The 113,633-nt window shown below is 40.5% G+C and overlaps 1 protein-coding gene and 1 pseudogene across 4 annotated transcripts; both read right to left on the bottom strand.

The window, feature by feature from the left end:
* Nucleotides 1-4,324: 4,324 nt before the first annotated feature.
* LOC116596715 lies at nt 4,325-4,429 on the bottom strand (annotated as a pseudogene).
* A 976-nt stretch (nt 4,430-5,405) lies between these two features.
* On the bottom strand, nt 5,406-113,005 carry LDAH (lipid droplet associated hydrolase). 4 transcript variants are annotated; one of them, XM_032353204.1, is made up of 7 exons: nt 112,915-113,004; nt 98,287-98,442; nt 83,115-83,258; nt 68,187-68,356; nt 35,978-36,212; nt 20,732-20,814; nt 5,406-5,711 (listed from the first exon to the last, which is right to left on the bottom strand). In XM_032353204.1, the coding sequence occupies exons 2-7, from the start codon at nt 98,438-98,440 to the stop codon at nt 5,520-5,522; spliced, it is 978 nt and encodes a 325-aa protein (XP_032209095.1). In that variant the 5' UTR covers nt 98,441-98,442; nt 112,915-113,004; the 3' UTR covers nt 5,406-5,519. The 4 variants fall into 4 exon arrangements, 3 of the variants coding, with proteins under 3 accessions (XP_032209095.1, XP_032209096.1, XP_032209097.1); XM_032353205.1 differs by lacking the exon at nt 112,915-113,004 and adding an exon at nt 112,631-112,908; XM_032353206.1 differs by lacking the exon at nt 112,915-113,004 and adding an exon at nt 101,242-101,264.
* Nucleotides 113,006-113,633: the final 628 nt, after the last annotated feature.

Raw genomic sequence — 113,633 nt, 5'->3', positions numbered from 1 at the left:
GCTTAAGGGATAAAAGAGCTAGTCCACCTCCCATTTCCATTTACGCACTCAGTCGAGAGGGACACAGGGACACAGGGACACAGAATCCCTGAGATGTGATTCCCTTAGAGTCTGAGCAACTGAGAGAATTGTTTCTTGAGAGGTTGACTCTCAGGTATGGTAGAAACTTGTATTGATTTAGGTACAACTTCCTGAATATTCTGTGTGCCAGGCCCTATTCTATAAGCCCTGAGAGCAGAGATGACAAGACACAAGTTCCATGTCCTAGGACTCTCCTTTTAAGGGCAGGAAGGAGTTTGGTGGTGGGGGTGGGAGGAGCAGAATGGAAAAATATAATTCCAGCAGCAACTGGTAAGTACTCCAATAGAGACATGGCCAGGGGCCCCCAGGGCCAAGAGGGAGGGAGGGCGGGGCCGGAGAGGGGCTATACTAGGAGGCAGGAGCGGTTGGCCTTTAGGGCCAAGTCTGGGGGCAGGGGAGGGGAGGGGTGTGGGCACTTTGCGAGCTGGAGCAGGTGCTCCAGAGGTTTCAGAGCACAGGTGCGGTCAGAGAAGTCAGCGCCTGCAGGGCCCAGGCGGCTGCCGCAGAGAGCAGAGGGGCAGAATGTGGGACTGCAGCCTCGTTTTGACTCAGCAGGCAGGGCTTCCTCCTTGCAGTCCGCTGCCTGGTGCACCGCCCTCCCCGCCCCCGTCCCTGGCCAGCTGCTCTGTTCTCTCTTTCCTTCTTCTAAAACTATTCCTGAGTTACAAACTACCTGCTCTTCCCTGGGCCTGCTAAACTGGCGGTCGTTGGCCCTTGCATTGACTCGACTTGCTCGTCCAGCCTTCCACTCTGGCTGGGCTGCCCACTCTTGCCTCCAGGAGGCAGCACGGTGCCGTGGAAAGGGGAGGAAGCCTTGGCTCAGAGTAGAGGCTGCCTTTGAATTCCGGAGGCCTCTCAGTAGCTGTGAGATCTTGAGCCAGTCACTTACCTCTCCCCTCTGTGGTGACCTGTGGTGAGTAGGGCCACAGCCCGTGGGACCGAAAGGCTTAACTGAGACCCTTCGAAAGTGCAGGGGGAGCGGCAGCCTCTTTCTGTGGGCTCTCTCCTCTCTCCCAGACTGCCCCAGCTCTCCCTGTCTTTTCTGGCATTTGGAGCAGGTGCCTCCCCTCTCCCTTTAGGGGTTTCCGCTTCACGGAACTACAGCAATCCAGAACCTTCAGTCTGGCAGAAGAGGCCAGACATGTGTCCCACAGTGGCTCCCCCCCTGGACCAGAGCCATCACTCGCCTATCTACAGAGCAGAGGCAGGAATCCCTGCACTTTGGAAAAGGACTCCTGCAAGACAGCTTCTGTCTTAAGGCCTCAGAGAGAGATCTGTTCACAGGGCACACTTAGTTCCAGCCACTGACCCCTCTTTAAACCCCATCTCCCATGGGACGGAGCAGCCCAAGTTTGTCTTCTTCTCTCCTGCAAGAGGAGGCCAGAAACAAAGATGGTGTCTCCGGTTACTTAAGAAATGCTTGGCTTCCCGCATCTTTTCTAAATCCACCATCAGGTCCTCAACAAGGTGATGTTCCAGCATCCTGAGCTGCCCGTGGGAGGACTTCACGGCCCGAAAGCTGAGCCGGGTGAGCAACTGCCCCCTGCCCCCAGTAGGAACCAGAAATGCCAAGTCCACAAGAATCAAGTTGCATGGGTGAGACCATGTCGAGGCTGAGACATCACCGGGTCCTCTGCCGCACCGAAGGCGAGAGACTGCGGAAGTTTGCTAACCTCTTCCTTCAGGTAACATTTTACAGAGTATCCTCCATAAGCCGGACGGGATGCCAGCTGCTGTTATGCATGACCTCAATTAGCCCCATTAATGGAAAACAAAAACCCTCCCCAAATCTAACATTCTCACATCTCCCAATGAAAGCAAGTATTTTCATGGATGACAAGATGGGGGGTGGGGAGCCTCAGGGAGGCTAAGCCAAGGTAGCCTTGAAAACCCAGTAAATGACAGATCTGGGATTTGAACTCAGATCTCCACTTACTGCTTAGAAGAAGAAATTTACTTTCCGGGAAAGAAGAAAAGACAGATGCAGAAGACGGCACAGGGATTTCAAACTCATCTCAAACGTATAAAAAACTTGCAGGTACAAAGAACATTTTCTTTCCTCTCTGAACCATTAGTAAGATGATTTGATGCCTGATCACCACCAGAAACTTCAATGTGTCTTCAATACAAATAAGGACATTCTCTTCACAGTCCAACCACTGAAGTCGGACAATAAACGTTGATCTCTTACTCGCAGGTCATCTGTAGACCCCGATCGAGTCATGCAAACTGTCCCAACAATGTTTTCTTTTGTAAGAATCAAATGTTACATTAAGTTGTCATGTCTTTTTAGTCTCCTTTAATGGAATTAATTTTGGGCGCCTGGGTGGCTCAGTTGGTTAAGCATCTGACTCCTGGTTTTAGCTTAGGTGATGATCCCAGGGCTGTGGGACTGAGGCCTGTTTTGGATTTTGCCCTCTGTGGGGAGTCTGAAGATTCTCTTCCTCTGCCCCCTCCCTGACTTGCATGAGCTCTCTCTCTCAAATAAATAAATCTTTTAAAAGATAGTATGGAATTAACTTTAATATAATGTAGGGTAAAGAGAAATCAAGCCTTTGGTGGTCCTTGGCTCTCCAAGGGTTGGGTGGTGAAGTGGATGGTGAGAGGTCCCTAGCCACCTCGGACATGAGCCCAGAGGACCATGGGAGCTGCCTCTGGACATTCTCTCTGTCCTCTGGCCCAGTGCAGCCTGAGGACCTCCTGGGGGCACCGGTTCTGACTCTAGCTTAGACCCCTCACTCAGCGCTAGATAAACCCATAGAAGACAAACCTTTGACAAGGACCATTCCTGTGGCTGACTGGTACATACAGGAAGAAATGCTTCTGGAAAGTGAATTTCATCCACTGCTTACCAATTTTAATCTTTTCTTTTTTATGATGATGATGCTTAATAATGAAAATACCTATTAGAGCCAATCTGTATTGAGAAGATACTCTCAGCCAAGAATTGCACTAAATGTTTTAATTTCATCATCCCACTTAATTCTTCCAACAAAATGAGGCATGCTTTATTATTAATCCTGTCTTATTAAGTGAGGACATCGAGGCATGGAAAATTAGAGAAAGTCGCCTAAAAATCACACCGAGGATGCAGCCTCCAGAATTCTTACACCATATCATCACCTCATACAAATGCATGAGAACATTGAGTCTTTTGTTTAATTCCTAACGAAATAAAATGAACTTTAATCTCCTAAAATCAGATTCTTCTTTCCCTAGAAGAAGTACTGAGAATTTAACAGAAAGACTTTGGCCCGAGTCTAACTCGGGGGGACTGCCGGGCTTACACCCTCCTCCCTCAACACACAGATCAGGCCGGGCAGTCATAAGTGCTGGTAAAAGATTTATTTTGAAAATTCATTTGGTGATCAGATGATAAACAGAAAATGAGCCCATATCGTTTACTTTATCATTTTACTTTTTTACCATTTTTTAGGCTCGGATAAACCCAAATAAGACGCAATGTCATACACGTGGACTTGTGAAATAGGGAGTGATCTCAGTTATGCTGAAAGGAGAGCTGGAGGTCTTCTTCTCTGAGTAGGTGGGATTCCCCCACGGCTTGCTCGAGGCCTTCAAGTCAGTCCGACCGAGCATCTCCTATACACAAGGCACTTTGGAGACAGGAATCCTAAGCTTCTAACATCAGATTTCCAGAAGGCCTTCCCGCACAGAGGCTGATCAGGACTGTATGTGCAGGCCTGTGCCAATGTGTGTCTCCTGGCTTCTCTCCAGGGCCAAGAGCACTCCTTGCCTGGGGCTTGGCTCTTCCCCTCCGAGAAGTCATTTGTTCGGATGCAGAAGTCATGCTAAGGGACAGTAACTCGCTCAACACTCACCACTGGGTTGGCAGCATATCAGAGCTGAATCTTTCATTGGGGCTTTAGGCTTTGAAAGGAAGGACAACAACCTATTGTTCTTAAGGAATGATAACACCATGAGGGGTCTTCTCTAGTGGAAAACTGAATGTTTCTGATCAACTGTCAACTATCACTGCTGTCAGTGGGAATTATTGGCTCTTAGGGTCCCAGGATTGAGTGATTTTAGGGAAGGCAGAAATATTGTGGACCTACTCTAGGCTGGAGAACAAGCGTCTTCTCTACTGGACCTCAAGGCATCTGGAGAAGGTGAATTCACATAATCCATCATGGCCTGTTTCGGTTCAACAGTCAATTTCTTTCCCACTAACAAAGCCAGGGCGGAAATGCAGAACTCATTTATGGTCATTCTTTCTTCACCGATTGAAAGATGCCCTCTCAAAAATTACTTACTGGAAGATTTTTTCAATTAGCAATAATCGCGCCTCGGATAAACCTCATTGGCTACGATACTGCCACTGCGCAAAGCTTGGAAGATTTTTTCAGAAGAAAAGAATCATGACATAGCCAAGAACTCTCTCCTTGATGCCTAGTATTTGGCTCCTAGCTGGTCCTCAGTGTAGTTTCACTGGAAAAATCACAGCAGAAGCAACTCCATGAGGCAGGTACACGCTGGCTTTGGGACACCCCAGGCCTCTGCATCCTGGCCCCGCAGGAGAGGAGCCTGCGGAGAGCTCACAGCCTGGCAGGTTGGAGCTCAGCACAGAGCTCAGGGCTGTCTCGTGGCAGGAGGCGCAGTCAACAACTCTTACTGAGTTCCTTGGCTCAAGGGATGTCTGGTGAACTTTATTCTCTGTCTGATGAAGAGCGATCAGGAAATCTCACTCCTCGGGGAAGCTTCTCAGAGATGCAGACAAGCAGTGCTTCCGATGTTGACTCTGCCTGTGGTTCATGACATGCTACAAGGTAGTATCAGGGTGCGGGGGGCACGTAGGCTGTGCTGGTAGCCAGCTGGATTCTGATGACCTCAAAGTGAGTCCAGACTCATCTTCAGCTTCTGTCTTTAAGGGAGACCCAGGTCCACGTCGTCTGAGATCCACTACTCATCACTTCCTGCTACTGGAATGTGTGTCCTCATGATTTGATACACTTACGTATCTGACTCTACACTTGACATTCACTGCTCTCTTTCACATTTCCTAGTGCGTGTTTCATAATTTCCTCTAGGAGAGCCTACTCCACATGGTAATTGGATTAAAATCAACTAAATTTAGACTTCCTTTGGTCTGCAAGGATCCTGCCTACGAAAATCAACAGCAGGGTGCCACTGGGGTATCTCGTGCAAACATAAGGGGTCTTGTTTAGGTCACTGATCACTGTGTTCCCTGAGTCTTGGAAAATGTGCTCTTAAACCTGTGGTGTATTTCATTGTGTTTCCTTCAGCCGGTGCTATGGGGAGCTAGCTGGGAGCTGATAATAAGCCAAGAGGTTCTTTTTGGTCTTTGCTGTCTAATATCAAACATTAACAATGAACACTTATCTACTAAGGGTGTTACTAAGAGAAGGCACAGCCACTGCTGCTACGGACTAGTTCCCAGTCATGTTTCTGCAGGTCAGGACTTAGATTTTGGACAGATCGTCCTTTAGCCAGCCAGCTACCATGTCAGCCATTTCCTGCGGAAAACGGAGGATAAAGGCATGAGGGATGTTTTTCTCACAGAGCCGGATATCTCCTTCAGGAAACTCTTTCTTTATGTCTTCATAGTATGCCACTGGACACCAAGCATCTATAGTTCCATAGTAAAATGTAAGCTAAAGGACAAGACAAAAAACATTGTATTAGAAAATATTTTCCTCTTCCAACACAAACACGGCACCAGCAACCTGCAATGCTTTGGAAACAGCTCCCGTCTCTGGCCCTGCAGGCTGGTCCCAAGGCCCCCTCCAGAGCATGGCTCTCTTGAGGCAGTGACCTTCATGGTGTACAGGAGTAAATTAAGAGGCATCTGATGGAAAGAAATCCATTCCCGTATAGGGAGGGAGAGTCCTGCGTGAGAGATCACCCGTGATCCACTAAAAGGACGTGTACATTGAGCGTGGGATGGGCACTGGAGAGATGACTGGTGAGGACAAGGACGAGTTACTGGGAGGTAATCATTGAGGGCCTAGTGACCATTCATTGCACACCTCACCGTTTCCATGCAGCCACATGGTAGGCGGATGCGACAGGTTTGTTGAATGCATCCAAAAATGAATCGGATAAGACTCAGGCTTCTCAAGGTAGCGGATGAAAAGTGACCAGAACCCTGAGAGTGTCTGTAACATTACTAAGAACAGGCTCCACGTAGCAGGAGAATGTGCTGACTCGGCGGGCGGGTGACCCAGCGCTACTTCGGGTGACAGCAAGCAGCTGCAGGGAGACACAGCCTCTGTGAGGACATTACTAAGAGCCTTACTGGAAACTGATCTAGACCTGTCCATCACACACACACACACACACACACACACCCTGATTTTCCAAAGTCTGTGTTCTGCTGCTTTGGGTCTCCGAAATACTTATGTTAGTACCTGTTTTTGCCAACTGAAAGAAATCCAAAGAGATTTTTGCTTTTATGAATAAAGGCGAAAAGTGAAAGTAGTGCTCAGTGTTTGTTTGGCAGTGGGCAGGTAGAGAAGCTGTATGCTGCGTGTGTGTGCAGGGCTCCCCTGAGCACCTTCCCCTGGAACCCCATTCCACATCAAGCCACCAGAACTCTGAACTGTGTCTGCAAGCATCTGCGCTTTACCTCGATTAACTCTGTGCACCCACTAGCAAGATGTGTCCTAAGGTATCAGAAAAGCCTACGAGAGCTTATTTTTTGGGGTCTGGGACCACTCAAAAAATTTTTTTTCCATATAGATTAAAGATAACTGCTTCTTTGCTTTATGCCATTTCAGCTTACAAACGGTTTCACAGGAATGCTCGACTTTGGGGTAGTGGGGGAAACCGGAAGTCCCCAGGACTTGACACGATGAAGTGACATGATAAGGTCTGCACGGTAGGATATGTACTCTGGCTACAATGGTGACGAGAACCTGGAGGAGTCAAGGTGTGGTGGAGGACAGGATAGGCACGTGTGTTACTGTCCACTGATTCTGCTCTACAGCCATTAAATCCACTAGCTAAATATGGACAAGAGAGACTGCGTTTACAAAAACACTGGTCTTTATTACAATCACCTTATGACTTAGCCAATATTTATAAGGATAGTTAATACTTTATGTATTTTTAAAGACTGTATTTATTTCTTTGACAGAGAGAGAGAGAGAGATCACAAGTAGGCAGAGAGGCAGGCAGAGAGAGAGGAGGAAGCAGGCCCCCCGCTGAGCAGAGAGCCCAATGTGGGGCTCCATTCCAAGACCCTGAGATCATGACCAGAGCTGAAGGCAGAGGCTTAACCCACTGAGCCACCCAGGAGCCCCTAAAAGGATAGTTAATACTTTAAAGAGGAAAATATGTGATGCAGTAGTCCAGAGAGTCAATTACTAACAGTAAACCTTGAGGTGCAGACTTCCTCTGAATTATGTCATCGAGATTTTTCTGGGCGTCACCTGGGGTTTTAGTTTTGAATGCTGTAAGGGCTTTGTGGCTCACAGGCTGCTCACTTATTTGTTCCATCTTCCTGGTTTTTGCTCGCTACAACAATTTCTGGGCACTCCGAAGGCCCCAAAGCCGAAATTCATTTTGCCATGGCTCTTAGCAGAATGGAAAGTTCTTCCTGTTGCTGGAGACCAGAGGGCCTGGCAGTGGCCTGGTTCCTTGCTTCGGGGGTCAGTCTCTCCACAGCTCAGGCATGCTATAGCCTCATGGGCAGTGGGCCACTATTTAGGCCAGCAACACCCTGCCAGTTTCCCTTGAGGTACTGCTGGGAGAACCGGCTGCCTACGGGCATTCATTACCTACCCATAGGCCTAATAACTTTAGGTTCTCTCTACACCACGCCCTACCCTTACCCACAGGAATCTTTTAAATTACATCTGGGAAACAGCGTAGGGAGCAGTCATCGTGCCCAGTGGCTCTGCACTTCCTCAGAGTACGAAACGGTGCTGAGAAATCTGGAAATGCTGACTTGGACTTGTGTCCATCAGGGGTGTGCCTCTGCTCCAGGGCACTCTCTTGCCGGAAGATTCCTGAACACCGAGAAAGGCTCTCTGGGAGCCCTCGCACCAGCCCAAGCTGATGGTGAAGTCTTGTGAAAAGTCTTACTATGAAAGGGTCACTCACCCAGAAGGAGGGCCAGGCAGAAAGACCTCCCCAGGAATCTCTTTGATGAGGAGGACGATCAGCTTGCTGCCACTTCTGCCTCATTCTCTTTCTGTGGAGAACTGGCATTTCCTTTTCAGTGGGGCAATCACCACTTGAAATGCCTCCACTGAAAAGTCCAGCTTGGCGAGGCTCAGCACTAGGGAAACACCATTCCTTCCCTCATGCATGAAAGTGTCAGAAGCTGAGCAGGAACAGGGATCCTACAACTACCTACACAGAGAGACCAGTCGTATCCAAGCAGTTATGCGCATGCGCTGCCCGAGGCATGTACTAGGAACCTGAACGCTAAGTGTTCTAGATGGTGTCGTAGTAAGGATTCCAGATTTCCCATATGTTCATCAAATTTTATTTCTCAATCCTCCATGGCTAGTCACCATTTAGAGTAGGCTAGATTTTGTTAAATCTCTAAGTGATGGAGGGGTCTTTTTTTTTTTCCCCCTGTAATTCTTCTTTGGACTATATTCACGAAGGGCCCTGTATGAAAATCTTGGCTTACATGTAAAACACATGGCTATTCTAATGCCTTTACATACACTGGCTCAAGATACTTCCCGTCCCTATAGATTACAAGTCACAGGCAATAGATCTAAACAGAAAACTCTGCATCTGTAACCCTAAACAGGAAACTGAAAAAGGATGGGGTGTGTAGAGGTCCTAGTGGGGGGTGGGGGCAGACAGGTGAAGTAGAAAGAAAGAAAGAACTGGACACCAAAGCCTGGTCGTTAAGAGTGTATACTGCTCTATGTCGCTCTGTCAAAGCAAATTTCCATCACGACACATAATAATGAACCGATAAAAACTGAGAATAACGTGCTAAACCCTGGACTCAAGGAGTCCTCACAACAACACTCGGAGGGAGGCATTTCACCCCTATTTGATAGAAAAGGAAACTGAGGCTTAGTGGGAGTACCTTGCTTAAGTTCAAACAATTGGTGCGTTGTAAATCCAGAGAAAACATTCCTGATCAGTTCTTTTTACTACCCTCTACGATTAACAATGAATTGACCCATGTTATGAAAACATATAAACCTGAAGTTTGTGGGGGAGGGTCTTAAACTGGCTTTGAAAACTGAGTGTGGCCAGCAAGGGTAGGAGTACACCCAACATCTGTACTTTTTGGGTGTGCGTGTGTGGGGTAAAGATTTATTTATTTATTTATTTTAGAGAGAACGACAGAGAGAGACAGAGAGCGCAAGCAGGGGGGAGAGGGAGAAACAGGCTCTCCCCCGAGCAGGAAGCCTGACGCAGGGCTTGATCCCAGGACCCTGGGACTGTGACCTGAGCTGAAGGCAGCCGCTTAACTGACTGAGCCACCCAGGCGCCCCCCAACGCCTCTCCTTACAGGCTTCCTCACCATCTCTGCAGTTCCAGGGTATTCATGGATGGGACAACTGCCAGGAAATTACCAGAATTGTTACCTGAGAATCTCAGGCTATCAGCGGCACTTTTAAATCTAACGGGTTGTTAGAAGATAAATTATTTCCTGTAGTTTCTTTCTCCTTGGCGCTCGTTTTGATACGCATGAGAGTTGATAAAAAGTACACATTATTGAATGGAAATTATTCTGTGTTTCCAAATTGCTGTCATGTTAAGTAATTCACTTCTCTATTAAACACAAAATTTAATTTTCCCAGTTGTTGTACATTTTGACTGCTCAGGACTGCTTTTTGCTTTTCGTCACGTGTTTTCTGTGGTAAGGTGGAATTACAGTTATGAAAGTCTCTGCACTCACAGATGTATTTTCCTTTAGCTTTCAGTGCACCCCTAAGGAGATCCGTCCCTGCAGAAATGTCTCTACCAATTGTTGTAGTTTGCCACCATACAAAAACCACATTTGTCTGTTCTCATGTGGGTGTTTTCTTCTCTCACTTTTTGCTGCTGAAACTCACAGACTCAAAGCAGTCCCACCAAAAATGACTCTAACCCTATTTCCCATCTGATATTGAAGTGGTTGAAATTCACAAGTGAGTGAAACAGCTCTGGCCTGGAGAAGCTGCCAGACTAGGGAAAAACACAGGCATGTACAAACTGGCCCTTCAACACAAAAGGCAGAAAGAGAGGAACTGTTACAGGAGCCCAACAAAAGGCAGAAAGAGAGGAACTGTTACAGGAGCCCAACATAGGAAAACCAGAATTCTGCCCTGAAGGGGTCAACAAAGCTTGGTTTTAGTACACATTTTGAGTTGTTGGCTTTCATGCATTATGAACAGAGAATTTATTTTAAGAGCAAAAGAAATGCTAGAAATCATCTTATGATCTCAGTTTGTATTTTTGATTTAGCTAATAACTAACAAAAAATCACTTTCAGTGACATATCTTAAAATATATTTTTTAGAGCCCTTGGGTTTTTTTTTTTTAAAGAAAAATTCATTTATTCATTTATTTGAAAGACAGAGAGTGAGAGAGAACGAGCACAGGATGGGGGAGAGCCAGAGGGAGAAGCAGACTACCTGCTGAGCAGGGAGCCCAACGTGGGGCTCGATCCTGGGACTCCGGGATCATGATCTGAGCGGAAGGGAGCTACTCAACTGACTGAGCCACGCAGGTGCCCCAACATATCTTAAAATATTAAACATGAAAAAACCACAAAAGTCTCTATGTGGTGATGCATGTGTGCCCCAACCCCCTGCCATGGGAATACTATTCAGCTATAAAAAGGAAGGAAATCCTGCTGCTTGTGACAATATGGGTGGACCCTGAAGGCATTATGTTAAGTGAAGTAATCAGAGAAAGACGAATAATGTGTGATTTCACTTAGAGGTGGAATCTATTAAAAAACCCACATCAATAACAACTCTTGGAAACAGAGAACATACTGGTAGTTTCCAGAGATGGGGGAAGAGGGATTTGGTAAAGGTGGTCAAAAGGTACAAACTTCCAGTTATAAGATGAGTAAGTCCTGGGGATCTAATGCGCAGCATGGTGATTATAGTTAACAGTATTCTACTGTATACCTAAAAGCTGCTAAGACAAGTAGGCCTTAAAAGTTTCCATCGTTTAAGACATTTAAAATTATAACTATGTGAGGTGATTATGTTAACTAAACTTATTGTGGTAATCATTTCACAATATATACATATAACAAATTCATTATGTTGTATACCTTAAACTAACACAATGTATGGTGTCAATTACATCTCCATAAAACTGGGGAAAAAAATCTCTATTTATATTACTTCTCTTTACTCAACAATCCAGTAGGACCAAAGGCATTACAGGAAACACAGGTCTGATAAAAGGAAGTTTTTCATAGTCTCAGAATGTTATTTATTTATTTAATTTTATTTATGTATTCATTTACTTCATAAATTTATTTATTCATTTTGTTAACCTTATGGATAAGCTGAATTTGAAAAGCTCCTTAGAACACAGTTGACCGTGTAGCCAAGTTTGGTATAAACTGGTTCTTGGTGGTTAAATGTATCGAACTTCCTCTCTTCCAGTGGTTTCTCGGCAACCTGTTTCATGATACAGTGTAGGCTGAGCCGAGGGATAAATGGTGTTTCAAGGCAACTCAGAGAGACAGGGCTTCTCATAAAGCCTTCATGTTCTGTTATGGTAAAATAATCTGTGAGAGCTCATGATGCAGTTATGGGGGAGAGCAGCGCAGCGGGGGCAGTGTTGAGCGCTCAGGCTCCAAGCCATAGCTGCCTTGACTGGAATCTTGATTCCTCCATTTCTTAGCGTTGTTACCTTGGGCAAGTTTCTTAGCCTCTCTGTGCCTAATTCCTTCCTGTAAAGTGGGGACAGAACAGCTCCCTTGTGGGGTGGTAAGGATTAGAAAACTAGCATATCAGGTACTTGACATATAGTAAGCACTCGAAAGGGGAGCTGCTCTTCTACTGGTGATGACGATGAAGACAAAGGGACCTCCTGGGGGGGAACATCTGTCGAGGGTCTTCCCTATAGTGGGAGTTGTGCTCAGGTCAGAGGAAAAAGCAGTCACTTGACCTTAAATTAATTTTTAAGAAAATACATTTTCTTTTGAAAAGCTGCTTTTGATATGTCAGGCTCAGAAGATAGTTAAGTATTACACACTTTCTTTTTTTAAAAGGACTTATTTTTTGTGAGCGGGGAGGAGGGGCAGAGGGAGAGAGGGGGAATCTCAGACAGACTCCCTGCCCAGCATGGAACCTGACACAGCTCTAGACCCCGTGACCATGAGATCATGACCTGAGCTGAAATCAGGAGTCAGTTGCTTCAACTGACTGAGCTACCCAGGCGCCCCTATATACTTTCTTTAAGCCTAAAAGCATTTTATTATATATATTATCATACAGTGCACACACACTCTCTCTACACACACACACACACACACACACACACACACACACGCTGTATTCCCTTGAGAAGATCACGGGGAATATACTGGAAAGACATCAGTTGGAAGATCCAAGATTAGTCGCCAACCAAATACACCGTGAGGCACAGGCCCTGTCGTCAAGCCACCACTCATGCTTAGCTCGCTGAGGTGACTCTTGCCACTTTTACTTATTAATGAGACCTGCAGCCCACACTGCAGTGCCATCTGTGTATTCCTGGTCGAGTGTCTTCCAAAATAAAGGATGGCACCAGTATATTTGGAGGCTGCCACTTCCCCTCCTGGTCGGGTTCCCAGGGGGAGGCCCTGGGCTCTGGCGGCAGCAGCAGCGGTAAGGCCTCCTGCTTTGCTGGGCCACACAGGGACTCCCCTGCCAGCACTCCACAAAGGGCTGCAGCTCCCTGTGAGCCCAGCGTGTGCACAAGCCCACCTCTTTAGAGAGAGTCCTGAGCGGTCACACTTGCGGCAGGGAACGCCGCGGCATCATCGCGACAGTAACCAGAGCAACGGTGTAGATGCTCAGGGAGGAGACACAGTGTCTCCTTTGTGCTCTGAGAAGTCAGAAAAATTGTCATTCCTGCTTTCTCCACTTTCCCTCTCCTTCTCGGAAATAACTGCCACCTGACAGGTTTGGGTTTGTTTGTGGTTTTTGTTTTGTTTACGATCAAAGAAGCCAAAGATCAGATACAAAGCAGGGCCAAATTAGTACCCCAAGTACCCCATCGATTCCCACTGCTCCTTGAGGTGCCGGCAGAGAAAGAGGGCTCAGTGGTCATAAAGTACTACCAAGGGGTCAAATTTGTACCCGAACACCCAGTTACCTCCAGCTCGATCTCCCTGTCCTGCTTCATTGCCCTGTCTGTGTCCTCTCCTCGCCGCCACTTTCCGAGGCTCAGGGTACTGAGCCTTCTGCGTGCACCCCCCGCCCCCCTGCAGGGAACCCCGGGCAGGCTGCTGCCTTCCCTCTTGGACACGACAGTCGGACCCTCCACCCTCAGAGGCCTATTCTGTAACAGAAGCCTCTTTCCCGTTATTTAAAAATCACATTCCTCTTGGGAACAGAGGGACAGCGGTAAATAAGAGCTTTACAATTTCACTGCAGTCTTTCTGAGCAACCCTTTTTAGGAACTTGAAGAATTGCTAAAGAAAGGGAGACCGTTTAGGAAATTCACTTTCCAATTTACCTTGTTTCCTTTCTTCCTTTTATCCAGAATTGGCTCCATTATCATTCTTGAGAACATGAGAATTAAAATCCCCAAAGATGAAGAGACGTGGCTGGGGACGGAGAAGACAACACAACCCTTTATGACCACTGAGCCCTTCTCCCTCTGCAGGCACCTCGGGGAGCACTGGGAACTGAGGCACCAAAGGAAGAGGGGGAGGAGGCAGGCTGGTGGGTGACCGACTGGACCCCTCTCCGGTGGCACAACAACAGGCTTGCAGAGTGGGGCTCTCTCTTTCCTGGGTGACTCAAGTGTAAAGGGCCAGAACACACTCACTCCTAAAGGTAGTGGGCCAGCTAGTGACCAGCTTTGTCTCCTTCTTACGTGGGACTAGCGTAAGAAGCTGACCCGAGGTGTCGATTTTCTTCTGGCGAGGCTACAGAGTCTGAGGCATAGGGAACAAATTTATCGCCCTGTGTTTCTGTTTCTTCCTGGTCATATGCCTCTGGAAACTAGCAGATGTGCTGAAGGGTCTTGTTTAACTAACTTAGAGAAATGGCCAAGTTCAGCTCATCTGAATTCTCTGCACGAGGGTACTGGACCAAGTCTTGGAAAGATTAAGTACTTCTCTTTATCACTGCTCGTTCCCGTACAACATCTCCCCTAGGCACCTCAAGGGGAGCGGTGTCTGTGATCTAGAACGGGGCTGGGACATTCCAGAGTCTCTTGGCTCTATATTTAATATCACCAAAATCTTTTGCTACAGAATGAAAATATCTGGGAAGGAGTGTGTGGGGGGAGAAGTTAAGCAAATAGTCTTTTGGAAGCACTTAGAGGCATATCTAGGATATAACTAACTTTATAGTAATAATAATAATAAACTTCTTTGAATGCTTAGTATATGCCAAATACTCTTGGAAGGCCTTTATATGAATTACAGCAGTATATTTTTGGAACAAATGTGTGATACTAGATACTATTATCAAACCATTTTATTGATGAAAAAAGGAGGCATGGCGAGGTCACGTAACTTAGTCAAGGTTCCATAAGGAAGCGAGTGGTAGAGCTGGTGGGGTTTGAACCTCAGGCTGAGACCCAGAAGACTGCTCCCCAGTACACACTAGCTTCTTTCAACCACGCTCCCCTGGAGAACTCAGGGTACACTTACACAAGTGCCTAAGATGAAGCTCTCAAGGTCAAAATGATTGAGACAAAGACAAATGTACGTATTTCCAGGATGATTATGACATTCCGAATAGGTTTCAAATGAAACAGGCAGAACTAACACAATCCGTTTCAGACTGCGGAGCGGCGGAAGGCAGTCCGGGTTAGCTGGTCCAGGCAGCACTTCCTACGCTCTGCTAAGCAGGACGTGCGCATGTCTGAAGGATTTGCACGCCCCAATCTGCAAACAACTGCACAGGGTTTCTTCCCAAAGGCAACAGGCACCTCTGGGCTCAGGTGGGCCAAGAAAAGAGCCATGGCGGAGGAGTTCCCGCGCCTGAGGGCATTCTGCCCCTTTCCCAAACCACCCTGTCACCCTGGCCTGACCCTCTGGGGGCAGGGGCAGCACCACTTTGCAGGTGGTCCCTCGACGGCTGCCCGCCTCTGTCACAAAGCTGCACCTCTTGAGTTCTTGCTGGGAACGACCTGAGACCCCTGCTGCCTGATAGTGAGGTTCAGATCCGGGCTGGCAGTAGCACACACCAGCTGTTTCCATATGCCTCGGCCAGAGATGGTCACGGCAGTTTAGAATTTCCCTCCTAAGTGAGTTTTAAATGAAAACTTCAAGTTTCTAAACCAAACACTAATTCACTTTTCTGTGAATGAGACATACATTCCCTTACAGTTTAGAACAATGACAGAACAAGGGAATGCGGACCTATTGGCCTCAGACACACCAGGTGCCTCATAAAGCATTACATACCCTAGGGGTTCCCAAAAGAATTGGGATTGGGATGGGGAAAAGGTAGAGCTGATTCTCTTACTTGGGTTTATTCTAGTCTGGTTCTCATTCCCAACCCTCCCCTCCAACTCCTGTCTTGTTCGTTAGCTCCTCTACTTCTAACCTTTCAAGCTCTTCTCTCTCAAGGATCAATCTTTGGATGTCTTCTCTCCACATACTACTTCCTTTTGTTACAGTTATGCAGGCTCACGGCTTCAAGTCTATCCTCATTATATCCGAATCGAAATTCTGCCCCGACCACCATTCTAAGCTTCACACGTGCCTGCTTGGTGGTCCCACAGCTCCCTCAGACGAAGCACCCACAGGAACTACTTTCTCAACCACCTCCCACGGCTTGCTGGTTCTTGTCCCACAGCCCCTAGCCTGTACGGATCTCAGTACAGAGACAACCTGACACGCTTCCTTCTCTATTCTCTCATGTCCTATTAGTGTAAGTGCTTCTGATTCTACTTCCTAAACCTTCCCTATCCTCCCTCCTCTCCGCCCCCATCCCACTGCCTCAGTCCTTGTAAAAGCTTTTCGAGCGATCTCCCTATCTCAAATCTCCTCTGCTCCAATCTTTTCCATACATCCCCCACCACCCCAATAATCCCTCTCACTTGTTAACCCAGCCACATTCTTAGGGCTGACTCATGTGAACGGGTCGCTCTCAACGGGCTGGTGGTTCGCGGATGGCACGGGCTCGGATGAGTAAGCGGCCGCCAGACAGTGGCAAACATTTTGTGTATGACCCTGATCATTACCCCTTTGCTGAGACCATGCACTAATTCTCCCACAGGTCAAAATAACCTCGTCTTTTTAGCGTAGCATTTCATGGCTTCTTATTCTCAGGCCAGCGCTCAAGCCACACCACCATGCTGCCCCACCCTGTCTGGTGTCTTCAGGGTAGGGCTTCCTCACTGGGGGTCTGTGGGTCCACATGGGTTCATGTGGATGCGGTGACAGAGGGGGAGGGGTAATGTAAACCTGCTTGGGAAAAAAGATGACATCTTTATTTTTGCCAACCTCTAACTGTAACTTAGTATTTCCTTCAGTTAGGAATACAGGCAACAAACAATAGTTGAGTAACGTCTATGTTTTGTTACCTATAAAATTATGGAAATTTCCAAATCACAGAAAAGTTGGTGAAGATAACTAAAAAGTTATTTATGCTCACTGCTACAAATTTACAATACTAATTCTGACTGCTATTATATCTCATTATTTAATGTGTTAATAAAGGTGCACAAACTATATACCACAAATCTGTTTTTAAGTTATTGTGATAACTATACTTCAATATAATTGCTTTTTTTGGTAGTAATTTCATGTATTTATTTTATGCACTTAAAAAGTTACTCTGAGTAGGGGTCCCTGCATGAGAGGGCCAAACAGACCCATGGCACAAAAGCAGCTTAGAATCTCTACCTCGATGGCTTCCCCATCCATCTAACCATGTATCCGGTACACAATTAATTATTAACTCCACAGGTGTCATACAATGTTCTGAGTCTTTAAAGATACCAAGATGAGAAAAAACATAGTTCCTGACCTGTAGATAGACAAGAGGGGCAAACTGACCTCTTAAATACTGTGCAAAAAAGGCAATATTATAAACTACACAGGGAACCGGGAAAGCTGGGGGAGCGACATCTAACCAAAACCAGGGGCTGGGGAAGGCCTCCTGGAGATGACAATGGAGCCAAGTTTCAAAGGACAGGTAGGATTCAGTCAGGTGAAGACAGAACACAGTCTGTGAGGCCACAGGTCTCTTGGAAAGAACGGTGAGTCTGGTATATTTGCTCCAAGAAAGGGCAGCAACTCTGCGTAGTATTGAAGCCCCGCTAATAAATGCAACTGCTACCATGGATGAAGTCTCTAGACCTGGGGGGGGGGGTGCAGGGAGGCAAGCAGGTTGGCAATCAGCCCAGTAGATTTTTCAGAGTTAAAAAGGGCCACTTTCCTTAAGAAGTTAAAAAGTGGACACCTGGACAATGGAAATCCAGTGGTGGAAAATCTGAATGTAGAACCAAAGCTTGCAGATGATGGTATGCTAGTTTTCTAGGGGATCAGAAAAAATCCCAAAGCCATTCACATGATGGAGCAGACTTTTAGACTAACTTGCTTGTGGCTCCCTGACCAGATGGCACAAAGACACATTTTTCAGAACTGCTTTAAAATTTGTTGAATAATTGAGATACCTTCAAGTATTTTGGCAACAAAATATGTGGGGCTCATGGAGTCTTCACAATGGACAGTCCTGGGTAGGTATATAGTTTTTGACCACCTCTGTTTGGGGCTAAAATGGGACAGAGTATCCTTGACGAGAGTATTCAGAAACAGGTATGTCTAGTCTTGGGAATTGGTTTTCAAGTTGAACAACATATCAGGATTGTTTGGAAAGCAATGCCCACCACTTTTCTAAAACTACGTGCCCTTCCGAGTTTCCTTATTTTCTCAAGCAGACTGGGACGTATGTTGATTCAACTTTCACCAATATTAAATTACAGCATGTTTCCTCTTTTTTCATTACAGAAACAAAAAGTTGCAATAAACTTCCTGTCTCTCTGTACCTCGTTTTACTTAGGAACTGGAACTGTATTATTCTAGTGAAGGGATCAAACTGAGTCGGTACAAAAGATAATCAATTAATGGCAAGGTAGTTTTGCATCATTAAACTAAACAATGCCTCGCTTTCCCAAATTCCATAAGTACCTTTCGTGCTGTCTTAGGAAAACAAAACAAAACTATTCTCTGTAGTTGGAAAAGTTTATTCCTGTGACTGTGTTAATAATAACCTTGAAATGGCCTGCTGTCTACCATTATACCCCCATACTTCTCTTATAAAAATTTCAGTAAACTTACAGTCCTGACACAGTTACCATAAGCAGACTTCGATCTGGGAATGATTACACTTGCATATGGATTTAACTTAGGACAGGAATAAGTTAGCACCATCTTTTGACCTCTTTCTGAGCACAACATACAAACAAAATCCAGAAATGATGAGTATTTTATAGCAGCTGGCTTCCACAGGTGGTAAGATGGGTTCTGACACATGATGGGTCTAGTCATTCTGCAAGTGTGAGTTTTGGAAGTGGGCTTCTGCCAGTCTGATTATTAACTGGGAATTGAGTTGTTTTTATGAACTTCTAGCCTTGAGAACTTAAATGCATTTTTTGAAACAAATTCACTTATAATTTAGCTGAAAAATAAAATACTGTTTTTCTTGTATTTTTACATCCTTCAATGACTGGAAACAGCTGAAAGCCCTGGAGAAAGTGTTTTTCTGAGGCCCCAACCTCCCCCATTCAGCCAGTGAGGGTTTCCTTCTGGCTTCAAAATTTCAATCTCTAGCCAAATGCTATTTTAGAAAAAAAAAAAAAAAATGACCACTATGGCCCTAAGTCAAACACAGATTTTCAAAAGTCCTCTTTGGGTACAGCTCCTATAGATCAATATTCTGAAAAAATATTTTTTTAAAGAAAGTATACATTTTTTGCTTTAAGATAATTGTATTGGGAGGTTCTAAAAATATGAATTAACACTGTAGCAAGCTGAAGTCAAACGTTTCAAAGTTTATGAAGACATTCTAAACCCAGGGGTAGGGTATCTGAGATCTGACCTGCAGACTGTGGGTTCCTGGGCCTGGAATAGCTGGCCCCTCAGCAGGGCGCCCTGGGTCGGACCCTACAGATGTCACAGCTCAGTGCTGACCATAAAACTCTAGATTAGCACAGCACCCCCCCCCAATATATAAGCTTATATGTAATTTGAAATTTTCTAGTAACTACATTAAGAAGTATAAAAGAATAGATGAAATTACTTTTATTTATTTATTTATTTAGATTTTATTTACTTATTTGACAGAGAGACACACCGAGAGAGGGAACACAAGCAGGAGGAGTGAAAGAGGGAGAAGTAAGCTTCCTGGCCTGATGCGGGGCTCGATCCCAGGACCCTGGGATTATGACCTGAGCTGAAGGCAGCCATTTAATGACTGAGCCACCCTGGCGCTTGGAAATTACTTTTAATAGTCTATTTTATTTAGCCTAGTAGTCTAAAATATTATCATTTCAACATGCAATCAATATAAAAATATAAGTGAAATATTTTATCTCTTACGGGTACTAAGTTTCTGAAATCCAATGTGTCTGTTATACATACAACACACCTCCTTTCAGACTAGCCACAAAGAACCACACGTGGCTGGTGGCTGTCGTGTTTAGACAGCGTAGCTCCATCCTATGCAGAATGGACAGCAGACAAATGATGCCATGCGAGTACCAGAGCCACCAATTCTAGGGTTCTTAGACATATTCCTAAACAAGGTACCCTCCAGTTTCAGAGACTGGTGCTTCCAAATGTGTTTGTGCAAGACTCAAACATTTGGGGGTGCCTGGGTGGCTTGGTCAGTTGGGCGTCTGCCTTCAGCTCAGGTCATGATGCCATGGTCCTGGGACTGAGTCCCACATAGGGCTCCCTGCTCAGTGAGGAGTCTGCTTCTCCTTCTCCCTTGCCTTTCTTCCTGCTCATGCTCTTTCTTTCTCTGAAATAAACAAAGTAAGTCTAAAAAAAAAAAAAAAAGACGCTAACATTTGGAGCAGTAACTCCCAAATGCTAAATATTTCAATCTTTGCCTTTCTGCACCTGCTTGCAAAGAAATCCGGTCTTGGTGTCAGAGCTGAACATTCCTATTCTAATGCACTGGAGAATAAAGAAAGACAGGCTGAGTCAACAGGTCATAGTGATGTTAGTTTTTGTCCAGTGTTCTATTTACAATTTGATATAACTCATTATTCTATATATTATTGAGACCTCCTCAGTAGAAGGCCCTAGAGAGAAGCACTGATTCTAGAAGCAAACCTAACAAAAACAGGTGGTAAACTTTATTTAAGTATATACTGAAATCTACAGTCAGCTGTACTTACTTCCTATGCAACTTTCAAGAACTGCCTTATTTGAGCTAGAAGTAGAACTCTGTGTGAAATCTACAAACCCTGGAGGTCTTACAGACTCTTAACCAATTCTAGCACTTCACGCTTAGTAAATATTTCTGCCCATCTACTTACTTCCTTGCAGCACCAAAGTGATTACCTTAGGTAAGTATGTCCTTATGGTTTCGTTGTCTCTCTTCACCACCTGCATCATTTCTTGGCCCCCAAGGTAGGCAGCATTAGCTACATATAAAAAAAGAGTCAAACACTTAGAATATACACAATGAACACAAATGTCAAACTAATCGGATTTAATTCCCATTCGCACTTTTCCTTACAGCAAGCACTGTCTGATGTGAGGTGTCACTGAGGCCAAGAAAGCTATGTTGCCCTCACTTGCCTTTCTCAACAGCGACACACAGCAGCGACAGAACAGCCTAATGTCAGCCACCAGAGCAAATGACCTACGGTGCAATTAAAAGCACAGACTTAAAGATAAATCATGTATACTAGGGAAACTGCATGCAGTTACTAAGGTGGAACTTTCCTGACTTTTTTTTTTTTTTTTAAAGATACAACTAAAATAAATGTTCATTTTAAAATAGGTTTAAAGACTCCCTAAGAGTTTTTATTGAGGGTTAGTCCCTATGTACTGACTGTGTAATGAGCAAAGTTGACCCTCTCCCTTCCAAGATGTCACATACCTGAGAAAGTCCTCATCTACAAATTTTCATTAAATGTTGTGTACCTTGGGTTCCATTTTCATTGGCATATTATTGTTACATGGCTTTCTTTTCTGTCATCATCTGCCTCATATATTTGTCCTTTTCTTTATTTTTTAATCATTTCTCATTTTGTTTTAAGTATGTCTCTTGAAATCATAAGTAGACCTCTTTAAAAATGTAATCTAAAAGTGGGACGCCTGGGTGGCTCAGTCGGTTAAGCTGCTGCCTTCTGCTCAGGTCATGATCCCGGGGTGCTGGGATCGAGTCCCGCATTGGGCTCCTTGTCCAGCAGGGAGCCTGCTTTCCCTCTCTGCCTCTGCCTGCGACTCTGCATGCTTGTGCTCTCTCTCTAACAATAAATGAAAAAAATCTTTAAAAAAAATGTAATCTAAAAGTATCTCTTAAATAGAGGGACTTAACGGAGACACATATATTAATATACGAGATCTCTGGTCTGATTCCAACCATCCTGTTTTGTATATGCTTTGCTTTCTTTTAATTTCCAACTTTCTATCCCCTTTAGTGTGAATGATGTTTTCTTCTTCTATTTATTTTAAAGTTCATTTGGTTTTTTTAGTAATCTCTACACCCAACATGGGGCTCGAACTCACAACCCCAAGATTAAGAGTTGCACACTCTTCTGAGTGAGTTAGCCACGTGTCCCTTTACTATCTCTTAAAAATTTCTTTTCACTAAATAGTCTGAAAGCATGAATTCTCTTTTTATTCACTGAGTGGTTAGCTGTACCTAAAATTTTGCGGAAAAAACTTATATTTTTTCTATTGCTGTCTGGAATTAATCAGTGTCTATAATCTCTCCATCCAAACAAGGTGGACCCTGGCATCCCTGCACTTTCCTCATGCCTTCCTCTACCCTGTCTCCTCCTGGGAACTGTAGGTAATAAACTCTTATTCCAAAGGCAGTTCTCTACGCCTGTTACTTTACCACAGCTGATTCAAACAAATTCTGGACACACTGTAAAACTAGGAGGCAGAGCTGGTATTCTGGGGAGGTCAGTGCCCTCGTTTTGTAGGTCAGAGTAGTGAAGGGGAGAAAGCTGCTCAAAGAGGGGCTGGGGAGGAAGCTCCAGAGACTAGCAGAGGGCTCCTCTTCAGCTCTAGCTAAGTACTAACTGGCTCTATCACGTGGGACACCACTAGAAGCTGGGGAAAGAACCGCCCAAGAGGATTTAGAGGGACGAGTGCCCAAACTGGAGTAGTTACTGTTCCTACCAGCCTGGCAGGAAAATCTTTTAATTCATGGTGTATCAACTATAGAATTTGGAAACGTTTTGCTTTGGTAGTGGGGTAACATTAGCTCTAAACTAAATGCGGTCTTGCAACCAACTAACAAAGCTTAAAAGCAAGAACAGAAAGTATCAAACTATTTCCAAATAACATAACCGTCCCATAACAAAGCTCAAGAACTTCTACATAAATACAAAAATATCCAGCATCCAAAAAGGTAAAATTAACCATGTAAAACATCCCATAAACAGTTATCAAACATGCAAGACAGGAAAATACAACCCAAAATAAGGGAAAAAATTAATTAAAACAGGCTCCAAAATGACAAAGATAATAAAATTGGAAAACATTAATGTTGCTGCGAAAACTGGATATACACACATACCGTGTACAAAAATTAATTAACAACAGATCACAGTTCTAAATTTAAAACTCTCCGAAGGAAATATAAGAATAAATCTTTGTGATCTCAGATGAGACAATGGGTTCTAAGACATGACACTAAAAGCAAAAGTGAGAAAAGGAAAAATAAACTGGTTTTCATAAAAATTACCACCATACACACTTTAAAGGACACCATCAAGAAAGTGAAAAGACAGCCCACAGAATGAAAAAAAAATTGTATATTCAATAAGGAGCTAGTATCCACAATATATAAAGAACTCTCACAACTCAATAAAATGACAAAAACTTGATTAAAAATGGGCAAAAAGGAGCACCTAGTGGCACAGTTGGTTAAGTGTCCAACTCTTGATTATGGCTCAGGTTGTGATCTCAGGGTCACTGGCTCGAGCCCTGCACTGGGTTCCACACGCTCAGCTCAGAGTATGCTTGAGTTTCCCTCTCTCTTTCTTCCTCTGCTCCTCACCCCTATGCTTGCATGTGCTCTTTTTCTTTCTCTCTCTAAAATAAGTAAATAATTCTTTTTAAAAAATGGGCAAAGATTTGAATAGGCCTTACTCTAAAGAAGAAGTACAGATGGCCAATAAGTGTGTGGAAAGATGCTGAACATCATTAGTCATCAAAGAAATGCAATCAAAACCACAATGTCATACCACATCACACCTAATGGATGGCTACAAGAAAAAAAGACAAACAAAAGTGCTGACAGGGATGCAGAGAAATTGAAGCCCTCATACATTGTGGGTGGCATTGTAAATTGGTACAGGCACTTTGGAAAATAGTTTGACAGCTACTCAAAATGTTAAATACAGAGTTACCACATATATCCAGCACTTCCATTTGTAGGCACAAATCCAAGATAACTGAAAACAGAGGTCCGCACAAAACTTTATATGAACAGGTACAGCAACATTGTCCATGATAACCAAAAAGTAGAAACAATCTGTACGGTCATCAACTGATGAATGGAAAACCAAAATATGACATAGCCATATAATGAATATTATTGAGCAATAATGAAGTACTGATACATGCCACAACATGAATGAACCCTGGACACATCATGCTAAATGAAAGAAGCAGGTTACAAAGAGCCACATACTATATAATTCCTTTCATGTTAAATGTCCATTATAGGCAAATACATTGAGAGAGAAAGTAGATTAGGGTTTGTTAGGGACTGGGGGAATGTGGAAATGGGGAGTGATAGGCATGGATTTCTTTTTAAGGTGATGAAAATATTGTAAAATCAGATAGTTGTCAAGGTTGTACTACTCTGAGTAATATACTAAAAAACAACCACTGAAGAGTGAGTTTTATGGCATGTTAATTATATCTAAATTAGCCTATTTTTATAAAATTGGTATTTACAGATACTGAAAGTTTTGTAATCTATTCCATATATTTGAGAAGTGAGAAATATTAAACATGTTAAGCAGAATTATGGAAGATATAAGATACAATTCAAACTTCTAGAGATGAAAAATACATCAGATGGGATAACAGCAGAGTAGACATCATAAAAGAAAAATTAGTGAATTGAAGACAGAGCAATAGAATCTATCCAAAAGGAAACATGGAGAATAAGAAACTGGGGCTGGGGGGCAGGGGGAAGAACAGAACCACAGAGAACCACAAGTGAACTTGAAAGTGGTGTCATATGTCATATACCATGTAACTGGAGTCTCTGAAGGAGGGAGGTACAGAAAAAATATCTGAAAAAATATTAAAATATTACAACCATAAACCCACAAATCCAAGAAGCTCAAAGAATCCCAAAGCGTAAGAACTGTGAAGAAAGCTATATCAAAGTACATAATGAATTGCTTCAAACTAGTGATAAAGAGAAAATCTTAAAAGTACACAGAGAAAAATGATATACAGTTGACCCTTTTATAACATGTGTTTGAAGTGTGTGGGTCCACTTATACAGCGATTCTTTTTGATTAATGTAGGACAGTACTGTTAATGTATTTTCTCTTCCTTATGATTTTCTTAATGTTTTCTTCTTTCTAGCTTACTTTACTGTGGAGTACAGTATATAAAAATGCAACATACACAGCATGTATTGACTGTTTATGTTATTGGTAAGGCTTCTGATGAATAGTAGGCTATTAATAGTTAAATTTTGGGAGAGTCAAAAGCTATATGCAGATCTTTTACTGCACAGGGGGTTGGTGCCCCATCCCTCACATTGTTCGAGGGTTAACTGTATAACATACAGACGAACCAAAAGCTAACAGACAGCAGATTTCCTTCTGAAATGATGTAACTAGGAGACAATGGAGGAACACTTCTAAAGTAACAAAAAGGGGAAAAACTTGCCAATCTAGAATTCTATAGTCTGTGAAAATAGCTTTAAAAAATGGAGGCAGAATACATTTCCAGACATACAGAAGCTGAGAGAATTAACTGTCAGTGGAACTACAAGAAATGTCATGAGAAATACTTAAAGCAAGAAGAAGATGGAAATTTTGTCTACACAGATAGATAAAGGACATCAGAAATAGTAATTATGTGGGTAAATTTAAATTACATTTCTGTTATTTATAGCTATTTATAAGACAACTGACTGTTTAACTGAAAATAATAATAACATATCAAAGAAGGAAATATATGACAACACTATCACAATGCAGGAGGGAGAAAGGACTCACTGTTGTTAAGTTTCTTATGGCATACTTCAAGTGGTATAATGTAATTTGAAGGCTGTAAAAGTTAAAGGTGTTCATTGTAAACTGTACTGATCACTGACACAGCAAAACAAAGAATGACTAATAAGCCAATGAAGAAGATGAAATCATAAAAAATACACAACTGATTCATAGGGAAGTAGGAAAAAAGCAAAAATGGAACAAAGACATAGGAAAATAGAAAATATATATCAAGATTACAGATTTAAGCCAGTATAATTCATAACTATATTAAATATAAATTGTCTCAACATTCAAATCAATAAGCAGAGTGGATAAGAAAGCGAGAGTCAACTATTTGCTGCCTACAAGAAATAGACCTAATATACAAAGACATAAATCGGCTAAAAGTTAAAAAACGGAAAAAGATATATCATGCTAACTTTAGCCCAAAGAAAGGTGGAATGACTATACTAATATCAGAAACACTGGATTTCAGAGATAAGAATATTACCAGAGCTAAAGGGTTAATTCATCAGGAAGGTATAAAAGTCCTAAATGCTTATGCACCTAATATGTTTGAACTTCAAAATACGTGAAGTAAAAACTAACAGAAATATAAAAAGAAACAGACAAATCCACAAATCTAGTTGGAGATTTCAACACTCATCTTCCAATAACTGATTGGAACAGTCAGAAAGAAAATCAGTAAGGATAAAGAAAATGACACCATCATGAATACTCAACTTTGGCATCAACATGGATGGGACTGGAGGAGATTATGCTGAGTGAAAGAAGTCAAGGAGAGAGAGTCAGTTATCATCTGGCTTCACTTACTTGTGGAACATAAGGAATAACAGGGAGGACATTAGGAGAAGGAAAGGAAAGGTGAATCAGAGAAGAAAGGAAAAGTGAATGGGGGGAAATCGGAGGGGAAGATGAGCCATGAGAGACTGTACTCTTGAGAAACAATCTGAGGGTTTTAGAGGGCAGGGGAGTAGGGGGATGAGTGAGCCTGGTGGTGGCTATTAAGGAGGGCACGTATTGTATGGAGCCCTGAGTACTGTATATCAACAATGAATCTTGGAACACTGCATCAAAAACTAATGATATATTTTATGGTGACTGAGGTAACACAATAAGAAAAATAAAATAAAATAAAAAATAATTAAAAAAATAAAGGAAAAAAGAAAAAGAAAATAAAAGAAAATGACACCATCAATCAACTTCACCTACGTGACATCTATAGAACAGTCTCCCCATCAAGAACAGAATATACTTCCTTTTCAAGTATCCACAGAGCATTTCCCAAGTTAAGCCACATCCTAGTCTATAAAACATGTATCAATCCATTTAAACAATTAAAATCATACAAAATATGTTCTCTGGCTATAATGGAAGTAAACTAGAAATCGATAACAGAAAGATACCTGGAAAATCACCAAATATATAGAAATGAAATAACCCATTTCAAAATAACCCCTGGGTCAAAGAAGAAATCTAAAGGGAAATAAGAGAGTATTGTGAAGTGAATAAAAACAAAACCACATCATATCCAAATTTGTGGGACATGACCACAGCAATATTTAGAGAGTAATTTATAAAGCACTAAAAACCTGTTTTAGAAATGGAAAAAGATCTCAAATGAATGACCTCAGTTCCACCATAGGAAACTAGAAAATGCCAAAGTAGGCAGAATAAAGTAAATAATAACATTCATAGCATAAATTAGTGAAACAGAAGGCAGAAAAACAATTGAGAAAATAAATGAAACCAAGAACAAGTTCGGTAAAATTGATAAGCCTTTAACCAGACTGATCAGGAAAAAAAATACATGAGAACATGAGACATAAAACATTATCAATATTGGGAAAGAGAAGTGACACCCTATAGATCTTACAGGCACCAAAAGGATAATCAGGTAATCTTGTAAATGACTTTATGCCAAGAGATTCAACAACTGAGATAAAGTGAACAAAGTCAGAAATTTTAAGCTTACTTGAAAACAGATAACCTGAAAAGTCTTGTATCTATTGAAGAAATTAAATTTGTAATTTAGAGCCTTTTCACAAAGAAAACTCCAGGGTAAGAGGACTTCATTGGTCCACTCTACCAAATATTTAAGGAAGAAATAATATTGATTTTATATAAACTCTTCCAGAAATGACTACACATATATGGATATCGGGGTTTTGACAGATAGAGGTAGCATTTAAGAGCAGCAGAAAATAGTGGTCTGTGGTAGGCAGAATTCTAGGCTGACATGAATAATCCTTGCCCTTCTATGGTCTCCTCTCTTTGGAGTGTGGGTGACACCTGTGAATCTGATGACATCTTAACCCCTTAACTAGGTTATGCTATACAGCAGAGATGACTAGGGATGATCATCCTGGTGGTCTTAACCAGTCACACAGCTCATTGAAAATTTGAGTTTTCCTCTGGCTGGCGGAAGAAGAGGGAGTCAGAGATTCAAAGTGCTCAAAGGATTAGAAGAACCACTGCTGGTTTGAAGCTGGAGCTCATGTGGAAGGGAGTGGAGACTGACCTGTGGGAGCTGAGAAGGACCCCTGGCTCACAGTGAGCAAGACAGTAGGGACGTCAGTCATAAAGCCACATAAACTGGACTCTGCCAACAACCCGAATGAGCTCAGAAGTGGATTTCTGGACATGCAGGGCCATAAGGGAGATTTCTGAGATCCGGGTAATGGGGACTCTTGAGCTGAGTAGGAGTTACGTGGGAGTTTACTGTGGGATGATTCGTGGAGGTAAAAACATTCATGTTTTAATCACTCTTCTGTAGTATTAGTCCTGAATCAGAAACAACTGAAAAAATTCAAATAGCGGGGCGCCTGGGTAGCTCAGTGGATTAAGCTGCTGCCTTCAGCTTGGGTCATGATCTCAGGGTCCTGGGATTGAGTCCCACATCGGGCTCTCTGCTCAGCAGGGAGCCTGCTTCCTCCTCTCTCTCTGCCTGCCTCTCTGCCTACTTGTGATCTCTATCTGTCAAATAAATAAATAAAATATTTAAAAAAATTCAAATAGCTTATAAGGAATTTTGTATTTCTAAAAGTAATTTTTTTTTTAAAATCAGGGAATGTACCTCACTCTGTCTTTATTTCTATACTTCTTTTTCCCTGATAATTTCTGATCTAAGTATACTTTCTTTTTTTTTTTTAAAGAAAGTAACATAGCAGTTTCCTTTCCAGTAATTGCTCCAAGGAAGCCATCTTTTTCATTCCTCAGAAATGCTTGTAACACAACACAGTGGTCAGAAATAATAATACCAAATGGACATGTAATTTCCTAAGGGGAAAACACATTTCTCTTGGCAATGACTGTCAACAGCATTCCTGGAAACCCAGCAGAATTCAGAGTTTCAAGCACCACGGTGAAGGAAATATCCAGGAGCAGGAGTCATGGAAACAAAAACATGAACATGAAGGAAAGAGAAGAATTCAGAAAAATGTGAATTGTTTACTTCTTTTTCCATCACAGATCTAAGTCCAGGTATAAGAAAACTCACCGAGGAGTCTAATAATCTGGTCTTTTTGCTACTGTATCCTGAAACCTGCTTACCAAGTATCATTGAGGACTTGCCCTCCCAGGACAGTGGCTAATGGAATGAGGAGTGCGGACTGATGTTGGAAACTGGTAGGACTTTCAGCTCACAGGGGAGATGGCATCACAAGTTCTCCAAGTACATGTAATCTAGGAAGGAAAACTGTCTTCTGCTGAACTCCATCACCTACCTTGATGCTACTTCATCTTTCTGGAACAATCCAAACTCATCTCTAAGTCCAATTCATTTGTCTTTTCTCTTCCTTACCTAGGTAGAACTGATTCCTCCTTTATTGGCATCGCTCATTCTGGGCATCGATTCTCATAACAGCCCTAACTGTGACAGATGACAATTCTTCACACTCGTCTGCCTTACGAAGCTGGAAGTTAGCTGAAAGGCAGGTGCTTTATTTCATTTCTTATTCTTTTCAGGGCTTCTCTGTGTACTTGGGCTAATGACAGGTGTCAGTAAGGGTTGTTAAATGAAATGGGAAGGGATTGCGCTGGTGTCGGTTTTTCTGGGGGGTCTGGGAGGCAATTGCTAGGAGGAAAAACCTGCTGCTTTCCTTGAAGTGGTGCCTGAGCTGATGTTACGGTGGAGGTCAGAACTGGAGGCAGATGCACAGGGACGCTGGTGAGCCGAGCTGGGGGGTACTGGTATGAGACTAGCACAAATCACTTCAGGGAAGAGGGAGCATCTAGGAGCTTCTGTTGGGACTGACAAAAATTAGGCCTCATAAAGCACTGGTCTCAGCAGTGAGGAAAAATGCAGAGGGAAGTAAATCCAGTGAGTGATACAGTAGGAAGTTTGGGGGGGAGATGCACACACAGTTTTCTGAGGTAGAACTTGGGGACTGGAAGCCAAGTTGTCTTGCTGGTTTGGTGAGAGGAAGTCTAGAGCCTTCTGTCAGGTTTCACAGAATGCCCCTGTTTGTTTGGTTTTGCCATTATACTGGTTATTATAACTATCCATTTAGTCTGCAGTAGTCTGCCAACAGATCATCTTAACATCTCTGTGACACACTGAGTTCACCAAAGGGAAAAACACAACTCAAGGGTATATGATTTTTTTTTTTTTTTTGGAAAAAAATAATACAACTTTGTAGAGTAGCAGATAACATATACATATAAATTTCTTTAGAAAAATACAGTTGGGGGAAATCAGAGGGGGAGAAAAACCATGAGACACTGTGGACTCTGAGAAACAAACTGAGGGTTTTGGAGGGGAGGGCAGTAGGGGTATGGTGAGCCTGGTGGTGGGTATTATGGAGGGCACGTATTGCATGGAGCACTGGGTGTGGTGCATAAACAATGCACTGAAAAAAAAAAGATAAAATAAAATTAAAAAAAAGAAAAAAGAAAAATAGAGCAAAACTTTCATTGAGTCACTTAATTCTAAATCAGAGATGATATTCTAGTGTTGTATCCAATCACCTTTTGTCCTAAATCCTAATACTGACCACACACACACACACACACACACACACACACACACCCCTCTTCCATCATGTTGCATTTCAGGCTAAATTTCCATGAATTCTTAAAGCTGCAGTTGTCTTTTAGCAAGAGATTTTTCTAAGCTACACACAGAATGAGAGAATAGGTAACATGGGAGTCTGATTTTGTCTTACTCAAAAAATTATTCTGAGATTGAATTAAAAATATTTGAGAAGAAATATGTGCTTCTTTAGTAAAGCTTATGTTTACTAGTACATGTTTAAACAGTTATTTCCATGTAGACAAGGAAAAGAAAGATAATGAAAGTTTTTTTTTTTTTTAAAGAATGTATGCAACAAAGTAACATGCCCACCAGGAATGTCCTTTCTATCTGCACTATGTTTTTCTAGTTAGTTAACTGAAAGGAATTAAAACATGAATTTGGCCTAATGAATGAAAAGACCGTAGAATATTTTTTCAAGTTAATTATCTTGACCTGTGATACTGCTAAGCTAAAATATATTTGCTTTTAGCTTTGATCAAGAAATCCAATTTAACTGTCTCAATGAAAAGCCTATTTCTCATGAAACAGAAGACCGTCTATTGTAAAGAAATAAGCAGTAGCAAACATTCCAGAATTAAAATTAAACTAAAAAACCCCATATGTTTTCTTTAAAAACAATTAAGACAATCTAATTATACTAATTGATCTGATGAACACTGAGGTGAAGTTTATAAAGTATGCTAATTGAATCTGAGCTACTCTTTGAATGCGGTAGGAAGTGATGTTTCACTCAATCTGCTGAAGAAGGCTAATATGTAGAATCCCAGCCCATAGCAAATACCATCTTTGCCAAAAGGGCAGCAGCATTTGAAGTACTTGAATATTTTGGTTCCTTGAATTTTTCAGACCTTACTGCAACAAAAAAATATGTGTATAAACTAAGGATACAGAAAATCAGTGTCTATCTAGATAGGGCAGGATTTATTATCCACTATTTGGACTAGCAAACTTCCTCCATTTGTTTCTGTAAGATTTCTACTGGAGCACAGACATTACATAATGTGCAAACACTGCAAGGCCTCCTAAAAGTCAGGCTGGCATGCTAAAGGTCACTGTCTGGATGACAGGAAAGCCAGAGGAACAGGTCTGCAGAGGATGTCACAGATGGCACAGACCACTGAGAATGATCTTGGAGCTGGTCTTCCTCTCTTGCTGAGCCTTCTCTTTGTGTAACCTAAAATTCATACTTCTGACTCAAGTGGGCTGGCTTGGTACTGATTACCTTCACCATTCATGGATACAAGTTCAGCAGGAGCCCACTAATCATCTGCAAAAGTCAGGATCTTATGACTGTTGGTCTCCCTCAGCTGGGACCAACTTCCTTTCAGAGTAAGCAAGGCCATCAGAATCACCTAAGGGATAGCCAGGGCAAGCCCAGGCAAAGGCAGTTTCTGTGGTACTTATTGCAAGAGGAGGCAAGGGTGATGTGGGATCCCAAGCGGACAAGTAGGAAGAGGCTGGCTAGGATGACTGAAATGCTTGGTTAAGGATCAGCCTAGGGTCACTACTAGGAGACTTAATTAAGACTCATGTAAACCACTAACCAAGAACCCAAATAAAAAAGAAGTAATTTTTGCCTGCTTTCCCTTTACCCAAGGTTTCACAGTCCAAGTGGGTAATGGGGAAATGAGACCCCTGAAGTACTGCTCACTTGAACATCAGAAAGCCAGATCCAGAACAAAGAGAACAGAAAAGCAGAGAAGGATGGCAGAAATAGCAGAGCTGTGCTCCGCAAGTTGGTTTTCACGTTGGTTGTTTAGAACAGAGATGAAGCAAGGCAGGTGGGAGCTCAGTCTAGTTTAGAGTCTAATTTGCACATAGTATCTAACTTGTACAACAGTGGTTGTGAGGAAAAGGAATCCTGGGACTCTCCAAGCAGCAATGCAGCTGGAAGGCTCTAGTTGCCTTGACCAGGGAGGGTAGTGTGTCAAGTCTGAACAGTCTTGTTTCTTGATGCCTGCACTTGGGGTCTCTGGATGACACAGCAGAGGGCAACTGCTATAGCTGGAAGGAAGATTCCTTTCTCTCACGTGCAGCTTATGCACCCTATTTCTCAAAGAGGGTGCTTAGAACTCTGGTGTAGAAAATTTGGAAGACACCTTTATATAATTCCCTCTTTCAGTTAAAAACATTAAACACTTAATTATATGTCACATGTGTTACACAGTCACTAAACGTATATAGAAAAACGAATAAAACTTTCATATACTCTATGTCCTAGTTCGGGTTTAGAAAATATTTCTGAAGAGGTTTAAGAAAAGCACAGGTAGCTACCTATCTAATGCCCATCAGAAACATATGATTTGGGTGAAGTGTTCTATAAATGTCTATTAAATCCTGTTGGTTGACAATGTGGTTGAACTCTTCTCTATCCTTGCTAATTTTCTGTCTTATTCTAGCAACTGTTGAGAGAGGTGTTCTTAAGTATCCAACCATAATTGGGGATTTGTCCATTACTCCTTTCAGTTCTATCAGTTTTGCTGATAGTTTTTCATTTATTTTGTAGCTCTCTTGTTTGGTGCACATACATTTTGGACTGATATGTCTTCTATCTTCCTGGTAGAACCTTTTATTATTATTATTATTATTATTTTAATTCTTAAATTAACATATAATGTATTATTTGCTTCAGGGTGAACCTTTTATTATTAATGCAATGTCATTCCTGGTTCCTTTTGATTAATGTTTACATGATGTATCTTTTCCCATTCTTTTACTTTCAATCTACCTATATAATTATACTTGAACTGGGATGTCTGAAGACAGCATATTCTTAGATAATGTTTTTTAATCTATTCTGCCAATCTTTGTCTTTTAATTGGTGTATTTTGACCATTTACATGTAATGCAATTATTGGTATGTTAGAGTCTGTATGCCATTGTATTATTTGTTTTGTTTGTTTGTTTGTTTGTTTGTCTATGTTCTTTCTCTTGCCTTCCTACATGTTACCGAATATGCAGGGGTTTTGGTACTCAGTAGAAAAAGCAGAGAAAAGTACATCCATTCCATTTTCCTGGAAGCAGAATTCCAGGAAGGAGGAGAATAGAGTCCCTAACTAGAAAATGCTTTTTATAATCTTCACTATAGGGTAAAAAGAAAAACTCCAAAAGAAAAAAACTGTAAAGGGAAATAAGATGATTTGTTGACATGTATGTGGAGTAATTTTATCTATGCTTGCCACAATTTGAAATGACTTCCATTTGGTCTCAAATAATTTCCAAAGATGTACTGGCCCTTAGAAATCAAGTCTAACTTTTGGTCTGATCAATGACTGGAAACCAGACAGGGGAAGGGTTTCTGACTTGCAGTCAGTGCCTTTCTCACCTAGGCATCTCTGTCTCTTCTAGAATAGGAAGGAAGGATAAGGGGCCATACCAGGTCTTTAAGGGGCCTCTCCAACTTTGGTCTTTGGTATTCTTTATAACTGTCCTTAGCCCTTCTCCCCTTCTGCCTATCTCATCTTCTTCCACTGCGATGCTAAGTCTATAAGAAAGAGTGGGGGTTGGAGAGAGTATGGAACAGACAAAAATTTACAAACACAGAAAATATATTGAACTTGATATTTGCAATCACTGTTTCTTACTACATATTTATAAAAATACCGCATACAACCAATCTGTAGCTGTACAACAGGGCTGTGACTTGTTTCTGGATTCATTATGTACATGGCGGTGTGGCACTCTTAACACAGGTAAGCATGGTGAGTTTTTTCAGGAGTCCTTTATGGTCGACTGGGCAAAAAGATGATAGCAGCAGCTATGGTAAAAGGAAGTTTTAGCATACAGGTAGAAGGTAGATCTCCAAAGTTTGAACACTACCCACTATATGTATGACTGCACGATTCCTGCAATTTCTCTGTATTTCTGTATCTTCATCTATAAAATGGCGAGAGTAAAATACCCAAGCCTGATTAGTTCTGAGGACTACAAGTAAAAGCAGAATTAGCTGCTGCTGCAACTGTCATTATATCCTTTGCTGGAGGATTATTATATATAATCCTTTATTATACATATATATAATATATATATATATTATTATAAACAAAATATTATATAGACACTTTGCATATGTTATCATATTTAATCCTACAATAAACTTTTGAGGTATAGTTAAGAAAGGATTGTTTTATTATGAAAATGATTTATAAATATTCTATAAATTAGTATTAACTAAAAAGGTAGATTACATTTAAAAAACCAAGGTTGAAGCCAAAAAGTAAAGTAGCAAATATCTCCTAGTACATTCAGAAAATATAATCAGCACAACAACCAGAGTTGTATTACTATGACTATCATTTGTTACTTTTATCATTTAAACCTCTCCAAAAACATTTAAAGAGGAAAATAAAAGTATTGCCTATTCACTCCATGGGAATATTGGGCCTGGTTTCCCTTAAGTTCTCACACTGGACTAACAGGGTGCCCCCTTGATTCCTATAAAGATTCCATATGTACTATATACAGAATTTTTCCTACCATCCGGCAGCTAGAGTGGAGGATCAGAAGGGTAAGTTTTAAAATTAAAGCTTCTATTCCTATTTTTATTTTATGTCTAGTTTTAAGATTTTGGGAGAGAAAAAAAAGAAACCAACAATAATTCCTTGCTCAGTATTCACTGACTGTCTGAGGTTATTCTCTTAACACTTTCTGATAAGAGAATAAACATATACATTTTATTTTATTTTTTCTTTTGTTTCTAAATTTTTATTTACTTTTTAGATTTTATTTAAATTCAAATTAGTTAACATATAGTGTATTATTAGTTTCAGGGGTAGAATTTGGAGTTTGGTCAGTTTTATATAACATCCAGTGCTCATTATATCAAATACCCTCCTTAATGCTCATACCCCAACTAGCCCATCCCCCCACCCACTCCCTGCCCAGCAACCCTCAGTTTGTTCTCTATAGTTAAGAGTCTCTTACGGTTTGCCTCCCTCTCCTTATCTTATTTTTCCTTCCCTTCTCCTGTGTTCATCAGTTTTGTTTCTTCAATTCTGCATGAGTGGAATCTATATACAGTATTTGTCTTTCTCTGACTTGTTTTGCTCAGCATAATACATTCTGGATCCATCCATGTCGTTGCAAATGGCAAGGCTTCCATTCTTTTAATCACTGCACAGTAGTCTGTTTGCATTTCTATACACCAATAATGAAGCAGCAGAAAGAGAAATCAAGGAACCCGATCCCATTTACAATTCCACCCAAAACCACAACAGACCTAGGAATAAAGCTGCCAAAGAGATATAGGTTCTGTACTCTGAAAACTATAGAACACTTACGAAAGAAATTGAGAAAGACACAAAGAAATGGAAAAATATACACATTGTAAAAGGTACTTACCAAGGCAAAACGGTTCTAATACATTCAGGACCGAAAATTCATTCTGTAGGTTCATCATTCGAAGGCCAATTCTGATCATAAAGGACTTGATTTTCTCAGGCCACGGTTTAAGCAAAAGGTAAGCAAAAACGTAGAGAGCATATCGAAGCCAGCACAGAAGCGGAGTGGCGATCCTGCCGTTCGGGGACTCCGACATTCGCTCGATTGTTGGAAAGAGCAGAAAGGAGCGAATTATCTATAATAAAAAACATATTTTGATGAGAAGTTTTCTTAAGGGATAACCCACTGTTTTACTGTTTCATCCATACAGTATGAACAAATAGGGTTTCAGAATATGACAAAGATCTGTTGGGAAAGAGAACCACTACCTGCTTGTCTTCTCCCTGCTCAAGCCCTCTGGGGGAGAATGTAAGGATGTCTCCTTGAGTTACTGGGGTTAATTTTCAGGGGGAGGAGCAAATCAGATTCTCTGATACCTTCCTGATTGGGAAGCAATTCACAATCCTTCTGGAAGACTGCTGAAATTAGCAATGCCTGTCCCATTTCAGTAGTTATACCACCTTGACTGACCAGTGATGCCAGAAGAAAGCAGAGCTAAAGAACTCTCGTGCTAGTCAGGATTCCTTTTACGGATTAGATTTGGGATAGTTCACTTTGAAAAAGCTACTCTTTTCCCTACTCTTACCAGTAAAAGGTAATCTTTAAGAGGACCAAATACATTTCTAACATGTGATTTAGTTTTAATAAAAAGTGCAGGCCAGAAACAAGCAAAGCTGGAAATCTTTACCTACATGGGAAAATGTTCAAGGCCAAAAAGATAATTTCGACTGAATTCATCAGGATATCTAGAAATATAGATGCCACAAGACGAAGAGCATCACTAAAACATTTTAGATTTACCATTATCTACCATATTAATATTTAAAAAAAATAATATATAACCGTAACTTCTATGAGGGATCAGAAAAGGCAAATAGTTAAGCACAATCCCTATTAACACCAGAGTAATATAAGTGAAATAGATCACCAGTGTTCACAGATTATAGGACAGGAAATGAGAATGGATACAATGGCTTTACTTTTTAAAAAAAGTTTAAGATACACACAGTAAAGCATATAAAACATCAATGTGCAATTTAACGAATAATGGATAAAATGAACAGCTACGTGAATCCAGCAACAAAACACTGCCAGAATGGCATCTTCCCATCCCACTCCTACCTCTGTTCACATCTTAGGTAACCTCTATCTTGACTTCCTTACTTTGCTTTCTACCAATACTCATCATTCCTTGATCCTGTAATCACTTCCTTATTTTGTTTTACATTAATAGTTATCGTCCTGCAATCAACTGAATTGTGACTCCCCTGAAATCCCAAGTTGAAGTCCTAACTCCCAATGTGATTATATGTGGAGATCCATGAGGTCACAGGGTAGGGCTCTGAGACGTAGGATTAATGTTCTTACAAGGAGATTCATCAGAGAGCTCGCTCTCCCTTCCCAGGCACACACAAAGAGGTCTGGTGAACACGCATGGAGAAGGTAGCCGTCTACAGGCCAGGAAGTCTCACCAGAAACTGAGCATGGTGGCATGCTGATCTTGGACTTCCAGCCTCCAGAACTGTGAGACAATAAATGTCAGTTTAAGCTCCCTAGTCTATGGCACTTTCTTATGGCAGTTTGAGGTGACTAATACATATTCCTTAATACTAGAGCTAAATCTTGTCTGTTAATGAACTTCACATAAATGCGATCAGCAGTATGTTTTTATGTTTTACTTCCTTCACTCAACACATGAAGATTCATTCATGCTGATATATGTAGCAACAGCTTATTATCTTGGTTCTGTAGTTTTCTACTGTATGAACATAGTGCTACTTATTTTACTGATAGATATTTGGGTTGTTTTTAGTCCAGAGATACTACAAACATGTTGCTATGAACATTTTTATGTGTGTCTTTTGGTGCAGGTATGCATGTATTTCTGTTGATGATATCACTCGAAGTAGAAATACTATGTCATATGGTATGTCTAAGTTCAGCTTTAGTAGATAATTTCAAATAGTTTCCCTAAGTACTAACGTATTTCCATACTGAGAGACATGAGAGTTCATATTGTTACAGATTGGCACTACGTTGGCACTGATCACTAGCCTGATGAACAGTGGTACACTTCGTTGTGGCTTTGCGCTTCTCTGATGACCAGCACTGGAGTTGAACAACTTTTATGTTGGACATTTTCTGTATCCCCCAAAGTGCTTATTTAAGTCTCTTGCATGTTTTTCTATTAGGCTGCCTGTCATTTCCTCTCCTTGATTTGTAGTCTCGTTTTTGTTTTTTTATTCTAGATACCAGTCCTTTGTCATGTTGCTGTCCTTGGCCTGCCTGTTGAGCTCTTATTTTTTTTCTTAATGGACATAAGTTCTTAAGTTTGATGCAGCTGAATTTTAATCTTTTCTTCTATACTTATTCTCTGGGCCTAGCTCAAAAAATTCTTGTCTGTCCTCAAATCATGAAGAAATTTTTTTTTTCATTCAAAATGCTTCTTTAGAAATTAGGGAAAGCTACCTCTTAGCAGAGTCCGCGAGTCTGTTCCTTTGATTCCAGCTATCAGTGATCCGCCATTTCCCTCATGTTAGTTACATTCCTCTTGGATGAACTGAACGCACTTCTCCTGGCAAGACCTGACAGTACAGTACGGGTTTTTGTGGACTTTTTCACCCTCTATCACTGACAGTCCTTTTCCATGGTAACCTGTAGGGCGGCATTGCCCAAATGTTCGACTTGATCTTTAATTCTCACTAACTTACAGGTTCTCTGCTACTGTTCTTCAATAAAGAAAGGGATTTGAGGGTCCAACTGCGGAGGACTCTTTTCCTTCTTATCATCTTTCTTGTTTTTCCACGGTCGTATCTGTCAGCTGTGTGCTCAGCCATTTCCTACAGACTTTTCCTTTTCTCTCAACGGTAGCTGAGATATTTTCGTTATTTCTCGTTTGGTCATAATTTGACCTCTACTACGTCTCCTCCTCTGTCACCTCAGCAAGAATGTACTGGTCCTTGAGGTCTTGGTGGTGATTAAAAGACATTATTTGGGAGCGGGGAGCCACAGGCTTTTCTGATGATTTTTTAAATGCTGCATTAGCAACTTTACATGTAAAATGCTCATAGCGGGCTTTTGGAACGAATGCAGGGTTTCAGCCAGAGTATGGGAGTTGCTGCCACCTTAGCATCTTCTTAAGTACAAAGCAGGGGAGATGCTGGATGGACTGTGTCTGCTCAACAAAGGCATTCCTGGGGACTTGTGATGCAGAGGATGGGACTCCTGAGTATCAGGGGAATGGGGAGTCCTCCATTCAGAGCCAGCTGCCTAATCTGCAATGGGTTTATACCAAGATTCTAGATGAAGATTCACATAAAGGTTGTGGCATCTCCGTGAAGTCTGATTAACGAAGAAAAGTCAGTTAGAGGAATCATCCTCCCTCGATGCCACTTTCAGTGTGAATTCCAACCCAGGGTATTCAAACACAGGCAGAGAAGCAAGGAGATCCGCTCTGGAATCCCGGGACTTCTCTGCTATTTGGTCGTCTTCTTCCCCTCTGGTCTAACACTGGGGCGCAGCATCCTGGATTCTGCCGTAGCCCCCGCCGCCGAACCCCCGAGTGAGGACACGGGGGGAGCAGGGTGTGCTACACCGGCATCGTAACTGCAGGACTCTGCCCTGCAGGAGGCACCCGTAGAGAACCCAACGGCCCTTGAACAGGCTGACCCTGCGCCCCTATTCAGTGAACAGCAGTATGCTGCTACTTCACCCCTGCCTTTCTGCCGTACTCAGAGTCAAGTATGACTGTGGTCACTCTTAATAGACGTGGAATAGCCCTTCAGACTGGCAAGAATTACAGAGTGCAACAGTACCAAGTGTTAAAGACGGGGATCAATAAGAACTCTGCACAACATGGCCTTACTATTACACTTTCCTCCTCTGTTTCTGAGACACCACTTTGGTGGGTATCTGGAACTCACCCAGAATGTATATTTTTATCATTTTGTCAAATGTTAGTTTAATTTGGAAATCTGGCGTTTCACCTGGATCCAAAGCAGCATGCTTTAAGAGTCTGAGAGGTAGAAATGATGACTTCTCTCAGCAGCTGGAGTGGTGTCACAATTAACCATTGATTTTACACCTTCAGATTCAGAAGTCTTTCCCTATCTTCTGGGTAGTTCTAACATCACTAGTTCTTTTATTCCTGTAGTGCTATCAATGTCCTATTGGACCTAACAAGACTTGAGAGATTCAAACAGGGGTAGATTTACACAGAGCAATCTTTGGTGCCGGGAGAGGCAGGGGTTCTCGTTGCTCTGCGGAGGCCTCCTAGCAGAAGGGCCAGGAAGGAGCTACCTTTCCCAACCCCAGGAAGACTTCTCCCTTGAGACTTCTCCCTTGAGCCTGGAAGCAGATGTGTTAGCAGCTGCTGTGTTTGCAGCAGGTGGCCACAAAGGAAAAAAATGAAAGGAACTGATTTCCTGGGTTCAGCTGGGCTCTTGTTTGCCAGCCTCACAAGGAGCCCTAGGAATATGCCACACTGAGGAAGCCAGGTGAGGCCACAGTCCACAGGCATGGCAGGCTCCCTAGCAGCCAGGATTCTTTAATAGTATCCCCCAAAGCTCTGTGGTCTAGTCTCTTCCATACTTACGTTCATAATCTACCTGAAACTGATTGTTATGTATGCCGTGAAATATGGGTCTAATTTAATTTCTTAACATATGGAAACTTGATTGTCCCAGCGCTATGAACTGGAAAGGCTGCCCTTTCCCTGCCTTTCCGCACGGACACTCCTGTTGTGAATCCCATATGGATGTGAATGGGTTCTTTTTGGAGCTCTCTGACCTGTTCTGCAGGCCAGCCTCTCTCAGTCTGTGCCAAGAGCCCAGTGTCTTACTTAACAAAAGCTTCGTAATATATTTTGATATTTGGTTCATTAAGTTAAGCCCCAGCTTGTTCTTCAAAAATGCCTTGGGTATTTTTGGCTCTCAACATTTCCATAAACATTTTGGAATTAGCTATTCAAGTTCCACAAACATCTCATTGAGATTCTGATTGTACTAAATTTAAAAATTAACTTGAGAGAAGTAAGTTCTTCACAATACTGAATTTTCTACCTCATGAACATGGGAGAGTTCTCCTTTTGAGTCTCTAAAAATGTTTACACATTTTACATGTAGTTATCTTGCACAACTTTTGTCAGATTATTAGGTACTTTTTTTTTGCTATTGTAAATAGGTTATTTTAAAAATTTCATTTTCTAGGGGGTGCCTGGGTGGCTCAGTTGGTTAAGCAACCAACTCTTGATTTCTCAGGGTCCTGGGATCGAGTCCTGTGTTGGGCTCTGTGCTTTGTGCAGAGTCTGCTTCTCTCTCTCTCAAATAAATAAAATCTTAAAAAAAAGAATTTCATTTTCTAAATGGTTGCTGCTTCTATATGATATAAATAATATTTATATGTTGATTCTATGTCCAGCAAACTTATTAAAGCCCCTTAGTTCTAATAAGTTGTCTGTAGATTCCTTTGGATTTTCTAAGTACATAGTCGTATCACCCACATATAATGACAGTGTTATTTCTTCCTTTCAAATCCTTGTATCTGTTTTTCTTACTTACCTGAGCTAAACAAAATCTTAATACAATGTTAACAGAAATAATTCTTGATCTCAAACTAAGAAATTTTTTTTCCAATATAATCACAAAACATGATGTGCACTGAAAGTTTTCTAGTGATATACTTTGTCAGATTCAAAACACTTCTTCTATTCCTAGTTTGCGAATTGCTTTTTAAAATAATAAATGGATGCTGAATTTTATCAATTACTTTTTTGTACCTATTGGGATGATTATATGATATTTTCCCTTTCATTTATTAATGTGGTAAACTATTGGTTGATTTTCTAATGTGAAATTAACTTTTCATTCTTGGGATAAACCCACTGTAGTCATGTTATATCCTTTTTACATGGTTTCCTAATATTTTGTGTAGGACTTCTGCATGTTGATAAGTGAATTTGGTCTATGACTTTCTTTTTTTCACATTACTTTTTTCCAGGTTTGGATGTAAAGGGTTTGCTAGTTGGAGGAAACTGAGTTGGAGAGTAGGGTCTCCTCTTCTGCTGCCTAGAGGATTTTATAAAATAATAATTATTTATTCTCCAAATATTTGATGGAACTCATCAGTAAAGACTGAAGTATATTTTAGAAAGTTCTGCCTACTGATGGATTCAATTTTTTTAACGGCTTAGGACCGTTTGGGCTTTTAAGAGTTCTTGGGAAAAAAATAGTAAAAGTTCTTCTTCAAAATGTTCAATGTTATCTTTTCCTGGTGGTTCGTCTATGGCACAAAGTTATTGATAACATCCTGTGGTTATACTTCAGTCTCTGGACTACAGTAGTAGTCCAGAATGACTCATTCCTGATACTGACTGTTACTAGCTGACAGAGTAAACCTTTGTGATTATGAAAGAATTCCCTTTAGGGGTGCCTGGGAGGCTCAGTCAGTTAAGCGTCTGCCTTTGGCTCAGGTCCTGGTCCCACAACCCTGGGATGGAGACCCGCATCGGGCTCCCTGCTCAGTGGGGAGCCTGCTTCTCCCTCTACCTGCTGCTCCCTCTGCTCATGTGTGTGTTATTTCTCTGCCAAATGAATAAATAAAATCTTTAAAGTAATAAAAAAAAGAACTGTCTGCATTTCTAGCATGCTTTTCCCTTTGAGCTTATTTTAATATGAACATAGCTACACCAGCGTTCTTTTGGTTAGAATTTGTAAGATACAACTTTTTGTACTCTTTCATTTTCTGCCTTTCTATGGCCTTATATTTAGAGGTTATATGTGGATGTTTTTCTCTATGTAATCTTTTAACTAATGTGATTAATATGCTTATTCCTTATTATTTAAATAATTCCTAATATTTTGGAACAAAGTCTAAAATACAAACCTAAAACCTTACTTTGTTGTTTTTTATTTTTGGTATACCTTCACCTTTTTTCTTCTTTCTTCCTATCTTTTGCAACAATAAAGATATAAATAATAAATATAATTGACAATAAATATTAAATAGTTGAGTACATGATACAAAAAGTGATTAAACCACTTAAGTCCCAAAAATGATTAATCATTCTAAAGTAATTATAGGACAATTTAAGGAATAAATAACCATAAATAATAACAATTAAACAAAAATGCATACGTTAGTAAACTCAAGTCCATGATGATATAGGGAAGAAATACAATAAAGAAAGGAGATTAGGAATTGCTGGAAGGGGTGGTGCATCTTTAAACGGGGTGCTGAGGGAAGGCTACAAAGAAAGCTGACATTTGTGCAAAGGCAGTCATGGAGTGAGCTGGAGGACACTCGGAAAAAAAGTTTTTCTGGGAGAGGGAGGAGCAAGTCAAGTGCAAAGGGTGTAAGACAGAACCTAATTTGGCATATTGAGCAAAAGCACAGAGAACGGTACCACTGGGGTGAGGCGTGTGCAACGACAGCAGCCCATGTTGTGACCACTGGGCAGCAGCGAGGACGGAGGATGTAGGGTCTGACAGGACTGGGTTTCACTGTGAGTAGCTGAGAATCCTTCGAAGGGTTTTAGAAACAAGAGTGCTGTGGTTGGGGCGCCTGGGTGGCTCAGTGGGTTAAAGCCTCTGCCTTCGGCTCAGGTCATGATCCCAGGGTCCTGGGATTGAGCCCCGCATCGGGCTCTCTGCTCCGCGGGGAGCCTGCTTCCTCCTCTCTCTCTACCTGCCTCTCTGCCTACCTGTGATCTCTGTCTGTCAAATAAATAAATAAAATCTTAAAAAAAAAAAAAGAGTGCTGTGGTTGACTTCCATTTTAACAGAATTACTCTGCTGTTGTATTATTAATACTGTCTCAAAAGTGCTAAATCAATGATATGAGGCAAGAGAAAAAACGAGTTATAAATTTGGAAAGGCAAAATTAGCATTATTTATAACTTATATGTAAAACATTAAAAATCTCCTGTATAAAAATAATAGCTAAATACAAATGTAAGAAGAAATGTAGTGCACTTATCTAAAGAAAACTTTAAAACACAATGGGACATTTCTTTGGTCTTCCATTGCAAGAGATAAAAATTCTCCCACTAAATTAATGGATCAATTCAATTCACTTCAATCCCAATTAAAATACTAAAAGATCATTCTTATTTTTAAATTTAATGAATTACATTAATGTTCATTTGAAAACGAAATGCATTAGCCGACTAGGGATTCTAAAGATGGAGAGAAAGAGACGGGCGCTCCGAAATAGTGGACAGACTACAAAGCTACAATAGTTGAAACTATTTATCAGAAAAGGGTCACATAGCTCAGTGGAACATCAGAGAGCCTCAAAACAAACCTGAATGCATGTGGGAATAAAATTCATGATGAAGTCATCAGTGGAGAAAAAAAGCTGTTCAATAAATTGGAAAAAAGAAAACTGGAAAAAAGAATTACTTGGAGTAGCAAAGGACTGGGAGAGGAGAGTTCATAAGGAGGAGCGGCCCCACATAGAGTCGTGTGCCCCCGTACAATGGAATACTGTATTGCAATGAGACCTCAGGCAGATTTGCATGTGCTGACAAGAAGGAGGTCCAATTGCTCTTTCTTCTTGGAAACCAGCTGGTTGGGACTGTGGATAAAAGGGAGTTAGCAGGGGCACCTGGGTGAGTGGGTTAAAACCTCTGCCTTCGGCTTGTGTCATAGTCCCAGGGTCCTGGGATCGAGCCCTGCGTCGGGCTCTCTGCTCGGCGAGGAGCCTGCTTCCTCCTCTCTCCTCTCTCTGCCTGCCTCTCTGCCTACTTGTGATCTCTGTCTGTCAAATAAATAAATAAAATCTTTTAAAAAAGGGGGGGGGGAGTTAGCAAACTTTAAAGGAGACATTCTATGCATTTGGTCTCGTCTGTCTTTGGGCTTTTAATTCTGAAAACACAAAGGCAATTTTGCTTATTTTCAGGTTTTTCAACTACGTCCTATAAATGATACCTGGAGAATTAATGTCACTGAATAATGCAGTCTCCACCAACTGGAATTTAACTGCTGAACTCTCAATCTTCTTTTCTCTTTCAGGCAACTTTTAAACCATATTAGTAAAAAAATGAAACCAACTACTATAATCAGGGATTTGGCTAAAAAACGAATTCCAGGGAATAATGTGAGATCAGTACATTTAATCCTAATCCCCTAAACTTTCAGCCATTTATAAAACAGCATTGTGAATGATAAAGGAAAATACTCAGAACTAGAACCTTCAGGGGCTACAAATTCTTCATTAGGAAAGCAAAATGATTATGTTCTCTTGTACTGTTTCTAAAAGCAGAAAAATATGTTAAATGGGAAAGCTAGAAAGAAATGTTTTCATTTCTTTCCTGGGTCAGTCCACAGTTAAACCAGAACAGTCACCTAATGAAAATGACCTGCTTTCCAGGAAGTCTTGTGGTTTAGTCCTTTATGATAACTCCTTGCTCATTTTAGTTTCAAGTTTATTTACTTCAAAACAAGGGCTTTTTTGTGTTTAATAAAATGTCCTTAAAAGATTTAGAGAATGTAAATGGTTAATACAGTTACTGTCATACTAAAAAATATACCATACAGATTCCATACTAGCTATGTAACCCAGAGTACAAAGGAACTTCAGACTGATCAAATCAGCTGGCAGAAAGAGGAAGCAATCTATTACTTTGTATAAATGATCCATTACTGTGACCCATGTTAAACAAAACTTCATGCAAGGGAAACTCTAAAAATACACGAACAACTACAGGGTTACATGTGGTTGATCTGTATCAATAACAAAATGAGAATTCAAGTGCACTCTGAAATCATGGGAATGTACCGAAACAATAAGGAAGTTCGAATACATACTCTGAATGCACCATTACCTCTAAAAACTATAAGAAGACCAAAGATTGCTTATCACAACTAATACTTAGTTGATGAGACTGGTTTTCCTCTCTTGCCTTTGGAGAACAACAGTTATTACCTGTTTGGTAAAACTTATACTTTTCTTAGATATCATAATGGGAACTTCAATGAAATTTATAGTCCAGATTTGATAGGATAAGCCACAGTAATAAAAATTTCTTTTATTCCTATAGAAACCTACTGGCAAAAAAATCACCAAGGTCAAGGAAATATACCCAATTTTATAACACAGCTGTGCAGAGAAGGTTTCCAAAACTGTGTACATGACAAAACATTTTCTTATGTTACTGTCTCATTAAAGAAAGAACTTCTAGGCTGGCCAGTTCATTCTACTCTAAGGAAACATTCTCATATAGTTCACATTCTCATTTGAAATCTACCAGAGTCAACTTTGATGATGAACTACAACCATGTGTCCTTGAACAGTGCAGGAAAGTAAATACACTTTTGTTTATTGGCTGAGCCCACCTGCTAGAGTAATGGCAGGGTGCTTCTCCACGGCACACGTTGAAAACAAGAACATATACCACACAATTTTTCCTTTTACATGATTGCCAACATTATTAAGACATGTCAGAGAGCCACATAGCATTGAAAGATAAAGTTGCTAGCGATCAAGGCACAGACCTAGAAATCATCCTAGTTTTTTTTTTTTTAAAGATTTTATTTATTCATTTGACAGAAATAGATCACAAGTAGGCAAAGAGGCAGGCAGAGAGAGAGAGAGGGAAGCAGGCTCCCTGCTGAGCAGAGAGCCCGATGCGGGACTCGATCCCAGGACCCTGAGATCATGACCTGAGCTGAAGGCAGCGGCTCAACCCACTGAGCCACCCAGGTGCCCCGAAATCATCCTAGTTTTAACTGTTTATCTCTTCTCCCCAAGAGGCCGTGTTTTTCTCTCCTTACGATAAGACTATTCCGCTTATTTAATCAGATGTATGCAGTTTATGAACTGCAAATGCCATTAAATTCTAATGACCAAGCGCTTGCTGACATCTTGTATTGTAGCTTAACAACCTCATACAGGAATAAGACAGGAATATGCCCCACAGTAGGGAAGTGATTCTAATAACAGTGGTAGTGTCTATTTGCTACTTTCTAGGAACTAGGTTTAGGCACTGTACATACATTATCTCATTTAATACCTGGGACGAGCTTATCAAGTAAGTTTCTTCATTCCATAGAGAAAACCGAGGTTTAGAGACAAAGATGAAGTTTCCTTATATACTTTCATACAAAATCATTTCTTAGCAATCATTATTGTTTGTGACCTAATTTCCTACGGGTGAGCCAATCACTATCATTATTGTTAGAGGCAGGCCAATATTTCCAAGTGTTTCAAATCAGTTGGCTTCAGAAATTACTAACTCCATGCCCTAAGAAGTAAAGCAAGAGATCTTTCAACAACTGATTGTTTAAAAAATTATGCGACTTTTGCTTAAGATGGACAGCATTCAAGAAAAATGACCACTTTTATTATTTCCATTCATGTGAATTATACTCACGACCTTCTGGGACAGAGAATTTTCTACACTTTCTACACTTTAATTACCTATATGTTAAAAAAACCCAACAAAGCCATTCCACGCATTCAATCTACATGTCGGTGTTGCTAATTACAAGGAATGCTTGCACATTTGCAGACAGAACTATATAGCTTATGACTGATTACACTTGAACATTTGAAACACAGGTTCAACGTCTTCCTATAGCCCATTCTTCTCAAGCTTTTTGTCACTTCATACACTTCACATTTATTTTCTTTTGAATGCAAAGTGCTCTTCTCAGCTTAATATCTCTTGGAATTCACTTCATTTTGAGTCTTTCAGATTCAGGATCACAAAGAACTCAGAGAAGAGCGATGCTCACAGGCCCACTGCAGAAGATTCTTCATGGGCTGCTGGGCAGCACAGCCGACTACCACAGGGCACATCACTCCAAAGTGAACAGTGTCCTCAGGCAGCCTCAGTAAATGATGATAACAGCAAATCTATCCTCATGTCTCTGCCTACAACATTCTCACAGGACTATTACTCAGAATCAGAAAGGATTTTTTTTTTTCCTGATCAAAAAAAGCTGCTAGTTGGCAATTCCCTAAATTTGGAGGTAGAGCAGTCTATGTGGATCAGGAAGCAAAAAAACTAATTAATTAATTAATTACTATCTCAAGTGTTCACAATGGGGTTGGGACTCTCCAAAGTTAGAAACTGCAATCTTTAAAAGCTTAAGCCAAGAATGACTGAAAAGAATCATTCATTAGGTCTACTGCTTGTTTTTTGGTTCATTCATTCATTCATTCATTCAAAATATTCTGGTACCTACAATACACCAAAGCTGTGGGGAGTGCGGGAGACTCAATGGTGGACAAGACAAAGCAGCTCTGCTTTTAGCAGAGAGACAACTAAAATAAAGCATGATAGGAAGTATGCTACAGGAAAGAAAGAGTACAACAGAACCATAAAATGGGCACCAGAAACCCGATTCATCATGACCTAGGAACCTTCGGGAAGGGCCTTAGAAAGAGAAACTGACAAATATTCACGGGTACGTCCGTGAGCAGAGTGCTGACGACAGAGCGTAGGGTTGTCTGAGGAAACCTATACACAAGACTCCTCCCGATTTAACTTTGCTAAAGACCCTGTGAAACACGTACACCTCCGTTTCATGGACTGAAGTAGCATTTTAATACCTGAGCTAAGAGGAGGCCAAGGTACCCATCACGGGCTTTCAGGCTACGTGAGAGGGAGCACCGGGAAGGCCCATGGCTGGAGGCCCACGCTGGGTGCGCGCCAGAGCAGCCCGCTGCGAGGGACTTCCGCCACAGACGCTGTCCCAGACAGCACTCCCAGTTTCTCAGAAGTCAAAAGGAAGCCTCAAAATATGGTTTTCTTGTTACATATTAACTGGTAAAAAGCAAATCCAACAGTCAGAGCAGCTAAGGCTCCAGGAGACAGAGATTAAAACTTGGGAAAACAAGCAACTGATTCGCAGCAAAGGGTTAGGCCCAAATAACTGAAGTTCACACAGAAGCCCCATTACCAGCTTTGCTAATGGAGCAGCTACGGATCTGTCCTCCTTTCAGATCAGGAAAAAACAGAGATGCATCAAAGACGTATCCTGACTTATCTTCTCCCTCCTGGGCCTCTGAACAGGGTGCTCCTCCTCCCACTGACTCCCAGACACACCAAGTTGTTGAGGGTCTAGGCCCCGGGGGTCTCCCTGGTCGGCCCAAACCTGAGTTAGTTTCTGAGTCCTAAAGCTGCAACACACTGAACTTTTGAGAACTCAGCTTCCATGGAGCTCAGGGAGAGGCCAAGTGCCCCTGAAGGCCCTTCCTTACCTTCTCTAACAGGGTTGGCTGACACCCCTAAGAGCCTACAAACATTTCTGCTTTTAAGAGTATTTGGCATACGAATATGATAGGTCACTAACGTTATTAGTTAAAATGTTCCATGGTGCCTGAGAAAGCTACATGATGGAAATGGGCACCATATACTCTGTTACCAGCTCAAATTTCAGCCAGTCATATACATATGTGTGTGTGTGTGTGTGTGTGTGTGTGTGTGTAGTGTATACATACCCCTACCCTATATATGAGAGAAGACAGAGACAGAGACAGTAGAGTGTGAGGGTGGGTAGAGGGAGAACAAATAATAAAGCAAATGAAGTAAAATAAAACAATCATAAATGTGCGTATACTGTATATGGTTTATTTTATTCTTCAAACTCTTCTGTATGTTTGAAAGTGTTTCCAAATCAAATGTTCAATAACAAAGTACAGTCCGTCACCGCCCTCTGTCCCCGAGCCATGGCACTTCCAATCCCCTTATCTTGTTCCACTCTTATCAAGGCAGTGCCCTCTGTGACCATACTAATTTCTGCATTGTTTATATTTATTACCGTTTCTCCTTAGCAGACTGTGAACTCTGAGAGGGCAGAGCTTCTTCTCTGCTTTGTTCACGGGTCCCTTCCTATCACAGGTCCTTGGTGACAGTGCATGACGCCTAGTGGACTGATGAATGTAGGTCTGGCTGAGGGGCAGTGAGGCTTCCAAGATGACCGCCTCATCCAATACCCCCAAGCAACAACTCCTCTCCAAGCCCAGCTCAGGACTGTGGGTTTATTCTGTATAGAAACCAAAGGAAAGAGCTTTCTGAGCTGGGTACGCAGGCTCAGAGAAAGGCAGGGCAAAGGGCCCACAGGAAAGAGGGATTAAATGAAAGTCCAAACACTAAATGCTGAAACTCTCATGTGCAAACACCAGCCTCTCCTGCTGTTTTGCTCTAATGATGCTGCCCTTAAGCAGATTAGGAGACTTTTTTGGAGAAACTGAATGGCTCTAGAGAAAAACCATACGAATAGTAACACTGAGGAATAACACACACACACACACACACACACACAATGTCAGGATACCTGTCCAATCACCCTGTAGGGAGGACACTCCCACACAAAACCTCCTGGGATTTTCAGTGCTTCATTCTTAAAAATGAATAGATAACAAAGGAATTTCAGACATTTAAGCAAACCTTCCACTGTACTAGACAGACCAACACAAACAAAACGAAAAAAGGAAGTCAGAATCAATCGTGATAGTGCTGAAATACAGTAAAATTCCAAAAGTTTGTTCTCCTCAGATAGAAAGAGAAAGCGAGTGAGCCATGAAACAAAAAGGCACTACGAAAACGGAACAAAGGACAAGAAATTATCTTAGAAATTCTTTTCATGAAGGCTGAAATAAGAAGTTTAATTGTATAAATTACAAGAAAAAGTTGGGAAAAAATTCGGTATTTCTCACTGTATAGAACTAAAAAGAGGAGGAAGGGAGAAAGAGATTGGTAATTAAAATAAATCAAGAAAATCAATTCTGGATGTTTAACATGTAAAGAATGAGAAAACAAGGAGGAAAAAAATACGGGAGAGGCTTTTGGTATGTAAGGATGCCAGTTTCCAAACTAAAGAGGATAAGCAGCCGAAGGAATGTCATCATAAAATGTAATAATGGGGATGAAGTGCAGATTCTAAAACCATCCAGAGAAGAAACAAGAAAAGAAAGAAATCAAAACTCCAAGTGGCATACTTTTCAACTGCAGAGCTTGAAGAACCCGAAGTCAGGCAACCAGCCGCTGGTACCCGTGGAGGAGGAGCGTGGGGGTGGCAGACTAGCTTACTGCAAAGCAATCCCCCTGCCAAGAACAATTAGAAAAGCTGGAGAAAGGTTTTTTTTTTTTTTTAAAGTGCCTTTGAAAGCATCAAAGGCAGAAGAGGCCGAAAGGACCAAAATCCTAAAGAAAAAAGAAACTCAAGAGAGGTGGGTTCAAATAGCTCTTATTTACCAGTTGGTGAGAAGTAGCTAAGAGGACAAGAAGCTGGGTTTCTAGAAGTACACTATGGCTCAAGGGTCAAAATATGGGCCTTTGGTGCCCATTCAAAAAAGGCACCCAGGCTTTCAGTGGGAAATACTACAGGCTTACCCCCTAGAAGTAGTGACCAACTGGACCTAGACCAACTCTCACCAAGGCAGTGTTGATTCAGCCCGAGTCCGGATGGCATTAACGTGTGATCAGTCCTTACTGTAATTGCTAGTCAAAAGCAAAAGGAAATTCTCCATGGAGGAACACAGAAGCTTCATACTGTCTTAGCAATTTTTCATATATAACATCAGGAATTCAATTAAAAAAAAAAAACACCTGACTAAGCAGCGATGGTTCTTCTTTTTTTTCTTTTTAAAGATTTATTTATTTATTTATTCATTAGAGAGAGAGAGAGAGAGAGAGAACAAGCAAGCAAGCCAGTGAGCGGGGGGAGGGCCTGAGGGAGAGAAACTCAAGCAGACTCCCCAGTGAGTACAGAGCCTGACATGGGGCTTCATCTCATGACCCATGAGATCATGGCCTGAGCTGAAACCAAGAGCTGGATCTCAATCCACTGAGCCCCTCAGATGCCACAGCAGTTCATTTTCTGTGTCAACTTGACTGGACCATGGGGTGAACAGATATTTGTGAAACACTATTCTGGGTGTTTTGAGTGAGATAAACATTTTAATCAGTAGACCAAGTCAAGCAGAGACTGCCCTCCCTGATGTTGATGGGCCTCAACCAATCAGAAAGGCTGAGTAAGAGGGAATTTCTGCTGCTGCTTTTGTTTTTCTTCTGCTTTTGGGCTCTAACTGAGATGTCAGCTTTACCTGGGTCTCAAGCTTGCCGCTTTGACCTTAGAACTTATACACCATCTGCCCTACCGGGTCTCCAGTTTACGGACGACAGCTCTTAGGACTTGTCAGCCTCCAGAATTGTGTCAGCCAATTCCTTATAGTTAATCCCCTTCTGTATGTACACATATAGGTACACACATCTGTTTCTCTGGAGAACTGACTCATATACAAACATACTGAGGGACAAGATGAGGCAGCCAGAAACAAAGAAGGAAAAAGAAATGTGACCGCAAGAAACTTGGATATTGAGATGATCAGACACGACAGAATTTCAAGAATTGGTGACAACAAAAATGATAAAATGGAAAGTTCATAAGCAAAAATTACAATAACTGAATTGAGGCTGCAAAAGGTGGGTGTAAAAGGAGTTTACACATAGCTGAAGGGAAGATTGGTGGACTGAAAAATAGGTCGCAGAAAATACTGAGATTGAACAGGGAGAGAAAAAAAGAGTTATTGTTAAATTACACTTCAACCTAAGGGGGAGGGAAAGAAAACCTTAAACATCTAATAGGAAAATCAAATAAATATGCAATACCTATAATACAAGGTAGAGTATAAAAGAATTAGGAGAAAAAGGTTTCAAAGGAAGGATAATAAAAATGACTGAGAAGAATCAGGGAACGAGTTCCTGTAGGAGTCGGCATCTAAGATGGTTTCAGAAGATGGATGGACGGCATCTGCTGGGCGGCGGTAGGAGGAGCCAGAAAGGAAGTGGGCAAGAAGAAATACTAACAGGGAGGAGGGGGTACTAGGGATGCACAGAGCAGGTGCAGAGACCCTGGTCGAAGGAGACAGAGGAGGCCATCTCCCTCGGAGGACCTTGAGGAGAACTCCCCTGACACCCAGATAATCACAATCTGCCCCTGAGACTTTATGAAATCACTTCTGAATCGGCATCAGCCAACAATGATATAAAATGACGTAAGCCCTTAGAGCCTTTCTCCTCCGCAGTGGGGCTCAAGAAGCTCCTCAGCATGTCCCCAAGGGTCCTGGGCTATGAAAAAGGAAAAGGCTGTCTCCCTAACACTCAATTTAGTTTACTACAGAAGCTCCCAGAGCTCCACTGGTGTGGAGATAAATTAAAATTATTTGTTGAAATGGAGTTTCTGGACTGTCTACAAGCTTCATTTATGCAAGCTCCCTCTGGTCTCTGTAGGACTGATACTGGGAAATGATTTACTGTGTGCTTCCCTAGGGACAGGTTGCCAGAAATGATGCTGGCCTCAATCTTTATCCATTCATCAATATACCTTTCTGACACCTGATAATCTGGCTTCTTCCCAGCCGAGTGCAATTAGCCTGAACTGGCTTGGATGCAAGATCTCAAAGCAACCACATTTTATTCTCATGAAGCATCTTTCATTTAATGCCTGCTAGGGTTTTTCCACTTCAGGGACTTTTTTGTGGCCTGTGTTGAATATTGTTCACAGATTTTCCGTAAAAGCAAGAGGGGAGGGTAGAACAGCCTCAGCATGCAGGATAACCATATTAGAGAGCCTTTTCCTTCCTTCAGATCACATTCAACGTTCTCATCGTCACACACTGATAGACCTAATAAGAATCTTCTGGATAGAAGCCACAGAAGAACCACCTCACAGAAATGTGTTCATCTGTGTTCATACTCTCGCAAGCTAGCTCTTCTACGCTCCATGCACCAAGGCTCTGTGAATCTGCTCTTCTGTGAATGCCCAGTTCACTGGCATAATGAAGTCGAAATGTGGCAAGGTATGAGCTCTATTTTTCAGAAGTGTATTCATCTAACTGTAAGGGCATTCACAAAGATAACACTCATTCATACCCCAGAGCCGCTTAGAGTCCTAGCCACTATGAACCTCATGGTCTGATGATGGCTCTACTGTTCTAAAAAAGAACCCAGCTCATTGTAGCAGTATGATGATGCAAATCCCAACCTGTGTGTGTGTGTGTTTTTAAAATCAATTTTTTTTTAAAAGGAGCTATATATTTTTTTTTTTTTTTAAGATTTTCTTTATTTGACAGACAGAGATCACAATTAGGCAGAGAGGTGGGCAGAGAGAGAGGAAGGAAAGCAGTCTCCCTGCTGAGCAGAGAGCCTGATGTGGAGCTCGATCCCAGGACTCTGGGATCATGACCTGAGCCGAAGGTAGAGGCTTTAATCCACTGAAGCCACCCAGGCGCCCCTCAATTTTGTTTTTTTTTAATCACATTTAAATAACAGTCACGAAGAGACCATCAAAAGACATACCTATCATGGGCACTTGGGTGGCTCAGTGGCTTAAGCCTCTGCCTTCGGCTCAGGTCATGATCCCAGGGTCCTGGCATCGAGCCCTGCTTCAGGCTCTCTGCTCAGTGGGGAGCCTGCTTCCCCCCCTCTCTCTGTCTGCCTCTCTGCTGACTTGTGTCTCTCTCTCTCAAATAAATAAATTAATAAAATCTTAAAAAAAAAAAAGACATACCTAGCAATAATCCCAATTATTCTAGGAGTGGGGAGAAGCTTGTTAACAAAAAATTGCCAGGAAGGACAAACATCTAGCTACTTGAGTAGAGGAGGAAGAGTAGGTAAGATAAGGTAAGAGGCGAGGATTGCTGCTATTGCTAAAGATGCCGCAACCAACCGGGTGCCACTACCAATCTCAGAGGGGCGTTTTCCTGCAGAAAAACCATGACGGTGACCTTACCTTTACTTCTCCCCTTTTATTTTTTATCTAGCACTGTGTAACAAACAACCAAAAATTTTCTCTCCTGAACCAGCTTTCTGTTATGAACTCTTGCAATCACATTGGTTGTTTTTTTTTTTTTTTTTTTTAAACAGAGAAAGTGTATAACCCCTAAATGATTAGGACAGTGAAGAAACATATGCCGTTTTAAGGGCAATTTTAAAAATAAAAAGTAAATAGAAAAAAAATCACCCTGACACTCACCACTCAAACACAATCACTATATTCATTTTGGTAATTTTATTTCAAGCTTTTAAATGTATGTTCTTTTAATACAGTTGTACTCATATATTCTGTATATATTTTAACACCCTTTACATTTGATAATTTATGTTCTACAGTGTCTTCTGAGAATATATTTACGATACTTGCACATTCCATACTTAACCTTTTCTTTGGAGTTGGATAGTAGGGTGTTTCCAACTTTTATTACAACAAATATCTTTTGTACATGAGTGTTTTCCTATCTTTGAGATTATTTTCTTAATATAGATTCCAAAGAAAAGAATGAGTAGGTTCAAAGGGTTTGGAAAATTTTTAGAGGAATTATTTTTTTTTCTGATAACACAAAGTCATAGTAAAATAGCAGAAACAATGCAGGGTCTCTACCTCTAATAACCCTTACCTCTAACCCGAGAGGTCACCATTATAAGGCACCTGTTGTTGACTTGTTCAGACTATCTAAAAGTGTATACAGAAGTATATCACAACTCTACATTTTCCTTTCAAATACTGCAATAGAAGCAGCTCATTTTGATTACTACTGAGGTCCATTTATCAAGCATTATTAAATGCTACTATATATTCAATAAGCAGACACAACCAAGCACTACCATATACTAATTTATTAAACACTGTATCATGCATTGTGCTAGGTACATATTTTTTGATAGATTTTATAAGCCAGCTCTTCTTCAGTAGGAGCATGGACTTTGGAGCCAAACACACATGGATTCAAATTCTAGCACAGGCACTTTCCAGCTGTCTAACCCTGAGCAAGTGACTTCTGTCTTAGGTCTCAGTTTCCTCAAGTAGAAAATGGGAACAGGAGCCCATCAAAGACTTGGTAAGACCCACAAATGACAGTTATGGTGATATAATAATCATCAGAACAAAAATAGTTTGTAGTTTAAACTTTAATCACTCTAAAAATAGTTTGTAGTTTAAATTTTAATCACTTCAATACTAGAGAACTAAGTATCTTACATAAATTTTTACACCCTAATAAATAACAATGTAAAAACAGTTCAAATTTTCACATTAAATAAAAGTTGAGAGGGTGTGCTGTATTATCCTCTGGTCTAAACATGGAAACTCAAGGGACAAGTTAGTTAGGTTTAAAATGACCTACATAAAATCATGATCTAGCCATACTTTTCTTTAAGCGATTTCACATTCAGTTTTAAAAAGCTACTCTGTTGAGTTATGAAAGCAATTTATGGTACATTTCATATGTTAAGTCTCTCTGGATACTACACTAATTTTCAGAATTACATTGATTTTTTACTTTTTCTCCTACTTACTAAAACTTAGAAACATATATGAACTTTTATAATTGGAACGAAAACTTTTAAACTAAAGAAAGATGTTGCAAACCAGCTGTAAAAAAAACATTTTGGGGACAAAGAAAATCTGAATATGGACTATAAAAGAACTACCAATAATTTTGTTAGATGTGATAACGATATGGTAGTTATGTAAGAAAAGGTCCTTTTAAAACAAGGCACAATGAAGTATTTATGGGTGAATACCATGAAGCCTACAATTCACCTGGAAGAAAATGAGGTAAAGATAACAAAATATTAGTAGCTACATTAATCTGGATAATGGGTTCTGGAGATTCATTATACAATTATTTTAATTTTTCTGTTTTAAGTTTTTCATGGTAAAAATTTTAAATGATCAATTTAAAAACGAGTCTTTTTTCCCTTTCTGTCTGTATCAGCTTAGATAGCTGTATTCATGCTTAGCTGAGAGGGGTTGTTACTGACTATACCTTTAAACTGCTTCAACACCTCCCCCAGGCTATGTCTGAATTTTCCATCCTAACAGCAAGCCCTGGGTGATTAGCTCAAGGCCCACCTACAGCGGACTGATGACTTCCATCACCAGGAGAATATTCTCAGAATTTGATACAATGCCACAAACACAGCTACTTCAGTGCCTAGAGACATAATAACATAGACATAGGTTTGCTGGAATGCAGAGGACCAATGCAAAACGTAAGATTGAGACTTTGCACACAGAAGAACGGGGCTTAAGTCAGTTTCCACTGACAGACTTCTGCTACCTTGCTACTTAAATCTTGGAACTTAAGGCAGCAAAGAAATGAGAATGACGTACATGGGCCCACCCCAGGTGTGACCTTGACAACTCAAGGAAATGAGAAACTGCTTCTTGGTAGCATTGTTTCCCTGAACAATCTGGATATCAGCACCTTTACTCAAGAGGGTCAGAGTGGGGGCGCCTGGGTGGCTCAGTGCCACTTCACAGTGCACTTCACTGTAATGGGGAGACCCTAGAGAGAGTTGAAGACAATGAAAAGCACTACATGCAGTCTGCATGAAGTCAGCAAAAGCTTCTCAAAAGCTGCATCTAACCAGAGATAGAGCAGAGGAGTAGCCAGGCAAGAATGTATTCTTTGGGGGCACCTGAGTGGCTCAGTGGGTTAAAGCCTCTGCCTTCGGCTCGGGTCATGATCTCATCAGGGTCCTGGGATCAAGCCCCGCATCGGGCTCTCTGCTCAGCGGGAGCCGGCTTCCCCCTGCCTCTCTCTCTGCCTGCCTCTCTGCCTGCTTGTGATCTCTCTGTGTCAAATAAATAAATAAATAAAGTCTTTAGATGTGGTAATACAAAAAAAAAGAAAAGAGGGTCAGAGTGCTTGTGGATCAGATCACAGGCAGAAGGAGCTAGAATATGTGAAATAGACACAAAAAGAATGTTCCTTTAGAGAACCTGATTAGCGTTCCTCCTGCTTCCAGGGCGTGATGTGAGAAGACAGAGCTGACAGACCAAGGGCAGATTTAATTGTCCACAGCATCTCCACACATCCTGTGCCCCCAGCTTTTGGAAGGCCTAGGTTGGTGGCTCCCCAGCAGGAGCCAGAACCACGTGGGGTACTTGTGAGAGAGAACGCGGATAGTGTGGTCCCAGCCAGAGAGAGGTTCAGATTCAGAAGGTCTGAGTAGGGCCCGATAATCTACATTTCTAACAAGACCCCAAGTAATGCTGATGTCGCTTTGAGAAATGCTGGCTTAGCTATCCGAATGAGCGCCTACTGTTGTCTACTACATTCCGCTCACACCGATTCCCAGGCCAGGAAGAGGAGGTGCTAACGTGTGTGCGAGCATATGTAAGGTTTTCTCTGCCTCACGGCCACTTCACTTCACTTGCCTTCCTTGTCCTTTTTTTTTTTTTTTAAAGATTTTATTTATTTATTTGACAGAGAGAGAGATCACAAGTAGGAGGCAGAGAGGCAGGCAGGGGTTGGGGAGCAGACTCCCCGCTGAGCAGAAAACCCGATGCGGGGCTCGATCCCAGGACCCTGGGATCATGACCTGAGCCGAAAGCAGAGGCTTAACCCACTGAGCCACCCAGGCGCCCCACCCTACTTGTCCTTTTAAACACATCTCACTAACTCTTAATACACCGAACCTGCGAGAAGATGGGGGAAATTTTCCGTATCGGACTGGATCATGGATACACCAATACTAAAATGGTTCAATATTTAAATCTGAACAGGGCTCAAAAACACTCAGATGAAATGCATTAGATAAAGTACTAAGGATTAACATGCATGAAGAATGTTTTATTATAAACCCCTGTTTTCACTTTCTTGCAGCTTTCCAAAAAATTAGCCCTTTGTGGTGAAATTTTCCATGCTTGGTTTCAGCCCAAAGGTGATTTTTTTTTTTTTTTTTTGCTAAGTTTGAGAAAAATATATTAAATAGTTTTTGAGTTATGAAAAGATGAAAAAAGCCCACACAATTTTTCCACTTTGAAAGCAATTTTAGGATTTAAAAAAAATATGCAGATGACTAAAACATGGCTGAAGTCGCAAAGCTGAAACTTTCCATGTGTTCGGCTTTCAGCAAGGTAGTCTCCTGGGTAATTAGAAAAGATAATGTGTGTGCACACACACAAACAGATAAATATATGCATTTAAATAAATGCACAAGTGACTGGCAAAGTCACATTTCACCATATTCAGTACAAGCCTTCCTCAGAGGAGGGGACTTATTATTTTCTGCTGGGAGCCTTCCACCAAGAAGGGTAGCTGTTGACTGCCTGACGCTTGTGGTTTTCATGTAGCAGGGGTCACTGGTGGCTCCCGAGGACATTAGTGTGGCACTCCTCGGCACTGCATCTCCAGAATCATCCACTTCTTTTCATACTCCCACTCCCCTGCTGCCCCCAGCTCAATTCAAGGATTCTGAATGTCTTCTGAGTTCACTTTCTGTCCTTGGCCCATGACTCAACACCAAGTCCCTCTATCTTCCTTGCTCTAGAAAACACACACATGTTCTCATTTCTCCGAATTTTCTCTGAAATTCCCCCAAGAGCATCAACCTGCTTCCCACTAAAGCCTTCCTTGTGTTATTTGAAGAACTCAAGTAGTAAAGAAACAGTAGTAGAAATCTTATGTTTGGGTCAAATAGGTTTTGGTGGTTTGTTACAGTAACTTACTCTATCCCATCTACAATCATCATCTTCCTAGCTACTTAACCTGGAAAACAAATAATGGGAAAGTCAGACAACAGGAGGCAGAGTCCTAGTTGTGTCCCTTCATGGCCAACTGACATGTGGGTTAGACACGCAACTCCCACTCAGTATTTGCAAAATGGAAGAGTCAGCTTGTCACGTGACCTTGTTACATGTAAACATGTTCTGTAAATTTCAAATGACTGTTGGCTATAATTGTTCGTAATGACAATACATTAATTTTAAAAACTGTTTCAGGTTTCCAGACTCAAGTGAAGAACCAAGTTCAGGGAACATGTATCAAATGAAGACCAAGTTAAATCACAGAAACGTTTTTGCAAGGATGCAGTCAAAGATTAAGAAAAATTTCACTTTCCTAGTTTTCCTGGGTGCAGATTTAAAAGATAAGTAGATGATGATGTTCTTCCAACCAATGTTCCTGACACCTTTGCAGCAGCTTTCTCTGAATGGGCTATTCCCCTCAACATATGTCGAATTCTCTCCCACTTATAGGAAAACATGTTCTCTTGACCAGCTTCTTCCTTAAGTTATAATCTTGTCTCCTCTACAATGGCCAATTCCTGGAACACAATTCATTTATCACCTAACTGCCTGAGGCCCCCTTCTCCCACTTCTTCACTAAAAGTGTTCTCTTCTGGGTCATTAATGCCCTTCTGATTACCAATACCAGAAGCTTTACATTCTCCTTGAACTGAACCCTGTTATCCTGTTTCACTTATCTACTGCTAATAACGTACCATGCCGCCAGCTTATGGTTTAAAACCACAGTGATTACTCTTTCTTATTCTGTGGGGTCAGGAATTCAAACAGGACTCAGCTGGATTTCTGCACCATGTGTCATTGGCTGGGGTCCCTCCCTGGGCTGCATTCAGTAGCAGATGGGATAGGCTGAAAGGTCCAAGAAGGTCTCACCCATATCTGGTGCCTCATGATCCCCTTCCGTGGCCAGCTTGGGCTTTTTCATGGTGTGGTGGTCTCAGGTAGTTACACTTTGTATATGGCAACTGGCTTCCAAGAGGAAAAAACCAGAAACTCCCAGTCCCCTTAGGCCTGGAATTAACATCACTTCCACTGTATCCCATTGGTGAAAGTCACATGCTCAGCCCATATTCAAAAGAGAAGGGAAAGAGACTTCATCCCTTGAGAGAAGACTGGCAAAGATTCCATGGCCATCTTGATTTCACCACAAATCTACACCCTTCTTGATGTTCTCCTTCTCTCCTTTTAGCATGTGGTACACTCTAGTCTAGGGTAATGGCTTTCATTCCTTTTTTTTTTTTACCTTGATTCATAGTAAGATATATACTCTACACTGTAATCTAGGATAATCAACACACCCCATAAAAAGTGAAACAGAAGTTTCATAATATAATCCACTCTAATATTTTCTATTCTATTTTATTATATATATTTTAAAATGCTATTTGATTGTTCACAAACATACGCTTCTCTGCTCTGAGGAGGATGACACTTTGCAGCCTCTTGGATGGCAGACTTGGTCATATAACTTGCTCTGTGTAAAAGCTGTGTGAGTGGGACAAATGTCACCTCCAGGCAGAGGTTTTAAAATGCAGTGGGTCATTCATTATTTCCTTTCTATCTTCTGCCATGAGACTGGAGTATGCCAGACAGAAGCTACTCCTTTAAACCGGAATCTGGAGTAGGCGTGCACAGTGCACAGTGAGAGGTACATGGTAGAGCCAACCCTCGAAAGACTTGTATCATGAGCAGTAAATAAATCTTTGTTGTTAAAAGCTACTGACATCGTGTTCGTGTAGCACAGCCTACCTTACCTTGACTGAGCCACTGGTTGCAACCCACTGAGCTGACTTCAGAATTCAATAAAAAACAAATGTAGTCATTACTTTGGAAAATTACTATACCTTTTGCTTCTTTCTCTTCTTCATCCTCCTTTCTATCAAATAGTCATTCTCCTAATATACATCTATGACGTGTTTCTCTTCTCTCTTAATAGGTTCCCTTGGCAAATCTCAAATACTATCTTATTTCTCATCTGAACTAATAATAACTTGCTTATCATGTGGCTGTTAGCTTCTTATTCTACACACTCTCTCCAATTCACTCTCCTTTTTGGTGAGAGGTTAATATATCTGATTCAGGACTATTATCATTACAGGTCCCTCACTGGCTCCTTACTGCTCAGGATATAGAGCCCACATCCACACTGGGGACAAATTTTTTATCCCCACTTTTGTCAGCCTAGGTTCTTACATCCCACTGCCCCCTGCATGTATCCGAATCAGACCACTCACTGCTTTTTTCATGTGGCCTATGATAAAAACCATTTTTTTCCCATACTGTTCCCACCGCTTAGAATATATAACAACCCCCTATCACCGACAACGCATCAAACTTCCTATTTATAAACATTTCTAAGTATTGACTCAGTCTTCTTCCACTTAAATACGAGCTCTTCATGAAGGTTTTTTTCCTGATCTACCCAGTTAGGAGCCATCTTTCTTCAAAACTTCAGAGCCTTATGGTAGGGACTTCCTCATTTTGTCTTCTGTTTCTTATCGGTTAATCTAGGGGACAGGGCTCTGGCAACAGTTACTTTGACATATGAATGGGCTCCTACTCTTTCCCCTCTCTCCAGTTTGTCTTGTCTGTTGAAGACGATGCAGTGATGTTACACGAATGTTTATCACAAACATATCAAACTTTGACTGCAGACATGAAGATTCATTAGAATAGTTTAAGTGCACCATGGTCTAAATAATCTCATTGTTCACAGAATATTTGATTTTATTTATTTCCCTACTGTAGATAAGATGTAATCCAAAGTCAACATACACATGATCTAATATGCTATTTTAAATCCTTCAGTAAAAATTTTCAAGCTTCTCAGCTGTATCTGTGGTTTGTGTTTTCAGTCTCTCAGATTTTGTATCTAAAACACCACTGGGGACCCAAAAGAAACAAACAAACAAAAAAGCTCCAAGCAATAACAAAATCTATGTACTTAATTTCATCAATTTTACTCTTGTTTATGCATTTAAGACCTGTTCATTCTCACTTGAGACAAAATGCTAACATGATTATCTGTCTTCTCTACTAGCAGCAAATTATATTAACAAATTGTAAGGAGGGAAGAGAAGTGGGAACCAAAAATGAGGGAGAAGACACTGAAACTATAAAATAAACAGACAAGAGAAGTGTTTTTTTTTTTTTTAAAGGCACTATCACCTAAGAAATTTCAGGACATAGGCAAAATATCCTTGATTGTATTTTACTACAGTATAGTAACATTAACAAAATGATGTCCTTGAATCACTAATTCCTCTACATCAGTATGCATTGTTGAAGAAGAAAGATAAGTAAATAATATATTTTAGACACATTTTATCCAACTGGATAAAAGAGCCTGGTGCTTAAAAAAGTGAGTTTAAGTAATCTGGAAATTTCATTTAGACAGAAGATCGTTTTGCCAACCAGACAGACAAAGGAAGCTCTATGTTATTGTGCATTTTCCCCAAGAAACGCCAAACGATATAAAAAATTAAGTTTTTGAAGGACCTGCTATCCCTGGAAGGGAATGAAGTGTTTTCATAAAATGCTATATAAATACTTAGAGGAGAATAAAAGTAAAATTACTTGAGATTCTCCTCACAACTCGGTGCAGAGTCCACTTAAGAATCAAGGTCTTTCAACTTCCAACCTTGAACTTTATGCAGACAATTTACTGGCAAAATCAGATGGCACAATTTTAACACACAGAGGACCAATGTTTTTTTTTTTTTATTTTTTTTTAAAGATTTTATTTATTTATTTGACAGAGAGAAATCACAAGTAGATGGAGAGGCAGGCAGAGAGAGAGAGAGGGAAGCAGGCTCTCTGCCGAGCAGAGAGCCCGATGTGGGACCCGATCCCAGGACCCTGAGATCATGACCCGAGCCGAAGGCAGCGGCTTAAACCACTGAGCCACCCAGGCGCCCCCAGAGGACCAATGTTGAAGGAAGATTCTAAATAGTGGGGATAACACTATCACTTTTTTGTTCCAGTTATTCCAGCTCCAGCCCCCAGTTGCTAAAGCAGCATTCATGGGGTCTCCTGCTCCTTGAGCTGCACCATAATGGACCGCATGAAACTCCTTGTATGTAGTCCAGGAGATACCATGCTATCTGCAGGCTCTGCTATCATCCAAAGTGTGAAAGAGCCATCAAGTATCTTCTTAGACTCTCTTGATACCCACAGCTAATATAAGTGTACCCCACCCCTGGATTCAGACAGAGCTGAGGCTGCATCCTGCAAGGGACCTTGCTCTCAGCTCTCATGCGTGAAATGAAAGACGAGACGAGATTGCTTCTAAAGCCCATCTCAGTTCTAAGATCCTATGAGTCTAAAACTATGTTATTACCAGTCACGATAGATACTATTGAACGGTCTTCCAATAACCTATTTTCTTGGGCTTCTTTTAAAATTCTTTATTACTGGACATTACTGTCAGAACAGGAAGAATCTCTACAATTCTACGTACCAAATTTGCTTAAAGAAACAAAAAAAATTCGAATAACAGATTTTTGAAAGAGCCAGTTTTCTTAATATTAAAATATAGGTCAGATAATATGTCGAAAGTATGTAATAAGTCTCTTAAAATGATTTTAAGACCAAAGTTTCCTATAATTAGTTATAAAAATATTGTAAAGAACTGAACCAAAATAAAACCAAATAAACCAGCTACTAAACTACACATATGTCTTCAAAATCTTATGGGAGTCAAATATTCCAGTAAAAATAACAGAAGAGATGGAAACACAAGTTTCTTATTATCACACTTCATATGTTATAAAACATAACAGCTAACTTATTTTTGGCAAAATGATTAGGGATTGCAACACTCTGGCTTACACAAACTTACTTGATTGTCAAACGCATCTGAAATGGAGCGTGTCAATGCTAACTTCAGGCACGCAGGCACTGTGCCGTCTGAGAGTAGCCCAGAGACACTGAAGTTTCAACACTTCAGCGGGGATCACACCACTGATATTAACCGGGCCAGGTGTTTAAAGAGGGGTGGGGGGACTTCAACAATGCAGTTAATTGGAACCAGACAAAGCTTTTGAATAATAATAATAATAATAATAAAAAACCATACAGATGTTCACCCTCCTCCCTGGGTGACCTTTATGGACAATTTATTACATGCGTTATTTTCTAGAAAACACCCTTTTAAAGAAAACACAGTTTCGTATGTCTCTCTGAAAGCTCTATAATCGTGGTATGAGCTATGCCTCCACGAACAGACTACGTTACGCTCATGTTTCATTTCCCTTTCCCCTTTTCACCACGGTTCCTGTAAGGGCGAGAACACCTGGCAGGACAGCAGTAATGAGAAAGCTCGAAAGCAAAAGGAGTTATAAGAAGCTGCATTTCCTTAAGATGCACTGTACTTCTTCCCCAATAGATACGTGAGCGCATGCCAAAAAGGAGAGATGGGTTCAAACCAATGTGTTGAACAACTTTTTGCAAATATGCATAAGAGAAACCACGCGGTACATGCAGAATCAGTGGGAAGCAAACAAAAAGCAAAAGGACAGATCAGTGATTAAGTTAATAGACTGTGAAGGACTCAGAAATGAGCAGTGTATTTGTCAGGGTTCCCCAGGGAAAAGGAACCAATAGGATATATATGTGTGCATATATAGGAAAGGGGATTCATGAAAGGAAGTGGCTCACATGATTACGGAGGGCAGAAAGTCCAACAATATGCCATCTGCAAGCTGGGAATCAGGAAAGCCTGTGGTAAGTATGATTTCGTCTGAGTTCACAGGCCTCAGAACCGGAGGAGCTGATGGTGTTAAGTCCTAGAATTGAAAGCCAGCAAACCCAGAGCCCCAATGTCAGAGGGCAGGAAAAGATGGATGTCTCGGCTCAAGAAGAGAGAAGTTGGGGGGTGGGGAGAGGGAGGGAGAGAGAGAGAGAGAAAGAGAGAGAGAGAATCCCCATTTCCTGAGTTTTGTTTTATTTGGAACCTCAGTGGATTGGAGGATGCCTGCTCACAACGGTGAGAGCAAATCTTTTCTCAGCCTACTGATTCAAATGCTAGTCTTTTCTGGAAACATCCTCAAAGACACACTGAGAAATGTTTTACCAGCTAACAACTGATAACCAGTCCCTCAGCCTGGCCCAGCTGACACATAAAATTAACCATCACAAATAGTAATGCTCTCCTCATTACATACATGCAAGTATTCTTTTCTTCAAAGTTCTTTTTTTTTTTTTTTAAGTTTTCAAAACACATGGGATAACTAATAACCCCAAATTGTATTTCACATCAGTTTGCTACATTTTACTGGACAGGACCAACTCACCTCTTACACTGGGAAGTAAACTGGGTATTTGAATTTCTATGTATCTGTATGCTTGATCGTGTACTGCACAAGTGAAATACTAACTGGTAGTGGTGGGGTAGGCAGCTTCTGACATGACTCTCACTTCTCATGCTCATGCTCCAGTGTGTTCTGCTCCTCTTTGGTGGGGGGCTGGACCTGGGGACTTACTTCTAACAAATGGAATACTGTACAAGTAATGGGATGATTTCTGTAATTAGGGGAGAGTCTGTGACTTCTATCTTGCCAGCAGACTTTCTCTGCTTTTCTACCATACTTCCTCTAATGAGGCCAAGTTAGAAAGACCCACATGTTAAGGAATTGACGGTGACCTCCACCCAAGGGCCACTAATGGACCAAGGCCCTCAGTCCAACAACCCTCAAGGAACTGAGTCCTGCCAACAACCATGTAAGTGAGCTTAGAAGCACATCCTTCCCAATTCCCATCTTCAGATGAGACTACAGTTCTGGAAGACACCTTAACTGCAGTCTTATGAGAGACCCTGAAGCAGAGGACCCAGCTATGTTGTCGCCAGATCCCAGACCCACAAAAACTGTGGGAGGATAAATGAGTATGGTTTTATGCCTTTACATTGTGGGGCAATTAATTACACAGCTGTACAACTAATATGGTTCTTAACCTAGTGACTGAGCCAATGATTCCACTGTCGTTTCCACCGTCATAAGAACAGCTAATACCTATTAGGGAACTTTTAAGGCCGAGGTACCATTCTTAATTCTCCCTTGAAGAACATATATTATCCCGATTTCACAGATGAGGAAATGGAAGTACAGAGATATTCAGTAACTTGTCCGAAGTCACACAGACAAAATGCACAGCAAGTATATGAACCTAGGTGCCTTGGCTCCAGAGCCAGGGTTTTTGGCAATTGTGCAGACAGAACCGTGGAATGGCAGGGCTGGGAACTACAAGGTCATCTCATCACATTAGAGGAGATTTAGAAGGGAAAAAAGAGATCAGGAGCCATGCAAAATGCTAAAAACAAAAATAAAGTCTCCTTTCCAATTAAGACACCTTTTCTATGGAAAAAGAAAAAGAGTAGAAACAATAATACAGTGAATGGAAAACAATCTTGAATTTATTGAAATCACACTTAGAAATGAGAAATACATTTTTTATACCCAATAAACGAAAATTAACAACCTCCATTCGGTATTAAAACCCACACCCAGGGAGGCTATAGTTATATGTTTCCTAAGGGCAATTGAAAGTGAGACCTAGTATGCCAAACTGGTAGGAGTAGAAGAGAATTTCCAGGGAGCTCTGAAACTCCTCTCGAGACTTTCATCTTATGGAATGAGAAAAGTCAAAATCCTAGGACACAGAGATTCCAGGAAGGAATCACTTCCTATCTTGCATTCAGATTACGAAGTTAAATAGCATTCCCTCACACTCCTATACAATCGTAGTTATCAGCCCTGTGGGTTCGTGTGTCTTCCACTAGACTTTGGACTCTCTTACTTCAAAGACTACCTTACTCACTGGGATATCCTTAAAACACAGCTCAGGGCCTGACACATGGCCAGTGTTCAATATGTGTTTGTTGAATCAAGAAATAATTTATGTTGTGAATTGCATCTATTCAATAGATCCTTTCAATGGTACGTGTTCATGAGAGTAGGAGTTTCCATTTTGTTTTGAAATCTCTTCTAGCTCACTAGATGTCTTGGGCACTTTAAATAGGTCTTTTTGTCTCCAGTATCTTACATAATATCTGACACCCAATGGGACCCAATCATTTGTGAATGAATGAATTGAATGTCTCAAAAAGGCTGCGAACCTATAGAATGGAGAAGGATCCAGGCTTATGACTAAATACAGATTTAGTGTTCTGTAAGGACAGCTGTTTGTTTACTGATGACGATGATATTGCAAAATATTTTCTCAATAAAGACAGATTCTTGTCGAGGTCTTAGCTGGTGACTATTCTAAAATATCCCTTTATAAATGACAAGTTATATGCAACTTCAGAATTCCAGATAATCCTAGATTAAATGGCACTCATCTGGAAAATTTCTACCTCCTTCAGTATTATTTTTTGAAACACATGGAAACTGCATGAACATACACTCACACAGGCCCACAGTAATATGGATAAAGATAAAGGCAGCTATAGAATATCCACCTGTCTGTTCTACTTATCAGTTAAACAAGAGACAAAAGAGGGAAGGAAAGCTGAGGAGGCTTTGCGCAAGTGCGAATCTGACACCTACAATCACCTCATGAGGCATACTTACTGGGAGTTCAGGAGCAAGCTTCAGAATCTCAAGGTTAATATGGCAGCCTATGGAATGGCCAATGACCACAAGTTTTGTTTCCTTTGGCACATGAGTTCTCAAGAAAGCTAGCTTGTGTTCCACTTGACCTTGCAGTCCGTAGATGTCGTTGATTTTTTGAGCATTTGAATCTAAAAGCAAATATATGAATATATTATCACTCAGTAAGGGAAAGTAATAAACTTACTGGGAAAACAATCTACAAACTAACAACAACTAACTAACAACAATAGTAGTTGTTCCCATTTATCTAAAGCCTATAATATTTTAGCTACAGTGTTAAACACTTCATTTAAATTACATCAGCAAGTCTTTAAAACAGTCCTGGAAAGGATGAAAATCCCAAAGCTCATAGACATTAGGTGATAGACTGACAGTCACACATCGATGAAGGAAGAATGGTGAGATTCAAACCCAGGTCTCTCTGGCCTCAAAATCCATGAATTTTCAATAGTCCATGAACTATAGTTAGCTTAGGCCACTAGCTCTCAAACTTGATCATGTATCAGAACCTCTACAGGATATAGGAAAGCAGTAACTGCTGGGCCCCACCACCAAACTCCATGATTCAGTAGGTCTGGGTTGGGGCTGGAGAATTTCTAAGTTTCCAGGAGATGTTGATATTGCTGGTCCCAGGACCACACACTGAGAACCGCTGGTTAGGCTATTTTATATTATTAATAGACAACTAAGAAAACCCATGACACTGCTTCATTATTTTAGATAATCTTTGTTTGTTGAAGAACTTAGACTGAAGGGCTTAAGGAGAAATGTTGTAAATTGTTCCTTTTAACCAGCAGTCTTAACCTGAAATATCCTTTCTTCCTTTCATAAATGAACTGTCTTCTGAAATCTTCAAGAGCTAATTAAAACTTTATCTAGCTAATCTCCAAGAAAAATGAATGAGCCTCCCTTTGTGCTTAACCAGTCTTCTCCACTCTTATTAGAGCACTTTATCATACTTGTATAATTGTCTGTTTATTTCCTCTCGTAGCCTGTGAGCTCCTTGGAGGCAAGGTCCACCTTTTCCTGTGTCCTCTGTGATGAGCACAGTAAATAATATGGAGTGAAAAAAATGAACTCACTGGACATTCTCTGAGGATGCTGCCAGCTCTGGTATTCTATAAATATGGGAAATTCCAATAGATTTTCCCTACACACTTGTAATATTTCAAAATATCACAAGGTAGTAAATTGGTCATTAAAGTTTGAAATACTGGAATACTAAAATTCTTGCCACAATGTCACTCATTGCGAAGGACTGCTCTTCAGTTTTATCTGTGCATGCTCTTTCCAAATCCTTCGGTGCTCAGCTCCCCTTGTTAATCTGGCTAACTCCTCTTCATCCTTCAAACTCCCAATGGCTGTTATCTCCTCTGAGAAGCCATTTTATGATTCAGCGGGTGAGTAGTAAAGTAGCCTTCCTTTCAGCTCCCCCAATACCCCATGTTTATCTTACCACACTACTCCTAATACATTCCTACTTTACAATTTATGTCTTGCTTATCTCTGTCCCCCAGTGCCTGGCATACAGTTATTGAAGACCTTTTTACTGAGTCAGTGAGGCTTAGTTCTTTTTTTTCCATGGTATTACTGTCTCTCGGGTAAGATGTGCTCTGTACTTACCCTTCTTCCTAGGTCAGCCTAGAATCCATTCTTCATTTAACAAAGAATTAAAACAGAATGGGGGAAGAGAGAGGATCTGGAAATCTGACTTTGACAGGGCTCCTGATAGCTCCAAATGCAAATGTTCATTGAATATAAGAAGACATACAAATGGCTAACAGACACATGAAAAAAATGTTCAACATCATTAGCCATCAGGGAAATGCAAATCAAAACCACACTGAGATACCACCTTACACCCGTTAGAATAGCAAAAACTGACAAGGTAAGAAACAACAAATGATGGAGAAGTTGTAGAGAAAGGGGAACCCTCTTATACTGTTGATGGGAATGCAAGTTGGTGCAGCCACTTTAGAAAACAGTGTGGAGGTTCCTCAAAAAGTTAAAAATAGAGATACCCTATGACCCAGGAATTGCACTACTGGGTATTTACCACAAAGATACAGATGTAGTGAAAAGAAGGGCCACATGCACCCCAATATTCATAGGAGCAATGTCCACAATAGCCAAACTGTGGGAAGAGCTAAAATGTCCTTCAGCAGATGAATGGACAAAGAAGATATGGTCCATATATGTGGTGGAATATTACGCAGCCATCAGAAAGGATGAACACCCAACATTTGCATCAACATGGATGGAGCTGGAGGAGCTTATACTACGTGAAATAAGTCAAGCAGAGAAAGACAATTATCATACGGTTTCACTTATTTGTGGAATATATGGAACAGCATGGAGGACATTAAAAGGAGGGGAAAAATGAAGAGGGGGAAATCAGAGGGGGAGACAAACCATGAAAGACTATGGACTCCGGGAAACAAAGAGAGATTTAGCGGGGAGGTGGGTTGGGGGACTGGTTAGCCCAGTGATGGGTATTAAGAAGGGCATGTATTTCGTGGAGCACTGGGTGTTATATGCAAACAATGAATCATGGAACACTACATCAAAAACTAATGATGTACTGTATGGTGACTAACGTAACATAATAAAAAAATTAAAAAAAAAAAGAATATTACACTTGAGTAGTTTATGGTCCCCTCTTAGTTTATCTGTTCTGATCACTCCACATAGAAGGGATCATATTATTTTCAGATACCCCAAAACAAGTATCTATAGTTCCTGCAAACCAAATTCTTTATTTTTCACAAAATAATGTTTGAAAATGTCAAAATCTTCCTTTGACTTCCTTTCACCAGGAATTGCACTACTGGGTATTTACCACAAAGATACAGATGTATCTTTTCACTACAGATGTAGTGAAAAGAAGGGCCACATGCACCCCAATATTCATAGGAGCAATGTCCACAATAGCCAAACTGTGGGAAGAGCTGAAATGCCCTTCAGCAGATGAATGGACAAAGAAGATATGGAATATCTTCTTTGCGGTGGAATATTATGCAGCCATCAGAAAGGATGAACAAAATAATGTTTGAAAATGTCAAACATTATTCACTGGGACAGCATGGTGTAGTAACATCCTGGGTATTGGAGACAAGATAAACCTGGGTCTAAATCCCAGTTGAGCACCTTATTAACTTGGTGGCTAGAGCAAATCTTTTAACCTGGCTTCAGCGTCCTCTTATCTATAACAGAGATAATAATTCCACCCTCCTAAGAGTGTAAGCATAATACTTTAAAATCACATAGCACAAGTGTCTGGCATAAATTATGAGAGAAATGAAAGTTATGGCTGCTATCATTTCAATTTCTGTCATTTAAGTCCTCCCTCAAATATACACCAAGAACATTTACTTGGATAGTGCAAAGAAAGAAAATGAGCTAAACGTAGTAAACATTTTAAAACTTCACTGACACCATAAATAAGGTTCTAAAAGATTATATTTCAGATGAACTTTAATGAACATTGTAATTCAAAAGATTAATCAAATGAATATTTCAGAAGTAAATCTGGCTTTACCTCTGGGAACTGCTTAGTAACTTTCCAAGATAAAGAAATTACTTATTAGCATCTGCTGTTGTAATGAGGTTAGAGTAGAAGACGACACTTTCTAGGAATAATGACAGCAAATATTAAATGTGCTATCTGGACATTATTTTACTAGCAAAAACTAAAGGTTAAAGGACTATATACCTCACTACATATTTCATGTCTATGATTATTTTAATGTACTCTGAAAAAATGCTTGAAATCATTAACTTACTTTCCATAAAATACAGTAAAAAAATATTCAGTTGTACCCAAATCAGAAGAATAATCTAGAAATCACTTGAGCCATTCTTTCCATTGAAAAATAGGCTTCAAGTTATAATCGACTAAGTATGTTTGAAACATAATATTTATCAAGAGATCGTCTTAAATATGATATTGACAATTCCCTTTCAGAACCTGACCCTATTTGGGGTGCCTGAGTGTTTCAGTTGGTCAAGTGTCTGCCTTTGGGTCGGGTCCTGGGATAGAGCCCCCAGTCGGGCTCCCTGCTCAGTGGGGAGCCTACTTCTCCCTCTTCCTCTGTAGCTCCCCCTGCTCTCTCGCTCTCTCTCTCTCTCTCAAAAAAAAAAAAAAAAAAGAAAAAGAAGAAAAGAAAAGAAAAGGAACCTGATCTATTTTTCAGATCCAGTTCTATGGAATTTACTTTATAGCTTACTTATTGATTCTGGAGTTTATTTCAAAAGGTACATATAATTTGTTCCTGCTTATCTCATAGAGGAATTAAGTAATACTAGTATTCCACATCTACTCTTCATCTAGTTCAAACTGATTGATCCAGTTATTAATATTTGGTCAATTTTGGATCAAAATATTATGCATTGCATACAGTTTCAGGACACAGGTATCTGATAACTATTATTTCATTCTATTTCACATCAACTAAATTGACCACTCTGACAGAAAACCATGACTAAATGGCTGGAGGTGACTTTGAAAATACAGATATAAATACAATGTATACTTCCCTTATTTTCAAGGAGTTCACAATCTAATAAGAGCTAACAAATAGTTAAAAACACAATTATAAAACACTGAAATAAGTAAGATCTCAAGCATTTCCTTGAGAAAAGAACAAACTTTCATTGCATCACAACTGAAAGGTAATGCCCCTCTGGATTCATGAAAACTACTGTGACCGTCTCCAAATGAACCAAGATAAATATCTAGAAAATATTCTTTACTAATGCACATTACTATAAATGTGTAACTTTACATACTTGAATGCAATCAGATGGCCTAAATTTAACAATACACACACATATATGTATGTCTAGGTACATACGGAATATAAATGCTTAAGTTTTACTATATATTATCACATAAGCAGTATTTATTTACAAGTCATCTGTGACCACAGAACTAACGAAATTGGAGATTAGTGTACGTGAGCCTTCCGCTAGGACTGAGTCTGCGGACAGTAACACTCCAAATCTCATACCAGAATTTCTCAACTGGTGAACTCTCCCATCTGGCCCCCATAATTACTCCAAAGCTGTATCTTAATAATAACTTGATTATTATTAACAACCTACATGTGGAGATTAAAACATAGGCCAAAAGGCTAAAAATAGCACTTCACATTTTAAAGAATGCTTTAAGGAAGATATATATATGGTTTACTCTTTAGGTAAAGCTTTAAAAACACAGAACAATATCATATGCTGTTCATCACATACATGTCACTAAAAATATAAAAAAAGAAATGAAATTTACCCTAAATTTATGACAGTAAAACTGAAGATAGGACCTAAAAAATGGAATTTTATCAGAGTTCCCATTTGGTTAACCAGTAAGTTAAGCACCTGACTTGATTTCAGCTCAGGTCATGACCTCAGGGTTGTGGGATTGAGCCCCTTGTTGGGCTCCTTGCTGGGCATGGAGCCTGCTTAAGATTCTCTCTCTCCTTCTGCCCCTTTCCCCCAATCTCTAAAAAAAAAATAATAACAAAAATAAATGTAAAAATGGGACTTTTTCTGTATTGCTCTGTTTATTAAGAGAAAATAATTGAAGCAATTATGGCAAATATGGCAATTATGGCCAAGTGTTAACTATGAAGAGAAAATCAAGTAACAGAATCTTGGACTGCTACACAATTGTTTGTACTTCTCTACATTTAAGATTTTTTTCTCAAAATAAAAGAAAAAAATTTACTTAAGAATGCTTTGACATGATAATCCTACCTACCTTACATCAGTTTTATTGGGGAAATCACCATTGGCTTCCCCATTACTCTCAGTGGAATACAAAAGCCCCAAAGGACTTTATCTAGGGTTATACAAAACATCAGTGAAAGGGTAGATGAGAACTGTCCCTAAGTCTTTTTTTTTTAATTTTTTATTTTTTATTAACATATAATGCATTATTAGCCTGTCCCTAATTCTTTATGTTTATTTAATTCAATGATCCAAAGGCCTTCCTTTCATGACTGTACTCTGACTTTCCTACGCCAGTGTGAAAGCATACTCTCATAGTCTATGCCTCCACCGTCCCTGGCCCCCTTAGTATTTCTGCAAGCTCCTTGCATCTCAACATTGATGCAAGTGTCTTGGCTTTTATGGCGTGCGACACAGGTTGTGGTTAGGTTATGGTAGGTAGGCATCCTGTTTAAAACTGCTATCAAGCAAACAAAACTTTGTTTTGTTTTTTTGAAGATTTTATTTATTTATTTGACAGAGAGAGACAGGACAAGCAGAAGGGTAGAAGAAGGAAAAGCAGCCTTCCTGCTGAGCAGGGAGCCCCATGCGGGACTCAATCCCCGGACCCCAAGATCATGACCCGACTCAAAGGTAGTCACTTAACTAACTGAGCCACCCAGACGTCTCAAACAAACAAAACTTAGTAAATCCCAAACATGGTTTATAAAATATGTTTTATTATTATTCTCCCAATAGATGGTTAAAAACCAGGGTCATTAAAGTATGCTTTCCACTTGACAAGACCCAGTGCTCTGCTAAGGATTTCAGTGGGGAAAATACGGGAAAGGAGAAAGAGAGAGAGAGAGAGACAGAGAGATTAATTCAGCAAGGAGAACATAATGTTTATTGACTTAGCGAATAACAAAAGCCAAAGACATAAAAGTGTGAGGTGTAGTTTTGGACAGTGATGAGTTCCGTGGCTGTTTGTGGTTTATAGGGAGGGGGAAAAATGAGGTCGGAAAGGAAGGCCACAGCCAGATCAAGGAGGACACGATCATCAGCACGGAGTCTGAACTGCACTGTTGAGAGCCATGAGGAGATGCTGAGGCCCACGAAGACGGGGCAGCGAGCTGGCCGCTGTAACAGGACACTAACTGCCCTGCTCCTCTCCGTCCTGCTGCGCTTCTCACTTCTGTATTCCCTGAGCCTCTAACGATCTGCTGGGCTCTTCTTTTACTGCTCTGCCCTTTGTTGTTGTTGTTGTTTTTTTTTTTTTCCCCACCCACTTAGAGGCTTGTTTGCTTTCAGTGACTGTGAGCCCCTCCATTGACTGACGGACTGTCCCTGCCACGGGCTCTTCCAGCCGTTCCATTCTGCCTCCAGGTTCCTCTGCCAATCATGGTCCTGGCAAGAGAGAAAACCCGACTGTTTTTCTCTCTTTCCTTCTGTTTGAATACTGGAATGGGAGTGGTTTCTTGTTTCTTTGGATAAGCATGACCCGAATTCGTCATTAGTTGAAAGATTGTATAACTTTTTTAGGTAGTGTTTTATCAGCTGAAACCAAACCACTGTGATTTCTAGCTTTTATGTTACACTTTTCGAACAAATGACTTAAAATAGTTGATAATGAATCTGCCGTCAAATAAGCTGACTCTGTAGTAAATCAAAGCCAGAAAGAGTTTATACTTCTAATTCCTCACATTTTCTTTTCACACTTTTTTTGTCTTGAATCACCCCCTCCTGACACTGGTGAACATCTGTTCTCCCAATTATACTCAATTTATGATTGTGATAATGTGGTGCAACTAGAATATTATTTCCAACTGTTCATAATTTTAACATGTGCTAATATGAACCAAAACATACTTTCAACATTTGACGGGTGGCTACAGCTTATGTCCTCTCTCTCAGTGATTACATATTTTTCATACCGTATTTTGCATGTCAGAATACCTGTACGTGGAGCAATAATCTTGGATGATGTATAATCTGTCTGCCCTGCCTATACAAAGCAATCGAGCATAGCGTGCAAACATAACCTTCACTACATAAAACAGATGAAAGCAGAACTGTCTGGCTGAATGGGGGTGCTGGTGGGACCCAGAGCCCCACCTGCCCTTCGTAGAACTTTTGGGCTCCTCAGAACACAGATGGAAAGTCACTATCCTAAAAGGCAGTGACTAGAATATCTATTTCTTTGTAGACCCTTGTGGTACCCACACATAATAACCTAGTAGGTTGTCAATAAATCCTTGATGATGATGAGCTGCCCATTCAACCTCTCTAGAAAACCACAGCTTCCTTTGGCCCTCTGGTGGCCCTTTGGGCTACTGCCTCTAGATGGCACTGTTCTCATTAGGTAGCAAAGGGACGAGACTCCAATTACTAAGTTATTAACTCAGCAGTACAGAATAAGCATACTCAAAGTGATAAATAATGTCAATTTAAAATGAGAACGAAAGACACTTCCCAGAAATTCAAACACATAACAGATAATTTCAGCTGGTTTTCCTCAAGATCTTTGATAGCGGTTCTGAAAATATGGTCCTAGGACTAACTGCATCAACATGACCTGGGGATATTGTTAAAAACGCCAATTCTCAGATCCCACCCCACATCTACTAATCAGCATCGTGGGGTGCCACCCACTCGCTTGTGTTTTAATGAATCCTCCAGGTGATTCTGATACTTGCCAAAATTTGAGAAGCTTTGATCTACAGTTACCCTTTGAATCTATTTTCAACTTTCAAAGTTGTTCTTCCTGTTCAAATGCTTGATTTTTGTCTTCACTTAAGGGCTTACTGTGATAATGGAGTTGCCAATGCTCCCCCTAGATAATTCAGTACAGAGCTTCTCACCCAGGTTAAGAATGCAGGAATTAGACACATAACCTAGTCACCATTACATTACACAAAGATGTATTATCCTTCACTGTGTACCCTGAGGTTATTTTGACTATTTCCTAACTCCTTTTGACTTGGGCTTATCTCCTCTTCTGCCAGAGGAAAGGTAACAGGCCAGCAATAACAGACCAGCAGAGTTGGTGGCTTTTGGAGGTTTAACAAGTTAATCAAGTCTGTTTCTATCCATCTGTTGAGAGAGAGAGAGAGAGAGAGAGAGAGAGAGAACATGCTCACGTGAACAGGGCTGGGGCGGAGGGAGGGGAGGGAAAGGGAGAGAGAATCCCAAGCCAATTCCACACCCAGCACGGAGCCTGACCGGGCCTGATTTCACAACCTGTGATCATGACCAGAGCTGAAATCAAGAGTCAGACACCCAACTGACTAAGCCACCCAGGAGCCCCTCAAGTCTGTTTTCCATATATATATATATATATGGGAAACATATATATATATATATATTTTTTTTTTAAATAAAGATTTTATTTATTTGTCAGAGAGACAGAGAACACAGTAGGGGAGGCTGCAGGCAAAGGGAGAAGCAGGTTCCTTGCTGAGCAAGGATTCTGATGCAGACTCCATCCCAGGACCCTGGGATCATGACCTGAGCCAATGAACCAAAGGCAGACACTTAACCAACTGAGCCACCCACGTATCCCTCAAGTCTGTTTTCTAAGAAGAATTCTAACACCTCTGTTTTCCAAATACAACCTAAGATAGTGAAAACACACTCCCAAGCAAACATATACATTTCCTGATGAAGGAAAAACTATGGTATTGAGCCTAAAATTTTCTTTGGGCATATATTAAAAACTTAGAACAATAAAGATGCATCTTTTAAGCAGAGCAAGTATCTACTGCTCATTCTGTTCACCTTCAGTCACATTTCAATAAGATGGCTATTGAAATACATGTCTTTAAACTACATATTCAGTTTCACCTCATGACTGCTCTTAAAATCTTTCACTGCTAGGTAATCAATATTTACTTGTCTTTCAAAGTATACCCTAGTCGTTAAGCACAGTGTTAAAGACTCTCAAGTGAACCGCATTCATAGAGGGACACACACACACACACACACACACACACACTCATACTCATGCATGTGCATTAACACAGAGAAAAAGACACTTTGAGGTATTTATACAAGCATCTGCCATGAGCGGCACTGTTTCTTCTACACCCCATAACCCTGTTCCCCTATCAACCCCCGCAGGAAAAAGGTCACAAACCAGGTATAACTGGTGATCATAGAAGGACCAATATGAGAATTAGCTCACGGACTAACGAAATCTAACAACGGAGTATCATTAGCACTTCACATTAGCCACCTAAGATGACCGACAGGACTGAACACTGAACTAAACATTCCAAGTGCTGACTTCTTGTCCAGGTTTTGCCACTCACTAGCCCGTGATTTAGCCCTGTTGGGCCTTACTTTCCTTCCTTGAAAAATAACGGTTCAAAAAAGGATTTGATGTGGATATGTGAAATTCTATAGAATTTCTTTAAAGTTGTTTTTTTTAATAGTGGAAACTTCCAAACAACATAAAAGTAGAGAGAACAGTACAACAAGACTCACAAGTATCCATCATCCACTTTCTACAACTGTTTTTTTCTGCTTCACTGAAGTACGATTGTCAAATAAAAACAGTATGTACTTCGGTCGTACCACACAATTGTTTCTATGTGATGATTTAATATACGGATACACTGTGAAATGATTATGACAGTCAAATTAACATATCCATTATCTCATGTAGTGTACTGTAAGTGCCTGACATTCAACTTTTGAATGGGCCTCCATTTCAAAAGACATCCATCACGAATAAGCATATTGCCACCGGTATGACACAGCTACTAGAAAAACAACCAGACAGGGAACTAGGCCACCCCACCCCACCTGCGAAGGTACCTTTCAGAAAGCCTTGGGTAACTCAGATAACTGACTCCTTGTGTGACCGACTTCTTCCTTCCCAAGCCCTAATTCTGGCTTTTATGCCTCACATTAGCCAATAAAGAGAGAACCTGCAAAACCGTTGGGCACCCCACCCTCGGACTCGAACAAAGGCAGGGCCCCAGGTCTGTTCCACCTGCCAGGTACCCTCCAGAAACCGCAGGTAATAAATCTTTGTCCTCAAAGTTCCCTCATGGTTTCCTGAAGTGCATCCTGCAATCATAGTAAGAACCACAAGAGCCAGCCCAGCCATGAGTAAGGGCCCCCATGGAGGAAATGTCTGGGGAGCTCCCTACCAGTGTCCCGGGAAAGCACAGCAGGCACGCCTGATTGAGGTCACTGCCATCAGGAGGCTTGGGATGGAGGAACTAACTACCTTTTCTCTTTTTTCTGTGATGGTGAGAACACGAAGATCTATAAATTTCTATTACACAATATAGTATTAGTAACTATAACCATCATGTTATATATCAGATCCCCAGAACTTATTCATCTTACAACTGAAAGTCTCTACCCTTTGACCAACATCTCCCCATTTCTCCCATCCCTCAAATCCTGGCAACGCTCTGATTCTATTAGTTTGTTGACTTTTTTTTTATTCCACATATAATTGAGATCATACAGTTGTTTGTCTTCCTGTGTCTGGCTTATTTCACTCCGCATAATATCCTCCAGGTTTATCCATGCTGTTGAAAATGGCAGGATTTCCTTCTTTTTTTATAGCTGAGTAATATCGCATTGTGCCTGCACATTTGTGTGTGTGTGCGCATGTGTGTGTATACATTTTCTTTATTCAACCATTAACAGACACTTAAGTAACTTGTTTCCATACCTTGGAATGATCCATATACTGTGAATAACGCTACAAGGAATACGGGTGTTCAGATCTCTCTCCGGGATACTGATTTCATTTCCTTTAGCTACAGATCCAGAAGTGGGATTATTGGGTCATATGCAAGTTCTATTTTTATTTTTTGAGGAGCTTCCATATTGTTTTCCATAATGGTTGTACCAACAGTGCACGAGTTCCCTTTTCCCCACACCCTTGCCAATACTTGTTATTTTTTTGTCTTTTTAATAACAGTCATCGGAACAGGTGTGAAGTGAGTCTCATGTTCCTGCTGGCCATCTGTATGTTTTCTTTGGAAATATTTGCCCATTTTAAAATCAGAACTATTAAGTTTTGTTTTGTTTTGTTTTTTCTATTGAGGTATATGAGTTCCTTATATATTTTGGGTCAGATAGATGTTTTACAAATATTTTCTCCCTTTCCATAGATTATCTTTTCATTTTGTTGATTGTTTCCTTTGCTTTGCAGAAGATTTTTAGTTTAACACAGTCCCAATATTTATTTCTGCTTTTGTTACCTGTTCTTCGGTGTCATGCTCAAAAAATCACTGTCTAGTCCAGTGTCAAGGAGCTTTTCCCCTATGTTTTCTTCTAGGAGGTTTTTGATTTCCAGTCCTAAATTTAAGTTATTTAATCCATTTTGAATTAATTTTACACATATTTCTGTTTATTCTCTTGCATGTGGATATTTAGTTTTCCTAACACCATTTACTGAAGATACTATCTCTTTCTCCATTGTGTATTCTTGGAGCCCCCATCAAAGATTAATTGGCTCTATACATGTGTATTTATTTCTGGGCTCTTTGTTCTGTTCCACAGGTTTGTTTTTATGCCAGTGCTATACTGTTTTGATTACAGCTTTGCTAGATAGTTTGAAATCAGGAAGTACGGTGCCTTCAGTTTTTTTCTTCTTTCTCAAGATTATATTGGCTATTTGGTGACTTTAATGATTCCATATGAGTTTTGGGATTCTTTTCTATTTCTCTGAAAAATGCCACAACTGGAATTTTGGTGGGAATTCATACAGGGGTCGCACTGAATCTACAGATCTATAACTCTAAATGGAAGATAATTAGGGCAGTACACAAGGTAGTAGAGGGGGCAGTAGAACTCTCGAGTAGCTGAAGTATGGAAGTATGCTTCTATGATGGCTCGCCAAGGGCCTGAGCACTGACATAGGAAGCTGTGAGCAGAAAGGAGTAGAGAGTTTTCTGAGATGAGGGTAATCTGACATGAGATGCCTTACAGAGGAGATACAGGAAGTCTGGCCAGTGACATTACCTAACCATAAACAATTTAAGTGCAACAAATGTGTTCTAAGTACAGGTGTATTTTTTTCCTAAATGCTAGTGAAGAGGCATGTACACAGCAGGTACTCAAAAATGACTAAATTAAGTGAAACTGGGGGGAAAAAAGGAGATTCAATTCTGTTCTCAAGAGCTGGTATCTGATGTTAAAATCAATTTAAAGTTACCGCAGGATTTTGGAACCAGAACTAAGATTTCAGGAAGCTGACTACAGTTCTACATGTGAGAAGTAAGAGGAGAGATCAAGAACTGGGGAGTTGCGGGGCGCCTGGGTGGCTTTCAGTTAAGTGTCTGACTCTGTATTTTGGGTCAGGTCATGATCTCATGGGTTATGAGACTAAGCTGGGCATCTGCGCAGGATGTGGAGTATGTGGAGCCTGCTTAACTTTCTCTCTCCTTCTTCACTCCCCACCCCCACCGGCTTGTGCTCTCGGAGCGCTCCTTATTTCTCTCAAAAAAAAAAATAGGTAAAAAAAAAAGAATCAGGGAATTAAGATGTTCCCAGTGAGGTGACACACAGAGTCACCTAAGTTGAAGGCAGACACTTAACTGACTAAGCCTTAAAATTCTTTTTTTTTTTAAAAGATTTTATTTATTTATTTGACAGAGAGAGATCACAAGTAGGCAGAGAGGCAGGCAGAGAGAGAGAGGAGGAAGCAGGTTCCCCGCGGAGCAGAAAGCCCGATGCGGGACTCGATCCCAGGACCCTGAGATCGTGACCTGAGCCGAAGGCAGCGGCTTAACCCACTGAGCCACCCTATATTAAAGCCCTGACTGCCATGACGGTACTGGGAGATAGGACCTTTGAGAGTTAATTAGGATTAAATAATAAGGGTGGGGCCCTCATGATGGGATTAGTGGCCTCATAAGGAGAGAGATCAGACAGCATCCTGGAGCACATGAAATCCTTCTCTCTCTGTCTCAGTCATATGTAAGACTCAAAGAAAACCAGGCCATCTGCAAGCCAGGAGGAGGGCTCTCCCCAGAACCTAACCATGCTGAAACCCTAATGCTGGCCTGTAGCCTCCAGGCTATAAGAAAATAAACTCATATTAATCAAGCTACCTAATTTACAGTTTCTTTCACAGCAATGATAAAAAGCAAAATATAAATACCAAATTACTTTTTTAAATTCCAGTAATTTTTTTTAACAAGTTTTGTTCTAAAGAATGGTTTCGATTTATAGAGAATTTGACCAGATTAGTACAGAGAGTTCCCATATCACCTGTTCGTTTCTCCCTCCCTCCCCACACATGGTATCCACTATTAGATGCTCAGTAAGATGCTCATACCATAGGAGAGGCATACCAGATCCAGGAGCAAACCGGAGCCACAGCCACCTCTCTTCCACCTCAAATTAACTAAGGGTCATGCTTAGGACAAAAGCCCCTTGAATGGAAGGCCTACAGAGAAGTGAAGTTATAGATTTCTTTTTTAGAAGAGTGAGCATGTTGAATTTTCATACATTAGAAGCAGGTAATTTGCAGCCACCTAGTGCTACTTTCTCCACTTAAAGGCCTCCAGGAGTCTACCAATGCAGTCATGGCTCTCTCCCCAGCTCCGAGGTTCCTCTAGGTCTGGCCTTGCCCAGCACCAGGAGACCTACTGAATCTCCCCCTCTGCTGTGCTATGTCTTCTGCGTGTTACACCTCTGCACACACCCTAACCCCCAGATCCAAATTCTACTCAACTGTTGGAACCCATCCCCTCCACAAAGTCTTTTCAGACCCATACTGTGTTCTTTCCTTCGTTACTCCTCAAATAGCCACATGATCAGCAGGTCAGAGTTGATCATTGAATCATTCTCTAAATGTTCGTGTACGAGCCTCTTTAGAATAAGGACCATGGATCATATTTTTTCTCCACCAATCCTCTTAAGTACAGCCCTGGAAATACAGTGTTTGATCAATAAATATATTTGATTACTAGTCAGTCCACAGACAGGGCAAGTTTTAGACAACTGCTTGATCTACTCAATCTTTCAGAGAAAACTACCTGCAGAAAATGAAAAGGGCTCTAAAAATCCTGAAACTACTGAAACGTGGCAGCCTGGGCCCAATGCCACAAGCAGAGGTTTCCAGTGGTATAACTCTTAACCCTAGCTGAATTTCTAGACCCGTGAACACCCACTCGCTAGAGAGGAAAACAGATGTTAATTAAGACATACCGTCTGAAGTTGTAAGAATCTTCTTGCCTTTGGGGACGAAAGCATGCCCAGCATGACTGATAACCCAAACCGGAAAGCGTCCGTTTATTGAGGAGTACAAAGCCTTTGCAAATGGCACATAAAAGGCAGAAAAACCTGGATTACCTAAAAAAAGAAACACAGAGTTAGCTTAGTTAAGTAAGGCAACACAGAGTTTTAGTTTCGTTAACTAAAGCAATAAACTCACGCAAGATATGCAGACTGGAAAAGAAGGATCTATTTGACCTCACGCTTTCTTCTACAAATCTACTAATATTTATACATACAATTCAATTTTAATAGCCTTTTTATCTTAAATCTGGGAATGATAACTCAGAAAATTTCTGCTCCTGCTTTGTTCCCCAACGGTTTGAAGATGAATTCTTCCTCCCTATTCCTCAGCTTAGTAAATGGAACCACCAATCCTAAACCAAATAAATACTCAAGTCCTAACACCAGAAGTCACTCTTGGTTTCTCCCTGTTTTTCACAACCAGTTCACCAATTAGTCCTGTTAACTTTGTTTCCAAAAATAGATCTCACGTCTTATGCATCTCATGTCTCTCCCTTAGTGTTATCACGGAGTTTCCTACAGCAGCCTCCTCATGGGACTTCTATCTACTCCTGTCCACTGGGAGCCCATTCTGCAGGGTACCCAGAGAGATACCTTCAAACTTCAAATCAACTCATAGCAGTATCCTATTTACACCCCTCTCAGTGGCTTCCCATTACCAGCCTAGTAGTCCAAGGTCATTAATCCTGTCTCGAAAGGCCTTCACGATTTTACTGTGCTCAGTTAGCAAGTTGCATGAGAACATATCAGTGTAAGAATCATTCACAAAGAGTACTTTGAGGAGTCTACTGAGGTTCCGTTGTCATTTATCACAAGGACTTAGATTATAAGCAGATGTACAGTTTGACCTTTTGGGAAAAAGACCACCAACTAATACATACAGACTTTTCTTGTGTATACACAGAAGGTATTTTTGACATAGGTTTGCTATAGAGAAATGGAATGAATAATGAATGACCTTTTAGAAAAAGAGTCAATCTGATACATCTTCAGGGGGAAAAGACAGTGAGATGGGGTTTTCATCTTGCAATCATCATCCGTATAATGCTTTCATAGATACTGGTCCATTTCCATCAATGCCAATTTTCCAATCAATTTATTATTTCTTCATCCTATTAGGTTTTCTCCTCTTTGCAATTCCACAGACACGGTTTTGCTGCACTGATAAAACTTCTGCCACCCTTGTTAAAAAACACGGATTTATTTCTTCATGACCTGCCTCTGTCAGTTCCTAGACAGGCCAAGAAGCAAAGTGGTGGAGGGCACAGACTCTGGAGCCTGATTGTGTGAGGCGGAATCCTGGCTTTGCTATTTACCAAGTGTGTGACCTTCGGAAAGTTATCTAACCTCTCTGGGCCTTAGCATCTTCGTCCACAAGATGAGGATAATAATCAACTACATCATGTGAGAACTAAGTGAACTGATGTATACAAAGAACTTAAACACCGCTTGATACACAAGTGCTGCAGAAATGCTAGCTACTGACTTAATATGTCTAGCCATGATATGTAATAAATGGTCTTAGCACTCTTACTGCTATTTTGCTTCTGTTGCATTCTCACCTACTGACCCAAGTTCCAATATCTTTTTGTTACTGTACTAGTGTCATCTTTGTGAAATAGCCTAGAAACTTCCTCAAAGGCAGCAGTATGCTCTCTGGCCAGCTGAGTGGTCACAGCGCAGCTTGAGGAGGAAGAGGAGAGGAGGGGTGTGGTGTGTAGCACTGGGCTGCAACATCTGTGGTGGATGGGGACTGCATTGCTTCATGTTTTGTATCTAAATCTTCAATAAGTTTGAAATATTTTTTAGAATAAAGGACAAAGTAGCAATCCAACTTCTTTCCAAGTGATTAGCAAAGTGTCCCAAGACCATTTATAATATAATCCACTCTTTCTGCATTGATTTGAAATGTCTTTTACATTAGCTTGCTAATTCTAATTCCAAATTCTAATTCCAATTCTAATTCTAATTCCAAATAATTCCATTTATCTTTTTCCTTTTCTCCTCTGCCAGTGCCACACTGTCTTGATCACTACCTCAGTATTTATTTATATTAATTAATTAATTAATATTTATTTTATTTATATTTTAATGTTTCAGTAACTGGCAGGGCAAATCCCTTCTTTTAATTTCCACCCCCTAAATTTTCTAGGCTGATCTCATAGCCTTTAGAATTATTTTCACCAGCTTCAATTTTTAAAAATCTTTTTGGAATTCTGACTGAAATTTCATCTCATTTATACATTAATTGAGAAAGATTTGATTTTTTTACCTTACTGATTATAATCTTCTAGGAATGCATCATGTTTTACTCAAATGTTTTGTCTCTCAGCAAAGTTTTACAGTGGTTTTCATATGGCTAGAAAATAAGTCCACATTTTATTTTAAAAAAATTATTTATCTATTTATTTGAGAGAAGGAGGGGGAGAGAGAGAGAGAGAGAGAGGAAGAGGAGGGGGAGTGGGGGAAGGAGAGAAATTCTGAAGAAGATTCCCTGCTGAGTGAGGATCCTGATGCAAGGCTCAATCTCATTACGCTGAGATCAGGACCTGAGCTGAAATCACAAGTAGGATGCTCAACTACCTGAGCCACCCAGGTGCCCCTAGTCCACATTTCAAAGTTTTGTATCTTATTACATGCCAGGCAGCATTTAAGTGTTTTGCATGTACTAACTCATTTAGTCCTCCCGTAAGGTAGTACTATTCCTATTTCCATTGTCTGGATAAGGAAACTGAGGCACAAGGAAGATAAACAGCTTGACCAAGACCACACAGATGGTAAGTGCTCAATAAATATGTGATGGCTACAAGAGGATACAAAAGAAAATAGTAATAATGAATTTTAAAAAGAGCATAAATTATCTGGCTTAGGATCTTCTGTATAACTTGTAGTTAATCTTACAAAGGCCCACAAAGTACCTGGCATTATCATTAGGGTTAATGCCTGGCAATCACTTGCATGATATCTGACACACAGTACATGCTGAATAAATGGTAGCTATTACTGCTAGTATTATTATTACATATTTTTAAAAAATTAGTTTTATTAACATATAATGTATTATTTGCCCGAAGGGTACAGGTCTGTGAATTATCAGGCTTACACATTTCACAGCACTCACCATAGCACATACTCTCTCCAATGTCCATAACCCAACCACCCTCTCCCTACCCACTTCCCCCTGGCAACCCTCAGTTTGTTGTGTGAGATTAAGAGTCTCTTATGATTTGTCTCCCTGATCCCATCTTATTTCATTTTTGCCTTCCCTAACCCCCACAACCTCCCACCCTGATCAGAGAGATCATATGATAATTGTCTTTCTCTGATTGACTTATTTGACTCCATAATACCCTCTAGTTTCATCCACATCACTGCAAATGGCAAGATTTCATTTCTTTTGATGGCTGCATAGTATTCCATTGTATATATATAGGAGCTCTTCTTTATCCATCCATCTGTTGATGGACATCTAGGTTCTTTCCATAGATGGCTATTGTGGACATTGCTGCTATAAACATTCAGGTGCACGTGCCCCTTCGGATCACTACATTTGTATCTTTAGGGTAAATACCAGTAGTGCGATTGCTGGATTGTAGGGTAGCTCTATTTTCAACGTTTTGAGGAACCTCCATACTGTTTTCCAGAGTGGCTGCACCAGTTTGCATTCCCACCAACAGTGTAGGAGGGTTCCCCTTCTCTGCATCCTCACCAACACCTATCATATCCGGAATTGTAAATTTTAGACATTCTGACTGGTGTGAGGTGGTATCTCATCATGGTTTTTGATTTGTATTTCCCTGATGCCGAGAGATTTTGAGCACTTCTTCATGTGTCTGTTGGCCATTGGATGTCTTCTTTGGAGAAATGTCTGTTCATGTCTTCTGCTCATTTTTTGATTGGATTATTTGTTCTTTGGGTATTGGATTTGGTAAGTTCTTTATAGATTTTGGATACTAGCCCTTTATCTGATATGTCATTTGAAAATATCTTCTCCCATTCTGTCCACTGTCTTTTGGTTTTGTCGACTGTTTCCTTTACCGTGCAAAAGCTTTTGATCTTGATGAAGTCCCAATAGTTCATTTTTGCCCTTGCTTCCCTTGCCTTTGGCAATATTTCTAGGAAGAAGTTGCTGCGGCTGAGGTTGAAGAGGTTGCTGCCTGTGTTCTCCTCAAGAATTTTGATGGATTCCTGTCTCACATTGAGGTTGTTCGTCCATTTTGAGTCTATTTTTTTGTGTGGTGTAAGGAAATGGTCCAGTTTCATTTTTATGCATGTGGCTGTCCAATTTTCTCAACACCATCTGTTGAAGAGACTGTCTTTTTTCCATTGAACATTTTTTCCTGCTTTGTCAAAGATCAGTTGACCATAGAGTTGAGGGTCTATTTCTGGGCTCTCTATTCTGTTCCATTGATTTATGTGTCTTTATGTGCCAGTACCATACTGTCTTGATGATGACAGCTTTGTAACAGAGTTTGAAGTATGGAATTGTGATGCCACTAACTTTGGCTTTCTTTTTCAACATTGCCCTGACTATTCAGGGTCTTTTCTGGTTCCATATAAATTTTAGGATTATTTGTTCCATTTCTTGGGAAAACACTGATAGTATTTTGATAGGGATTGCATTAAATGTATAGATTGCTTTAGGTAGCATAGACATTTTCACAATATTTCTTCTTCCAATCCATGACAATGGAACGTTTTTCCATTTCTTTGTGTCTTCCTCAATTTCTTTCATGAGTACTTTATAGTTTTCTGAGTACAGCTTCTGTGCCTCTTTGGTTAGGTTTATTCCTAGGTATCTTATGGTTTGGGGTGCAATTATAAATGGGATTGACTCCTTAATTTCTCTTTCTTCTGTCTTGCTGTAGGTGTATGGAAATGCAATGTATTTCTGTGCATTGATTTTATATCCTGACACTTTACTGAATTCCTGTACAAGTTCTAGCAGATTTGGGGTGGAGATTTTTGGGTTTTCAATAAAGTATCATATCATCGGCAAAAAGTGAGAGTTTGACTCCTCAACTTGTTTGTTGGGAGATTTTTAACTCACTGAGCCACCCAGGTGCCCCATGTTTGTTGGGAGATTTTTGATGACTGCTTCAATCTCCTTACTGGTTATGGGTCTATTCAGGTTTTCTATTTCTTCCTGGTTCACTTTTGGTAGTTTATACATCTCTAGAAATCCATCCATTTCTTCCAGATTGTCAAATTTTCTGGCATACAGTTGCTCACAATATGTTATTGTATTTGTATTTCTTTGGTGTTGGTTGCGATTGCTCCTCTTTCATTCATGATTTTATTAATTTGGGCCCTTTCTCTTTTCTTTTTGATAAGTCTGACCAGGGGGTTATCAATCTTATTAATTCTTTCAAAGAAACAGCTCCTGTTTTGTTGATTTGTTCTACTGTTCTTTTTGTTTCTATTTCATTGATTTCTGCTTTGGTCTTTATTATTTTACTTCTCAAGCTGGGTTTAGGGTTTCTTTCCTGTTCATTCTCCAGCTCCTTGAAGTGTAGGGTTAGGTTGTGTACTTAAGACCTTTCTTATTTCTTGAGAAAGGCTTGTATTGTTACATACTTTTCTCTCAGGACTGCCTTTGTTTTGTCCTAAAGATTTTGAACCGTTGTGCTTTTATTTTTATTTGTTTCCATGAATTTTTAAAAATTCTTCTTTAATTCTCTGGTTGACCCATTCATTCTTTAGCAGGATGCTCTTTAGCCTCCATGTATTTGAGTTCTTTCCACCTTTCCTCTTGCGATTGAGTTCTAGCTTCAGAGCATTGTGGTCTGAAAATACACAAGGAATGATCCCAGTCTTTTGGTACTGGTTGAAGCCTGATTTGTGACCCAGGACGTGATGTATTCTGGAGAATGTTCTATGTGCACTAGAAAAATGTGTATTCTTTGCTTTGGGATGGAATGCTCTGAATATATCTGTGAAGTACATCCAGTGTCACTTAAAGTCACTTAAAGTCATCCAGTGTCACTTAAAGCCTTTATTTACTTGTTAATCTTTTGCTTAGATGATCTGTCCATTTCAGTGAGGGGGTGTTAAAGTCCCCTACTATTATTATATTATTGTTGATGTGTTTTTTGATTTTGTTATTAATTGGTTTATATAATTGGCTGATCCTATGTTAGGGGCATAGATACTTAAAACTGTTAGATCTTCTTGTTGAAAAGACCCTTTAAGTATGATATAGTGTCCTTCTTCATCTCTTATTATAGTCTTTGGCTTGAAATCTAATTTATCTGATATAAGGACTGCCACCCAGCTTTCTTTTGATGTCCATTAGCATGGCATATTGTTTTCCACTCCCTCACATTAAATCTGGAGGTGTCTTTGGGTCTAAAATGAGTTTCTTGTAGACAGCATATTGATGGGTCTTGTTTTTTTATCCATTTTTTAATCCATTCATCCCTGTGTCTTTTGATTGGGGCATTTAGCCCATTTACATTCAGGGTAACTATTGAAAGATATGCATTTAGTGTCCTTGTATTGCCTATAAGGTGTCTGCTACTGTATATTGTCTCTATTCCTTTCTGGTCTATTACTTTTAGGCTCTCTCTTTGCTTAGAGGATCCTTTTCAATATTTCCTGTAGGGCTGATTTGGTATTTGCAAATTCTTTTAATTTTTGTTTGTCCTGGAAGCTTTTTGTCTCTCCTTTGATTTTCAATGACAGCCTAGCTGGATATAATATTTTTGGCTGCATATTTTTCTCATTTAGTGCTCTGAATATATCATGCCAGTCCTTTCTGGCTTGCCAGGTCTCTGTGGATAAGTCTGCTGTCAATTTAATATTTCTACCATTGTATGTTACAGGACTTTTGTCCTGAACTGCTTTCAGGATTTTCTCTTTGTCACTAAGACTTGTAAGTTTTACTACTAGATGACGGGGTGTGGACCTATTTTTATTGATTTTTTGAGGGGGATCTTTGTGCCTCCTGGATTTTGATGCTTGCTCCTTTGCCATATTAGGGAAATTCTCTACAATAATTTGCTTCAATATACCTTCTGCCCCTCTCTTTCTTCTTTTTCTAGAATCCTAATTATTCTAATATTGTTTCATCTTATGGTATCACTTTTCTCTTGAATTCTCCCCCTGTGATCCATTAGTTGTTTGTTTCTCTTTTGCTCAGCTTCTTTATTCCCCATCATTTGGTCTTCTATATCACTAATTCTCCCTTCTGCCTCATTTATCCTAGCAGTCAGAGCCTCCATCCTTGATTGTACCTCATTAATTCCTTTTTTGACTTCAGTTTGGCTAGATTTTAGTTATTTCATTTCTCCAGAAAAAGCTTATATTTATCCAGACAATGTTTCTCTAACATCCTCCATGCCTTGTTGGAGCCCAGCTAGCTATCTGAGAATCGTCATTCTGAACTCTAGTTCTGACATATTACCAATGTCCATATACATATTACCAAGGTCCCTAGCCATCGGTACTGCCCCATGTTCTTTTTTTTTTTTTTTTGTGGTGAGTTTTTCCACCCTGTCACTTTACCCAGATAAGAATATATGAATGAGAGAGTAAAATACTAAAAGGGTGGCAAAGACCCCAGAAAATATACACTAACCAAATCAGAAGAGACCCGAAACTGGGGGGAGACGTAAAGGGGAATAAATAAATTAAAAAAAATATGTATTAGACTGGTGAATAGAACAGAGTCACCCACTTGATGTTGGGTATATTCTGGTCTCTTAGAAGAAACTATCTCCCAAAATCCAAAGTTTTAAAGAAATTTTAAAGAACGAAAACCTTATATGTATACAAAAATAAGGGGAAACACAATGAAGTGATGGAATATGACTGTAAAGATGAAAATTAAAAGATTCTAAAAGAGGAATTGATAAGTTGGTTGGAAAAAGGAAAAAAAAAAAGCAGAGAGAATGTGATCAGGCTGGAGCTAGCTTTAGGGTATATTTTGATTTATTAGAAGAAATTATATATCCCAAAAATTTAAAGAAAAAAACCCTATATGTATACAAAAAATAAGGTTAAATACAAAGAAAAGATAAAATATGACTATAACAATGAAAAATTTAAAAGATTTTTAAAAAAAGTATTGATAAGATAAAATAGTTAATGTTAAAAGAGCAAAGAGTAAAAGTTAAAAAAAATAGAATGAGAAAAAATAAAATTAGAAAAATTTAACTTTGCAAGACTAAAGATTATGCAAAAAAAAGTCATAAATTCTATGTGTTGCTTTCCCCTAGCTCTGGAGTTTGGCAGTTCTCGTTGCTTGGTGAACTTGGGTCTTGGCTGGATATTCTTGCTGATCTTCTTGTGGAAGGGCTGTTGCAGTGTTTCTCTAATGTCTTTGCCTGAGGTGGAATTGCACCACGCTTGCCAGGGGCCAGGCTAAGTAATCTGTTTCAGTTCACTCTTGGGAACTTTTGTTCCCTGAATGCTTTCCTTATAGCTTTGGAGGACAGGAATGAAGATGGTGGCTTCCCACTCTCAGGCCCAGAGGAGCCCAGAGCTCCGAGCCCCACTCCTCAGTGTGCCCTGGGAGAAAAGCACTCAATCCCTCCCATCTCCCTGGTTTCCGGCTGTGCTCTGTGCTAACCTGGTCTGTGAGCAAGCATTTCTATTTCTGGCCCATGGCCCCATTTGGAGTCTCCAAACCCAGCAGATTCCTGCTGTGCATTCCCACGAAGCGGGGGGGGGGGGGGGGGGGGTGTGTTTCTCTGAATCTGCCATGTGTGGGGTCCCTGCTTGAAGAGCCGTGGCCTGACTGCCCCAGATCATGATTTAAGGTAACCGGGAGATGAAAGCCCGATCCTCAGCTCTGTCTCTGCAGCCAGCTTCCCTGCTTCGATATCTGGGAGCTCTGTCCACTCAGACACCCCAGTCTTTCTGTGACCCTGCAAGTCCTGAGATCACACTGTCCCCGGGAGGGCTCCACCCCCACTTAGCCTCTGGAGTGAAATTCCTCTGTGGGGCAGACTTCTAAAAGTTCCGATTTTGTGCTCCGCTGCTCCGCTGCTTGCTGGGAGCCGGCCCCTCCCCCCATGGTCTATCTTCCCGTTGCTTAGAATTCACTTCTCCACATGTCCTTCATTCCAGAAAGTGGTCGATTTTCTGTTCCTAGAGTTGCTGCTCTTCTTCTCTTCTACCTCCTGTTGAGTTTGTATGTGTTCAGAAAGGTTTGATAACTATGTAGCTGAACTCCTGGGATCTAATGCTATTTCAGTTTCCTACTCCTCTGCCATCTTGCTTCCTCTCAGCAAAATACACATCTACATATTTATTTTTTATTGAATAAATTTGACATGTGACATTCTGTGGTTTAAGGTGTATAGTATGTTAAAACTGGTTTCAGAAGAATCCATAGATAACTATATAATTTAGATGCAATAATTATGATGAGTTATAATATGAAACTGAGAGTACTAGCTAACGAACTGCTATAGAACAATGTTTTCTCCCTATCTCTGGGTTCTGAGTTCTTTCCCTTAATAACTATAAGATCTTAAGCAAATCCCTTGAAGCTTTCTTTTTCACCATTTTATCATCATTAAGTAAATGATAATGTCAACTACTCCATGTTCATTTCACTCTAGTCAGTGCTATAGCTTCATCTGTATATTCTTTTAGTTATCAATTATTCACTGAGCAGTTACTACATGGAAGTCATGGTGTCAGGCACAGGACAGATAAAGGTCTTTTTGTAATTCATATTCTAGTAGGAAATATATACACATAGCTAAGTAAGTAAATAAGGTAACTCAAGAGTGAGATAGCTTCTATGAGGAAATAAAGAGGATTGTGTGATAGAGAAGGGAAGAAATTAGAGTGGCCTGAGAAAAATGTTTGAGGAGGAGGTGGCATTTAGCTAAGACCCAAAAGATGAAAACAAATCACCCAGACCAGGACAGGGGTTAGAACAGGTGCAAAGGCCCTCAAGCAATGAGGAGTTTGCCTCCAGAAGAAACAGAAGAGTCCACAATGGCCAGTAAGTATCATGAAGATTCAACTTACAACTGAGATAGAAGTGGAAAATGTAACACAAATGATTTAAATGTCATTGCATACTTCACCATTACACGTTATGAGCCACGAACTTAACTTCTTAGTTAGAAACCACAAAAGACTGAAAAGGGTCTTTTCTGCAACTAAAATCAGACATACACACACATGCATGTATGTATATTTGTATCTTCAGAAGTAGGGATGTTTGAAAACATTCTAATATAAAAATGATAGTAAAACACTCTATTGAAGCATATCAAAATGGGTTATTAACACATACTTGGCTGAGCGTATGGTCAAATGCCTGAGCAACATATAACAGAGGCTGTGGTGACCATCACTAGACCCTAACTGGCAATACACTCTAACTATTCAACATGGTAATTGTAGACCTATGCCTTCCAGTTAGTTAATCTTGTAGAGGACAAAACCACCACATGTGAAGTTAATGTGGCACGGCACCTATACAGAAGGCTGTCATGGGGAAGGAACTCCAGGCTTCCCTATGGAGACTTGTCTGTTCCATTTCCAACCACTGTACTCCACACAAGACACATTACATGACTCTATTATACCCAGATGACCACTTGAGAGTTAGAATGACTCAATATGTTCTAGAGTGAATTCTCAAGTTGGCTCTCTGCTCATTTACCTATTTAAAGAAAGTCCAAGGATACTGCTACTTAACAAAAACTCTTAAAACACAGGTTCCCTGGGAAAGATGAAATTAAAAGTTGCTCCATCTGCAGATTCTACTAAATCCCTTCTCATTATCATTACTAACTTAAAAGGGATTGATTAATTTTGTTAGCTGCAAATATAAAATGGTTTAAAATGAAACGTCCTATCAGTCTGTCAGAGATAGACTAAACATGATGTCTTTAGTGGCTTAACAATCCTTGAAATACTGTCACCCTAATTTCCCCAACAGTATAAACAGACTCAGCCCAAATACAAAATACAGTTTTGGGTTCCAAAACTAAGGAGCAGCACCAGCCTACAGGTCCCATGAACTCCAAGAAAAAGGGCCAAGGGCAGCAATGAGAATAGAAGGGCAAACATGAAAGAACACTAAGAAACCAAGTATCATCTGAAAATGTCAAAGCACTATAAAACAGTGACACCATAAAACAGCAAATGTTTTAAGTTTCCCTTTCTCCACCAGGTCTTCGCCGAATGCTCCCTGTATCTTCCTCTTCATCGTTTGTTAGACCCGGCTCTCCGCTATAATGGACTCTTCCTTTCAAGCCTGTGCAGAAGAGCAGGCACTCTTCTCTAACACCCTTATGCCTCAAGGAGAGCAAAGACTTTTGCGACAGAGGAGTCCCCACACCGAGTGCAACACAAGTAAGTGAATGAGCACCTCTGAGTGGGGAAGCACAGGGAGCAACCAGCTCCGCTTACCAATCCATTTTACTCTAACAACCTCTCCTCTTCCACTTTCATCTATCAAACAGTTTAGTCGTTCTCACACATTCCCTGAAAACCTTGACCCTTAAATGATAGTCTCGCTTGCCATTCCATGTCAGGAGATTTCGAAATCCAGGTGGATTCACTGAGCCAACACCTTTGTCCCATAACTCATTACCTTAATCAAATTTGAAGAACGTCACCTACATTAAGCTTACCCAACGAGCTATGCCCCAGATCGGTGGTGCGCGTATCACAATCCTCTGGAGGGTTTGTTAACGCAGAGGCTGTTACATCCCCAGAGTTTCCGGTTCAGAAGATCTAGAATGGGGCCCAAGAACCTGCATGTCTAGGGAGTTCTCGGTTGATACTGCTGGTCCCAACCCCAGCTTAAAGAATCACAGGCTTAGCTTTTCTCATTACCCAGAAATGGTTAACATTCAAACCATTCTCACTCTGACAGGCCTTCTACTCTTCGAGATCTCACTCCCAATACATCTGCTATCCCATCACAGTGCAGCTCAAAGTCTGCCTATTTGGTTTTGGTTGATAATTCCTTTCATCCTACACATCTGCTGTTCTCAGTGCTGACTGCTTTCCTCAGGGCCCTTAGCTACCCTTTGTCCCATTTATTCTCAACAGATGACCTCATCTCTTAATTAGCAGAGAAGACAGAGCTCAGGAGGCAGAAACTACTTTATTCCCTCTGACATGCCTTCATGCTTCTCCACTTTAGTAACTAACTTCACCTCCTTCATGCTAGCCTCAGAAGATTCTGGCATCTCCAGTCTAAGACGACGTTTCTGCTTACCTTCTCAATCCTATACTCTGCCCTGGCCTCAAATCTCTGCTCCATCAAATAGCATGTGTCATGCCTAGAACTTCAAACTCTCCCTTGCTGCTAGCAAAGCGTATGTATTTTTAATTTTGGTAGATATCAATAAACTGCTTTCCAAAAAGACTTTTACATCATGGCAAGAGACTGGAAGTTTTACTTCCAGAAGAGGCGAAACGGAAGAGGAATTTTGGCCAGCTGCAAACAGAAGCACTTTACCAAGAAGGGGTCCGATTAAGTGTTACTGAACACCGAAACTCCCAACCTTCTTTCCCTTGTTCAGGCCTGAATATCAGCAAACAGGCTTCCACTCCTCAAACTGGATACTGGAAGATTCCTTCCTGGAAGAACTGAATGGCCCAAGAAACAGCTGCAGATACTGAAAGCTGGAAATTCTCCAGTGAAATCCTGGGTCTCTACCCAATTACCCTAGCATGAGGATTCCTAGGGTGACCAGCCATCCTGTTTTACCTAGGGCTGTTGTGATTTTAGTACCAGAAACCATGTGTCCTGGAAAATCTCTCAGACTATGACGGTCACTCTAGGTGCAACCGTGGACAAGCATCAACACTGAAGACAAAGACTTCAATTAGCTGTTTATGTCTTCCTCTGAAAAATGAAACATTTGGTAGTGCATACTAAAAACTCTAAGAATGCAAGAAGCCAAAAGAAATGATAATGCACCCATGAAACAAGAATCTATAAAAAAAAAAGAAAAAAAACATAGCATTTAGAATTGAAGTGTATAAATTTTTGGCTTAAAAGGGTCCACTAAAGCCTACAGTGGATAAAAAAGCACCCATACCAAGGTGCTTTTCCTATAAAATTTCAGACTCTTACAACAAAGAAAAGATCTAAAATGTTCTGCCTTGCAGGGGAGCTTCAAATACAAAAGATTTAATATCAGAATGATATTGAGACTTCTCAAAAGCATCTCTGAACCCTAGAAAACAGTTAAAACGCCCTCTAAACTGTCAGGAAAAATGATCTGCATCCTAGAAGTCTAACACATTTTCTGACACGATAGGTCTTTAAAAGATTACTTCCCAAGCACTTCTTCTCAGGAAGTTCCTAGAAGATGTGCTTAAGCAATAAACCAAGAAATAAGAAAATATGGGATCCAGGAAATGGAATCTAACCCAGGAAGAAAGTGAAAAAAATCCCCAGGATGGCCTGTACAGCAAACCCACAGGTCAGTCAGTCCAGACTGGAGCCAAAGAACAGAGTTCTGTGAGGGATAGCTCCAAAGAAAGAAAAAAAACAAGACCTGACTGATTACTCGAACACAATAAGAGGATTTTTTCCCCATTTCCTAGAGAACAATTTTAGGATAAATTAGTGATTCAAAAATATAAAACTATGTAAAAAAGACAATCATTGACCTAGGGAGAACAAACAAGAAAAAATGTACAAGAACTGTGGTGTGCCTGGCTGGCTCAGTCAGTTAAGCATCTGCCTTGGGCTCAGGTCATGATCCCAGGGTCCTTGCGTCAGACTCCCTGCTCTGGGGAGACCCTGCTTCTCCCTCTCTTCCCTGCTCATCCTCTTTCTTGCTATCTCTCTCTCTCTCCCTCTCTCTCTCTTAAATACATAAATAAAGTTGTTAAAAAAAAAAGAAAGAAATGCAATCATAATACCCCATTGACTTAGCTATATATGGTATGATCATATTTACAGTTTTACTTTTAATTTTTCCAGGTGATATAAATATGTTCTAATTCACAATTTTATTTATTTATTTATTTATTTATAAAAGATTTTATTTATTTATTTGACAGACAGAGATCACAAGTAGGCAGAGAGGCAGGCAGAGAGAGAGAGAGGAGGAAGCAGGCTCCCTGCTGAGCAGAGAGCCCGATGCGGGACTCGATCCCAGGACCCTGGGATCATGACCTGAGCCGAAGGCAGCGGCTTAACCCACTGAGCCACCCAGGCGCCCTAATTCACAATTTTAAAACAACTCTGAATACCTACAAGTAAGCATCTACCCCTACCTAACATTCTATTGTTAGTGATCCAGCAAAAGTCACAAGTGATCCAGCTGCCAAATCTCAGGATAAATAAAGGTTCTACAGTAAACTTAATCATCTTGGAATGAGGCAGAAATAACTGTGATGAAAACTGTCAAAAATGTAATAATTTTAATTACTCTAAATACTAAGAAATTTTATTATTTATTTATTTATTTAGTTAGTTAGTTTTAAAGATTTTATTTATTTATTTGAGAGAGAGAGAGAGCATGAAAGGAGAGAGGTCAGCAGGAGAAGCAGACTCCCCACTGAGCAGGGAGCCCTATGTGGGACTCGATCCTGGGACTCCAGGATCATGACCTGAGCTGAAGGCAGTCGTTCAACCAAATGAGCCACCCAGGCATCCCCCCCGGCGCTTTTTTTTTTTTTAAGATTTTATTTATTTATTTGACAGACAGAGATCACAGCAGGCAGAGGCAGGCAGAGAGAGAGGGGAAGGCAGGCTCCCCGCTGAGCAGAAAGACCGATGCAGGGCTCGATCCCAGGACCCTGAGATTATGACCTGAGCCAAAGGCAGAGGCTTAACCAACTGAACCAACCAGGTGCCCCACTAAGATATTTTAAAAAGTGGATTACAAAACTATATGTATAGTATACTTCCAATTATGATTTAAAATATATATAATAGACAACATAACATACATAATATAAATGCACAGAAGAAAAACATACAGCCCAGCCACTGAAGGACAAAGGGTAGTTGTTACCAATGATTTGAGTGATTTTATTTCCTTCCACACAGTTTTCTATAATTTATCAATTTCTCTTTAAAATCTGAAAAATTTATTATATCTACAGTAAGATGCCTTATCCAGATTTTTAAACTTACCTGTAATAATAAAAATAAGCAGCTTAGGCTTGTTGGCTCTTGGCTCATTGAAGAGGTTAGTCCAGGGCCCACATTTTAGGACCTGGGTTTCAACTCCACAGCATAAAATAAATTCTTCATGCACAGGAACTTCTTCCTTGATTTCTGAGTCCATTTCTAAATAAGAGGGGTACAAACAATATAGTGAGTTGCTAAAAGGTAAAGCTTTGAGCCAAAGGCAATATTCAAGATTTTTAAAAAAGGCAAATTTCAGTACATACAAGCAAATACAGGAGGTATAAGACCAGTCAGCTATTCTGGATTATAGGATGACGCACACGCACAAAATTAAACAAACCACAAGAGTAAGGAGAAACAGGGAGACGTGTCTTCAGTGAACTGAAAGACTCAACGGGAGTGTGAGCCAAGGTCAGGTTAGCCAGCGGGGCTGCCTAACATCCTGCAGTGCTGAGGGTAGTGCTTGCACCGAAGAATTAACTAGCCCAAAAGGTCAATAGCACCAAGATTGAAAAAAATACCCTGCTCTAGTGCCAAGGTGCCTACAGGATACAGCTTTCTCCAGCATTTAGCTGGTCCTTCTCTAGATCTCTGCTCGCGCAGCAATGGCAGTAACACAGTCAGAGCCCCAGGGAACACAGGTGTGTACCTCAGACCAGGGGGCTGCTTCCTGCACGCTCTGCTCAGCCCACAGGCACACTAAAGAACTAGCTACCTGACCCTGGTCCCACATAGCAGCCTGGAACTGCCTTGCCCAATAGAGCTCTGAGTTGCTTAAGAGGGAAACTTCTGTAACATTCCATTCTAGCAATACCCAAGGCAGTGCCCCAACTTCCTCTGAACCTGCTTAGCAGTCTCAACTCATCTGAATCCCAGAGTGTTTACTGTGGCCGTTCCAACACAGGAGCCACCCGCTCCTGACCTCACACCGGCACCAGCTCCCTGATTCACTCTGTACAACCTCTCACCAGTCTTGGTTCACCTGCCAACACAGTGACTGCTGGCCAGCTCTGGTGCAGGCAACCACCAAATTTCTCTACCACATACCTGCAACCACACCTTCTTCAATGAGATCGAAACCCACACTCTATGTTTGTCCCTTCCTGGGTACTCTCCCTCAGCCCTAGGGTATCTTTAGAGTTTTCTTTATACAGGAACTTTAGAGTTTCTCTTCTTCCACAGCTTAGTAATTCCTTATGTTAGATTAACTATTTAAGTTACTGTGTGGTTTCTGTCTCCTGAATGGATCTAGACTAACATATCTTTCATTGATTATGCAAATTTTTCTCTTCAAATCTTTGCCATTTTAGAAGTAGCTCTAATTCTACTTCCTATTTGAAGACTTCCCTGAACATCTCAAATAAAGGAAAATTCCTCTTCCTCTAAGCTCATAGCACCTGTCATTATCATAAATCAACAGTGGCAAAGGAAGCCGGGTAAACTTCACCTAGTCATCTGTACACTTGTTATTCATGTCTTTCAAAGCGTCACAGTCAACAATCAACTGCAAGCACCACCCACCTGACACCTACCTTAAGGCAAGCACAATGGTAGCCAGCATGTAGTGACACCAGAGATTCCACATTGAGAATGGCCTTTGGAAAGATTTTACTTTTTTTACATTCTGGCAGAATGGGGCAATATCCATAAGACATATACTTTGACTCAATAATTTTGGGGGAAACAAGTCGAAAAAGGAAACCTAAAATATTTTTTCAAAGAACAAATGCATGGAATGCTATTTACAACATTGAAGAGCTGAAAAAACTTCAATGGTCATTATTGGGAGAATGGTTATATAAATTATGATAATTCATTATGCAGACACTAAACATGCTATATATGACTCAACATTAAGGGGTATGATTAGATAAATTATAGTTCAATCTTTTGATCACTGTTATGTTCAATCAAAACTGCTCAGCTCTGCTAAATGGTGATAATTTCTCCATCTGCTTTCTTTTTTTCTTTTTTTTAAAGATTTTTATTTATTTATTTGACAGAGATCACAAGTAGGCAGAGAGGCAGGCAGAGAGAGAGAGGAGGAAACAGGCTCCCCGATGAGCAGAGAGCCCAATGCAGGGCTCGATCCCAGGACCCTGGAATCATGACCTGAGCCGAAGGCAGAGGCTTTAACCCACTGAGCCACCCAGGCACCCTCTCCATCTGCTTTCTAATATTTCTAACACCTCACTTCTCTAGTCAGATATTATGTTGCCTCATTCACTTTCTTCAGTTATGCCCTTATTACCATCTTTTTATTGCATTTAGGAATGAAGAAGAAATAAACATATTCCAACCTCCATATGTGACCAAAAGTCTAAAACCCTCTTAAATAAAACTACTTAGAAAATAAAAAATTTCTCACTCAAAAAATGGGAACTCCTTTTTATTTAAAATAAATAAAAGTATCACCTCACATTTTCTTAAGGACTTTTAGTTTACTAATAAATGTCACTGTAGTCCAATCTCTTGAACTGTCACAAAATACATTTATAAAGGTCTTCTGACATTTATAAAATGTTGGAAACAATATTAGATTTAGCTGTTCTATACTGCCTTCTAATAAAACACCATCAGAGAAGACAGTGGCTAAACTGAATACTTGCACCAGAAGAGAATCTCAAGTTATGAACTATATTCAACTCATAAACCCTTAATGTTAAGCAAATAAGGTCTCTGGAGTTTGACAAGCCACAAAATTAATGAGAATTCAAACAGATATGAAACTCAAATGCAGTCTATAGAGTTTGGAAAACAAACAAAAAGTGACTAAACCTCTAAAACACCTCAGATAAAATACAACTGGGAAACACAGAGTAAACCTGTATATTATAAAACAACTTTTTATTTTACTTCACTCTTATGTTTCTGAATCAATCCTACACTGCCCCCAAAAGCAAAACAAAAAAAGGGCAAAGGAAACCTTAGAGTATGAGAATTCAAATTCTTCCTTACCCAATAATCCAAGGTAATTCAGTCTGCAAACAAGTTTCTGATGAAGAAGAGACAATGTGTTCTAATACCTAATATACTAGAGGCTGATGGCTCCACCTACAGTCCTGGCCTACAAGCAATCTCCAATGAAAACAGTGTTGATACACATGGAGACTTAGGTGGGATAAAAACCAAGTGTGGCTACAATGTATACAGCTAAAGCAAGCCTCACTTAAAATAGGTATTCATCTGTTTATACTGATGAGTATAATTTTATATAGTAAAAATTTTTTTCTGATTAAATCTCACACAAACCAAGACAATATAAAAAACAGAAAAGCATTTGATGAGTATGAATTTTAGAGGTTCAAATTTATAATATTTATTTATTATAAAGTCAGCCAGTGAAAACAATGAGGCTATACTAATGACCACAAATACCTGAAATTGGAGTTATGAGTCTCATTTAGCTTCGGCACCCAAATCCAAATAATGTGTGCATTTCATTTTGGTTACTCAATTAAGAATTCCGCTTTAAAATAAAAAATTTAAGGGGCGCCTGGGTGGCTCAGTGGGTGAAGTCCGCTGCCTTCGGCTTCAGGTCATGATCTCAGGGTCCTGGGATCGAGTCCCGCATCGGGCTCTCTGCTCAGCGGGGAGCCTGCTTCCCTCTCTCTCTCTGCCTGCCTCTCAGTCTACTTGTGATTTCTCTCTGTCAAATAAATAAAATCTTAAAAAAAAAATTTAAAATAAATAGAATAGAATAGAATAGAATAGAATAATAAAGTAAAATAAAATAAAATAAAAATGATGGCGGGCGCCTGGGTGGCTCAGTGGGTTAAGCCGCTGCCTTCAGCTCAGGTCATGATCTCAGGGTCCTGGGATCGAGTCCCGCATTGGGCTCTCTGCTCAGCAGGGAGCCTGTTTCCATCCCTCTCTCTCTCTCTCTCTCTCTGCCTGCCTCTCCATCTACTTGTGATCTCTCTCTATCAAATAAATAAATAAAATCTTTAAAAAAAAAAGATGGCCCTTGAAAAAAAAAAAAGAATTCCGTTTTAACTACTGGGTATTTACCCCAAAGATACAGATGTAGTGAAAAGAAGGGCCATTTGTACCCCAATGGTTTATAGTAGCAATGGCCACAGTCGCCAAACTGTGGAAAGAACCAAGATGCCCTTCAACGGATGAATGGATAAGGAAGATGTGGTTCATATACACTATGGAGTATTATGCCTCCATCAGAAAGGATGAATACCCAACTTTTGTAGCAAAATGGACGGGACTGGAAGAGATTATGCTGAGTGAAATAAGTCAAGCAGAGAGAGTCAGTTATCATATGGTTTCACTTATTTGTGGAGCATAACAAATAGCATGGAGGACAAGGGGAGATGGAGAGGAGAAGGGAGTTGAGGGAAATTGGAAGGGGAGGTGAACCATGAGAGACTATGGACTCTGAAAAACAATCTGAGGGTTCTGAAGGGGCGGGGGGTGGGAGGTTGGGGTACCAGGTGGTGGGTATTAAGGAGGGCATGGATTGCACGGTGCACTGGGTGTGGCGCAAAAACAATTTTATGCTGAAAAGAAATTAAAAAAAAAAAAAGAAAAAAAAAAGAATTCCACTTTATTCATCCACGTAAGAAAGGCTGTTTGTTGTTTGTTTGTTTGTTTTTAAATATAAAATCACACTTTAGTTTAGCTGGTAGCCAAGACTCATTAAGCCATTCAAAGATTAATGAATATATATCTATTAAGTGAAACACACATATGCACATGCACACATATGTATGGGTCTCAACACCTAAATGATCTTTTTAAATGAACATATAACGAATTATTTGTTTCAGTACAGGTCTGTGATTCTTCAGTCTTACACAATTCACAGCACTCACCGTAGCACATACCCTCCCCAGAGTCCATCACCCAGCCACCCCATCTGTCCCATCCCCCTCCCCTCTAGCACCCCTCAGTTGGTTTCCCGAGATTAAGAGTCTCATGGTTTGTCTCCCTCTCTGGTTTTGTCTTGTTTCATTTTTCCCTCCCTTCCCCTATGATCCTGTCTTGTTTTTCAAATTCCTCTTATCAGTGAGATCAAAGACAATTGTCTAAGAAAGTTGTTTTTTTTAAATTTGTGTAATACAAATCAAAACCACAATAAGATACCATCTCACACCCTCAGAATGGCTAAAATTAACAAGTCAGAAAACAACCATTGTTGGCGAGGATGTGGAGAAAGGGGAACTCTCATACTGTTGGTGGAATGCAAGCAGGTGCAGCACTTTGGAAAACAGTATGAAGGTTCTTCAAGAAGTTAAAATGTGACCCTAAGACCCAACAACTACATTACTAGGTATTTACCCCAAAGATAATTTAATTTAACCCGAAGATACAAATGTAGTGATCCAAAGGAGCACCTGCACCCCATGTTTACAGCAGCAATGTCCACAACAGCCAAACTACAGAAAAAGCCAGATGTCCAATCAACAGAGGAATGAAAAAAGAATGTGGTGTGTGTATACATATGAATATATACAATACAACGGAATACTAACCCAGCCCATCAGAAAGGATGAAATCTTACCATTTACATCAACGTGGATGGGTGGAGGGTATTATGCTGAGTAAAATAAGTGAATCAGAGAAAGACAATTATCATACGGTTTCATTCATAGGTGGAATATAAGAAACAGAGCAGAGGACCATAAGGGAAGGGAGGGAACACTGAATGGGAAGAAATCAGAGAGGGAGACAAACCATGAGAGACTCTTAACTGTAGGAAATAAACTGAGGGCTGCTGGAGGGGGTAGGTGGAGAGAGGGGGTAACTGGGGACAGGCATTAAGGAGGGCATGTGATGTGATGCACACCGGGTCTTCTGTGTTACTGAGGAGTTACTGAATTCTACACCTGAAACTAATGATGTACTATACGTTGGCTAATTGAATTTAAATAAAAAAATAAAATGGGGAAGGATGTAGTTCCTTTAAAAAGATAGTGAAAGACAGGAAAAAAAGATGACTACACTCAAGTCTGAAAATATCAAAATAACCTAAGCAGGAAATGAGGGTGGGAATAAAGGAGTGAATGTGAGACTCAAGTCTCAGTAATGAGTCTGTATGAGAAGCCAGGGAAGGGATGTGACAAAGATGACTCGGATTCTGATGCTAAATATGAGAAGAATGGAAGCACAACTCACATAAAGAGGAACTACCAGGGAAGGGAAGTTAGTTGCAGAAAAGGAAGTTGATTCAGTTACAAACATAGAAAGTTTCAAGAAAATAAGGGACAAGACCAGAAAACAGTGGGAGCCATAGAACTAAAGCTCCAGAATGTCACAGTAGAGAAAAGATTTGCCCAGCTCTTCCTAAAGAGCTCCCTTACTATGGCTTCACTGACGCCTCCCCATTCTAAATGAGAACACTTTCCTCCCTAACTCCCTGAACCCAAAGATTCTGCCTTGGGTCCTCTTCTTCCTTTGAGTACTAACTGTAAGTAAGGGCCTATTTAGTCAGAGCAGCTCCATCCTGCCCCTGCCCCTGCCCACTCCCCACCCCCCTTCAGGGAACTTACTTAAAAACAAGTCCGGGAAACCAGTCCCAGGTAACAAAGCCCAAATACAAGGGTGGGGCAGACCAGGTGGAGGTATTCAATCAGTGGGGGTGCATAGTGTCTCCTAGCTACCAAGGAGTATAAGGCCCCGCCCTTTGGGTACCTTTTGGGTGCCCATTCTGACCAAGGTGATAGGCCAGTTCAGATATCTACTATAGGGTAAATTGTAATTCACTTAGTCACTTATGTGTGACCTAGTAGGACTGTGCAGCTTTCTCTGTGTTACAATCTCATTGGCCACCTGTGCATGGCCAGGCCCAACCACATGGCCTTTACCCTTAAAAGCTAGTCTGTAAGGCAGAGGGTTGTTGCCTCTTTGCAAGAGATGGCCCTGGCCGGTCAGTTTGATTCTTGATGCTTGGAGTGAAATAAAGCTTTGCTTGACCTTTACTTTGTATCAGTCTCGCTCCTTTGACCATGAACCCAACACTGACTACTAAGCATTTTTATCTGGGTGCCTCACAGATGCATCAAACTTTTATAAGTGCCAAAAATAAAAATCATCTTGTTTTAATAATCAACTCTACAGACCCTATATCCTGACTTCTCTGTCACCACACAGAGTACATTATTCACTCAGTCAGGTAACTCAAAAGATTCTTTGACAGACAGATCCTGCTAGAATGCGGGGGGATGGGGGGCAGTGTGGGGAGGGATATCCCTAAGCAAGAAAAAAAGAAGCCAGCAAAAGAATGAAAAGGAACAATTTGAAATACATGAACTAAGAAGATATGTAAAGTCCTGTAAGCCCCGGGGGGATGCTTCATGTAAGTTAGGGGCTGGTAATGAATTTTTAAAAATATGTAAGTGAGCAAGAGAGATAAGGAAATAGCAAGAACTCACATTTTAAGAGAACTTTCTGTAAACCAGGCATTGTGCTGAACACTTTATAAAAGTTGTACCACTTAATCCTGACAACAATCTTAAGAGATGCATACTATTGTTTCCTCCCTGTACCCCAACAAAACAAATGAGAAGAAAACTGACTGAAAGATACTATGGAAATTATGTCACAACTAGTAAACTGGATGGTGGTAGAGCCTGAATTTGAACCCAGAATGACTCCAGAGGTCATGTTCTTTGAGAAATTTTACATAAATCTCTATCTCTATCTATCTATCTATATACAATTTCGTTTGAATGGATAAATGAGATATAATATATGCTGGGATTTTTATAATTAGTCAATTATTTTTTAATCTTTTACATGCCTCATCTCTACTTCTTTTCACTTCCATGCATATCACTTGGAAACTCATGTCATTAACTCACGTTCTTCTATAATTACAAATATACATAAGCATCTATATACATTTTGATAAATATGAGTTGTCAGTGTTTGATAAATAGGAGCATATTATATACACTTCAATGCATTTTGCTCTCATACTTAATAACACACGAAAACCCTGCCAAGTCAAATAGTATAACTCTAATTCATTATTTTTAATGGTTGTATAATATGGATACACTCTAATTCATGTGACCATTTCCCCGCTGACAGGTTCTCAATTAGTTCCCAGTGTACTGGGACAATGTCGCAGTAAGTTAGGGGCTGGTAATGAATTTTACTCTTAAATCTCCCTGTTTTTACATATATCCATATATATCAGTTCTTTTGTTTCTAATGGCCAGATTCCCAAGTGTGGAATTACTTGGTAGAATTTTAATTGGTATTGCCACATTGCTTTCCAAAAAGACTGTAAGAATCACATTTCCTCTAGCAATCTAGGAAGGCATCTTTTCCCTCCGTAATCCTATCATTAATAAGTGGTACCACTATTTTTAAGTATTCGGAGAATAAAATAACTCACTCTTCAGTTTGCATTTCCTTGGCAGCTAGTGCATTTAAACATCTTTTCATGTTTGCTGGGCTTTTGAACTTTTTCTTTAGTGAACTGTCTATTTATATTCTATGCCCATGTTTCAAATGGGTTATTTATCTTTTTCTTATTGGCTTGTAAGAGCAGTTTGTATACCACTGACCCTCAACCCTTTTCTTGGCTCCTGTATTTTACATACAATGTCCTAGATATTTATTTTCATTTTTATTATTCTAGTGTTCACACTTAAGCTTTTAATCCACCTACATAAGTATCTATTGTTTTCTTTCAGAAAGAGAGCTACATGTGCTAATACCATTTAATATGGAAAACATCTTTTCTCCCCCATTGAATTAAAATACATTATTTTTCATCTAATAAATTTTCATACTTATGGGAGCTTTTTGACTACAGAAATAAAAGCACCTTATAGTCAAACTTCAGAAAACCAAAACAAGGAAAAAAATCTTAAAAGCAGATAGAGAAATGACATAGTATCTACAGGGAAACAATAATTTGAATGTCAGATTTCTCATTAGAAATCAGGGAGGCCAGGAAAATGTGGCACAACATTTTTTCAAGTACTTAAGGAAAATAACTGTCAACTCAAATTCTATATCAGTAAAAATGACCCCTCAGAAATGAAGAGGAAATAAAGATAATCCCAAAGGGAGAAAAACTAAAGGAATCGGTCCCTAACAAACCTATTCTTAGGAATTCTCCAAACAGAAAGAAATAAGTGAATAAAGTTTAACTTCAAAAATGGAAGAACAATGGAATGGTTAAAAGCAGTGGTTAATATAAGGGACTATCCTTCTTATGAATTTCTTAAATTATATTTGATGAATGAAGTAAAAGTTATAGCATCATTTGATGTAGTGCTCAATGTATATAGAGGAAATATGACAATTACATATAAAAAGTAGAGAGGGTAAAAGGATCTAAATGTAAGAGTTCTCAATTTCATTTGAGGTGGTAAAATATCAATGCTAGTAGGCCATGTGACATTATTTACATATACTGCTATATCAAGGGCAATCACTAAAAAAACAGTATACTAAGCAATAAACTCAAAAACACTATAAATAAGTCAAATGGAATATTTTTTAGAGGCAAAGAGAAAGAGAGAGCACGAGTGTAAGTGGGGCAGGGAGGGGCAGAGGGAGAGGGGGAGAGAGGATCCCAAACAAGCTCCAGGATCATCATGCAGCCCAACAGAGGAATGGGCAGTGGGGGGTGCCAATCTCACAACCCAGCAATCATGACCTAAGTTGAAATCAAGAGTCAGACATTTAACTGAATGAGTCACCCAGGTGCCCCCAAATGGAATTCTAAAATATATTCAAGTAGGCTACAAGAAGGCAAGAAAAGAGAAACAGAAAGGAAATAAGAGGAAAAAACCAGAAAACAAAAAATAAAATGGCTGAATTAAGCCCTAACAGTAATCTATAATTGCTTTAAATATAAATGGTCTAATTATACAAGTTGAAAGGCAGAGATTGGTATTAAGGATTTAAAAAGAAATATAACCAAGTTACATACTGTCTATAGGAAACTCATTTCAAACATGATGGGGTAGCCTGAAGATAAAAGAATGAAAAAAGATATATTGTGCTAACATTATTTCTTTAAAGCAACACTGGCTATCTTACTGTCAGAAAAAGTGGACTTTACAGCAAAGAAAATAAGTGGATAGGGAGAGACAGGTCATAATGATAAAAGGATCACTCCACCAAAAGACAACTTGTATATGCAACGAACAATAGATATTCAAAATACATAAAGCAAAGACTAATATAACTGAAAAGAAAAAGAGAAAAATGCATAGTTATAGCTGGGAATCTCTCAGCAATGAAAAGAACTACTAGATAGACAATCAACAATGTGTGGAAGAATGGAACAACAGTATCAACCAACAGGATGTTACTGACATGTAACTGGCATCCATCAACAGCAGAACAGGCCTTCTTTCCAAATGCCCATGGAACACTCACCAAGATACACCATATTCTGGGTTATACAACATATGTAAATGTAAAATAATTAAAATCATATAGCTTATGTCTTTAAGATAATAGAAGACAAGACAGATCTCCAAATACTCAGAAAACTAAAGAACATACTTCTACATAATCTATAGGTCAAAGAGGAAGTTTCAAAGGAAATTTTAAGAATAAATAAAACTCAGTGAAAATGAAAATACAACATATAAAAACACGTGAGACGCAACAAAAATCATGTTGAGAGGGAAATCTATAGCACTACATGCTAACATCAGAAATGAGAAAGGTCTCAATGAATAATGAAGAAACTAGAGAAAAAAAGTAAAATAAGCCTAAAGCAAGCAGAGAAGAAAGTGAAAAATATCAGAGCAAAAATCAGTAAAATTGGAAGTAGAGAAAAATGAATTAAAGACCAATAAAAAAATAAAACTTCACCGAGAAAGATAGAGAGAAGCACAAATTACTAATATCAGACATGAAATACAGGTTTACCACTAAAGACTCTAAAGAATACTAGTATGCTGATAAAGACAAAACCAAAGACAGCACACAGAAAACTATATACCAATATCTCTCATATCTATATATTAACAAAATATTAGCAAAAAGAATCCAGCAATGTATAAAAAGTATTATATACCATGATCAAGTGGGACCTATTCCAGGTATGGTTAACATTCAAAAATTAATCAATATAATCCACCATATCAAAATGCTAAAGAAGAAAAAGCATATGATCATATAAATTAACTAAATACATACCATATGACCCAGCAATTACATTCTTGGGCATTTATCCCAGAGAAATAAAAACATATTCACACAAAAACTTTAAAGGTTCATAGCAGTTGTAATTGTAATAGCCTGGAACTGGACACAACCCAAATGTCCTTCAACAAGTGAAATGGTTAAAAATGGTACGATCATACCACAGAATACTACTCAGCAACAAAAAGAAACAAATTATTGACACACTAAACGAATGGATCCCAAAGGAATTATGCAATGTAAGGAAATTTCAAAAAAATTTATATACTATATGGTTAGGTTTACACTACATACACTCTTGAAATAGGCAAAATTGTAGAGTTGGAGAACAGACTAGTATTGCCAGCAGTTAGGGATTGGGGTGGGATGAGATGGTTGGTTATATGGAGCTATATATGTGTATACACACACAAATGAGTGCTTGTGAAATGGGGGAAATCTCAGTAAATTCTGTGGATATATTAATACCAACTTTCTGAGTTTAAAATTGTACTATAGTTATACAAGATGCTACCATTGGGGAAGGTTAGTTGAATAGCAAATGGGGACCTCCTTGTACTTTTTTTTTTGCAACTTCCTGTTAATATATAATTATTTCAAAATAAGAAAATTAAAACTACATATGTATTTATTTAATTGCAACTGCTCTAAGGGGAATTAAAGAGAAAAACTTGGGGGAATCTTACCACAAAACCCATGTAAGCTTCAAAATATACTGCTGAGAATCAACACATAATACAGATGCATGAACAGAATCGTTTTTAGTCTGCTATAACTATTAGATTTGTATCTATTCCATCTTTCTCCAAATAACATATTTGGAGAAGTAATCATTTTCTATGTTGACTTGATGATCATCTCACCAATAGCAACAAAACCACTTTTTTTTTTTTTTTTTTGGTAGTTCTTTTCATTTGTGAAGTACATTCTCATCCTTCTCAATTGACCTTAACAATGCCTGCAAAACAGGCAGGACAACTGTTGTAATATTATTTGTCCAAGATTATAGGGCTTTTAAATGGCAAAATCAATTCTATAGCCTTCTGACTCCTATTCCAGTATTTTCCAGTCACATATCACTCTGAAACTGCAGAATCCAAAGAAAAAAATAGCATAATATCGTAGGGGAAAGTCAGAGAAGGAATAGGCACGATGCACATTATACCAAAATTTGAGCAACAGTTTCTTGCTCTAGCTTGATAAGTGGCCATGAGGCCAGCAATTTTATAATTTTTTTAAAACTTTTATATTTCATTAGATTTTGCTATTTTAATGACTACATACTAACCTCCAGTGAGATTCTTCTCAACCTGTGTAACTGGATAAACTTCTATGGTGAATATAAAGTCCATCACCCTCACTGAGGAAATATCAAAACTGAAGCATGTATGACACGATAAACTTGCAGAATTATCTTTTCCCTTTTCTTGAAAAAGGTAAAAAAAATTTTTTTCATAACTCTTTTGGGAATTTTAAGCCATCAACTATGACTTCAAACTGTATTGTAATCACACACAAAATAATTTTTTTAATGTCTCAGAAAGCAGCTGTCAGCTTCTGGACATCAGTGAAAACCAAGAATTCTACAAATTTGTATGAACTGCTCTATTTATATATTAAATATACTCATTAAAAGTAATATGCTAATTTTCCTTTGAAGTACACTTAAAGTCGATTTCAGAATTAACAATATTCTAAATATTATATTCTAAACATAATAGTACTATAAACGAGAAAGTGCTGAAGAGGATGGGCTTTTTAGGAAAGAAAAAGAAAATCACCTATTACAAAGGTCTAAGTTATTAAAATAAACGCCAACTTTAGAGGCGCACCTACAGTGTTGCTTTGATTGCCCCCCCCTCCCTTATACATACCTATGCTGGGAAGAGGGCCATAAGTCTTTAAGCCTTCTTTACCTTTAGGTGGAAAAATGGAGGGGGAAAAAAAGTCCAAAAGAGACATTCTTATTTATAGTTTTAGAAAGAAGTTTAAAAACAAACTTTCATGAAAAAAGATTCTAGAGATTTTCCTAACTTTTCTGGACTTATTTTTTCTTTTTGTTACACCTGTCACTTTCTCCACAGGGATCTGTTCTTAGAATGAAAGTGGCTAAGAACTACCGGTCCAATGTTAGACGATGAACTGTTCCAGGGTTGGCAGACCAGACACAAGGCAGGTGTCCCGTTACTACTCCTGAGGGAAAAAATGAATTTGTGAATCAAAGAATACATGTCTCATCCTACCTTGTGTGGAAAAATAAAAAAAACTCAAGAGTGAAAGTTTATACAATTAAGGTCCCAGGGTGAAGGGTGATTGTAAAGCATTGTGAGTACCGATACCTGTGCAAAGATCTAGAGAGTTGTGGGTATGGGTGTGTCATTCCGAAACAGTCGGGATTTCACAAGTGCTTATTGCGTGTAAAACACTGTTTCAGTGCTATATGAATTACCTCAGTGAATAAAACAATATTAACAAATGGATATTGATGTATCCCATTTTATAGAGATGAGAAAAACGGAGGCACAGACGCCTTCTGTAAAATACAATGCAGGGCAAGTGGCAGAGGCAACTGGAAGCCTGTGATTTCCCCAACATGCTGCACTCTAAATTCAGGGGAACAAGCTCGGTTCTGACCTTGGTGCCACAGAAAAATACTTAAAAAAAATTATTTTAGAGAGGGCGGAGAACCCGTGAGCAGAAGGAGGGGCAGAGGGAGCAAGAGAATCTCAAGCGGATTCCGCGCTGAGCTCAGAGCTGCACTCCCAGCTGGATCCTACCACCCTGAGATCATGACCTGAGCTGAAATCAAGAGTGGGTGCTCAACCGACTGAGCGACCAAGGCGCTCCAACGCCGCAGAAAGATACTTGAGCATCCAAGGCGGAACAGCAACCATGGGGTCAGAGGCGGCGTGTCAAGTCCAGAGACTGGCCCACGAGTCAATTCTCAAGGGTACCTGGTGTAACAAATTTGGGAGAGGCGTGGGGGAGGAGGCTGATCCTACGAAAATCCTGAGATCCAACCAAAAGAGCCTTTCATGACCCCGCGGATGGGCAAGTGGGGAAACAGATGCACGGAGCGAAGACAGTGACTTGTCCAGGGCTGGTCGGAGGCTAAGCTGGTACCAGAACTCTGTTCTTTGGAGCCCCCGGCCAGACTCTGGCCCCTCCTCGTCACTCCTCCTGGCCAGTTGCCCCGTATCCCAGCCCCTACCTCTCCGAAGGGCTGCTCAGTGAGACGCCCGGCCGGCAGGCTGCACTTAGCAGTATCAATGGCCCGTACGGCGCCCAGAGGAGCGACTGCTGGGACAGCACCAAAGTGGTGGTGAACCCCGAGCGGTCGCAGCACGGTGGTTCACGCCCCTGCGGACGGTCCGGCCCAGGGCAGCACGGGCTCTGCGAGGAGCCACACACAGCAAGGGCTCTGGCTCCCACGCGCCCGCTTGCCAGTCAGCCCTCGCGCAAAGTCGTACCCCCGCACTGCGGGCAATGCCTCACCTGTGCACCTAGAAAGCCGCGGGCTCTACCGCAACGCTCCTGCTCTGACGTCACCGGGAGCGGAAATCCCGCCTACCCTGACGTCACAGCGCCGCGCCGCGCCGCGCCGTGCTGCGCTGAGGGGAGGCGGTCCGTTTAGACGCGCGACGGGTTCAGGGTGGGGAGGTCCTTGAACTTAACGTGGGGCGTGTGTTCCAGGTTCAGCGAGACCGTCGAAAGGGTGTAGCTGTGCTGAGACTTTCTCTTCCCTTTCATCCGAATGTCTTCTCCCTTTTACTTCAGTCTCCGATACACTGCTGCCCTTACGCCTTTCTCCAAGCTCGGTCTTTCCCCCTCCGTTAATGGCTGTATCGCTCCCTGCCCCTTACCCACAGACGCCGGACAGTGCATTCTCAGTGGACCTTCTTCACTAGCAGCAACCCGGCCAGCCGCTGCTACTGCTCGTTTTAGCAAAATGTGGAAAATGTCGATGCCAGAGGTATTTCGAACTTAACGCACCCAACCTCCGTGAAGACAAAGGTCATACTGGGCTTGTGAACTGTGGGCATTCTCGGCACCTGCCACGTAGTAGGTGGTCACTGTTTTTCTGTCCAGAAGTGCAGTCGTGAATGTGACGTCGTTTTGGAGTGAGGCGTAGAAGCAGATGAGTAGAAGCTTAGCCACAGATAAGAAGGAAGCCTTGATCCTTTTGTATTCCAAACCTTAGTGATAAGCACCAC

The sequence above is a fragment of the Mustela erminea genome, chromosome 7 (genome assembly GCF_009829155.1).
Source record: "Mustela erminea isolate mMusErm1 chromosome 7, mMusErm1.Pri, whole genome shotgun sequence".
NCBI classification, from domain to species: Eukaryota; Metazoa; Chordata; class Mammalia; order Carnivora; family Mustelidae; genus Mustela; species Mustela erminea.
Note: the sequence above shows the minus strand (reverse complement) of the source record. Positions and strands in the feature narration are given on the sequence as shown.

Bases quoted from the DNA above. Each gene is read 5' to 3' on its own strand.
- LDAH (XM_032353204.1), bottom strand. From the start codon at position 98,440: ATGGACTCAGAAATCAAGGAAGAAGTTCCTGTGCATGAAGAATTTATT. The intron at 68,357-83,114 runs GTATGTCTTAAT...ATTTGCTTTTAG, and splicing joins GATTCTTACAACTTCAGACG to ATTCAAATGCTCAAAAAATC. The intron at 36,213-68,186 runs GTAAGTATGCCT...TTTTTATTATAG, and splicing joins AGCTTGCTCCTGAACTCCCA to ATAATTCGCTCCTTTCTGCT.